A 120,582-nucleotide genomic window follows, 5' to 3' on the forward strand; every position below is an offset into this window, starting at 1 on the left:
AGGTAAACCGGATGCTAGATCAGTGGCACCCAAGAGCATTAGCCACTATCGAATGAGTAATGGTGTACTCATCACCCCGTATCCAACTCCTCACGAGAGTGTTAGAATCATAGGCGTGGACAAAGAGGTTCGAGTAGAACTCTCTAATCAAGGTAATCGAAGGAGGATGACCAACATCCAACAAAGGTAACCATCCCCTACGGTCAAAGTTTCTTCTAATCTCACCATCTAGCTCGTCTAACAAAACCTTCCTCTCAGCCCAAATATTCCTACGAAGGTTAAGCTTCTCATATGCTTCCTAGTTTTTCTCACTCAGAAATCTCTCTCTATTGAAGGTGGGGGGAAGAAGTAGAGGTGGATTTCCTATTAGCTCTAGTCTTCCTAGACATGATGCTAAAGAGCAGAAGGACAGACACAAAAGAAATAGAGAAAAGAAAAGAAAAAAAAAAAGAAAAGGAAAAAAAAAAAAAAAATAAATGAGAAATTAGTGGCAAAAGGGGGGGGGGGGGAATGCCTATCTTCGACTATACCCATTTTTTCCTGTGAACCCTTAGAACGGCAAATGAATAGAAAACAATAAAAGAGAGAAAAATCTCTCCCACCACTCTTGATTTTTTTTTTTTTTAATTTTTATACAAGATAGAATTTTTATTCTAACATAATCTAAGTGTATATGTGTGTGAAAACTCCCTTCTGGAGATTTGAATCCCGGCTCTTGTCCCCAAAACGCCCACCGCTCTTGATTAGTAGTTCGTTGAGCAATAACTCTAATATTCTAGTGATAATAAAGCTACGAATGAGTGAATATACAGTGCCATGAAAAATTAACCATCAATATATATATAAAAGTAGAAATCTCAAGTTAGTATTTAGGGTTCTAAATTAACAAAGTTTGCATTTATATCAAAGTATTAGTTCATTAAATTAGCTAATAGAGTAAATGCTTATATTAATTATCTATAGTTGTGCATGAAGGAATGCCTATCATCAAATATACCCATTTATATGATTATTTTTATAAATTCTATCTAAGAGATAATTTTTAGTTGGAATAATAATAATAAATTTAGAATATGACATTCTTACTCATGTTTAGTTGCTTTGACAACAATTGACACAAGAGCCATTAAAAAAAATTAAATATTTGTGAATTCACTAAAATAAATCTTAGTCCTTTAAGTTTCCTAACTCCTTTTAGTCACATGTAATATATATATATATATGTGTGTGTGTGTGTGTGTGTGTGTGTTTAATATAATTTTTCTACATTTATACAATAATTGAAGGATATATGCATTTTTTTAGTAGGCATGAAACATGCTTATCTATATTAACCACTATATCAAGCAATTTTCAATTTGTGAACACACACACATATATATAGTATCATTTCTATTTTGTCTATAAAATAACTAAAGATTACAATTTTTTACAAGGAAATTTATTCAATTTTTTTTTTTTATACATTGATAGTGTGGGTACCCGAGGACCAGGAAGGAAGTCGTAGGATCGAACTACTGGGCCGAGGCCCGAGGAGGAATTGGAAAGGTCGGGGAACTGGGCCGAGCGCAACACGTGCAAGGGTCCAAAGGTCAATAGCACTCGAGGAATGGGTCAGATCCACTAAAGCGTCGCACCAGGCGCCAAGGGACGAGCCGCGAAGCTAAAGGAGGTGGAGGTCAATGGCAGACAGGAAGCCGCTAGGGCTGTGGCTGCCTATCACGTCAATATTAAATGGCGCACACTAGCTTTATCAGCCGCATTAAATGAGGAAGTGACCTGAGCAGTGTCGGCCACAGCTACATCAGCTACCGCTACCACTTGCTTCAGAGGGGGAGGGTTACAAGTGTTGGAAAGGGACGAAAGTTCGGTAGAGATGGATGGAGAGGATGAAATGGGGACGGGCTATATAAAGAAGAGGTCAGGGATTCTTTGGGAGAGAGAACCATTGTGTAATATAGTTCAGATACTGAGTGATAAGTAACTCGTGGGCAGACTCCACGCTTGTTGTGCTATTCCATCTCTTATAAATTTTATTGGCTTGGACCAAAGTTGAAACAAGATCATCCCATCACACTCGGTGGGCTTCGCATACCAGACTTTTTGGTCCTTACAATTGGTACCGTCTATGAGAACAGCAAGCGCTTGCGGATCTGTCTCGAGTGGTGATGATGAACGAGGGTTGAGGCGAGGAAGGGTTGGTTGGATCACAAAGGGAGAACCCCTTCGTTAACTTGGAGCGTAAGAGGGATAGGTGGCGGGCCCCCAGTGCGGCAAGAGGGTCGCGTCACAATGGGCGAGTTGAACGGAATCGTCCCCAGAACAAGAGTCAAGCCTGGCATGGGTAAGATACATTGGCATTGCAACGAGAGGTTGATCGCCTGCGCAGGAAGCTAAGACAAAGAAAACGCGACAGGAGGAGCTTGTCCCTCGTATCAAGTGAGGACTCATGGGGAAGCCCGGATCAACTATACCAGCACAGGTCCAGGACCCCGCCCAGTGAAATCTACTCAGCCTCCTTATGTTGGGACGGGCTGGACGAAGGCAACCATAGGCGCGAAAGGGTACCCTCTCATCACGCCAGGGGAAGCGACGCTATGAGTAAGGCCTTACGACAAATCTCCAAGTCCCCTTTTGTTAGGAGGATTAACAAGGCTAAGCTCCCTCGCTGTTTCTCCCAGCCAACGTTCACCTTATATAACAGCAGAACGGACCCTGTAGAGTATATCAGTCACTTCAATCAGAAGATGTCGTCCACGCTGGCAACGAAGTGCTCATGTGTAAGGTTTTTCCTTCTAGTCTCGAGCCTATGGCCATGCCCTGGTTCGACGCGTTGGAGAAGGGGACAATGGGGTCCTTTGAGGAGCTGACCATGGCATTCAACGCTAGGTTCATAACCTGTAGCAGGGCCCCTAGGCCGTTGGATGCCCTACTATCCATGGCCATGAGAGAGGGGGAGACCCTCAAGACCTATTCGGATTGGTATTGGGAAATGTATAATGAGGTGGACGAGAATTTCGAAGACATCGTGGTAAGGACCTTCAAAGTTGGCCTCTCGACTGAGCATGACCTGAGGAAATCACTAACGATCAAGTCTCCCTCGAACATGGTCAGCTCATGGATCGCATAGAGACATACAAGAGGTTGGAGGAGGACCAAATACAAGGGAAAGGCAAAGCTAACGTGTACCATGAGAAAAGAGACCCTCGGGGAGGAGGATACCATAATGATCGACCACGGAAGGACTTCCCCGGTTGCCCGGCCTCCGAAGGAGTTCACATGTTCAACTCACTATTCAAAGAACCAGTGCACCAGATACTAAAAAAGATAAAGGATGAGCCGTTCTTCAAATGGCCAAACAGAATGGGTGGGGATCCGGCCAGGAGAAACCAAAGCCTCTATTGCCATTACCATCGAGACAAAGGCCACGCGATGGAAGATTGCAAGACACTGCGAGACTACCTAAACCAACTGGCAAAGGCTAGGAAACTCGGCCACTTCATGCATCAGCCTACGGAATAGACTGGGCACTCGCGAATAGGGTTGCGCGGAAATGATAACCCACGCCCAGCCTTAGGCACCATTAACATGATTCTGACTAGACCAGGGGGTAGCACCAGGCCAAACCCCCAGGTCATATCCGTATTGGGGAGCTCCCATTCGAAAGTTGGAGATTGGCATCACAAAAGATAGATAGCGATGATCCCAGACCTGAGTTTTTCAAAGGAGGATAAGTCGGGAACCCAACAACCGCACGAGGATGCCTTGGTAGTCATAGTGAGAATCGGGGGTTACAACGTTAAAAGGGTGCTGGTTGACCAAGGAAGCCAAGTGAAGTGATGTACCCTGACTTATACCAAGGGCTAGGACTAAAGCTCGAAGACCTAGATGCGTGTGACTCCCCGCTGATGGGATTCGACAGAAAAATGGTGGTTCCCCGAGGAATGATTAAGCTGCCCGTGCAAATTGATGGCGCCGAAATCCAAGTGAATTTCATAGTGGTAAAGGCGTTTTCCCCATACACCGCCATCCTCGGCAGACCCTGGCTGCATGCCGTAGGAGCTGTCCCCTCGACCCTGCATTTTAAGATCAAGTATCCCACTCGTGGGGGAGTAAGGGAACTAATGGGAGATTAAGCCATGGCTCGGCAATGCTTGGTAGCGACAGTTGCGCGGTATTTGCCTAATCCAGCCTCTAGTGATAAAAATGCGGTCTAATAGCAATTAAAGGGGCTGTCGACGAGCAGTCGATTGAGGAGTCGAAGGAGTCCTCCGAGGAGTTGGAGAAAGTACTAGTAGGAGCAAGCGAGGAGCAATATTTCCAAATAGGGTTGCAATTGCACCCTAGAGAGAAAGTAGAGTTAGTGGAATTCCTAAAGGCAAACATGGATGTGTTCGCCTGGAATGCAGACGACATCTCGAGGATCAGTCCCGAGCTAGCGTGCCATCACTTGAATTTTGAACCCCAGGGCCATGCCGCGTAAACAGCCTCCTTGGCGATCGTCTGACACTTATGCCGAGGCAGTCCGGGCAGAGGTAAGCAGATTGAAGTAGGCCGGAGCAATTAAGGAAATCTTTTATCCCGAATGGTTGGCCAACACTGTTGTAGTGAAGAAGAAAAGCGGGAAGTGGCGGGTATGCGTAGATTTCACGGACCTTAATAAAGCCTGCCAGAAAGACCCTTTCCCCATTCCCAGGATAAATCAACTAGTAGACGCCACGGTGGGACATTCGCAGATGAGTTTCTTGGACGCGTTTCAAGGCTATCATCAGATACCACTGTCTATAACCAATCAAGAAAAAACGGTCTTTCGATCCCCCACTGGTAACTTTCACTATCATGTGATGCCCTTTGGCCTCAAAAACGCCGGCTCAACCTATCAGAGGATGGTAACTCGGATATTCGAAAAACAGCTCGGGAGGGACATGGAGGCATATATAAATGATATAGTGGTCAAAAGTAAAAAGGCAGAGGATCATCTCACCGATCTGACAAAAACCTTCTTGGTACTCAGGGAACATAAGTTTCGGCTCAACGCATCCAAGTGTTCTTTTGGAGTAGGCTCGGGAAAATTCCTAGAGTACATGATAACTCATCGGGGAATTGAAGTCAACCCAGAGCAGATTGGGCCATCAACAGCCTGTATCCCCATAGGAACCCCAAGGAAGTACAAAGGCTGGCCGGGATGATGGCGGCACTAAGCAGGTTCATTTCTTGGTCCGCAGATAGATGCCACCCTTTCTTCCAGCTGCTCCATAAATGGAAAGATTTCCAGTGGATCGAGGAATGCGCTTAGGCGTTCGAGGATCTCAAGGCATACTTGTCCAATTCGCCAATTCTATCTCGACCCAACAATGAGGAAGTACTTTATGCCTACCTAGCAGTCACAGGGCACTCCATTAGTTTCGTCCTAATCAGGAATGAGGGCGGAGCCCAGAAGCCCGTGTATTATGTTAGCAAATCCTTGCAAGAGGTGAAGATGCGCTATCTGCCTTTGGAGAAAGCAGTACTGTCCATTGTGCACGCGGCCAGGAAACTCCCTTATTATTTTCAGGCCCACACAGTGGTAGTGCTCACTCAGCTACCATTGCAAGCTCTTCTAAGGAAATCCGATTACACTGGCAGGATTGCCAAGTGGGCAGCTAAATTGGGGGCCTATGATGTCAAGTACTTGCCCCGCACGGCAATAAAGAGGCAAGTCTTAGCAGACTTCATAGCGGAGTTCGTCGAAGGTGCCCGAGAGGAGGGGAGCATGGCCACGAGCCTGATGGTCTCATCAACTACCATCGCCTCTATATGGAAGGTCTATGCAGACGGGGCTACCAACAATGAGATCGAGTATGAAGCCCTACTGGCGGGAATAAACATGGTCAAGCTGCTTGGGGGAAGGATAGTGGAGGTGTATTCAGATTCTAGGCTAATTATTAGCCAGGTCAACGGGGAGTTCAAGGCTCGAGATGAAAGGATGCGGAAGTATCTTACCAGGGTGCGAAGCGTACGGGATCACTTCAATAACTTCAGGTTGGAACAAATCCTAAGGAGGCAGAATTTGCATGCTGACTCCCTAGCCATGCTGGCTACTTCACTAGAATCAAACCTTCCTCGGGTTGTCTTAGTGGAAGAAGTCAGTACCCCCACTCTTATGGAGACACCCTTTGTAGGGGTGTGTAATGTCCATGTAGGCGCAAGCTGGACGGACCCCATTGTGACCTTTTTGAAAGGGGGACCCTTGCTAGAGAGCAAAGTTAAGGCGGAGAAGATACGCAGAATCGCCCCCCGTTACTGGCTGTTCGAGCAGCATAAGCTGTATAAGCGCTCGTACTCGGGACCGTATCTATTATGCATACACCCAGAGGCCGTGGAGCCCTTGCTCGAGGAACTGCATGAAGGCATCTGCAGGAGCCATATTGGTGAGAGATCCTTGGCACACAGGGCCCTCACGCAGGGATACTGGTGGCCCAACATGCACCAAACTTCCCAGGACTATGTCAAGCGGTGTGATCAATGCCAGATGTTTGCCCCTAACATACATCAGCCAGGAGGAATCCTGAATCCTCTGTCCAACCCCTGGCCCTTCGCCCAATGGAGCCTGGACATAGTAGGTCCTTTTCCTCGGGCCCCGGGGAACCGAAGGTGGCTCCTCGTCGGCACAGACTACTTCACCAAGTGGGTAGAAACCGAGCCCCTTGCCAACATTAGAGACGTTGACGCCAAGAAATTCGTCTGGAAGAATATCGTCACCAGATTTGGGGTACCGCATACCCTGATTTCGGATAATAGGCTCCAGTTTGGTAACAAGTCATTTAGAAGATACTGTGGAGAGTTGGGAATCAGGTATGAGTACTCCACGCCAGCATATCCCCAGGCAAATGAGCAAGCCGAGGCCACCAACAAGGTCATAGTAGTTGGGCTCAAAAAAAGGTTGGACGATGCCAAAGGAAGATGGGTTGAAGAGCTGCCCCACGTGCTATGGACCTACCGTACCATGCCTCGGAGGTCAACAGGGGAAACCCCATTCTCATTGACATATGGTTCAGAAGCGATAATCCCTCTAGGGGTCGGATTCCTAACTTTAAGAATGGACCAGTTCAGTACTGAGGGAAACCATCAGTTACTCCTGGACAGCCTGGACTTGACCGAGGAAAGACAGGAGGTAGCAACAGTAAAAATGGCCCACTACCAATAGAAGATCAGGCAGCAGTATGGTAAGGGGATCAAGCACAGGCCCCTGGCCCCTAGAAACTTGGTTTTAAGGAAGGTGGTAGGGACGCCCAAACTCCCATCTTGGGGCAAGCTAGGCCCAAATTGGGAAGGACCATATAGAATCACCTCTGTAGCAAGAATTGGGGCCTATCGATTGGAGGACCTAGATGGAAGTGTAATCCCTCTCCCATGGAATGTAAACAATTTACGACGTTATTACTTTTAATAGAAATCACAACCGTTGCATCTCGCTCTACTTTGTCAAAAATTCTAAGTGTTAAACAGAACCTAGGACTTGCCTAGCTCCTTGGCCACAAGTTTAGGGTAAATTAACACTGCAAGAAAAATTCTAAATGTTAAACAGAACCTAGGACTTTCCTGGCTCCATGGCCACAAGCTTAGGGTAAATTAACATTGCAAGAAAAATTCTAAGTGTTAAACAGAACCTAGGGTTTGCCTGGCTCCTCGACCACAAGCTTGGGATAAATTAACATTGCAAGAAAAATTCTAAGTGTTAAACAGAACCTAGGGTTTGCCTCGCTCCTCAGCTACAAGCTTAAGGTAAATTAACATTGCAAGAAAAATTCTAAGTGTTAAATAGAACCTAGGACTTGCTTGGTTCCTCGGCCACAAGCTTAGAGTAAATTAACATTGCAAGAAAAATTCTAAGTGTTAAATAGAACCTAGGACTTGCCTAGCTCCTCGGCCACAAGCTTAGGGTAAATTAACATTGTAAGAAAAATTATAAGTGTTAAACAGAACCTAGGGTTTGCCTGGCTCCTCGGCCACAAGCTTGGGATAAGTTAACATTGCAAGAAAAATTCTTAAGTGTTAAACTGAACCTAGGACTTGCTTGACTCCTCGGCCACAAGCTTAGGGTAAATTAGCATTAAGTGTTAGGCAACTCCGGGGCTTGTCTGGCCCCTCGGCCAGAAGCCTAGGATAAATTTATCGAAGAGTATTCTAAGTATCATAAAGGATGCACCAGCTGGCTCACCCTCGAGCACATTCAATTTCGGGTTAAATATATATATATATATATATAACAACAATAAAATAAAACCTCAAAAATCTTAAGTGTCCATTGCAAAAATATGATTACAAAAGGAGAGGGGGTCGGGCGCTACATGTATGCTACCCCATTACAAAAAATTCCACAAGGAAAGGGTTTTCATAAAAAAGCTAAGTATGGGGCTCCTTGTCCTTGGCATTTTTCTCCTTTTGCTCTTTCTTGTCCTTCTTCTTCCTTAAGGGCACTCCTTCAGGTACCCCATTCTTAGCCTCTAGGTCCACCACGTCCTCTTGAGGCGGTAGCCCTTTGGACGAAGAAGGAGAAGGAAGCGGATCTTGGGGCTCGGCAGAGGTAGAAGGAACAGAGCTCGGATCCACTGGAGGGCTAGGAGCTGAAGGAGCCAAGCGCAGAGCCTGAGATAATACACCTTGTTAGGAGCACGCAACTCTGATTCAGGACTAACACCTGCAGCATTCAAAGCCTCACCCCACACCTGTTGGCTGAAAGCGCGAGCAACGTCGCGAAGTTGGGCAGTGAGACTTGCAGCGGTCTTATTCATGCTCGCATCGTAGGCTGCTTGCTCGGCTTGTGCCTTCTCTGCTTCCTTGGCCATTAACTAATGATTTGCCTGTTTCAGCTCCACCATAGTAAGTGCTAGAGTGCACTCGGCTTTCCTCTGAGCTTCCAAGGCATTAAAGGCCTACCTCTCGTAGCCCTTTAGGGCGGACTCAGGGTTGCAGTAGGCCTTATCCGCTTTTGATAGCTGGGAAAGGGTCTCCTTCAGCTTCTTCTCCGCCTCGGCCCTAGCCTTTTTAGCATTTTCATAAGCCTTCTCAGCCTTCCTAGCCACATCTAAAGAATGATCAACCTAATCTTCCGCCACAAAGGCAGCCTGAACGGCCTGCAAGAATGGAAAACAAAAGAAACCGAGTAAGCAATTAATCAAAAAATAAAAACCACTTGACAGATGAAGAAGTTGGCCGAAGTACCTTGGCTAGGTCCTGCTTCAGGGAGAGGAAGACCTCTCTCTTCCTAAAGGATTTTAGCTCCTCCATGTCCTCGAGAAGGCATAATGCCCTCTCCAGGCATTCTACCACTAGGCTCAAGCTACCCTTTGAGGGATCCCTTAGGTTGGCATCATCCAGCACAGGAGCGCCCGAGCTGAGGGTGAAAGCGAGCCTCCAAATAAAATCTTTCTTGGTCTAGTCCCCGCCACTCTCCTTCGAGGACGCAGTATGGTTGGGCCTCTTCCTCAGCTGACCTTTACTAGCACGGGCCTTCTTGACTAAGGGCTCGGATATCTCCCCCTCCTCGAACACGTCTACCCCTTTTACTTCTAGGCCGCGTTTCCGTTTCTTTTCTGTCGCATCGGTCGGGGACGTACGAGTAGCGGCAGGGGTTGGTGGACGAGGGGGTACTGTCATCGCCGATGAGGATCCCCCGGCATGGGCCGATAGTAATACTAGGAGGTCAGAGGTCCTTTCTTCGAACCCTATAGCTACTGATGATGGGGCCTGTGAGATGCTTGGAGTGTCGGGACGATAGAAAACTTCAAAGTCACTATCTGTCACCTCTTGGACAGAAGTGTTGGGAATTCAACCTAAATTCCAACCTGTGAGAAACAAAAAAAAAATAATAATAAAGAAAACACACGTCAAAGAAAACAATCACACGCACAAGACAGTATTTACGTGGTTCGGCAATTTACCTACATCCACGGAGTTGTAGGGATTTCACTATTATCATGGAAAAATACAAAGTGCGGCTACAGTGTGGCTATAGTGTTTTTCTCTCTCTCTTAAAAACACAACAATAGTAATAGTCACAAACCCTAATTATAAAAGCGGCTTTTATATCCTGCTTACAGGGTTAGAATGGGCTACAAAACGGGCCAAAAATAAACTAGGCTCCACAAAGCCCAACAAATCTCCCACTTGGAGACTAGTTCAATCATCAACATTAGCCGCTATCCTCCAAAAGCAATCCCTCATCCCTGCAACTCATCCTCCTGTCCTCAAATTAGAAGACCAATTGAAGCTGCATACAGATTCAACTTCTCAATAGTGACACCCTTAGTCAACATGTCTGCTGGGTTCTTAGATCCACATATCTTCTCAAGTGTTACTAACTTATCTTCAACAATGTACCGAATAAAGTGGTATTTTGTCTGTATATGTTTCGACTTTGAATGAAAAGCCGAATTTTTGGTAAGAAAGATTGCACTCTGACTGTCACTGTGTAGAATGTCCATCTCCTACTTCTTACCCAATTCATCTAAGAAACCATGTAGCCAAATCATCTCATTTCCAGCTTCAGTTGTTGCAACATACTCAGCTTCTGTAGTAGACAAACTAACAATCTTTTGCAAATTTGAAGCCCATGATATAGTTGTACCACCTAAAGTAAATACAAACCCGGTAGTACTCTTTCTACTATCAACATCACCAGCAAAATCAGCATCTACATAACCTTGCAACTTCAAACTTGCACCTGTGAAGCAAAGACATGTATCTGATGAACCCTTCAGATATCTCAGAATCCACTTGACTGCCTCCCAATGTTGCTTTCCAGGCCTATTTATGAATCTGCTTACAACTCCCACTGCATGTGCAATATCTGGCCTTGTACACACCATAGCATACATTAAGCTGCCAATAGCTGAGGCATAGGGCACCTTGCTCATATGGTCCCTTTCTTCTTCTGTCTTCGGTGACTGTTTTTTACTCAGTTTGAAATTACTACCCAAGGGTGTGCTCACTGGTTTAGATTCATTCATGTTGAACCTGCTGAGAACTTTCTTCACATACTCTGATTGTGAAAGCTTCGATATACCATTAGCCTTGTCTCTAATGATTCTCATACCAAGGATTTGCTTTGCAGATCCCAAATCCTTCATTGCAAATTGTTTTGACAATTGCTTCTTCAGATTATTAATCTCCTCAATGTTAGACCCTGTAATGAGCATATCTTCCACATACAACAGTAAAATAATATAATAATTGTCAAAGAATTTAACATAGCAACAATGATCAGCTTCACATCTCTTGAACCCAATTTTATGCATAAAATTATCAAATTTCTTGTACCACTGTCTAGGAGCTTGTTTTAGGCCATACAAGCTCTTTCTCAGTTTGCAGACTAGATTCTCTTGTCCCTGAACAATAAACCCTTCTGACTGAATCATGTAAAGGTCTTCCTCCAAATCACCATGAAGGAATGCCGTCTTCACATCTAACTGCTCAAGATGTAAGTTTTCTGCAGCCACCATTCCCAGCACCAGTCTAATTGTTAACATCTTCACAACTGGAGAAAATATCTCTGTGTAGTCAATGCCTTCCTTCTGCTGGAACCCTTTAACAACTAATCTGGCCTTGTAACGTTTGCTACCATCATGCTCATTCTTTATTATGTATACCCACTTGTTGTGCAAAGCCTTCTTTCCTGCTGGCAATTCAATCAATTCCCATGTCTAATTCCATAACAAGGAATCCATCTCATTCTTCATGGCTAACTCCCACTTGCTTGAATTTTCATCTTGCAAGGCTTCATCATAACACTCTGGCTCACCACCATCAGTCAATAGTAGATAATTTAAAGCGGGTGAATAACGCTATGGAGGTCTAATGTTCCTAGAAGATCTGCGAACTTCAGCTACAGGTGTACTCTGATCTACCTGTGAATCTACATTCTCCTTATTTTCTTCACCCCTTTTTTGGACAGTACTTTCAGTTAAGCCATCTAAGTTGACAAACTCATATTTCTTTTGATCTATCTCTGCAATATCTGAGACTACAGTTGACCTGTCCTTGTATATAACCTGTTCATTAAATATCACATTTCTACTTTTGATGATTTTCCTGTTTTGTTCATCCCAAAACCTATAGCCAAATTTCTCATCACCATAGCCAATGAAAAAACATATTTTAGACTTAACATCAAGTTTACTACGAGCATCTGAATCAATATGAACATAAGAAACACAACCAAAAACTTTTAAATGGGAAAACTTTACCTCTTTACCGCTTCCAACCTCCTCAGGAAGTTTGAACTCCATGGGAACTGATGGCCCTCAGTTTATCAGGTAAGCTGCAGTGCTAACAGCATCAGCCCAGAAAGTTTTTGGTAGTCCAGCATGCAACCTCATACTTCTAGCACGTTCATTAAGAGTTCTATTCATGCACTCAGCCACACCATTCTGCTGTGGTGTCCCAGGAATGGTCTTTTCCATCCTAATTCCCTGTGCAGCACAATACTCATTGAACCCTCCATCTATGTACTCTCCTCCATTATCTGACCTCAAACATTTTACTTTCAAACCTGTTTCTGTCTCAACTATGGCCTTCCATTTCTTAAAAGTTTCAAATACATCAGATTTATTTTTCAGAAAATAAACCCATACCTTTTTGCTTGAGTCATCAATGAAAGTGATGTAGTACCTTGAACCTCTAAGGGATGCAACCGGAGAAAGCCCCCACAAATCAGTGTGCACTAACTCCAATTTTTCAGCCTTTGGTGTCCTGCCAGTTTTCAAAAAGCTCACATTTTTCTGCTTTCCTAAGATGCAGCTTTCACACATGTCAAAATCAATGGACTTCAATTCTGGTAGTTTTCCTTTTGATAGCAACATCTTCATCCCTTTCTCACTCATGTGACCAAGTCTGCAGTGCCATAGGCTTGTATTAGTACTTGCATCAGCAATTGCAATTGTGTCTCTTGGACTTGAGGTCATATATAGAGTACCAGTCTTCTTTCCACGAGCCAATACCCTAGCTCCCTTTGTAACCTTCCAAGTACCACCAACAAATAATATTGCATACCCTTCATCATCAAGTTGTCCAACAGAAATTAGATTCCTCCTCAGGTCAAGAATATGTCAAACCTTCTCCAGTAACCAAACAGACCCATTGGGCAACAATATCCGGACATCTCCCATACCTACAACATCCAAGGCTGAACCATCAGCCAAATAAACCTTACCAAAATCACCTACAACATAATTTTGTATGATTTCTCGGTGTGGAGTGGTATGAAACGAAGCTCCTGAGTCCAAAACTCAATCATCAAGTGGATTGTCTACTGCAAGAAGTAATGCATCCTGTACATCTTCTGTTACAGTATTAGCAGAATCATCTTCATTATTCTTTTTAGGATTTTTGCATTGGTTCCTAAAGTGACCTGTTTTTCCACAATTCCAGCATTGTACTTGTTGGCCTGATCTAGATTTACTTCTGTTCCGATTAGAATTTCTGGATTTTGATCTACCCCGATTTGAATTTCTGTTATTACCTCAACCTCTTGTCTCAAGGTTTAGGGCAGAACCAGATCCTGAGGTTTCACCTGCATCTCATTTACGAATCTCCTCAGCTAGAATTAAATCTCAAATATCATTGTACTTGAGCTTTTCCTTTCCTGTAGAATTACTTACTGCCATCCTCATTGCCTCCCAACTGTTTGGCAAAGAAGCCAAAACGATCAGCGCACGAATCTCATCATCAAAATCAATTTCTACAGACGACAATTGATTTGTGATAGTGTTAAATTCATTCAGATGTTGTGCTACTGATGCGTTCTCTGTATCTTCAGATTAAACAGTTTCTTCATTAAATGCACCTTGTTATTTGCTGACGGCTTTTCATACATACCAGACAAAGCCTTTATCAGATCTGCTGTGGTCTTCTCCTTTACAACATTGTGTGCAACAGACCTAGACAGAGTTAACCTGATAACTCCCAGTACTTGTCTGTCAAGAAGAGCCCATTCCTCAGCCTTCATAGCCTCACGTTTTTCCCCTAGAAGTGGCAGATGCAGCATCCTCCCATAAAGGTAATCCTCGATTTGCATCCTCCAAAATCCAAAGTCTGTGCCATCAAACTTTTCTATTCCAAACGCCTTTCCTGCGTCCTCTGCCATTGCTCTCACTCAAACCTAACCCTAGGCTCTGATACCAGTTGTTGGGAATTCAACCTAAATTCCAACCTGTGAGAAAAAAAAAAAAAAAAAAAATAGAGAAAACACACGTCAAAGAAAACAATCACATGCACAAGACAGTATTTACGTGGTTCGGCAATTTGCCTACATCCACGGAGTTGCAGGGATTTCACTATTATCAGGGAAAAATAAAAAGTGTGGCTACAGTGTTTTTCTCTCTCTAAAAAGCACAACAACAGTAGTAGTCACAAACCCTAATTATAAAAGCGACTTTTATATCTTGCTTACAGGGTTAGAATGGGCTACAAAACGGGCCAAAAATAAACTAGGCTCCACAAAGCCCAACAAGAAGTGGATGTGGATCCCTTCGCCTCTTCGTTGGATGGCAGGGGAGGTTCCTGGGAATATAAGAGTTGAGCGGCTAGAGGCGCAGGGAGCTGGGTGTCTTGCGTACCCTCAGAAGGCCGTTCTGTCAACAAAAACCCTGGGACGGCAACGTCTATCAAGGCCGAACGCAAGTCACGGGCCTTGATGATGTTCTTCGGACTTTGAAAGCTTTTGGTTGAAGGTTTGTAGCCAAGGATGACGTGCACTACCTTGAGTTGACCATCTCGTTAAAGGAATATCTCGAATTTAAAAATCCGGTTCAGGTAGCAAAAATTCATCAGATGTTTGGCCGGGGCTGTATGATACTTGTTTGCCATAAGAAAGCACGGTTATTGTTAGCAAAGGGATAAAAAAAATTATATATATATATATATATAAAAACTACTGCAAAAAGGGAAGCTTTTCCAAAAAGGCCTAAAACGGTAACCCAGGTCCTCGGGAGTGCTACTTGGTTCCCTTTCCTGGGTGGGGTAATGCTTCCCATCGTGCCACTCACCCGAGACGATAGGGTAGTCTTTGTCCATACCTTTGCTCGAATCGGGTAGGCATGAGATTAACCTAACTGTGGGGATCCTACTCTTTATGTAGTATTTGGTCTATTCCCCTTTCTGGCAGTTGTAGACCCAGTTCACGTCATGCCAAGTGAGGTGAATCCTGTTCGTGTAAAATAATCTGCAAGCGCACAGAATCGTAACAAGTAGTAAAGTGTTTTTAGAAAACGAATGTCGAACCCACAGGGATTAACTATGTTATTGAATACCGAAATTTACTAAATTAAGTACTGATGGGGTAGTGAAAAAGCCATCTCCTATTCGTCCAGTTGGGTCGTCCATGACATGCAGTTTGCCAAACAACTAGGCCATCTACTATTCGTCCAGACCTCTCTTCCCTGAGAGGTAGACCAATTGGGTAGATCCCGTAATCAAGCCAAAAGGGTCGTCCACGGATGAGTCTCATGGACGACCAGATAACAGCATGACAAAGGGTCGTCCATAAGCATTGCACATGGACGACCACACGATACTTAGCAGGTTTTGAAATGGTTCATCAACCGGTGCTTATCCCGTCAATTTCTCCCAAGTATGTAACTTCTAGCAGCGGTTATGACCGTTAAAGAAGTTACATCCGGATTCCACAAATCTGGGGGAAGTTATTGAACCAAATAACTGCCCTAAAGTACCCTATATAAGGACCGGTCTGAATTATGTAAAGGTACGATATTCTGAGATCCTTACATTACAGTTAGATTTCTAGGAGGGAAGGCACTAACTTAACCATCGGAGGATATTGGACCGGTCCACCCCGGTCATTCCTTTGATTCTTTTCTTCTTTTTCAGGCCTTTGCAAACGTTGTAGCCCATCGAAGCCGAAGTGTTCAACCAAACTGATTTTATCCACTATCAAGTACTATTTGGAAAATCGAAAATAGATAGAACGTTCTACTATTTGAATTAAATTAAACTATTTAATAAAAATAAATCTATGAATAAAAAATTAACAAAGCGTAAAATCTAAAAGTGTAAAAATATGATAAGAATGGATCTAGAGCAGTTGATTTCACCTAACAAATCTCACACAATTTATTCTTCCTAATTATTAAATTCTAATAATCTCCCGTTGATGATTAAAAATTCCTTAAGTATTCAATATCTTCTCTCGAATAATATTAAAAATATCTTCAACTAACAATTCCATATCTCTATGTGAATTTAATTAATTGGAGACTCATTACGTACTTTGAATTTTTTGAAAAATCACACTAGTCGCGGTAAAACATCTCTATCGCTCAACTAATGGTGTTTAATTCTAGAACTAAAATAACAAATCACCTCTCAGTCTCATTGTAATTCAATTGATCAAACCATAATTCGTAAAAAATAGTAAGCATTAAGAATAAGAATTAAACACTCAATCATGGAAATATTAAAAATAAAATAATTCAGAATATAAATTGTGTGTTCATTGCTAGACTACATCAACGCTCTAGAAAATAAAATTTAGTTCATAATAAAACTGAAAAGAAAACAAATAAAACTTATGTCTTTCATCTGATGGTTGATCAACATGAAGCTCTCGCCTTTGCCCTCAGATCCTCCTCTTCAGAAAGACTCCTAAAAGAAAAATCTTCAATGCGGCAGCCCCCTTTTCCTCTCAGGTTTTCTCCTCTCTTTTCTTTTTACCCTAAAGAGCCTTTAAATAGGTCAAGGAATCCTATTCCCGTTTGGAGAAAATCCCAGATTTTTAGGCTTCACTTAACCGACGATTTTGGCCCATTTAACGTCAGAATTCGGACTTTTAGTAAACTACAAAGTTGTAGCCCTTTAAGTTAACTTTCCAGCCCAACTTGAATCATCTCGATTGGATATCTGAGTCCAAAGTTATGCTGAAAATACTAACTGATGTGCAGGCTGGAATCCTAATCCGAATTGGACTTGGATTTTGTACAAAATTCCTTTGATTCCTTGCTCTTCTCATTCCTTCAAAGCACAAATGAATAGATAATTATAAATAAAAAAAATCAAATCAAATCAAAAGAAATAAAGGAAAACTAACAATTTTAATAAATAAGAGGATAATAAAAATCATGTAAAAATTACACTTATCAAATCCCCATCTTACGATTAATGGCGTTTACACACCCAAGAATCCTAAAGATGTTAGGGAAGCATTGGGTCGGGGTTAACCTAAATTTTATAAGGTAATCCCTAGTCACTGGGCCTATGGGAAGTTCCATCCCACCTTCGATGAAGGCGATCATGGGAATTACCACGGACTCAGGAGGCTGGTTCAAAACTAACCATTCACCCTCCTTGCAATGCCTAAATTCTACGTTGGCAGGAATCCTATATTAAGTCCTAAAAATTATCCTAGCCTCCTCGGTGCCTACTAGTCTAGCATACCTACCCATGGTTTGCAAAAGAACAAGAAGGGGGCAAAGTATGAAACTAAAAAAAGAGAGAGTAATACACAAGGAAAGCCAACACACCTATTGTAACTCTCCTCGGGAGTAATTTCTCTCTTCGCCAAAGATTAAAACGCTAGAATGTCAAAAATGATCCTTGGCAAACCTTAAAATGGAAACCGTACAATCCCCATCAGACCGTAGAATGTGGAGAGACAGGCAACCGCCTGGCGTCATAAATGAGAGTTCATGGATTCCGAAAAGCCAGGAGCGTGCGAATGACAGGTGAAGAGACACTGACCTGTGTGAACGCATGCAGCACGTACGTAACTCATCTGTGAAACTAAAACTTCACTTCTGCCTCAGGTGAAATAGTGAAAGTTTTAGGGGGCTATTGTGGGTACTCGAGGACCAGGAAGGAAGTCGTAGGATCGAACTATTGGGCCGAGGCCCGAGGAGGAATTAGAAAGGATGGGGAACTGGGCTGAGTGCAACACGGGCAGGGGTCCAAAGGTCAGTAGCGCCCGAGGAATGGGTCAGATCCACTGAAGCGCCGCACCATGCGCCAAGGGAAAAGTCGTGAAGCTAAAGGATGTGGAGATCAGTGGCAGACAGGAAGCCGCTAGGGTTGTGGCTACTTGTCACGTCAATATTAAATGGCACACACCAACTTTATCAGTCGCATTAAATGAGGAAGTGACCTGAGCAATGTCGGCCACAGCTACATCAACTACCGCTACCACCTCCTTTAGAGGGGGAGGGTGACAAGTGTTGGAAATGGACGAAAGTCTGGTAGAGATGGATGGAGAGGATGAAATAGGGACGGGCTATATAAAGAAGAGGCTAGGGATTCTTTGGGAGAGAGAACTGTAGGAACCGGGTTTGAGCACTTCTGACTTTGGATGAGTGGACTCAAGCCTAGCTAGCCCAATATAATGAATTTGTAGAGAATGAGTTTAAGAACTAGGCCCTAATGAGGATTGTGACAACTAAACATGGTTATGAGAGGGTTAAATAACTAGGAAACGGATTTGAAATGTGAAAGTCTATCCTCAGCCCTAAACTGAAGGGTTTGTAGTTCTTATTGCTCTTCTTAATATCAGATTACAAAAGCTTCTAAGATCCTACTAATTACTATCTTCGTTTCTATTTTCTCCGTGTCCCCCCTTTCTAGAGGACCTCTTTACATTATATACTCCTTCCTAGTTAATCTTAGCTTGCCATTTGTTGATCATGTAGGTTGCTACTTGAGTGCTTGTCCCATCAGCCACCTTCTTTAGCTTTCTGTGAGTTGCAGCAACCTAGACCACACTGCTCAGGGGTCATTTCCTCATTAATGCATCCAGAATGTTAATTGTGGGCATTTAATATAGAGGTGACAGTTTTTCCTGAAATTGCTCCTCCATCATGCTTCCATGGCTGACCCACTGTACTTGTCATTTTCTTGGGATTCTTCAGGGGGTTGCCTTTGGTGGCGTGTTGCTTTTCCCTTCTATGATCTCGACTGGCCGAGGACAGGATAGTCCTTGACGAGGTTTCTTAGGAACCTGGGTTTCCTACTTTCGTCCTTGGACATTTCTACTTCCTCGGTATAGGCCTTTGGGCCTAAATATAAAGTGGACCTGGATTGTTGAGTCCTTAAGCCCCATAATAGCCCTTCAAAATCCTGCTATCCAGCTCTTCAGTCGAGGAGGAGGGTTTTGATGTCCTCGGACCCTTGTTTCGTCTCGTCAAGTCTTGTCCTCCATCAGTGCAAGAGTCTTTTCACCTGTCTAAGGCACATTTCTGGGGCTTCAGTATATGGAACGCACCCTTCATTAAATTCTGGTGGCTGTATGTTCCCCCACGTTCAACGGTGAGATGGTAATCAGACGGTGGAGATCTTTTTTGACTTTATGGGCGGGAAACCCCGCATGGTTATTTTCAACAGGAGGTATAAATAGCCATTTGAATCGACTTGCTTCTTTACTTTCACATTCAAGAGTTCTTGCGCACGAATCCTGAGTTCAGCTAAAATATCTAACCGACCTCACGTCTCTATTTAGCATAAAAAGTCTGTCTGAGGAGCCTTTCCCCACTCCTGTAAGTCTTCTCCTTTCTCTAACTCACATTTTCTCTCTTCTTTTTGTTCTTCCCTGAGTCTTTTAGCCATTTCTTGAGATGGGTAGATTTAAAAAGCTAGTTGAATTTGAAGAGGCAATGGAGAAAAATTCATTGCCAATTATAGACCCAGTAATGTAGGTTTGAGATACTTTAAGGAAGGGGAGGGGAGTTATAGGAGGCGAGAGGACGAAGTAGTGATTCCCATAATCGCCTTCCTAGAAGGGGGTATGAGAATCCCCATGGGTTCGGTGATGAGAGGTTACCTTAGGCACTTCTGATAAACCCCCACCCAGTGCGCCATCAATGTGTTTAGGATTTTAGGGTGTGTGGATGCCTTGAACGAGAAGATGGGGCTGAGGCTAACCCATCACGACGTGAATTGGTGTTACAACCTCCAACACCTGAAGGGTAAGTCCTACTACATGAAGACGAAGGAGGACAGGGTGCGGCTTATCCAGTGCCTCTCTAGGTCCAGCAAGGGGTTAGACAAGGACTTCCTCATCGTCTTCGGTGAGTAACACGACGACCTCTATTGCCTGACAGTGGAGGGCACACTAGGTTGGGTAATTAGAGTAGGAGAGGGTTTAATCTTTTGTCGTTGTCGCAATTTGTATTGTTTGGTTGCTAATATGAATGCGTTTTCTTTTTGCAGATCCGCACACTTTTAAATGACACTTCCATTTGGTAAACAATGAGGATTTACAAACCGTGCTAAGGGTAGAAATTTTTGTGAACAAAGCCGATAATCAAGTTAGAGCTGTTCACAAGATCCTTGGATACGATCCAATTCAAAAGTCATTCCTGGCTCCAAAGTATGTGATTAGGGCCAAAGATCCTCGGCTTTACAAAATCGCCGTAGCCAGGCACGGGTTCTTGCTTGCCGAGGGATCCCCCGTTCCAGAAGGTATTCCATTTGCAGGTTCATCTTCATCCCCTTAAACTGCAGAGGTCGAGGGAGAAAGGCTAGAAGAAGAAGAAGAAGTTGTTGATCTAGGTCCATTCGAGGACGAATTTGGCGTGTTTGATCAAGTCTATCTGTCTGAGGATCCTTCTGGTGACTTGGGTGATCAAAACTTGACCAAAACAGACCTTTTGTCAGCACGAAACTCTCCTCAGGTCGAGATGGGCTACAAGAGGAATTCCCAAACCAGCTTATTCGACTTGATTGAGGGCCAGCTTGGGAAGGATGCACCAGGAAAGTCTCAACCCAAGCTTCCCCCTCCTCCACCCAAGTCTCAGCCTGCCTAGGTCAGGTCGTCTTCTGCCCAGCCCAGGCTTCCACCTCCTCCACCTCAACCAAGTTTGCCATCTAAGCCCGAGCCCATCGATCCTAAGCAGAAGAAGGACAAAGGCAAAAGGCCTATGAAAGGCGACAAGACTTGTTCCTCCTAGGAAGAGGACGTGCTCGACGGCCCCCAAAGCAGCTGAAGATAAGGCACCAAGGCCAAGACGGACAGGTTACCGTCCAATCCGGGGCCTAGGCCTGGCTCCCCGGCCCAATGCTCTATGGGGAGCCTTTGATGGACGATGCCTCCCTCAGGGACTTTCGAGGGGGCGAGGGTACGTATGTAGCCGACGCACTGGAGAGGTCCCTATTACTCCTTGCAGATATGGCTGAGCTGGAGGTTTTGAGGAGCAAGGAGGTCTTCCTCAACCTCAAATGATACTTGGGCATGGTAAGACTCTTAACACTTTGTGACTCCCCTAACCTTTTAATCTTTGGCTCCTTACTTATTGTGCATTTGCTTTTAATTGATATATCGTCCAGGCTACTTTTAGGTTGGAAGACGTGGCCAATAACCAAAGCAGGGCCTTAAACTTGGAGCATGATAAGCGGTTAGATGCTACTCAAACCCTTAAAGTCTCCGAGGTCGACCTCTCAAAAGCGAGGGAGAAGCTAAAGGAGATGACGAGGGTTCGAGACAATGCCAAATTAGGCCTTGCTAGCGCCCAAAAGTAGGCTCAAGAACAAATGGGGTGCCTAATCGAGGCAGAGGATCAGCTGAGGACTACCAAAGAGCAAATCACTGACCTGAAAAAAAAGGTGATCGAGGCAAAGGGGGCCAAGGGTGTCGCAGAGTTTGCCAGGGATGAGGCCCTAAAGGCCAAGGTAAAGGCAAAGTTTGCCAAAACCAACGCTGAGACCTCCAAAGAGAAGGCCGAGGAGGAGGCCTTTGAATCGAGGGTGGCCGAGACGAAGGCCGCCCTTAAAGCTTAAGTGCCTGGGGTATGCAGGCTCTATTGCTCCCAGGTCTGGAATGAAGACCTCAAACAAGCTGGAGTTGAGGCTTCATCCGACCTGTGGAAGGTGGAGAATGTATACTACCCTCTGGCCATCCGCGAGGCTGTTCCTTCCAGCTCTGAGGCCGAGGTGGCTCCTGAGGAAGTTGGTGCTACTCTTAATGAAGATATCCTGGCTACCACCACTTCGGATGAGCCTGCTAAGGAGGCCGAGCCTGCTGGGGTGATTGAAACAGACAAAGGTCCAAACTAGAAACCACCCTAGGATGCTGCAAAGTCCTCGGGTGATGCCCAAGCTCCTGATGCTGAAGAGATACCTCATCCAGTTGATCCCCCTCAGGTGGCTCCCCCTAGTTGAGGCTCTAAGGATTCCGAGGCCCTTTCTTCTCAGCTCCCCAAGGAAGGCATCATGATGAAGTTGAAGAAATAGACCACCTCGGCTAGCTTCTATTGTACTTTTGCCTTATGTTTCTTTTTCTTTGAACATTATAATGCAATCTCTGCTATGTAATTTCCATAAACTTAATGAAGCGTGCGTTTTATTTTCCCTTACTTACCTTGCTTATCTTTTCACTTGTACAATCCTAACTTTAGTTATGCCTCGGCTGATCACAGCAATAATCATAATAACGTAAAGCTGCTTACGCAAATGGAAACTTATCCCTCTTTTATTATTGATCTAGAACCAGAATAGATTAAAGTCACGCCTATGACACCCTAAAATGCTTTAAGTGACGCTTATGAGCTTAATTTTGAGATTTTATTATAATAAAGGCCATCGCTAGCTGTAATGATCACAACGGGCATCAAAGTATTTAATCAAATGAGAACTAGCAAGCCCATAGACTTTGCCTGATACTTAGGTAAATTTTGCACAGTGTTAGTTTTATCAAAGCAGGTGGTCCAAGGACTCGGCATAGCGCAGGTTCTATCTAGCACTTGGATGGATTCTTGAAGCAGTTAGTTTCCCCATGGGTTTGATTCCGAGGACCATGCAAGACTCCGGTTCAATCTAACACTTAGTCTTTTTGAAGTAGTTAGTTTCCCCATGGGTTCGAGTCCGAAGACCACACAAGACCCTGGTTCAGTCTAACACTTAGTCTTTTTGAAGTAGTTAGTTTTCTCATAAGTTTGAGTCCGAGGACCATGCAAGACCCTGGTTTAGTCTAACACTTAGATTTTTCTTGGAGTAGTTAGTTTCCCTATAGGTTTAAGTCCAAGGACTATGCAAGACCTTGGTTCAGCCTAACACTTAGATTCTTCTTAAAGTAGTTAGTTTCCCCATAGGTTTGAGTTCGAGGACCATGCAAGACCTTGGTTCAGCCTAATACTTAGATTCTTCTTAAAGTAGCTAGCTTCCCCATAGGTTTGAGTCCGTGGACCATGCAAGACCTTGGTTCCGTCTAGCACTATTCCTAGGTGCCTTAAAAGGCTCAGCCTCGAGTGTGTTTCCACATCATAAGGTAGCAGTTTTTGAGACTTGCTCTACTTCGCATGTGTGGTAGTAGTCACAGAGTGTTAACTTCCCCTTAGCATTCGGTCTAAGGACTACAAGCATGACTAAGGTTCACATTTAAACACTTAGAATTTTCTTCAAGTAACTAGCTTTCTCATAGGTTTGAGTTCGAGGACCATACAAGACCTTGGTTCTGTCTAGTACTTAGATGGTTGTCAAGACACAAGACATATAATCATAGTAAACTTAGAATTTGAACTAGAAGAATGCTTTTATTAATAGTAATACCTTATCAGGTTATTTATATTCTACGGACGTGGTACAACTTTTTCATCTAAATCTTCTAAGTAGTATGCATCCACCCCTGCTACTGAGGTAATTCAATATGGTCCCTCCCAATAGGGTCCTAACTTTCTGTAGGATGGATTCTTGGTAGCACCCACAACTTTCCTCAACACTAAGTTCCTTGGTGCTAGTGGTCTTAGCTTCACATTGACATCATATCCCTGCTTGAGCTTCTAGTGGTAATAGGCCAGCTGGATCATTGCTTTTTCTCTCCGTTCATCAATCAAGTCTAGGCTTTCCCCTAGTAATTCATCATTACTGCATGGAGTGAAGGAGCTCGTCTTCAGCGTTGGGAAGTTTGCCTCCAAGGGGATAACAGCCTCGGCCTCGTAAGTCATGACAAAGGGTGTCTCCCCTGTTGACCACCATGGTGTAGTCCGGTAATTCCATAAGACGTGTGGTAGCTCTTCCACCCATCTTCGCTTGGCGTTATCTAGTCTCTTCTTAAGCCCATTGACTATGACCTTGTTGACAGCCTTAGCCTGTCCGTTCCCCTGAGGATAAGCTAGAGTTGAGTACCTGTTTGTGATCCCCAGTTCACAACAGTATCTTTTGAAGGCTTTGCTGTCAAATTGAAGTCCATTTTTTGAAATGAGGGTATAAGGGACCCCGAACCATGTAACAATGTTTCTCTAGATGAATTTCTTAGCATCTACATCTCTAATGTTGGCCAATGGCTCAGCTTCGACCCATTTGGTGAAATAATCTACGCCAACCAACAGATATTTCTTATTTCCCGGTGCCTTGGGGAAAGGACCTACAATGTCTAAGCCCCACTGGGCAAACAACCATAGACTGGACAGAGGGTTGAGGACCCCTCCTGGTTGATGAATATTTGGGGCAAACCTCTGGCACTAGTCACACTTTTTAACATACTCTAAGGCTTCCTTCTGCATCCCTAGCCACCAATATCCCTAGGTAATGGCTCGGTGTGACAGAGATCTCCCCCCTGTGTGGCTTCCACAGATCCTTTCATGCAGCTCCTCAAGCAGTAATTCCAATGCCTCAAAGTGAATACACAGCAAATATGGCCCAGAATTGGAGCGTCTATATAGTTTGCAGTCCTCGGATAGCCAGAACCGAGGAGCAACTCTCTGTACTTTCTCAGCCTATGACTTTTCCTCGGGCAGAACATCATCCTTGAGGAATCTCACTATAGGGTCCATCCAGCTGGGACCCACCCTAGCTTGATGGATATGCACCATGCCTTTTGCCACCTCATTAGCTCTTTCCAGATACTCAACAAGTATAACCCGAGGTAGATCCCCTGCCGAGGACATAGCGTGGCCATGAGTCTACATAGGTGTTTCCACTTCTAGAGACATGTGATAAGCTGAAAAGGACAAAGGCTGACTGCAAGCGTTTGACCTGGCTTAAATACTCTTACATCCTTGCATCTCTGGCCTTCAACTCTTCATTTACCTGGCCCACCACCAGTCGCGAATCTGAGAACATTTTTACCGCTTCTCCTCCCATTTTCTGCACCATGACCATCCCTTGCAACAATGCTTCATACTCAGCTTCATTGTTTGTGGCCGAGAACCCGAGCCTCAGGGATTTTTCAATGACAAACTTCTCAGGGGATACTAGGACTAGCACCACTCCGGACCCCCTCTGATTTGCCGTGCCATCAACGTACATCTTCCAACATAGGGGCCTCGGGATTGAGACTGCCCCAACTGATTTTTCGTCCATGGTTCTCTTCTCGGCTGCCATTTCTACTGGTGGTTCGGCAAATTCGGCCACCAAATCAGCCAAGACCTGGCCCTTTATTGAGGTCTAAGGCATGTATTTGATGTCAAAAGCCCCCAGGATGGTGTTCCACTTGGCGACCCTTTTGGTGTAATCAGCAGCCTGAAGTATAGACCTCAAGGGGAGTTGGGTTAGGATAACCACCGTATAGGCTTGGAAGTAATTGGGAAGCTTTCGTGTAGCGTAGACCACAGCTAGTATGGCTTTCTCCAAGGGTAAGTACTTGACCTCAGCTTCATGTAGTGACTTGCTCATGTAGTAGACTGGCTTTTGAATGCCATTGTCATCTCGTATCAACACCAAGCTCACCGCATGAGGGGCTACAACAATGTATGCATATAGGACTTCGTCAGCTTCAAGATTGGACATGATAGGTGGTTGAGATAGGTATTCCTTGAGTTACTGGAAGGCCACAACACAATCCTCGAACCACTCAAACTCCTTCCACTTGTTGATCAGAAGATAGAAAGGCCTGCACCGGTCAGCCAACTTGGAAATGAATTGGTTTAGGGCCGCAATCATCCCAGTAAGCTTCTGGACCTCCTTGGGATTTTGTGGAGGCTTTAGGTTATAAATAGTCTTGATTTGGTCAGGATCAACCTCAATCCCTCTGTGGGTAATAATGTAGCCCAAAAACTTGCCAGATCCCACGCCAAATGAACATTTGGAGGCATTGAGGCGCAGCTTGTGCTTCCTCAGGACAGTGAAGATGCAGCCGAGGTCCCCTAAATGCCCAAACACCATTTACTCTTCACCACCATATCATCAACATAGATTTTGATGTTTTTGCCTAACAACGACTCGAACATTCTCGTCATCATCCTTTAATAAGTGGACCAAACGTTCTTCAGACCGAACAACATTACCTTGTAGTGGTAATTCCGAATGAGTGTCACAAAGGCTGTCTTCTCCTGATCCTCCAAGGCTAGTGGTATTTGATGATAGCCTTGAAAGGCATCTAAGAAACTCATCTGAGGATGTCCCGCGGTTGCATCCACCAGCTGGTCTATCTGAGGCATGGGGAACGGGTCCTTCGGATATGCCTTATTTAGATCTGTGAAGTCTACACAAATCTTCAATTTTTCACTTTTCTTCTTAACCACTACGGTATTGGCCAACCACTCAGGGTAAAAGACCTCTTTGATAGCCCTTGCACGCTTAAGCTTTTTCACCTCTTCCCTGATCGCATCAACATGCTCTCTCGATGGGTGCCGAGGTGGCTGCTTCTTAGGAGTGATGGACGGATTGACATTGAGATGGTGACAGATGAAGGCTGGATCAATCCCTAGAGCATCACAGGCATCCCATGGGAATACGTCAATATTTCTTCTAAGGAATTTAACCAATTCCCCCTTCTCTTGAGGGGGCAGCTGGGCCCCAACTTGAAAGAATTTCTCTGGGTCATCGCCAATGACCACCTTCTCTAGATCCTCACATTTTGCCTCTTCGACAGCTGCATCGGAGATTGCCACCGAGGTCTTTGATTGCTATAAGACCCTTTTAGTAAAGGTCAAGGACTCCGCATCAAGCCAATGTGAAATGGCAGCCACCGTGCACTACTTCACTGTGGATTGGCAACCATGAATTTTGAGGACTTGGTCCCCTGACAGGAATTTCACCTTCTAGTGCAAGGAGGATGCTACAACCTCCAAGGTGTGGAGCTAGGGCCTGTCTACAATGGCTGTGTACGGGGAGTCGGAGTCCATCACTATGAAATTCACCTCCACCACCTCTGGGCCAGTCTGGATGGATAGCCTAATCATGCCTTTTGGGACAACAAGCTTCCCGTCAAAGCTCATCAAGGGAGAGTTGTAGGGCGTCAAGTCCTCCGGTTTCAACCACAGCCCCTTATAGAGGTTGGGGTACATAAGCTCGGCTCTGCTGCCATCGTCCACCATCACTCTCTTCATATCATAGTCCCCGATCTTGAGAGTAATCACCAGCCTATCATCATAGGGCTGAGTGGTTCCGACCTTGACTTCCTTCAAAAAACTCAAGATCGAGTGAAAGTTCCTCCTGGCCCTCTTCAACTCTGGCTGTGACTCCTCGGTAGGCAGCTGAGCCACAGACAACACTCGCAAAGGGTTCGTGCCCGTTCTCCCTAGCGCGGCCAAGATTACATTGATCGTCCCTACGGGTGGTCTCAATGCAGTATCTCTCTGGGACTCTTGATGGGTTTGGCCTTGGTGACCACTAGAGTGATACAGCAGGTGTCTCAACTTTCCTTCCCGGACCAACTGGTCTAGGTGATTCCAGAGGTTCCTGCAGTCCTCCGTGGTATGTCCGTAGTCCTAATGGTATTGGCAATAAAGGTTCTGATTGCGCTTTGTGGGCTCTCCTATCATCTTATTTGACCATCTAAAGTACGACTCGTTTTTTATTTTCTCTAACACTCTGTGCATTGGTTCTTAGAATACAGCATTGACAGTCTGCGCACCGGTTGCTCCGAACTGTCCTGCAAAATCTCTCATTGGCCGGTTGCTGTTGTATCGATCTGACCTGAAATCCCTCCTCTCCTGAAGGATAACCTTCTCCTTTCCTTTACCCTACAGCTGATCTTCCTCTACTCATTTGTATTTATCGATCCGATCCATTAGCTGGCACACACTGGTGGCGGGCTTGCCAGTCAGAGACTTCCTCAAGCCGTGCCCAGTTGAAAGGCCATTTTTTAAGGTGCTGATGGCAACGTCATCGAAATTGCCATCTAGTTCATTGTACATCTCCCAATACGTATCCAAGTAGGCCTTTAGAGTTTCTCCATCATGCATGGATATAGACAGCAACGTGCTCAAGGGCCAAGGAGGTCTGCTGTTTGTAACGAAGCGAGAACCAAAGGCTTGGGTTAGCTGCTTGTACGAACCTATGGAATTCACCTTTAAACCATTGAACCACCTCATAGCCACTAGTCCCAAGCTGGATGAGAAGACCTTGCACATCAACGCCTCGGTCTTGGAATGGACAGCCATCCTCTGGTTAAGCTGGCTCACATGTTCCACAGGGTCTGTTTTGCTATTGTAAATGGTGAAGGTTGGCTGCTGAAACCACCGAGGAAGTAAAGCCTCTTCTATATGGCACGTGAAAGGTGACTTGGAGAATTAGTCTAGTGCTCTGCTCATGACGTCACTTCCCAAGCCCCTAGGAGGTGGGCTTTTATGTGCGTGCCTCCGGTAGTGCTTTTCTTCGTGAGAGAAGGTCTTGCTTGGAGGAGTTCTTGATCTTCGCCTATAGTCATCGTCACTTTCATCATCGGAGGGCATGTCAGGGCTAGAATGAGGCCGCCTTCGTTGTGCATGGCGTAGCTTTCTCTTCAGGTCATTTATCTCTCACTGCATAGCCAGCTTGTCATCTTGCTTCTGGGATACGTGACTCTTAACCTCTTTTGATTGCACAACCTGGTCGTTATTTTGTCTCTAGAGCACGTGATTGCCTCCATGGGAGTGGCTCCCATTGGTTTGGGTGGTGTGCATACTTCCCTCTCAAAACCTTCCGTTTTCTTCGTTTCGATTATGCTCGAGGTTGGGAAAGTTACCTTGTTGTTGGGATCTAGCCGGTTCAGGTCGATGGGAGCCTGTTTGATAAGGACATGATCCTACCATGCTTGGTTGTTACCCTTACTAACACACAAGTCCTTTCCCATAGACGGCGCCAATTGTAGGAATCGGGTTTGAGCACTTCTGACTTTGGATGAGTGGACTCAAGCCCAGCTAACCCAATACAATGAATTTGTATAGAATGAGTTTAAGAACTAGGCCCTAGTGAGGATTGCGACAACTAAACATGGTTATGAGAGGATTAAATAACTAGGAAACGGATTTGAAACGTGAAAGCCTATCCTCGACCCTAAACTGAAGGGTTTGTAGTTTTTATTGCTCTTCTCAATATCAGGTTACAAAAGCTTCTAAGATCCTACTAATTACTATCTTCTTTTCTGTTTTCTCTGTGTCCCCCCTTTCTAGAGGACCTCTTTACATTATATACTCCCTCCTAGTTAATCTTGGCCTTCCATCTATTGATCATGTAGGTTGCTACTTGAGTGCTTGTCCCATCAGCCACTTTCTTCAGCTTTCTGTGAGCTGCAGCAACCTAGACCACACTGCTTAGGGGTCATTTCCTCATTAATGCGGCCAGAATGTTAGTTATGGGCATTTAATGTGGAGGTGATAGTTCTTCCTGGAATTGCTCCTCCACCATGCTTCCATGGCTGACCCACTGTACTTGTCCTTTTCTTGGGATTCTTCGGGGGGCTGCCTTTAGTGGCGTGTTGCTCTTCCCTTCTGTGATCTCAGCTGGCCGAGGACATGATAGTCCTCGGCGAGGTTTCTTGGGAACTTGGGCTTCCTACTTTCGTCTTCGGACGTTTCTACTTCCTCGGCATGGGCCTTTGGGCCCAAATATAAAGTGGGCTTGGATTGCTAAGTCCTTAGGCCCCACAAGAACCATTGTGTAATATAGTTCAGATACTAAGTGATAAGTAACTCGTGGGCAGACTCCACGCTTGTTGTGCTATTCTATCTCTTATAAATTTTATTGACTTGGACCAAAGTTGAAACAAGATCATCCCATCACACTCGGTGGGCTTCGCATACCAGACTTTTTGGTCCTTACAGATAGTTTGGGGATATGAATCATCAATATTTTTATTGAAAATTGAGGTGCCAACCAATTAACTATAATATTTTTGGCAAACTTATTGAAATATTGGAGAAAACTAATAACAAATTGCATCGTACATCGTGTGGGAATTTAGCTAGTTTTATTAAAAGTTTAATCACTTAACCAAAACAAAATTGCATCCTTTTATTTATTTATTATTATTATAATTATGAAAGTATAGGTCTTATAAAAAAATATGAAAGTATAAATCTTATAAAAAAAATTATGAAAGTATAAGTAAGAAAGCAAGTTGGAAAGAGAACCACAAGCTCTCTAGCTAGAACACAATTCGAACCTCCAAGGGTTGTCAATTTGAGGACTTGCAAAGGGAAACAAGATACTAATTAGACCAAAGATCAACCTATGGAATTGAATAATCTCCAATAACTTCAAACGTATGACAGCTAGGAAATTCTACGTATCTTGGAAAGGAGGGGATGATGCTTATAAAGTGGTATAGAGTTAACTAAGATCCTGTGAATGTAGGTTTTTTCCTTATAAGAAGAGTATAAAGTTAATGCTTTGAGATCCTTAGGCATAACTTTCCATGTTTGGAGGATACGAATGTGTAGAAGGATTTTTGGGCGTAGTATGAAAGTTCTTTCCATATGGAGATACTAGAGTGGAGCACATGTAAATGGTGTGGAGCTAAGTATGAAGCGTCGTCAGTCATGCATTGCTTTGTCTGCCATTTTTTGTATCAAACGAGTAAATATTACTATTGTCATATATGTAGGTGAGCACTTAGGGGGTCTGACGATCTCTGGGGTGTCTGACAAACCTTGGGGACACCTGAAGGTATGCATGAGGCTTGACAATACTCATGGGACCTAATGTTTGTTTATTGTTTGACGATGCCTTTGTACCTGAACCCTTATTGTTAGGAAAGAGTCCTAACATTATGCCATCCTCCAAGGTTGGTTAAAGGGATGTGATCTTAGGGCACATTTTCCAATGTTGTAGCGAGAGGGAAGGTTTATGTTGTGTTACATTAAAGACAAACAATAATAGGTAAGTCACAATAAATACAAATATAAAAGATAATGCCAGTTTTTTATGGCACTCCTTTTTAGGTGAGGAAAATACAATGTGACACAATTTTTTTGTTGCTTTTATATATATATATATTATGCGACGAAAATGATGACAAACATTAGCCGGCAAAAGGTGTTTCATTGCCATATGTAGCAAGAAATTTTTTTTTTGTTGCCATAGACCTTGTTAATGTGCTACAAGTTTTGACCTCATACTGGGGATAGACAACACATAAAATGATATCCATCCACTTGCAAAAGATAAAAAATGTAATCCACCAGCTAAGATGTAACGGATTAAATTGCAATCCCACCTGTTGGGATGTAACAAATTAAAAAATTTATCACACCCACAAGGGGTACGAAATATGTTCCCATCCCAGCAATAAAGGATACAAAAGGTTGCAAAAATAAAGCTGATATATCATGTATTCGATACTAAAACTAGTCAGGAGAGAGCGTGGTTTCTTGCATCCTTTTTCAAGGATAAGAGACCACCCTTGTAAACAAGGCTTACTTGAATTGAATGCTGACTCAATTGGGGTGAATTACAGAAGTTCATTACAAATATTTGCAGTTGGATCATTTGATAATAGAATAGATTTAACATTCATAACTAAGGAGAATGATGGCAATAATTCAAAATCATTGAATTTTTGGGACATTACAAACAGGTTTTGTGAAATCTTGACAGTTTGAGAGCCCAAAAGAAATGTTTAGAAGTTATTTTTAAAAACAATGTAATATTCCCATTAAAAAAAAGGTGTAATATCGTAACTAAACCTTCAATCTATAAAAAAACTTCAAGAACAATCAATTCTGAATACAGCATTGTTATACATGTCAATTTAGATTAAGTGCAAGTACTTTAAAGGGAAAAAAAATATATTAAGAAATCCTCCCCAAAAATATTATTCTTGTACTAGTCATTAAATTTTCTCTCAGCTGCCCCACTGCAGAAGCAGCCATGAATCATTATGGATACCTCCCACCCGCTTCTTCTCTAAAATTTGGTGAGCAAGCTCTCAATGTCTTCGTCATATGGAAAAATTGGACAGTGATAGTGATTAGATCAACAGAACTATGCTCAACTTGTAGTCACCTTCTTCCGGACAATCCTCTTTCTCCGTGCCTTGGGAGCCGCTGGTTCCCCATCAGCAACAGAGTCAACAGTCCCCTGTTTGATGCCAAGGAGCCCAAGCCCAGAAACTATGGCATTCTTTGATATAAACCATTTTGAAGATGGCCTATTAACATCCTCAGAGGGTCTGCTGTAAACCTTCAAGAGACTATCTAATTGAACCAGTGAATCTGCCTCTACGCCTAACCATGCCAGCCTTGATCTCTCTCCTAATGGAACATTCAAAATCCTGCATACAATGATTACTAACAAAGTTAAACTGCTCAAGCTCTGATGAAAGTATCCAAAGGCAGGGACAATTATTTTAGGTACTTAAAGTTTGGACACCAATACCAATCAAACAAATAAGCTTTCATAATCTATGGTTACAGATTTCAATATAATCAATATGTGGATGCATATTAACAAGTTCTGACAAAGATTGCAAACCTATCACTTACAGAAGGAATTTATCAAGGAAGAAACCTAAATAAATAATCTGGCATCATATGTAAATGGGTCCTTTGACATAGAAGCATGGAGACACAGAATGCTAATGCCACCAGGTGGAATTCTCAGAGCATATGAGGCAAACATAAAATATATACTGACAGACTGACAAGAATATAAACCCAACAGAATAGCACATATTTTGTTCTAAATAAATAAATAAATAAAAGAATAGAATAGAATAGAATAGAATAGAATAGAGTAAGAAGCTCTTTCCTAGAAATGAATAAGCTATTAGCAAAAGCTAAAATAATGAAAGAGAAGCCACTACAGTTAGAAGACTATACAACTAAGTGAACATATTGAGTATATCAACAATGGAGAAAATCCCCAACAATATCATATCAATTTTATAAATTAGAATGAGAGAGAGGTTTGAAAACATCCCTTCCTTTAGCATGGGAAAATGCAAAAACTACGTAAGTCAGTAATGTGAACCAGCACTATTGTCAGGTTTACATGAATGACTTGGTAGAGAAGAAACGGACCTCAAAGCTGTGCTAAAAAACAATGCCACTCCAATAACATCAAAGTGGCTGATCATTGCTCTATCAAATCCACTTAACAACTGATATCTGAGGTTTGCATAGAGACCGAGGAATGCACCATAACCAAGTGCATTGGTACTCACATTTGGAATTGTCACAGATAACCTGCCCAACAATTAAAAAGTATACTTCAAAATCTTTTTTTGTTGCAATGTGTTACAAACTACACCAAATTGATGAAAATAACCTACGTCAATTAATTTAATTCCGTTTCTAATCGGTTATCCAAAAAAAAGAAAAAAAAAAAGACTTCGTTTGTTTACTTTTGGTTCCGAGGCACATTTGGGAGAATTACTTTTGTAACCCTTGGAGTCTACTTTAATTACCAAATATAAATGGGTCAAATTAATCTAGCACCAAGGCGTTATCCAAAAACATTAACAATATTTAAAAATAAATAAATAAATAACAATCACATGGCAGTATCAAGGGAGTCAATATCGTACCGGAGGCTGTACCAGTTTGGCCAGTGGTATGATATATTTCGGATACCGATCAATACCGGTGTACCGTTTTAGGTTTACCACTATTTTTTATATTTATAAATATATATGTGTGTGTGTGTGTATTATAATAAATATAAAAGTTTACTATAAAACATTTCCTCAATTCAAAACTAATTATTCATGGATTTAGACTTTAGTATTAATTAAAAAAAATACAATATAAAAAATAGAAAGCTTAAAAGTTACCATTGCATACTAAGAAAACAAATAATACTAATAAGTTAATGCAAATAAGTTACCATTCTGTCTTAATAAAAATTCAAAAATTACAAAACTTAAAAATAAAAATAAAAATAAAAACTTTTTTCTGCTGGTACCGGTCGGTATTACCTGAAATTGGCCAGTATGGCCGGTACATAGTTGATATGGCCGGTATTTAAACCGGTACGAAACGTTGATGTTTCGATACCGGTATACATACCAATACAGTACATACCGGCCAGTACGGCTGGTACCGATATGGTATTGACTACCTTGGGTAGTATTGTAGTTATCAATTGAAGTTTTTTTTTTCTTTTTTTTTTTTTTTTGAGAAATAGTTATCAATTGAAATTGAGTTTGAATTTTGTATTATAAAGCTCAAAACATATAAGTAAGCCAACAATGTCTTGATTTATTATTTATTTTTTAAAAATAAAGTTTTTAACAAATGGGCCAAATCACGAGTTAGTCTGGTCAGGTTACGATTTCATGCGTTTTTGCTTCTGTTTAAAAAATTTAGGTTCGAATCAGGTCCAATTTTGCCATTTCTAACAAAAAGGATTCCATGTTCTTTGAATTGGGTCTTCATCTTCATCCTCTTTCTTTACTTTAAATTATGACATCTGGTGCCCTAACGAGACCTCCTTAATTAATATCTATTGCTTAATTTTATGTCTATTTTGACTTTAAATTTGGTTTGTGGTCTCTGCAGTCTGCACTCTTTTCTTCATGCCAAAAAAGGAAAAAGAAAAACTAAACTCCAAAAGAATGCTCTTTTGGTTTGCATTTTCTGCTAAGTATATATATGTGCATCATTGAGACATCGTTTGTGAACCTAACGATCAATTTACTCATTTGGAGGTTGAGCTAGCTAAATTTTTAGGCATGTGAGTTAGTTGCTGGTATGATTCATGAAAAATTCAATTTTCAACACAAAGCTTCCTTGCAAATTTCGTACGTGACGTGCAACTGAAGGAAATGAAACACGGTATGCTAAAGTAAAAGATAATTGTTATGAGGATCAGACCTCTCCTACCTGGAATAATCTCTCCAATGCAAACTGCCTTTGTTCCAGGGAGGAAAGGGCTAGACAACATGATCATAGCTCAAGAGATTATCCACACTATGAGTGGTAAAAAGGGCAGAATGGGTTTCATGGTTCTAAAAATTGACCTTGAAAAGGCTTATGACAAGTTGGAGTGGAGTTTCATATGTGACACTCTTATACTATTTAATATCCCTAAGTATCTTGTGGATGTGATAATGAGTTGTGTCTCTTCTTCAAGTATAGCAGTGTTGCTAAATGGTGGAGCTTTGGAGAAATTTCAGCCATCTAGAAGGATTAGACAAGGAGACCTTTTGTCCCCATACATATTCATCATGTGCATGGAGGTGCTTGGATATATGATTAAAAACAAATATGATTCTAATCTTTGGGATCCAATAAGAGCATCAAGGGGGGGTTTGGCCTTCTCCCACCGCTTCTTTGCCGATGACTTAGTTCTATTTGGGAAAGTAGATATGAAAAACTGTCAGAATATAAAGGATGCTCTAGATTTATTCTGTGAACTTTCGAGGCCGAGGGTGAGTAGTAGTAAGTCTTGTGTTTATTTCTCTCCAAATGTGAATAGTAGTGATAGAGAAGACCTGTGCACCTATTTAGGGTTGCACTGTACCCCAAACCTTGGGAAATACTTAGGGTTTCCTCTAAAGCACTCGGGTTATTCTAATAGAGACTTTAACTTTGTGTTGGAAAGAGTCCAAGGCAGGTTGGAAGGCCCACTTCTTATCCTTTGTAGGAAGGGTGGTTCTTACTCAATCCGTGCTAGCCTCAATACCTGCTTATGTGATGCAAGGTGTCATGCTCCCTGGGAAAATTATAGATGCATTAGACAAAACCAGCAAAAATTTCATTTGGGGCTCATCGGTGGAGAAAAGGAAGCTGCACACTGTGAGTTAGGAAAAAATCACTAAGCCTAAAAAAGGAGGAGGCCTAGGAGTCACTGCGGCAAGGCCATAAAACGTAGCTCTGCTTGCTAAGCTTAACTGGCGTATGCATGTGGAAAAAGACCAAATTTGGGCTAAGGTGTTGAGGAGTAAATACACAAACCCCAAGCGGCATTGCTGCCGTACCTGGTCTACCATTAAGAAAGGGCAAGATGTCTTCAACAAAGGATCGAAATGGATAGTAGGAGGAAACAACAACTTAAATGTTTTCATGACAAATGGCTATCGTATGGGCCTCTTAGGAATATTATTATAGGACCTCTCAACAGAGGTGAAGATCAACTGCAGGTGAAAGATATGATCCTAGATGGAAGGTGGGATTTGCAAAAAATTTCCTTTGATTTACCAAGTGCCATGGTGAGGACAATTGGAGCTATACCAATACCAATGTCCCCTTTCACTCTTGATTGTATCAGCTGGGCTTATTCACCCTCACAAAACTTTGATGGTAAGAGTGCTTATAGAATTGCTAAAGGGGAAAGGGGAGAAGCTGACTTTTTTGAAGGGAAATGGATATGGAAGGAGGATACCTTACCAAAAATCCAGTGCTTTATATGGAAATGTTATCTCCATAGCCTCCCAGTCAAAGAGTTGCTGGTTGCAAGGGGCATTGCTGAAAATGGGGTATGTGAATACTGTGGACTGGGTAGTGAATCAATTCTCCATGTCTTGAGAGATTGCATCTTTGCAAAAAACTTCTGGACCAACTTGAACAACACCCTTTGTGATGAGGACTTCTTTAACTTCGGGCTATGTGGCTGGTTGAAGCGTAATCTAAAGGACTCTAAGGACCTTGCAGTTGGGCAAATTCCATGGGAAGTTCAGTTTGCTTTTGGTATATGGAGCTTATGGACCCATAGGAATAAAAGAGTTTTTAAGCATGATGAACCAAACTTCAGATTGGCTAGAGAGACTCATAATCTAGCCACAAACTTTTTCTATTGTGCTGGGCGGACTAGGCAGCGTGCAGCAAAGGTACAAACTAGTGTGAGATGGAATAAACCTGAGATGAATTGGTATAAGTTGAATACAGATGGCTCTTTTGTTGGGAATCCAGGGAAGGCTGGGGGAGGAGGTCTAATCCGAAACCATGAAGGTGGCTGGGTTAAAGGCTTCTCTCGAGCTATAGGTTTTTCTTTGAGTGTGGATACGGAGTTATGGGCCTTACAAGATGGATTGCGGATCTGTTGTGCAATGGGGATGCAGGCAGTGGAGATTGAGATTGATGCAAAAACTGTGGCTGATTGGGTGGTGGGAAGTACTAGTATTAACACTGCTCACTCTGTGCTCATTTCGGACTGCAAGTACCTTATGGAGCAGTTGCCTAGAGTTAAGCTCAAACACTGCTTTAGGGAGGCAAACCAGTGTGCAGACTTTTTGGCGAAGAAGGGAGCTGCTCAAGAACAAGACTTTAGGATTTATGATGATCCCCCAATGGACATGTCTATGCTTTTGTATTATGACTCTATTGGCATGTATTTTGAGAGGCTCTGCCTCAACTCTAATATTTAATCTAAGCTGAAGCTTTTGTTTACCAAAAAAAAAAAAAGATACATTGAATGAAGTGAAAGTACACCATGCCAAAGTAAATTCACATTGAATGAAAGCTTCTTGGATCTGTGAATATAACTAAGAAGGTATTCTATAATAAGGACAATTCAAGAAAATTAATTGAAGTATCCTATTCCCTCCTTAGTTTCAACATTTGTCCTTGATCTGATATTTTATCTATCTTTATCTTCAAAAGAAGAGACTATTGAGCAACTTCTAGACTGGGGTCAAATGAGAACAACAACTACTAATCTACTACTACTTCAAGACTAAGGTCAAGGAAATACACGCAACTTCTTGACTAGGGGCAATGAGTTAGTCAAGATTTGCAAAATCTATCGCAATAAATGTTTTATGGATTTGATACTAACTCATGTTTTATTTAGAATTTGATACTAACTCATTATCATGCTTATGATTTTTCATAATTTTAAATATGAATTAACTACCAGTATATTTGTTATATCATTAAAATAAAGAAACAAAAATTACCGATTCATAATTACTAACCATCAAAGTAAGAGATTAATTTAAATACATTAAATTTAAATATTTAATTTGATTATTTTAAACAAATTGACAAAATAAATCAATCTAAAAGCACTACAATAATAGCAATATAACTATGAAGTTGTATACATGCCACATTGTCTTGATTGCTTTTAAAACATAGCTAGAACTCAACATTTTTTTTAATCTATTTTTAAAAGTATTTTAAATTTAGGTTTATAGCAAAATCCTAGAGTTTGAAATTGAAAAGTTAGAGATGGAGGAGTAAAAAAGATGTGAATTTCCCTTTCCAAAAAAAAAAAAAAAAAAAAGATGTGGATTTAAAATTAAGAGATACTACTAATATATATATATATATATATAAAGAAGAAAAGAACTAGAACTGAAACCACTATTTCCTCTGGCTCCGGATATTAGTTTTCTCGTTGCCATTCACTGGCTGGTCAAAAAGCAAGGTAAAACACGAAGCTTCCTTGCAAATTTCGTACGTGACCCGCAACTGAAGTGAATGAAACACGGAATGCTTAAGTAAAAGATACGTGATTCTCCCAAAAAAAAAAGAAAAAAAGAAAAGATGCGTTGAATGAAGCTTCTTGGAAATTTCCTTCATACACGAATCCCCAATCTTCACTCTGCTCCTCAAAAACTATGCACACTCTGGTGGGGAATAGAAGGATTGAAAATTTGCACCCTTTCTTTTATAATTTTTTTTTTTACTAAATATATTGTAGAAAATAAAAGGTAATAAAAAAAAGTCTTTTCTTTTTTCCTAAAATTTTGCTAATTTTTTTTTTTAAAAAAAGCAAAAAATCTAGCTCTTTTGATCGGTTTTCGATTGATAGTTGATCAATGGAGCATTCTTTTATGTGAATTTAAAATATTAGGTTCATGGCATTGATTGAATTGTTGTCAATTGGTTGAATATAGCTGAACAAAAAGAGCAAAAAATTAAATTAAAAAAATTCATAAAATACGTAGATACCAAGTACGATAACAAAAAACTAAAAAAAAGAGGGTGTAGAATTTTCTGTTGTATTTTGAAATTAATATTATGTTTAAAGGAAGAAAAAAGAAGAAAAAAAAAATATAAGGGGAAAGATAAGAATAAAAAAAATCTTGGTAACAAGTTTTCTGTTAGGTACGGAATTAAGACATCGCAAGAGATATCACAACTACTAAGTCTCAACTCAAGGAAGGAGATAAGGAGTTAAATTTAAATGCAATAGCAGGTGAGGATAAATATAAGTGTCAGTAGAGATTAAGAATAAAAGATTAGATTGTATTATCTTTCAATTTGAATTTAAAATGTAACTGATAGTAGTTTGTTACTAGCAGAATTATAACAAAAAACAGTCTCTTTCTCTCATGTTCAAGAGGATTAGTCACCTCTGAATCTAACTAAAATTCTATGGTTCATATATAACAATTTTAATGGATTATGGGTTTACTTTTTGGCTATGTAAAAGGGGTTTGGAGTTGGAGTGGGAGTCTGGTATGGTGGTAAAAAGGATTTGAAACCATGAGGGTAATTCTGCAAATAAAAAATTTACTAAAATGATTCAATTTTTTTTTTTTTTTTTGAATAGTTGAACCTAAGACAGTGAAGATGTATATCATATTTTTCACCTCTTCCCCTGCTATATAATGAGTAATTGAACCTAAGGTAGTATATCTGCAGCATTAAATTCCCCTATCAATGCTTCTGTTTCTGCCATTGCATTGCTCTTCACCGAACTTAATCACAAATTTACTGATACCTCATGTAATACTTTTTGACATGGTCGCATATAACTCCGAATCCACAAACTCTTTTATTTGTACCGTTGCACACAAACTCTCCAATTTTTTACTTTAAAATCTCCACTCAAAGGTTTTAAATCAGCAATTGTGATTAATGTATGACATCTTTTCTATATGTATATATGATAATACTGTCTCTAGGCCAAGACCTCAATAAAGTTTTATTCTTCTATAATAATATTAGATAAATAATACTAAGCTCATATTCTTCTTCAACAACTAGGAGAAGATGCCAAAAGCCTTGTAACTGAATTGACACATCCCCATGTACAAAGTACTTGTAAGTCTAGAAGGAAAGAGTTTGAGCAGTGGGGTTAGCAGCATATTGTAATTATTTCTCAAAAACAAAAAACTAAGAGAAGATAATAATAAAAACAATAATAATTATGTTTATGTGATGCACAGATTAACAAAAATTTATGTGCAAATTAAAAAAAAAAATTACTTCAATAATATAATTAAAACTGAACAATGGAGTATATAATAATAATAATAAAAAAAATAATAATAAAAAAGAATATCGTGTAAGACCAAGGTTTTAGTAAAACAAAAACTATAATATTTTATTATTATTTAAATAAATAATGATACTTTTTTTTTCTCTTTAAATTTTTGGCATACAGTTTTAATTTGAGAAATTTTAAAAAATCTCATTAAACTTAGGTAATGGATGTACTTAGAAGCAGGGCCGGCTCAACATAACAAAAATTTATGTGCAAATTAAAAAAAAAAATTACTTCAATAATATAATTAAAACTGAACAATGGAGTATATAATAATAATAATAAAAAAAATAATAATAAAAAAGAATATCGTGTAAGACCAAGGTTTTAGTAAAACAAAAACTATAATATTTTATTATTATTTAAATAAATAATGATACTTTTTTTTTCTCTTTAAATTTTTGGCATACAGTTTTAATTTGAGAAATTTTAAAAAATCTCATTAAACTTAGGTAATGGATGTACTTAGAAGCAGGGCCGGCTCAACAATTTTGGAGGCCTTAGGCGAAAATTTTAAGTAGATTCTTTTTTTAACTTTAAAGTCTAAATTTGTACAAATAAAAATTAATTTATTATTTGGTTCAATAAATTAGTATTACTATAATACAAATAAGTTGATACAATATACATCAAATAATTAATTGATGTGATAATTTATAATAATTGATAAAGTAAAAGTCTGCATTAAAAAAAGTGATAACTTATTAATTAGTATGGGGTCGTGTGGGGGCCAACTTAGTTTAGGCCTTGTGATGTGTTGGGGCTCGTGGACAAGACTGCACAGTGCTAAATGCATTGTACAGTCTTATCCTATCAAGTTATGTGCACTGTTGTTGTGCAGTATACTGGATTTTAAGATACAATGTGGCTTTTTTAATGCATTTTATTGACCAATAAAAATACCTAAAATATATTTTTTTGTAATTAAAATATATAGATAAATATATTATATATATAATTTTTTTTTTTTTTACAAGTGGAGACCTTTTTTTATTTGGGGGCTTTAAGCAATTGTATCAAATGCTTATATGGTTCAGCCGGCCCTGCTTAGAAGAAATTATTATGTTAATTATTTTAATATATTTATAACATATCTAAGACGGTGTGGGAGACTTGGAAAGCACAACATAAGACGCGTAATACTTATTTTAAGTTTGACCGGAGTCACTGTCTCGTAAGTTTCTAGGCAAGTGGGAAACAACTGTAAACACTAAACGCTCTTATCACGCTCTGTCATCCTCACACGTTCTCTCATTCTCAAATTTGAGAACTCAGACTCTCTCTCTTGGAAAAGCACATAAAACACTCCAATGACTCTACTTTATAATGTATATGTAAAAGTCTAAACACTGGTGAGTTCCTTTTTCGGCTCATCCGTCTTTCCTGTTTCCTTTCCATACTCATTTTCTATCCAAAAAAATCTTAACATTTTACTTTTCATAGCAAGAGCTCAAAATCAAGAAGACCAACAAAATTAGTGGGGTAAATTTTGGCAAAAATCTTTTGAAATCTTTGTTAATTTCTCTCCCTGTTTCATTTAATTTACCATTGGAATATTTTCAAACATTAATATGATAAATTAATTTCCATAATTTTCAATTTTTTCGTCCACAAAATCTGATTCCAGATTTCACTCTATTAATTTGTCTTGCTTGATTCAAGGCAGGTCATGGGTTTTTTGCTTCCTATTATATTTCTAATACCTGTTGCTTGATTCAAGGCTGGTCATTTTTTTTTTCCCTATTATTTTTGTAGTTGATATCGTTCAAATTGTTGGCTTTCTTATTAGTAATAATGGCAATAATTCCATTTGGGTATGAAAAATCATTTCCATTTCCATATTAGATTATGCAGATCTGGTATAAACCTTTTTTCCACTTGGATCTGAATATATTTTTGGGAATATTGTTGCTCTTTGACTTCGCAATTTGCATGATTAGTGGAGATGCAAGTTTTGATTCTAGTAACACGATATCCGACCGATACCTGACCGTTAAGTTCAAAACAAAAACTATAATATTTTATTATTATTTAAATAAATAATGATACTTTTTTTTCTTTAAATTTTTGGCATACAGTTTTAATTTGAGAAATTTAAAAAAATCTCATTAAACTTGGATAATGGATGTACTTAGAGGAAATTATTATGTTAATTATTTTAATATATTTATAACATATCTAAGACGGTGTGGGAGACTTGGAAAGCACAACATAAGACGCGCAATACTTATTTTAAGTTTGACCGGAGTCACTGTCTCGTAAGTTTCTAGGCAAGTGGGAAACAACTGTAAACGCTAAACACTCTTATCACGCTCTGTCATCCTCACGCGTTCTCTCATTCTCAAATTTGAGAACTCAGACTCTCTCTCTTGGAAAGGCACACAAAACACTCCAATGACTCTACTTTATAATGTATATGTAAAAGTCTAAACACTGGTAAGTTCCTTTTTCGGTTCATCCGTCTTTCCTGTTTCCTTTCCATACTCATTTTCTTTTTTTTTTTTAGAAACCAGCCCACAAGTGAGGACCGAAATTTATTCATGAATGAAACTGAGATCATGGTTGTAAACATCCACAATGTCAGGAGGGACTTCCTCCATCCATACTAACAAAGGATTACAAAATGATCTCCGTGCTAAGCGGTGAGCAACACAATTACCCAAACGCTTAATGTGGTGAAAAGAAATGCTGCAGAAGGAGCGAGACAAAACATGGATGTCTTTTAATATGTGACCCAGGTCCGAGGCAAGGAGAGTTTGCTCCCTGATTGCGTTGATAATAATTTCAGAATTGCCTTCAATCATTACTCGCTCAAAACCAAGTTCTTTAGCAAATAATAGGGCCCTACGTGCTGCTATAACTTCCACTGTCTCTACCGAAGTAGGCAGGGGAATCTCTTGTGAAAGGGCAGCCAAAACCAATCCAGCCGAGTCCCGAACAACCAAGCCAAGGCCAGCTGAAGATTGGGTCGAGAATAAAGCGCCGTCGAAGTTAACTTTCACCAAACCAGGCGGGGGAGGTTTCCACCGAACCGAGCGAGCTAAGTGCAACTGGGGTCTTTGAGTGCTAAGTGCATTAACTCCAAAAAGGATGTATTGGGCGAAGTAGCATCCTTGAGGATAGCGAACTGTGGGAGCCAGACCGAGTCAAGTTTTTTGCACGACCATAATGCATGGGTTATGGTCTCTGGTTCAAGAGAACAGTTGGGGCAGGTGCCATCAATGAGGAGCTTTCTACGCACTAGGTTCGCCTTTGAAGGGAGGGACTCGCAGCAAGCACGCCAGAGGAGAGTGCGAATGCGATTTGGGACATGGAGCTTCCAGATTTGCTTCCACACATCCCTGTTTCCAGAAAGGTCGGAGGCACCCGGCGTCTCAATATCATCAACCTCACGAAGCAGCTTGTATCCAGATTTGATTGAGTAAGTCCCACTGTTGGTTTTTGGCCAAAACAACCAATCCGGAGAGTCCGCAAGACTCAAAGGGATAGCATTAACCATTTTTGCCTCAAAAGGGAGGAAGATAACATCAACTAGGCTCCGTTTCCAGCAGTGCAGCTCATGGTCAATTAAGTCCGCCACCAACATGTTCGGGTCATGACCAAGGGTGGGAGATAGAACTTTACCCGAGCCCACACCAGGCAGCCAATGGTCCTTGAACACCTTAATAGACCGACCGTTACCAACCCGCCACTTCACACCCAAAAGGATGGTGTCTCTGCCCTTAAGGATGCTTTTCCAAGCAAAGGACCCCCGGTTGTTCTGAGCCTCAAAGATTGAGCTGTGAGGGAAGAATTATTCCTTAAAAAATCTATAAAACAGAGAGTCTTGATTGGTGGTTAGCCTCCACACTTGTTTTGCCAGTAAGGCATCATTAAACCCAATGCCACCTTCTAGCTTCGACCGACATAGCGAGTGCCATTTCACCCAATGCACCTTGCGCCGGCCACCCCTTTGGCCCCACCAAAATTTGCGAATCATAACCTCAATATCATGACAGAGAGTAGAGGGAAGTTTAAAGCAGCTCATCGCGAAAGACGGAAGGGCTTGGATAACAGCTTTAATGAGGATTTCCCGGCCGGCCTGGGAAAGGAGCTTTTCCTTCCAACCCTTCAATTTGGACCATAATTTTCAAAATCAAGAAGACCAACAAAATTAGTGGGGTAAATTTTGGCAAAAATCTTTTGAAATATTTGCTAATTTCTCTTCCTATTTCATTTAATTTACCATTGGAACATTTTCAAACATTAATATGATAAATTAATTTCCATTATTTTCAATTTTTTCGTCCACAAAATCTGATTCTAGATTTCACTCTATTAATTTGTCTTTCTTGATTCAAGGCAGGTCATGGGTTTTTTGTTTCCTATTATATTTCTAATACCTGTTGCTTGTTTCAAGGCTGGTCATTTTTTTTTTCCTATTATTTTTGTAGTTGATATCGTTCAAATTGTTGGCTTTCTTATTAGTAATAATGGCAATAATTCCATTTGGGTATGAAAAATCATTTCCATTTCCATATTAGATTATGCATATCTGGTATAAACCTTTTTTCCACTTGGATCTGAATATATTTTTGGGAATATTGTTGCTCTTTGACTTCGCAATTTGCATGATTAGTGGAGATGCAAGTTTTGATTCTAGTAACACGATATCCGACCGATACCTGACCGTTAAGTTCGGGTCGAGTTGTATTCGGTTTACAAGGTTCTATCGGTCGACAATGGGTGGGATGATTCTCAACCTGAATGATTCGGATCGAGTGGCAGGTGCACTCCAAACCCGATCCGCCCAACCCGTGGATAGCCCTACACAGTATACTCCACAATGGGGATGGATCGCCACCACGTCAACGGGTGGATAGAAAAAGAGAAAAAATGTATGGAATCAGAATTTTTTGGTTTAGGGGCCAATTTGTGTCTCTAATTTATTAGTATATGCAAACTTTTATATACATAGACAAATACATATGATGGGATAACAAAAAATTACATCTATGGTTCGTCCAGAGCAGTCGTCCATAATAACCAGTTAGCCAAACGACCAGGCAATCTCTGATTCATCCAGATATGTCGTCCCTGAGTATTTACCAATTGAATAAACCCCATAATCAAGTCAAAAGAATCGTCCATGTGCAAAGCGCATGGACGACCACACAACGGCATGATAAAGAGTCGTCCATAGGCATTGCACATGGACGACCACACAACACTTAGCAAATTCTAGAGCGGTTAATCAACCAGTGTTCATCGCCGCCAATTTCTCCCAAATATATAACTTCCAGCAGTGGTTGTAATTTCTATAGCAGTTGAGGACGTTACGTCCGGATTCCACAAATCTGGGGGAAGTTATTGAACCAATAACCGCCCTCAAAGCTCCCCATATAAAGACCAGTTTGAACCGAACAAAGGTATGAGATTCTGAAATTTTTACTCTCAATACAATTAGAACTTCATTCGAGAGAAGATACTAACTTAGTCATCGGAAGGTCTTCGGCCGGTCCACCCCAGTCTCCTTTGATACTTTGTTTATTTTTCAGGCCTTCGCTACCACCTTCAGCCCATCAAAGCCGAGTTGTCTAGCCTACTGATTTTGTTCATCATCAGTTGGCGCCGTCTGTGGGAAGAAAACTTCGAGTTTGGCAGTTTCTTTCTTCAACAAAAGGCTGTATGGTTCGGACTAGATCAAGGGCCACTAGCCCAGGCCATCAAGAGAGTAGGGATGCTTCCAGCCATCCCCACCGAGATCACCAATCAGCGCCTGTCATGCAGTCGCCTTCCATCCAACATATGCAATCCATGGTAGCCGCTATGGCGGAGTTAACTCGCCAGAATCAAGAGTTGACTAAGGAGATAGAGAGGCAGCGCCGTGAAGGACATGTTGAAAGACAATCCTAGAGTCAAGAAGATAGAGAGGGATATGCTGAGCCTGAGACCCAATCAAGAGGCACCACTTCGCGTAGGGTGCCACATTTGGAGAAGGAAATGGATCAGATGAGGAAGGTTATGGACGAGATGAAGGAGAACATGAGAAGGGCAAATCCCGTAAAGGATTTGGTTCACCGAACAGATTCTCCTTTCACGGCTTCCATCAATGGGCATCCCTTGCCACCGAAGTTCAAAATGCCTTCCCTGGATTCGTATGATGGAGCGCGTGATCCATTTGATCATATCACTACTTTCAAGACCACCATGCATCTCCAAGGGGTTCCAAACGAGATTATGTGCTGAGCCTTCCCTACCACCCTTAAAGGACCAGCACGAGTGTGGTTCAGCAAAATACCCCCGAATTCTGTAAGTTCTTTTGAGGAGTTAAGTAAGTTATTTGTTAATAATTTCATTGGGAGGCAGAGACATAAACGTTCCTCATCCAATTTGCTGACCATAGAGCAAGGAGAGAATGAAAGTTTGCGTTCATTCATCACGCGCTTCAACAGGGAAGCCCTGACAGTAGATGAGGTGGATGACAAGCTACTATTGGCAGCCTTCCATAATGAGGTTAACTCGGATTTGTTTATTCACAAGCTGTATGAAAAAGAGCCCCAGTCCATGGCTGAACTCGTTCATTCAGCCCAAAACTTTATGAACGAGGAAGACGCAATCATAGCTAAGAAGAGAGAGAGCTGAGAGAATGGAAGTCAACCCCACGCGTCACTCTGAACAAGGGCCTCGTCTAAAGAAAGGACGAACGGAAGAGAAAAAGGATCGAGACAGAGATAACAGGAAGGTAGGCCCATCAGCAAGGAATCAGAATTACACACCCTTGAATGCCCCACTCAATCAGGTGCTCATGCAAATCAAGGATGATCCTTCCTTGAAGTGGCCAGAGAAGATGAAAGGAGATCCTAACAAACGCAATAAGAATAAATATTGTCGCTTCCATAGAGATCATGGGCATGACATGGACGAGTGTTATGACTTGGACGAGTGTTATGACTTGAAGCAGCAGATTGAGAATCTCATTAGACAAGGAAAGTTGAGACATTTAGTTGGAAGGGATCATAAAGATAAAAAATGGAAAGCAAAGATGGAAGAGTCATAACGGCCCCCACTCGGAGAGATAAGGATTATCATTGGCGGGACTTTGATAGGACAATCTTCCAAGGCAAAGAAGACGTATCTCAAAGCAGTGCAAAATATCCAACTCTCTAGACGACCCCCATGGACGAGAGAAACAGACGAGCCAACCATCTCTTTTACAGACGAAGAAGCTGAGAGGATCCATCATCCACATGACGATGCAATCGTCATTGCCCTACTCATTACAGATTATACCACCAAGAGGGTGTTGGTGGATAATGGAAACTCGGCAGATATATTGTATTATCCCGCCTTCCAACAAATGAGGCTTGGACGAGATCAACTTTGTCCATCATGCTCACCACTGATAGGATTTGGTGGAATGAAAGTGCAGCCCGTCGGCACCATTACATTGCCTGTAGTAGTGGGGTCATATCCACAGCAGACAACTAAGGAAGTGAATTTTCTCATAGTGGATTGTTCATCCTCATACAATGCTATCATTGGAAGACCAACCTTAAACAGTTGGAAGGCAGTAACATCTACCTACCATCTATCAGTCAAGTTCCCTACGAAGTGCGGGATTGGGCAAGTACAAGGAGATCAGTTGGCAGCCAGAGAGTGTTATCTAGCCATGTTGGATGTGGACGAGCAGATGCGGATTATGAGAATAGAAGAAAGAAGAATTGTTGAAGAACCGACTGAAGTGTTGGAAGTTGTTTTATTACAAGAAAATGATCCTGAGAAGTTCACTAGAATTGGAACAAGTATGAAGAAGAAGGCGAAAGAAGATCTCGTCCAGTTTCTAAAGAAGAATGCCGATGTTTTTGCATGGAGTCATGACGACATGCCTGGCATTGATCCAAGTGTAATCACTCATCGACTGAACGTGTCCCCCTCTTTTTAGCCTATTCGTCAAAAGAAGAGGGTGTTTGCCCCTGAACGAGAGAAGGCTATCAAGGAAGAGGTTCAAAAACTAACCACAGCACAGTTCATCCGAGAAGTCTATTACCCGGATTGGTTGGCAAATGTAGTGATGGTGAAGAAGGAAAATGGCAAGTGGAGGATGTGCATAGACTTCACTGACTTGAACAAGGCTTGCCCTAAGGATAGTTATCCTTTGCCACGAATTGATCAACTAGTTGATTCTACAGCTGGCCATCAATTGTTGAGCTTCATGGACGCCTTCTCAGGATATAATCAGATAAAGATGGATGAGGCAGACCAAGAAAAGACATCTTTTATTATCAGTCAAGGTTTGTTTTGTTACAAGGTGATGCCCTTCGGTCTAAAGAACACGGGGGCAACTTATCAAAGGTTGGTGAATCACATGTTTCGTCTGCAGATAGGACGGAATGTGGAGGTGTACGTGGATGACATGCTTGTGAAGAGCTTAGACGAGGGAATCCACTTGGATGATCTTCAGGAAACCTTTGAAACACTTAGGCGATACAAGATGAAGCTGAACCCAAGTAAATGTGCATTCGGAGTATCGTCAGGAAAGTTTCTAGGATTCATGGTTTCAAAAAGAGGAATTGAGGCAAATCCAGACAAGATCAAAGCCATATTGAACATGGAACCACCGAAGAACATCAAGGAAATCCAATCCCTGACTGGACGAGTTGCAGCTCTGAATAGGTTCGTCTCAAAAGCCACTGACAAGTGTTTACCCTTTTTTAAAATTCTCAGGAAGGCGTTTGAATAGACGGACGAGTGTCAGAAGGCCTTCCAGGACCTGAAGCACTATCTTACCACGACACCATTGCTAAGTCCGTCCGTGCTAGGAGAAGAACTATATCTATACTTAGCAGTATCCCCACATGCCGTAAGTTCAGCGTTGATCAGGGAGGAAGAAAAGGTGCAGAAGGAAGGTACTCACTGATAGAGAAGTTAGCCTTCACACTAATAACGGCTTCTAGGAAGTTAAGACACTACTTCCAAGGTCATGTTATCAATGTCATGACTTATCATCCACTCAAGAAGGCAATGAACAAACTTGAAGCTGCAGGGCGACTAATTCAATGGGCAGTTGAGCTCAGTGAGTTTGACATTCGGTACCAACCGAGGAATGTAATAAAAGCTCAATCCCTGGCAGATTTCATTGCAGAATTCACTCCAAGTTATGAGAACTTGGATGAAAAGAAGACAATAAGAAATGGGTCGTCCATGTAGATGGATCGTTTACACTGTATGCAGGAGGTATAAGAGTTGTTTTGCAATCACCAGAAGGAGATAAACTGGAGCACAAAGTTTGATTGCAGTACCAAACGACTAATAATGAAGCAGAGTATGAAACCCTTCTTAAGGGGTTGGAATTGGCTAAATCGGTGGAAGCAGATTCAATACTTGTCTTAGGAGACTCTCAGTTGGTCATAGGCCAAGTAAATGGGACATGTGAAGCTAAGGAAGATAGAATGAAGAGATATTTGAAGAAAGTATTACGCCTTGTAAAGAAATTCAGGGAAACTAATTTTGTTCAAATCCCAAGGGAAGAGAACATGGAAGCGGACACTCTAGCGAAGGAAGCCTCTGCTAATGAAGTAATGGACAAGTTTGATAAAATACGATACATGCCAAGCATAGACCTCCCAGAAATATTGCAAATAGAAGATAAGGAGAATTGGATGACCCCGATAGTATCATACCTGAAGGACGGAAGGCTTCTAAAAGGGAAGGACGAAGCCAGAAAGCTCAGAGTTAGATCGACCAGATACATCCTCATGGACGAAGTGCTCTACAAAAGAGATTTTTCACAACCATACCTAAGGTGTTTAGCCCCAGGCAAGGCGAATTACGTACTGAGAGAAGTTCATGAAGGAGCGTGTGGTAACCATTCAGGAGTCAGATCACTCGTCCACAAGGTCATCCGTGCAGGGTACTATTGGCCAACCATCCAAGCTAACGCTAAGGCGTATGTTAAGGTATGTGATCAATGCCAACGTTTCAGCAATATTCCTAGGCAACCATCAAAATACCTTACCCCAATGATGGCCCCTTGGCTTTTTGCACAGTGGGGTTTGGATATTTTAGGCCCCTTCCCAACTAGAACCAGACAGATGAAGTTTTTGGTAGTGGGGATAGATTATTTCACTAAATGGGTGGAAGCTGAACCCTTAGTGAAAATCACACAGCAAAATGTCAAAAATTTTGTTTGGAAGAGCATTGTGTGCAGATTTGGAGTACTAAGGGTGTTAGTATTTGGCAATGGACAACAGTTTGATAACACACCCTTTAGAGAATTTTGTGAGCAACTCAAAATCAAGAATCACTACTTCTCACCCTCCCACCCACAGGCCAATGGACAAGCAGAAGTAGCAAATCGATTCTTGTTAAAAATTATCAAGACTCGGCTTGAAAGGGCAAAGGGAGTATGGCCAGATGAATTACCTGGTGTTTTATGGGCTTACAGAACAACAGCAAGGACCCCTACCGGGGAAACTCCTTTCAAACTAGCATATGGCAGTGAAGCAGTCATACCTACGGAAGTGCACATAGCCAGCCACAGGGTGATAAAGTATCAAGATGAAGAAAACAAAGAACAGATTCGTCTTAATCTCGATCTTATAGACGAGGTAAGGATGGACGCGGAGCAAAGAGTAGCAAGGTACAAAAACCTCATGGCAAGGCAGCACGACTCCATGGTGAAACCTAGGCGCTTCAACATTGGGGATCTCGTCCTGAAGAAGGTTTCTTTGGCCACCAAAAATTCGGCCCACGAAAAATTGGGACCAAATTGGGAAGGACCTTATAGGGTAATCAACTGCAAGAGGCAGGGATCCTACTATTTGGAAGCACTGGATGGAAGGAAGTTGGAACACCCTTGGAATGTTGAACACCTGAGAAGGTACTACCAATAAAGGGTGATCATGAATGAACATTGCTGCAGGACGAATGCCATGGACGATCCGAAGCATGAAGTATTATTTTATGGTGTTTGCTTATTACTACTATTGTGTTTTAAGTGTATGTATTTTGTGTTGCTCATGGACGAAATTATGTTTAAGTATTCTTAGTTTCCTAGAAAGCACTAGCTCTCAAACATGTGCAATGGTTGTGGATGAATGATTACATAGTATGGATTTCCAAGTATATATATGACGTATTTCTAAGTATATGTATGACTGCATGGGAATCCTTAATTTTATATGATTCAAGACGATCCACGGAAGGCGAAAGGCCAAAGACGAATAAACTCCTTGGACGCAAGGATGTACCGTCTATATGCTTTCCTTCAAATAAGGATAAAGTAAGAAAAATAAAACCTAAGGTATGTCCGTCCAAACTCAGGACCGGATAAAACCCATGGAATCTTCGTCTAGCTCAAGACGAGATAAAACTCCAGATATACTCATCCAAGTTCAAAACCGAAGAAATTGAGATTTCATTGTCCAAACCATGGACGAATATATATATATATATATAAAATAAAAAAATAAATAAAATAAATAAAAAAAAAACACTAAAAAAAAAAACACTTAGTCCATGGACGAACCTAAAGGGCTAAATAATTCATCGCATGGACGAGAATTCGCTGAGAATACTATCGTCAAAGACAAATAAATAATCGTCTCTAGTTTGATTAAATGACTGAACTAGCAAAAGACGATATTCATAGACGATATTCATAGACGAATTAGAGGTGTTTTAAGGGTGGTTCATTTTCACCCCAACTTTGTGATGAAAGAACTTCGTCCATAAGTCCAAGCCAAAGTGAAATGTTTTTCCTAACAGCATGGACAATACTTATAAGGTATGTTCATAAATCCTTAAAACATATTCAGAAATGATAGAAATGAGGGAAATGAAAATCATTCGTTCATTCATTCATGAAATATCTAAGGGTAGACCACCACAGTCCAAAAACCCTTGAAAGTAATGAGTAGTTGTTCATAAAAGCTCGTCCATAAACTTGGACGAGACAATTGTTCTTGAATAAATTAAAAAAAAAAAAAAAAAAAAGGGTAAAGTAAAAGCCCAAAACAACGGGCATCTCCAACAAAGATAAAGCATAAATTTTCTTATAAGAAAATGAAGTCATTTAGGCTCGTCCTGAGTAACTTCAGTGTTAGCATCGTCCATAATATTTACGTCCTCGGAACTCGTCTGCAGCAATGAACTCTCTGTGGCAAGGGGAAGCTTGAAGGAATCAAAGTTTAAGTCAGGATAAGCTTCTTTGGCATCAGCACGGAAGTTCTCATAACCAGCAGCATAGTGGCTATCTAGACGATTCTTGTACTCGTCAGACTTCTTGAAGGCTGAAATGACTTCCTCACGTGCTTTCTCTAAGGACGAAGTGAATCCTGAAACTTCTTCCTCCAAGTAAGCAACACGAGTGTCCTTCTCAACACCGTCTGCTTTGAGCTCTTCCACCTCTTCCTTTAACTTCGTCTCACTTGCTAGCAAACGGTTAACTTCATCTGTCAGCCTGATCACCTCCCCCTTTTTCAACAAAACTTCATTGCACAGCTCCTTAGCCTTCTCTTTCGTCGTCTTGACCTCCTCAGCAAGTTCCTTGGCCTGACATGTCACTGTATAAAACTTTGACATAGTCAGTGCATGGACGAAGGGAAGTTAGAAATTCTATAAGAAATTCTATAAATAAATAAAAAAACTTATTAAAAGCACACAAGGACGAATAAGAGATTACCTTAAAAAGGTCATGGATGCCAGAACGTTCAAATTCCTTCACTGACATATTGTAACATTCGTTAACTTCATTGTCAGTGACGATTCCTTTGAACGTCCTCCATGCATAGCCCTTGTCCAACACCAAGTTAGAGGGACGATCAGCTGACTCTGACGGATGAGGCTTGCAAGCAGTCTTAGATGGAGGGGGAGTAGGATCAGTTTGAACAGGATGAATTATCTGGACGGGCTCCACGTTGGTAGGAGGGTCATCTAGATTCACCGTCGGAGGAGTAAATTTGGGGACCTTGGGAAGACAAGTCTGAGTGGTCTTTTGTTTTTTGGAGCCTCGACGACTAGGAAGGTCGTCCAGGTCCACAGCACTTGAAATCTTCTTAGACTTTCTCTTCCCAGCCTGGACGGCAGTCTTCTTGACGACAGGAGGCACGGAAGCATCCTCATCCCCATTGGTTACTGTTTTTTCTTTATTTTCTCTCATTGTAATTATTCCTATGACGAGGAAAATCAGTTTAAAAAAAAAAAAAAAAAAAAAGAAAGAAAGAATAGAAAGGAGTAAAGAGGGATAGACGACACTTACTTCGTCGAGTGGTTTCCTCGTGACCTAAATTCTCGGTGGTAGGTTCTGGGCCAAGTCCCCACTTGGCTAGACTACTAAAAGTAACTAGGTTATGGAAGGTTCTCCCAGGGAAGGCACGTACTTCGTCGATCCGATCCAAGTAAAATTTGTCCAAACGTGGACAAGCAACAGCTACATCAAGAAAAAATGGGGTTAGACGACCAAGAGTTGAAATTTTTTTTAAGAAAAATGAAATAAAAATGGAAGGAAACATACCCTCAGGACGAAGGCAACCTAGAGGGCCAGTAAAAGGTGGAAAGGGGGCACTACCCACATCAGCTGGGTCCCCAGCCCAATTTCCAAAAATAATGAAAAATTCCTTTTTCCATAGCCTGTCAGACGAGCTATGGCCCTTAATTAAACTATAATACGATCCCCTAGATGAGAACTGGTAGAAACCAGCAGACTTCTTTATCTCTGAGGGCTTGTAACAGTAAAGGAATTCGTCCACTGTGATAGGACAATTCCCTTCCAACGCCTCACACCATAGCACTTGAATGGCAACTATCATCCTCCATCCATTAGTGTTGAGCTGGTTAGGTCCAATACCCAACCTATGGAGAAGAGCTCTACAAAAAGAATTCAGGGGGAACCTAAGACCTGCTAAAAGATACGAAGTATAAACTCCTAAACCAGAAGAAGGAGAACAACACCACTCTCTTTCCCTGGCAGACGAGGGTTAAATTCAGCAGGAATCTGATATCTATCTACAAGAGTTTTCAACTTTGGGGCGTCTAAAGTGGACGTTATCTCAGGAGCACAACTATATATGACGTTCTCTTCTTCACCCTCGTCTTGGGAAACGCTAGGTGGCTCCCTAGACGAGCTAGCCCCGGATCCAGATGCCATCCTACGTTGCATTTCCTGGAATTCCTCAAGAGGAGTGCCAGGAACCCCAGACGAGTATTGCTCGTCCGAGGAACTGCTATAGCTTGTACTTCCCTCACGACTCTCATAGCTTCCAGAGGAAGCGTCCTGATACTCATCTATTTCCCTATCCATACTACTAGACGAAGACATGCTTAAAATAAAGATTGAGAGACAAAAAAAAACCTAAGGAAGGAAGAAGAAATACCTGAGGACTAGGATGAAGAGCTAGACGAGACACTTGGACGAGATGGCAGAAGGGAGATTGTGAGAAAGGTGAAGGGCAGGAAAGAGAATGTACCTATTTATAGGGCCCAGAAGCAGGTCAACGAAGTGACATCAACCAATGAAACCATGACACGTGGCTGTCGCTTTGAAAAACGCAATGGGCACAAAGGGTCAAACAGTGAAACCATGACACGTGTCTGTCGCTTTGAAAAACGCAATGGGCACGAAGGGTCAACCAGTGAGATCATGACACGTGGCTGTAAAAAGAAAATTAAATCCTCATAATATCCTTGGACGACACCATGGATAAGGGGGCAACTGATGGGATAACAAAAAATTACATCTATGGTTCGTCCAGAGCAGTCGTCCATAATGACCAGTTAGCCAAACGACCAGGCAATCTCTGATTCGTCCAGATATGTCGTCCCTGAGTATTTACCAATTGAATAAACCCCATAATCAAGTCAAAAGAATCGTCCATGTGCAAAGCGCATGGACGACCACACAACGGCATGATAAAGAGTCGTCCATGGGCATTGCACATGGACCACCACATAACACTTAGCAAATTCTAGAGCGGTTAATCAACCAGTGTTCATCGCCGCCAATTTCTCCCAAATATGTAACTTCCAGCAGCGGTTGTAATTTCTATAGCAGTTGAGGACGTTACGTCCGGATTCCACAAATCTGGGAGAAGTTATTGAACCAATAACCGCCCCCAAAGCTCCCTATATAAAGACCGGTTTAAACCAAACAAAGGTATGAGATTTTGAAATTTTTACTCTCAATACAGTTAGAACTCCATTCGAGAGAAGATACTAGCTTAGGCTTCGGAGGGTTTTCGGCCGGTCCACCCCGGTCTCCTTTGATACTTTGTTTATTTTTCAGGCCTTCGCTACCACCTTCAGCCCATCGAAGCCGAGTTGTCCAACCTACTAATTTTGTTCATCATCAACATACATATGGAAAGATACACAGAAATGAGTATCTTTTATATTAGAATCCTTAAAATTAAATATTTTATAGAATTAAATTCATTTTTCATCTTTTTTTACTGTGAAATCCTTACCATTTTTATTTTCAATATTAGTTACCGAATTGTCTACTTGTGTGAGTAAAAAATTTTCAATTGAACTATTGAAGTGCTTAAAGAAACTATCCAAAATTTTAAAAGATATGTAAACAAATTTTACAATAAAAAATGATTTTGAGAAACAATATATTCTCTCTAACTAATAGACAAATTAGACAATTTTTTAAAAAACATTATTAGACGAAGGGGCCAAAATTCCATTTTTGGGGCTAACTATTAAAATATTAAATTTTTCTATACTGTATAAAGAATACAGTGTGACAAAGACTTCACCATCTTCAATAACTTTTTGACCTTTTAGTTTGAACCGAGTTCAGTTTCCGCTGAAGATTTATATAGTTTTCCAACAAAGTTTGCACTTATGAAACACATTTTAAGTTGTCGGCTGGCTTGAAATTATAAACATAATTTTAACTTTTATTTACATTTTTTTTAAACCTCATTTTTTATTACTTTTTTCAAACACAAGTAAATGACTTTAAGCTGGATATTCCTCATCTAGCTTAACTTTTATCAAACATTAACAATATATAAAGCAAAGCATATTTATTATGAAAAAGACTGCAATCACAATTGAATAGATAACAATGGTATGAGAATTTTGCTGCATTGTTTTTATCCTCTTTTTAATAAAGTTTCGGTATTCATATAATAAATAAATAAATATATATATATATATATATTTACATCATTTTTATTGAGAACTAGCTATTAACAATAGGCCACATTAATGGATGTAAACTTGTAATACGTCTTCTGCTTTGCTTTAATTATCTCCTATCTTTTCAGAAATTAAAACCGGAAACCACTACTACTTTTTGTAGCCCACAGTATTTGGACTCTTTTGTTTTGATGAACTAACGGTATTCGGACAATTTATAATTAACGCAACTATAAATAATTGAGGCGGGGATTCTAGGCAAATAAAACCTCATACTTGTAACATTGTGCATTTGATGTGTCGATGCTCTTATCTTAATCACAATCTTGATCTTCTACATTCATCCTAATCATGGGTGGAACTTCCCTCCAATTTCTCCTCACTTTAATTCTCCTTTCGTTGTGCATGAAACCAACTATTGCAGATTATTTGGGGTTAGCAGATACTCACCTTGGCTGCAAAGAGCATGAGAGGCAAGCTCTTCTCAAGATTAAACAAGACCTTATTGATGACCATAGCCTTCTTTCTTCTTGGAGCTCCGATCAAGATTGTTGCACATGGAGTAGGGTCGGGTGTAGCAACCAAACAGGCCACGTCACTAAGCTCGACCTCTCTGTCTCATCCTGCTTTTCCCCAAGGCTTTTGCGAGGTAAACTTAATCCTTCCTTGATTGAGTTGAAATATTTTGACTTATTTGGATGTGAGCTGCAATGATTATTTTAATCAGAGCCAAATCCCAGAATTCATTGCTTCTCTCTCCAACTTAGGCCACCTTGGCCTTGGTTCTGCTAATTTCGGAAGAAACATTCCTTTTCCTTTTCAGCTTGGGAATCTTTCCAACTTGCAGTACCTTGATCTTAGCGGGAATAACTTTAATAAACCTGAGAACTTAGAGTGGCTCCCTCAACTTTCTTCTTTAGAATACTTGGACATGAGTATCGTTAACCTGAGCAAAGTCAATAATTGGCTCCATGTTGTCAATAAACTGCCTTACTTGACATCCTTGCACTTGTACAGTTGTAATCTTCCAAATATTTTCTCTATTCCACTTGTTAATTCTTCTACTTCTCTTGATGTCCTCGGTCTCTCTAATAATGATCTCACTTCTTCTTCTTCAATACTAGAGTGGTTGTTCAACTCCAACACTAGTGTTGTTGATCTTGATCTCAGATTTAACGAATTTCAAGGTTCAATTCCGGATGATTTTACCAGAATAAACTCTCTTGCACATCTCTATCTCGATTCTAATGAGTTTGAAGGCGAGATACCAAAAGCCTTTGGTGGTATGTGTAATTTGAAAACTTTGTCTCTATCATGGAACTATCTCAATGGACAACTTGATTTTATTCAAAATTTGACCGAGTGTGCAAACCATTCATTAGAGGTTTTGCGTTTAGATGGAAATCAAATCATGGGGTCGTTACCTGATGATCTCACAACATTTCTATCATTGGGAGAATTATCACTTTTTCGAAATCATTTGAATGGGACAATACCTGTAAGTTTGGGAAAACTATCCAACCTAGAGTTTCTGTATCTTGGAGACAATCCACTGAAAGGTGTTATTTCTGAAGCTCACTTCTCAAACCTCACACAATTGAAGTATTTGGACTTATCTAATACCAAATTGGTTTTCAACTTCAGCTCTGATTGGAGTCCTCCTTTCCAATTAGATACTATAATGATGAAATCTTGCCAACTAGGCCCTCGATTCCCAAAATGGCTTCAAACTCAGAAAAATTTCCATTGGCTTGATATTTTCTAATTCTAGTATTTCGGATACTCTCTTCAATTCTAATTGGATCTTCTCAAGTCAAGTTTTGCTTATGAATCTATCTCACAACCAACTCAGTGGTCATGTTCCAAATTTGTCAAGGGATTTCTTCTTTTTTCCCATCCTAGACTTGAGTTCCAATAAACTGGAAGGTGAAATACCAAGATTTTTATTTAAAGCAGCAGATTTGGATCTTTCAAAGAATATGTTTTCAAAGCAAGTCCGATCCCTATGTACAGTCACTAATGGAAACTTGAACTTTATCCATCAAATAAAAAAAAAAATCACTGACATTCTTGCCTCATATGGCCATAATATCCAACACAAGGTTTTTTTTTTTTTTGATGATAAACAATATCCAACACAAGTTGATACTGGAATCAATATTTTTGGTGCATGCAACATAGATAATTACCCTAAGAGATTAAGACACTTAAGACGTAACGCATCTTAATAGTGCTTTGGAGAATTTTGATTTTGATAACTAGAAAATATATGTAATAGCAGGGTATAATTTATTAGTAGTTGTGTAAAAGGATTGAAAGTTTGTAACTTAACTTAAGGGGCTGGGAAGCAAAGGGTCTATGATGTGTTTTTGGTAAAGCAGAATTCATGAAGGACAGAGACATGTTCATAAAGTTAGGACTAATAATAACAGTATTAATACTACTTTACTTGTCAAGAAAAAAAAAATGATGAATGAAAAGAGAATAAAACAGAAAAATAATAATAGTATTTAGAAATAGAATGATGTTCATGATAACGATAGTGATTAACATAATAGAAAAATAATTAGTATTACTAATTATGTTTGAAGCCGCCTCCGTAATTTATTCATATTCACTGCTCCTGTAACATATATCTTATCTTTGACAATGTCCAAAAACTTGAAATAGGAGAATCGGCATGACTTGTTTAGTAGTAATGTGCCAAAAACCCCCCGAAAACCAACAACAACTCCGAGGGCCATACTAACATAAAACCCCACTGTTATAAACTCATCTTCCCCCTCTTGTATGCTAGCATGTTCGCTGCCTCTATTCTCAATTGAGTTTTGAGTCATTTCTTCTCCTAAACATTTGTTTGGAAGTGGAAATCCACAAAGATTTGGTTTCATTTCATATGAAGTGGCACTGAAGGTATTAAGTTGAGGACCAGTTGGAATTTCGCCTGACAAGTTATTGTTAGACAAGTTCAAGAAACTTAGAGAATTAATTTGAGAAATGCTTGAAGGAATTCCACCACACAAGTGGTTCTTTGATAGATCTAGGGAATTTAATGACTCTAACAAACCAATGTCTAAAGGGATTCTTCCAGTCAAAAGATTTCTTGAGAGATTCAAAGAAATCAATCCATTAAGTTCCATGATTTCTCTAGGAATTTCCTCAATCAATTTATTGCTCGAAAGATCAATGCTCTTTACTAGTCCAAGAATACTTTTGTACTCATACTCTCTTCCTTTCCAGATCCAAATTGCATGATCATCATACCTACTAATCGCAGAACTGTCAGGGGAGATGGTATAATTATATGAGTGGGTGTGGTTGAATTTGGAGTCCATTTCTGAGTCAAACCAATAATATTTTTGAGGCATATTGGTATACTTCCTAAGATTTGGTTTAATGCAAGGTCTAAAACTTTAAGATATGTTAGATGGCAGAGATGTGAAGCAATGCTTCCAAAGAAGCGATTAGATCGAAGTAAGAGGACAATTAAATTTGGATGGTTGCTCCCTAACCATATCTACATCTCTACTGACAAGTTATTATTCTGAAGACTAATAAACTTCAACTTTGTGCAATTCTTCAATGACAGAGGAAGTTCCCACTAAAACCATTGTTGCTTAAATCCAATGTTTCAATCCTATGTAAAGAGCCCACCGAGCTTGGGATTTTCCCATGAAATTGATTGTTTGCCAAATTAAGAATTTTCAATCCTTCAAACTGCATCCAACAGTCAGGGAGCTCTCCTGATAATTGGTTATTGGAAAGATCCAAATTTTATTGGAGAGATGCCGATATGGTTAGGGAGCAACCATCCAAATTTAATTGTCCTCTTACTTCGATCTAATCGCTACTTTGGAAGCATTGCTTCACATCTCTGCCATCTAACATATCTTAAAGTTTTAGACCTTGCATTAAACCAAATCTTAGGAAGTATACCAATATGCCTCAAAAATATTATTGGTTTGACTCAGAAATGGACTCCAAATTCAACCATCACCCACTCATATAATTATACCATCTCCCTTGACAGTTCTGCGATTAGTAGGTATGATGATCATGCAATTTGGATCTGGAAAGGAAGAGAGTATGAGTACAAAAGTATTCTTGGACTAGTAAAGAGCATTGATCTTTCGAGCAATAAATTGATTGAGGAAATTCCTAGAGAAATCATGGAACTTAATGGATTGATTTCTTTGAATCTCTCAAGAAATCTTTTGACTGGAAGAATCCCTTTAGACATTGGTTTGTTAGAGTCATTAAATTCCCTAGATCTATCAAAGAACCACTTGTGTGGTGGAATTCCTTCAAGCATTTCTCAAATTAATTCTCTAAGTTTCTTGAACTTGTCTAACAATAACTTGTCAGGCGAAATTCCAACTGGTCCTCAACTTAATACCTTCAGTGCCACTTCATATGAAATGAAACCAAATCTTTGTGGATTTCCACTTCCAAACAAATGTTTAGGAGAAGAAATGACTCAAAACTCAATTGAGAATAGAGGCAGTGAACATGCTAGCATACAAGAGGAGGAAGATGAGTTTATAACAGTGGGGTTTTATGTTAGTATGGCCCTCGGAGTTGTTGTTGGTTTTCGGGGGGTTTTTGGCACATTACTACTAAACAAGTCATGCCGATTCTCCTATTTCAAGTTCTTGGACATTGTCAAAGATAAGATATATGTGACAGGAGCAGTGAATATGAATAAATTACGGAGGCGGCTTCAAACATAATTAGTAATACTAATTATTTCTCTATTATGTTAATCACTATCGTTATCATGAACATCATTCTATTTCTAAATACTATTATTATTTTTCTGTTTTATTCTCTTTTCATTCATCATTTTTTTTTTCTTGACAAGTAAAGTAGTATTAATACTGTCATTATTAATCCCAACTTTTTGAACATGTCTCTGTCCTTCATGAATTCTGCTTTACCAAAAACACGTCATAGACCCTCTGCTTCCCAGCCCCTTAAGTTAAGTTACAAACTTTCAATCCTTTTACACAACTACTAATAAATTACACCCTGCTATTACATATATTTTCTAGTTATCAAAATCAAAATTCTCCAAAGCACTATTAAGATGCGTTACGTCTTAAGTGTCTTAATCTCTTAGGGTAATTATCTATGTTGCATGCACCAAAAATATTGATTCCAGTATCAACTTGTGTTGGATATTGTTTATCATAAAAAAAAAAACCTTGTGTTGGATATTATGGCCATATGAGGCGAGAATGTCAGTGATTTTTTTTTTTTTTTTGATGGATAAAGTTCAAGTTTCCATTAGTGACTGTACATAGGGATCGGACTTGCTTTGAAAACATATTTCTTTGAAAGATCCAAATCTACTGCTTTAAATAAAAATCTTGGTATTTCACCTTCCAGTTTATTGGAACTCAAGTCTAGGATGGGAAAAAGGGAGAAATCCCTTAACAAATTTGGAACATGACCACTGAGTTGGTTGTGAGATAGATTCATAAGCAAAACTTGACTTGAGAAGATCCAATTAGAATTGGAGAGAGTATCCGAAATACTAGAATTAGAAATATCAAGCCGATGGAAATTTTTCTGAGTTTGAAGCCATTTTGGGAATCGAGGGCCTAGTTGGCAAGATTTCATCATTATAGTATCTAATTGGAAAGGAGGACTCCAATCAGAGCTAAAGTTGAAAACCAGTTTGGTATTAGATAAGTCCAAATACTTCAATTGTGTGAGGTTTGAGAAGTGGGCTTCAGAAATAACACCTTTCAGTGGATTGTCTCCAAGATACAGAAACTCTAGGTTGGATAGTTTTCCCAAACTTACAGGTATTGTCCCATTCAAATGATTTCGAAAAAGTGATAATTCTCCCAATGATAGAAATGTTGTGAGATCATCAGGTAACGACCCCATGATTTGATTTCCATCTAAACGCAAAACCTCTAATGAATGGTTTGCACACTCGGTCAAATTTTGAATAAAATCAAGTTGTCCATTGAGATAGTTCCATGATAGAGACAAAGTTTTCAAATTACACATACCACCAAAGGCTTTTGGTATCTCGCCTTCAAACTCATTAGAATCGAGATAGAGATGTGCAAGAGAGTTTATTCTGGTAAAATCATCCGGAATTGAACCTTGAAATTCGTTAAATCTGAGATCAAGATCAACAACACTAGTGTTGGAGTTGAACAACCACTCTAGTACTGAAGAAGAAGAAGTGAGATCATTATTAGAGAGACCGAGGACATCAAGAGAAGTAGAAGAATTAACAAGTGGAATAGAGAAAATATTCGGAAGATTACAACTGTACAAGTGCAAGGATGTCAAGTAAGGCAGTTTATTGACAACATGGAGCCAATTATTGACTTTGCTCAGGTTAACGGTACTCATGTCCAAGTATTCTAAAGAAGAAAGTTGAGGGAGCCACTCTAAGTTCTCAGGTTTATTAAAGTTATTCCCGCTAAGATCAAGGTACTGCAAGTTGGAAAGATTCCCAAGCTGAAAAGGAAAAGGAATGTTTCTTCCGAAATTAGCAGAACCAAGGCCAACGTGGCCTAAGTTGGAGAGAGAAGCAATGAATTCTGGGATTTGGCTCTTATTAAAATAATCATTGCAGCTCACATCCAAATAAGTCAAAATATTTCAACTCAATCAAGGAAGGATTAAGTTTACCTCGCAAAAGCCTTGGGGAAAAGCAGGATGAGACAGAGAGGTCGAGCTTAGTGACGTGGCCTGTTTGGTTGCTACACCCGACCCTACTCCATGTGCAACAATCTTGATCGGAGCTCCAAGAAGAAAGAAGGCTATGGTCATCAATAAGGTCTTGTTTAATCTTGAGAAGAGCTTGCCTCTCATGCTCTTTGCAGCCAAGGTGAGTATCTGCTAACCCCAAATAATTTGCAATAGTTGGTTTCATGCACAACAAAGGAGAATTAAAGTGAGGAGAAATTGGAGGGAAGTTCCACCCATGATTAGATGAATGTAGAAGATCAAGATTGTGATTAAGATAGAGCATCGACACATCAAATGCGCAATGTTACAAGTATGAGATTTTTTGCCTAGAATCCCCGCCTCAATTATTTATAGCTGCGTTAATTATAAATTGTCTGAATACCGTGAGTTCATCAAAACAAAAGAGTCCAAATACCGTGGGCTACAAAAAGTAGTAGTGGTTTCTGGTTTTAATTTCTGAAAAGATAGGAGATAATTAAAGCAAAGCAGAAGACGTATTACAAGTTTACATCCATTAATGTGGCCTATTGTTAATAGCTAGTTCTCAATAAAAATGATGTAAATATATATATATATATATATATTTATTATATGAATACCGAAACTTTATTAAAAAGAGGATAAAAACAATGCAGCAAAATTCTCATACCATTGTTATCTATTCAATTGTGATTACAGTCTTTTTCATAATAAATATGCTTTGCTTTATATATTGTTAACGTTTGATAAAAGTTAAGCTAGATGAGGAATATCCAGCTTAAAGTCATTTACTTGTGTTTCAAAAAAGTAATAAAAAATAAGGTTTAAAAAAAATGTAAATAAAAGTTAAAATTATGTTTATAATTTCAAGCCAGCCGACAACTTAAAATGTGTTTCATAAGCGCAAACTTTGTTGGAAAACTATATAAATCTTCCGCGGAAACTGAACTCGGTTCAAACTAAAAGGTCAAAAAGTTATAGAAGATGGTGAAGTCTTTGTCACACTGTATTCTTTATACAATATAGAAAAATTTAATATTTTAATAGTTAGCCCGAAATTTTGGCCCCTTCGTCTAATAATCTTTAAAAAATTGTCTAATTTGTCTATTAGTTAGAGAGAATATATTGTTTCTCAAAATCATTTTTTATTGTAAAATTTGTTTACATATCTTTTAAAATTTTGAATAGTATTTTTAAACACTTCAATAGTTCAATTGAAATTTTTTTACTCACCAGTAGACAATTTGGTAACTAATATTGAAAATAAAAATGGTAAGAATTTCACAGTAAAAAAAAAGGTGAAAAATAAATTTAATTCTATAAAAAATTTAATTTTAAGGATTCTAATATAAAATATACTAATTTCTGTGTATCTTTGCATATGATGTGTTTGTCTATGTATATAAAAGTTTGCATCTACTAATAAATTAGAGACACAAATTGGCCCCTAAACCAAAAAATTCTGATCCAATACCCTTTTTCTCTTTTTCTATCCACCCGTTGACATGGTGGCGATCCATCCCCATTGTGGAGTGTACTCTGTAAGGCTGTCCACAGGTCGGGCGGATCGGGTTTGGAGTGCACCTGGCACTCGACCCGAATCATTCGGGTTGAGAATCATCCCACCCGTTGTCGACCAAGAGAACCTTGTAAACCGAATACAACTCGACCCGAACTTAACGGTCAGGTATCGGTCGGATATCGTGTTACTAGAATCAAAACTTGCATCTCCACTAATCATGCAATCATGCAAATTGCAAAGTCAAAGAGCAACAATATTCCCAAAAATATATTCAGATCCAAGTGGAAAAAAGGTTTATACCAGATCTGCATAATCTAATATGGAAATGGAAATGATTTTTCATACCCAAATGGAATTATTGCCATTATCACTAATAAGAAAGCCAACAATTTGAACGATATCAATTTGAATGATATATTATTTAAATAATAATATATTATATAAGTGATAAATACACAATAATAACTAGAATATAAATAAAATAATAAATGAACTTTAGTATAACTTTGTTATTATGTGTTGTGAATTATTTTTAAATTTTTTAAGGGCAAACTACATATTTGGTCCTCAACCTTTACATCATATGTCAATTTGGTCTTTAACCTTTCAAATGTGTCAATTCAGTCTCTGACTTTTTGATACTGTGTCAAAATAGTCACTACTATTAAGTAATGGATGGAAAATGCTGACATGGCTAATAGCCAAAATAAAGTATAATTTTTTATGCCACATAGACTACCATGTGTACTGCCATATCAGCATAAATTTTTAAAAAAAATGTAGATCAAACAAAATCCCTAAATCTCAAACAAATATCTTTGATTCCACCTCACTAATACTTGATGAAAAATTCAAAGAACATTAATAGAAAAACAAAATCTAACACAAAAATTCCAACTTGAGCATAAGTGCGTAGTAACAATCTTCCATAAATGTTTTTAAATCAAATGGGTAATTTTTAAAAAAATTCCAAGTAACAATCTTCCATAAATGTTTTTAAATCAAATGGGTAATTTTTAAAAAAATTCCAATCTTTCCATCAGAGTTCCCAAGAAGAAGAAGAAGAAGAAGTAATACCCAAATCAATGGAGACATAGATGAAGAAGAACTTTAGAGTTTTTTTTCTTAACAAAAAAAGGGGTTTCTTTTCCAATATTTTCGTTAGAACCAACCACAGCAGAATCGGTACCTAAAAAACTTGAAAAGGCAGATATGGAAGGTGAAAACGCAGGGGTGACAGAGGTAGAGAGAATATTAACTAAGAAAGGAGAAAGGGGAGACCACCAAATAGCCTAAGCCTCTAGTGCAGTCCTCACTGTGACAGACCCAACAAGTAGTCTCACTTCTATGTACTCAAGCCACAACTTTACAACAAAACCCAACAGAGAAATTGGGCTATTCAACTCACAACCATAAACAAAATGGCTTCATTGCACACCTCTTATATTAGGTAGGCCCCATCCAATGACGGACAATAAATTTTAGGACAATAATTGTGGGTTTTAGGATGACAGAGAGAGATTTTTACTTTGTATTAGTTTAATCATTAATGATGTGGGGATCTAAGTGTCAATTTAATGACGTGGTTTTTTTTAAGGTTCTGCTGATGCGGTAGTCCATGTACCAGTTATGTGGCAAAAATATTTTAAGCGAGTAGTATTAATAACTTGTGAGCCACATGATAAAAAAATATTTAAAAAACACATTAATTTTATGAAATGTAATATACACAGATATTGAGTTAGTTTGTGCAAATACAGTGTGTAGTATATAAATTTCATATATTAAAAAACAATATATAATATATAATCAAAATAAATATTAAATTTATTTTAAATTACTTTAAAATTTTGGCAATAGAATTTGAGGTGAAGCAGAATTCAAATTTCTTAGAATTAAGAAAATAAAGTTTTATTCATAGTAAACTATTGGTAATAGAATTTAATCTATTACCTTTTTGCATGAAAACTTTTCTATCCTTTAGTCTCTAGAATCCTATCAACATTTAAAATTCTAAGAAATCCTATGATTCCTATCAACGTTTAAAATTCTAATAATCCCTTCGAATGGGTTTCAACAACATTTATGACTCCATAACTTGTAATGATCACATAAGTAAAAATGGAGAAAAAAAAAACCATACATTATGACATGTCCAATATAAAAAATTAAATTAAAAAATACGTGGACTTTATGCCCCACACGTTTGGCTCCATATAACCCTTTATGAATTATTTGCAAAATTAAATATTTATGAGTATCAATAAAATAAATGATGAGTAAAATGAATAAAAGAAGAAAAGTTTTGGAACTAATAAACTGTGATTCCAAAATGTGATAATTCTGGGAGAATATAAAACTTACATTCCCTGAAAATCGTGATGTAAAGGGTGAAGCACAGGCCTGGTCTTCTAGAGCCACCCTTCTAGATCTGTGTAAAGAAGTGTAAAAATATTCTTAATGTCGGTAATGAAATTAAAGTATTACATCTATTGCATAAAAGAGAAAAGTTCTTATTTTTTACTAGATCAATGTTTAATTATAGCATAAATTTGTAAACAATCCATCATATTTAGAAACCGATATTTAAAGTTTTTTATTCTTAACCTTTTATTTATATTCATGGAAGAGTGTTACCGATTAAAAGTTAAAACCCTTAAAATACATGTTTAAAATCATAGTGAAATTCCAATCAGCCAAACCCTTCCATAGACTTTATAAAAAACAAACATGCTATATAAATGGACATCGTTTACATCGCTATTACATATGTTGTTTTACGAACATGGTTTCATATCCTATTATCCCCAAATAGAATTTTTATTTTTTTTAAAGCTATACAATTTGTCACATAAAGAAAAAAATAGATTGAAAGATTTAAAAAAAATCCCATATCCAAATTATATGCACAATTTTCTCCCAAAAAAAAAAATTATACACACAAGCATATATATGTATAAACATCCCGGATCCAAATTACACAAGACATAAAAAATAAAAAATAAATAAATAAAATGTATATAAATATATAAAAGTAAACCTGGAGTAGGCAGATCTCGTACTCCCCATCAAATCCAAGCAATCAACACCAGATCGACACAAACCCACCCACGGCCCCTGAAATCCACAGATTGAGGGTGAGGTGCCTGAAGTGAGGAGAAAGGAGAATTAAAGTGAGGAGAAATTGGAGGGAAGTTCCACCCATGATTAGGATGAATGTAGAAGATCAAGATTGTGATTAAGATAAGAGCATCAACACATCAAATGCGCAATGTTACAAGTATGAGATTTTATTTGCCTAGAATCCCCGCCTCAATTATTTATAGCTGCGTTAATTATAAATTGTCCGAATACCGTGAGTTCATCAAAACAAAAGAGTCCGAATACTGTGGGCTACAAAAGGTAGTAGTGGTTTCCGGTTTTAATTTCTGAAAAGATAGGAGATAATTAAAGCAAAGCAAAAAGACGTATTACAATTTTACATCCATTAATGTGGCCTATTGTTAATAGCTATTTTTATAGCTACTTCTTAATAAAAATGATGTAAATATATATATATATATATATTTTATATGAATACCGAAACTTTATTAAAAAGAGGATAAAAACAATGCAGCAAAATTCTCATACTATTGTTATCTATTCAATTGCGATTACAGTCTTTTTCATAATAAATATGCTTTGCTTTATATATTGTTCCCGTTTATAAAAGTTAAGTTAGATGAGGAATATCCAGCTTAAAGTCATTTACTTGTGTTTCAAAAAAGTAATAAAAATTGAGGTTTAAAAAAAATGTAAATAAAAGTTAAAATTATGTTTATAATTACAAGCCAGCCGACAACTTAAAATGTGTTTCATAAGCGCAAACTTTGTTGGAAAACTATATCAATCTTCCGCGGAAACTGAACTCGGTTCAAACTAAAAGGTCAAAAAGTTATAGAAGATGGTGAAGTCTTTGTCACACTGTATTCTTTATACAGTATAGAAAATTTTAATATTTTAATAGTTAATCCCAAAAATGAAATTTTGGCCCCTTCGTCTAATAATGTTCTTTAAAAAATTGTCTAATTTGTCTATTAGTTAGAGAGAAGATATTGTTTCTCAAAATTATTTTTTATTGTAAAATTTGTTTACATATCTTTTAAAATTTTGGATGGTGTCTTCAATCACTTCAATAGTTCAATTGAAATTTTTTTACTCACTCCAGTGGACAATTTGGTAACTAATATTGAAAATAAAAATAATAAGAATTTCACAGTAAAAAAAGGATGAAAAATGAATTTAATTCTATAAAATATTTAATTTTAAGGATTCTAATATAAAAGATACTAATTTCTGTGTATCTTTACATATGATGTGTTTGTCTATGTATATAAAAGTTTGCATCTACTAATAAATTAGAGACACAAATTGGCCCCTAAACCAAAAAATTCTGATCCAATACCTTTTTTCTCTTTTTCTATCCACCCGTTGACGTGGTGGCGATCCATCCCCATTGTGGAGTGTACTGTCAAGTAGAGCTGTCCACGGGTCGGGCGGATCGGGTTTGGAGTGCACCTGCCACTCGACCCGAATCATTCGGGTTGAGAATCATCCCACCCGTTGTCGAGCGATAGAACCTTGTAAACCGAATACAACTCGACCCGAACTTAACGGTCAGGTATCGGTCGGATATCGTGTTACTAGAATCAAAACTTGCATCTCCACTAATCATGCAAATTGCGAAGTCAAAGAGCAACAATATTCCCAAAAATATATTCAGATCCAAGTGGCAAAAAGGTTTATACCAGATCTGCATAATCTAATATGGAAATGGAAATGATTTTTCATACCCAAATGGAATTATTGCCACTATTACTAATAAGAAAGCCAACAATTTGAACGATATCAACTACAAAAATAATAGGAAAAAAAAAATGACCAGCCTTGAATCAAGCAACAGGTATTAGAAATATAATAGGAAACAAAAAACCCATGACCTGCCTTGAATCAAGCAAGACAAATTAATAGAGTGAAATCTGGAATCAGATTTTGTGGACGAAAAAATTGAAAATTATGGAAATTAATTTATCATATTAATGTTTGAAAATATTCCAATGGTAAATTAAATGAAATAGGGAGAGAAATTAGCAAAGATTTCAAGAGATTTTTGCCAAAATTTACCCCACTAATTTGGTTGGTCTTCTTGATTTGAGCTCTTGCTATGAAAAGTAAAATGTTAAGATTTTTTTGGATAGAAAATGAGTATGGAAAGGAAACAGGAAAGACGGATGAACCGAAAAAGGAACTTACCAGTGTTTAGACTTTCACATATACATTATAAAGTAGAGTCATTGGAGTGTTTTGTGTGCTTTTCCAAGAGAGAGAGTCTGAGTTCTCAAATTTGAGAATGAGAGAACGTGTGTTGATGACAGAGCGTGATAAGAGTGCTTAGTGTTTACAGTTGTTTCCCACTTGCCTAGAAACTTACGAGACAGTGACTCCGGTCAAACTTAAAGGGTGAGTTTGGATTGAACTTATTGTTGCTGAAACTGAAAACTGAAAACTGAAAATACTGTAGCAAAATAATTTTTAAATGTGTAAATAGTACCGTGGGATCCATTTTTAATATTTTTTAGTGCGTAAACAGTGCCAAAACAGTGCATAAACAGTGTTTTTGTCTCCTAAACAGTAAAATTATGTGATTTTACTGTTCACTTTTACGAAAAAAAAAAAAAAAAAAGAAGGGCAAAACGTGAAACGTGGACTCAGCAAAACGCTGAGTCCAAACGCACTCAAAATAAGTATTACGCGTCTTATGTTGTGCTTTCCAAGTCTCCCACACCGTCTTAGATATGTTATAAATATATTAAAATAATTAAAATAATAATTTCCTCTAAGTACATCCATTACCTAAGTTTAATGAGATTTTTTAAAATTTCTCAAATTAAAACTGTATGCCAAAATTTAAAGAGAAAAAAAAAGTATCATTATTTATTTAAATAATAATAAAATATTATAGTTTTTGTTTTACTAAAACCTTGGTCTTACACGATATTTTTTTATTATTATTATTATTATTATTATTATTATTATTATTATTATTATTATTATTATTATATCCTTCATTGTTCAGTTTTAATTATATTATTGAAGTAATTTTTTTTAATTTGCACATAAATTTTTGTTAATTTGTGCATCACATAAACATAATTATTATTGTTTTTGTTATTATCTTCTCCTAGTTTTTTGTTTTTGAGAAATACAACATGCTGCTAACCCCATAGTTCAAACTCTTTCCCCCTAAACCCACAAGTACTTTGTACATGGGAATGTGTCAATTCAACTACAAAACCTTTGGCATTTTCTCCTAGTTGTTGAAGAAGAATATGGGCTTAGTATTATTTATCTAATATTATTATAGAAGAATAAAACTTTATTGAGGTCTTGGCCTAGAGACAGTATTATCATATATACATATAGAAAGGATGTCATACATTAATTACAATTGCTGATTTAAAACCTTTAAGTGGAGATTTTAAAGTAAAATATTGGAGAGTTTGTGTGCGACGGTACAAATAAAAGAGTTTGTGGATTCAGAGTTATATGTGATCATGCCAATAAGTATTACATGAGGTCTTAGTAAATTTGTGATTAAGTTCGGTGAAGAGCAATTCAACGGCAGAAACAGAAGCATTGATAGGGGAATTTAATGTTGCTGATATACTACCTTAGGTTCAATTACTCATTATATAGCAGGGGAAGAGGTGAAAAATATGATATACATCTTCACTGTCTTAGGTTCAACTATTCAAAAAAAAAAAATTGAATCATTTTAGTAAATTTTTTATTTGCAGAATTACCCTCATGGTTTCAAATCCTTTTTACCACCATACCAGACTCCCACTCCAACTCCAAACTCCTTTTACATAGCCAAAAAGTAAACCCATAATCCATTAAAATTGTTATATATGAACCATAGAATTTTAGTTAGATTCAGAGGTGACTAATCCTCTTGAACATGAGAGAAAGAGACTGTTTTTTGTTATAATTCTGCTAGTAACAAACTACTATTAGTTACATTTTAAATTCAAATTGAAAGATAATACAATCTAATCTTTTATTCTTAATCTCTACTGACACTTATATTTATCCTCACCTGCTATTGCATTTAAATTCAACTCCTTATCTCCTTCCTTGAGTTGAGACTTAGTAGCTGTGATATCTCTTGCGATGTCTGAATTCCATACCTAACAGAAAACTTGTTAAAGATTTTTTGTATTCTTATCTTTCCTCTTATATTTTCTTTTTCTTTTTTTTCTTCCTTTAAACATAATATTAATTTCAAAATACAACAGAAAATTCTACACCCTCTTTTTTTAGTTTTTTGTTATCGTACTTGGTATCTACGTATTTTATGAATTTTTTTTTAATTTAATTTTTTGCTCTTTTTGTTCAGCTATATTCAACCAATTGACAACAATTCAATCAATGCCATGAACCTAATATTTTAAATTCACATAAAAGAATGCTCCATTGATCAACTATCAATCGAAAACCGATCAAAAGAGCTAGATTTTTTGCTTTTTAAAAAAAAAAATAGCAAAATTTTAGGAAAAAGAAAAGACTTTTTTTATTACCTTTTATTTTCTACAATATATTTAGTAAAAAAAAATTATAAAAGAAAGGGTGCAAATTTTCAATCCTTCTATTCCCCACCAGAGTGTGCATAGTTTTTGAGGAGCAGAGTGAAGATTGGGGATTCGTGTATGAAGGAAATTTCCAAGAAGCTTCATTCAACGCATCTTTTCTTTTTTTTTTTTTTTGGAGAATCACGATCTTTTACTTAAGCATTCCGTGTTTCATTCACTTCAGTTGCGGGTCACGTACGAAATTTGCAAGGAAGCTTCGTGTTTTACCTTGCTTTTTGACCAGCCAGTGAATGGCAACGAGAAAACTGATATCCGGAGCCAGAGGAAATAGTGGTTTCAGTTTCTAGTTCTTTTCTTCTTTATATATATATATATATATATATTTTAGTAGTATCTCTTAATTTTAAATCCACATCTTTTTTTTTTTTTTTTTGAAAGGGAAATTCACATCTTTTTTACTCCTCCATCTCTAACTTTTCAATTTCAAACTCTAGGATTTTGCTATAAACCTAAATTTAAAATACTTTTAAAAATAGATTAAAAAAAATGTTGAGTTCTAGCTATGTTTTAAAAGCAATCAAGACAATGAGGCATGTATACAACTTCATAGTTATATTGCTATTATTGTAGTGCTTTTAGATTGATTTATTTTGTCAATTTGTTTAAAATAATCAAATTAAATATTTAAATTTAATGTATTTAAATTAATCTCTTACTTTGATGGTTAGTAATTATGAATCGGTAATTTTTGTTTCTTTATTTTAATGATATAACAAATATACTGGTAGTTAATTCATATTTAAAATTATGAAAAATCTAAGCATGATAATGAGTTAGTATCAAATTCTAAATAAAACATGAGTTAGTATCAAATCCATAAAACATTTATTGCGATAGATTTTGCAAATCTTGACTAACTCATTGCCCCTAGTCAAGAAGTTGCGTGTATTTCCTTGACCTTAGTCTTGAAGTAGTAGTAGACTAGTAGTTGTTGTTCTCATTTGACCCCAGTCTAGAAGTTGCTCAATAGTCTCTTCTTTTGAAGATAAAGATAGATAAAATATCAGATCAAGGACAAATGTTGAAACTAAGGAGGGAATAGGATACTTCAATTAATTTTCTTGAATTGTCCTTATTATAGAATACCTTCTTAGTTATATTCACATGATCCAAGAAGCTTTCATTCAATGTGTTTACTTTGGCATGGTGTACTTTCACTTCATTCAATGTATCTTTTTTTTTTTTTTGGTAAACAAGAGCTTCAGCTTAGATTAAATACTAGAGTTGAGGCAGAGCCTCTCAAAATACATGCCAATAGAGTCATAATACAAAAGCATAGACATGTCCATTGGGGGATCATCATAAATCCTAAAGTCTTATTCTTGAGTAGCTCCCTTCTTCGCCAAAAAGTCTGCACACTGGTTTGCCTCCCTAAAGCAGTGTTTGAGCTTAACTCTAGGCAACTACTCCATAAGGTACTTGCAGTCTGAAATGAGCACAAAGTGAGCAGTGTTAATACTAGTACTTCCCACCACCCAATCAGCCACAATTTTTGCATCAATCTCAATCTCCACTGCCTGCATCCCCATTGCACAACAGATCCGCAATCCATCTCGTAAGGCCCATAACTCTGTATCCACACTCGAAGAAAAACCTATAGCTCAAGAGAAGCTTTTAACCCAGCCACCTTCATGGTTTCAGATTAGACCTCCTTCCCCAGCCTTCCCTGGATTCCCAACAGAAGAGCCATCTATATTCAACTTATACCAATTCATCTCAGGTTTATTCCATCTCACACTAGCTAGTACCTTTGCTGCACGCTGCCTAGTCCGCCCAGCACAATAGAAAAAGTTTGTGGCTAGATTATGAGTCTCTCTAGCCAATCTGAAGTTTGGTTCATCATGCTTAAAAACTCTTTTATTCCTATGGGTCCATAAGCTCCATATACCAAAAGCAAACTGAACTTCCCATGGAATTTGCCCAACTGCCAGGTCCTTAGAGCAACTGCCAGGTCCTTAGAGTCCTTTAGATTACGCTTCAACCAGCCACATAGCCCGAAGTTAAAGAAGTCCTCATCACAAAGGGTGTTGTTCAAGTTGGTCCAGAAGTTTTTTGCAAAGATGCAATCTCTCAAGACATGGAGAATTGATTCACTACCCAGTCCACAGTATTCACATACCCCATTTTCAGCAATGCCCCTTGCAACCAGCAGCTCTCTGACTAGGAGGCTATGGAGATAACATTTCCATATAAAGCATTGGATTTTTGGTAAGGTATCCTCCTTCCATATCCATTTCCCTTCAAAAAAGTCAGCTTCTCCTCTTTCCCCTTTAGCAATTCTATAAGCACTCTTACCATCAAAGTTTTCTGAGGGTGAATAAGCCCAGCTGATACAATCAAGAGTGGAAGGGGACATTGGTATTGGTATAGCTCCAATTGTCCTCCCCATGACACTTGGTAAATCAAAGGAAATTTTTTGCAAATCCCACCTTCCATCTAGGATCATATCTTTCACCTGCAGTTGATCTTCACCTCTGTTGAGTGGTCCTATAATAATATTCCTAAGAGGCCCATACGATAGCCATTTGTCATGCCAAACATTTAAGTTGCTGTTTCCTCCCACTATCCATTTCGATCCTTTGTTGAAGACATCTTGCCCTTTCTTAATGGCAGACTAGGTACGGGAGCAAGGCCGCTTGGGGTTTGTGTATTTACTCCTCAACACCTTAGCCCAAATTTGGTCTTTTTCCACATGCATACGCTAGTTAAGCTTAGCAAGCAAAGCTACGTTTTGTGGCCTTGCCGCAGTCACTCCTAGGCCTCCTTCTTTTTTAGGCTTAGAGATTTTTTCCCAACTCACAGTGTGCAACTTCCTTTTCTCCACCGATGAGCCCCAAATGAAATTTTTGCTGGTTTTGTCTAATGCATCTATAATTTTCCCAGGGAGCATGACACCTTGCATCACATAAGCAGGTTTTGAGGCTAGCACAGATTGAGTAAGAACCACCCTTCCTACAAAGGATAAGGAGTGGGCCTTCCAACCCGCCAATCTGCCTTGGACTCTTTCCAACACAAAGTTAAAGTCTATATTAGAATAACCCGAGTGCTTCAGAGGAAACCCTAAGTATTTCCCAAGGTTTGGGGTATAGTGCAACCCTATATAGGTGCACAGGTCTTCTCTATCACTACTATTCACATTTGGAGAGAAATAAACACGAGACTTACTACTACTCACCCTCGGCCTCGAAAGTTCATAGAATAAATCTAGAGCATCCTTTATATTCTGACAGTTTTTCATATCCCCTTTCCCAAATAGAACTAAGTCATCGGCAAGGAAGAGGTGGGAGAAGGCCAAACCCCCCCTTGAAGCTCTTATTGGATCCCAAAGATTAGAATCATATTTGTCTTTAATCATATATCCAAGCACCTCCATGCACATGATGAATATGTATGGGGACAAAGGGTCTCCTTGTCTAATCCCTCTAAATGGCTGAAATTTCTCCAAAGCTCCACCATTCAGCAACACTGCTATACTTGAAGAAGAGACACAACTCATTATCACATCCACAAGATACTTAGGGATATTAAATAGTATAAGAGTGTCACATATGAAACTCCACTCCAATCCGTCATAAGCCTTTTCAAGGTCAATTTTTAGAACCATGAAACCCATTTTGCCCTTTTTACCACTCATAGTGTGGATAATCTCTTGAGCTATGATCATGTTGTCTAGCCCTTTCCTCCCTGGAACAAAGGCAGTTTGCATTGGAGAGATTATTCCAGGTAGGAGAGGTCTGATCCTCACAACAATTATCTTTTACTTTAGCATACCGTGTTTCATTTCTTTCAGTTGCACGTCACATATGAAATTTGCAAGGAAGCTTTGTGTTGAAAATTGAATTTTTCATGAATCATACCAGCAACTAACTCACATGCCTAAAAATTTAGCTAGCTTAACCTCCAAATGAGTAAATTGATCGTTAGGTTCACAAATGATGTCTTAGTGATGCACATATATATACTTAGCAGAAAATGCAAACCAAAAGAGCATTCTTTTGGAGTTTAGTTTTTCTTTTTTCTTTTTTGGCATGAAGAAAAGAGTGCAGACTGCAGAAACCACAAACCAAATTTAAAGTCAAAATAGACATAAAATTAAGCAATAGATATTAATTAAGGAGGTCTCGTTAGGGCACCAGATGTCATAATTTAAAGTAAAGAAAGAGGATGAAGATGAAGACCCAATTCAAAGAACATGGAATCCTTTTTGTTAGAAATGGCAAAATTGGGCCTGATTCGAACCTAAAATTTTTAAACAGAAGCAAAAATGCATGAAATCGTAACCTGACCAGACTAACTCGTGATTTGGCCCATTTGTTAAAAACTTTATTTTTTAAAAATAAATAATAAATCAAGACATTGTTGGCTTACTTATATGTTTTGAGCTTTATAATACAAAATTCAAACTCAATTTCAATTGATAACTATTTCTCTTTTTTTTTTTTTTTTTGGCAAAACGTGCCGCAGGATTCAGCGGAAATGCTGAATCCAAACGAGCACTAGTCACCTTGAATCTTCTCAAGTACAATTGGGTTCATTAAATTTTCAATAAATTATGGGTTTAAATTTTGGCAGTGTAAAAGGGGTTTGAAGTTGCAGTGAATAGTTTGAAAAAGGTGGGAGTTGAATTTTTTGGAATAGACTCAAAAAAAAAAAAAACAACAAAGATGACATCATATTCCCAAAGTTGAAACCTCAAAATCAACCATTGTCCATCACAGCCACAGAAGGTAGATTTCAGCATCATATGAATTACAACCATAAACTATGCATATAGATAATTGTAAGAAATTTTGTTTGGAGTATGTTAAAGGACTTACCGCAAATGCAGCAGCCCAAGCTTCCTCACTAGCCGTCACCGTGTTTGAAATGGGGTCCCATCCCATTCCTGTACGTGCGATGAGCTGGGAGAATGTGCAGTGCGAGTTTTCAGTCGTTGATATTTTTGTGTCAGTTGTGTCTTGTTATAATTTTTGTTCGTGCGATTGTTAAACTCAGTCATAACGATTGTCCAAGTTCCAGTCTTGAACTGCCCTTGGGGCATGTTCCCTTTAGCATCCTCTTCTAACAGGATATCAATGAAATGTTTCTCGACTGCCTCAGGCCACAACCTCCTATCCTCGGCATCAGTCATTCTCTCTTCCATCTAAATAAATGTTTGGTATACTTACTGGGCCCTTATCATTTGAAATTGTATGATATGTATGAACAAACATTAACTTCCTACTCACTAAAAGACCCAAAGCAGCAGGCATATAAGAGAAAATTGAACAAAACTAAAGAAAAAAATACATACGTATGCATTGTATACACATCAGTTTATCATACACTTACACCTACTGATCTCAAGTTCACATTAGCAAGAACACAGAGGCCACAAAATGAAGAGAAAATGCATGACCTAGGTACAAAGTTAAAACAGAACAAGCAAAAAAGATTCACTATAATTTTGTCAAAAGAAACTTACAGTTACACCTACTGATCTCAAGTTCACATCAACAACAACACGGGGGCCACAAAATGAAGAGAAAATGCATGAGGTATGTACAACATGCATGACCTAGGTACAAAGTTAAAACAGAACAAGCAAAAAAGATTCACTATAATTTTGTCAAAAGAAACTTACAGTTACACCTACTGATCTCAAGTTCACATCAACAACAACACGGGGGCCACAAAATGAAGAGAAAATGCATGAGGTATGTACAACATTATCACAGAACAAGCAAAAATGATTCAGTATAATTTTGTCAAATGAAATTTACACTTACACCTACTGATCTCAAGTTCAAATCAGCAACAACACAGGCCACAAAATGAAGAGAAAATGCACGGGAAAACCCCCAAAATTATAACAGAACAAGCAAAAATGATTCACATATTGAACAACCAAAATGATTCACATATTAGACAGACCTACCAGTAAGGGAACAACACGGGGAGCGGAGGAAGCAGAGGAGGACGCACAGGCTCTTTCAGAGGTGGATGAGGATGAGTGCAAGGCTTCCATCTGAAGAATATGTGGGGTTAAATAAGCCCTAACCTTTCATAATGAGAACTGATCTGAATATGGTTGGGATGTGAAAGAAAGCTGAAAGAAGTAATTAATAAAATTTATAAATCTTTACCTGCCCAAAGCCTTCGGACTGTCCGAGTAATGCAAAACCAGCAGCAGCTTCGTAGTACTCTGAGAAAATTATAATGTGATTAGACTCTCGGTTGGTGATGCGGTGTGTGTACAAGACGCGTTGACGAGGGTCAGTGAGGATCCGCTGGATCGGTGAGATTATTTATGGCGAGCTCAGCTGGGTCGGTGAGGGAGTTATGGAGGTTGAGGGGAGTTATGAGAGTAACCAGGGGTTTTTGAAGAGATGAGAGTAAAGGTAGGAGACAAACGTGAAGAAAAGCTGACCAGGTGGGGCCCAAGCTGTGTTCAATTTTATTTACCAAAGTGCCACTGAAATGTATTTTTGTTGTTTAAAATTAGCTCGGACATGATTCCAAAAATCAGTGTTCAAGTTGGGTGTTTTGAACAATACGTTTCAAACATCACTGAACAAAACGTATCTACCAAACACAGGTTTTAAATTTTGGACACTAGTGTTCAGTGTTTAAACACTGAACACTGTGTTTTGAAAAGGGTGACCAAACAGGTCCGAAATCTCTCACGTTTTGGGGTTTTAAAAAGTGGGAAGAATGGATTCTTTGACACGTCTTAATAACGGTTTGTTACTAATACTTAATAATAATGCCATGCCTTCATTTTTTGAAAATTGAAAACTGTCCAAAGTTAAAGTCACTGCCAGACTTTCTTCGTACTACTCCATTGAAGGAATTGTTGATCTACTACTGTCCACTTCTCCATGAACGTTGTGAAAAAGGGACCGGAGGGGACTGGCCAAAGATTTCTCACATCCCAAAAAATGAAAATTGATTACAAATATGTGCAAAGAGACAATTAACATCCAATTATTTTATTCAGACTGACACTTGTTTGTCTTCTTTTATTTTATTTTATTTCAAATATATCAACTCCCAGTTTGTTTATTAGATTTGAGTAAATAGATGGAAGTTTAGTGACCTCCAACTCTTATACAATTTTTTTTTTTGATAATTTGATATGTATAACAATGGGGGAGGGGTGTTTTGAACATTGGTTCTCCTATTAAAGGAGAGCAGGTTATGCCACTTAGCTATAAAGCTTTTGGCCTCATCCAGTTAATTCTAAGTTCTATTTTGTACTTCCATTCCACTAATTATGTATATCAATCCATTTCCACTGAGCAGGTTATGCTATTCTTTTGGGCCTGTAGTTGGAGGATGACGAGAGATGAACCGTCTCAATCACCAAATTCTTCGGGTTCGTGTTTTTTACGTATTCCAAATCTTCTTACTGTAATTGATAATACAGTGTGTTTTCTCACATATTAACGAACACTGAATATCCCAGTTTTGTTCAGTAAAATAATCCTGCCAATTGAACTTCATTCTTTGTATTCTTGAATCTGAAAGAATAAAAGATTTGAAATTGGAATTTATTTCCTCTTACTTTATTTTCTGTTTTTACAGTTGATTAATGAAGTATATATGAAATTAATTACAGAGATTGTTTCATAGTATAATCTGCTCGTTGAAAAATCATGATGTTTATTGGAGGATCCTCATTATTTGCATTTCATTGTTCTTTAATGACTTACCTAGAGTTGCATCCTTAATCCACAACAAACACTCATATTCATACATCACCTAGCAACTGCAGCAATTGTACATCCTTGTTGGAATCTTCATATTGAGACTTAATGAATTCAGCATAAGATACAAGTGACAAATTAACTTTGACATAATTGAGAGCCTCACCCCCAAAAGAAGTGGTGATTTTCCCACTACAAGCCAGCCTACTATTGAGCAGCAAGCAGATTGTTTGAACCTAGTCCAAAGGATTGGGAAAAGATGTGTTGTCCAAAAATGAAGCAGAAAGTCAGAAACCTTGTTGGCTATCAATGGTACTATAATTTTGTTCTTTAATATTTAAATATTTCAGTTGTAACCTCTTCCACTGTTTTCTTTGGTCTTGTTTACTTTTGTTATATGTGAACAATTGTCAAGAATCCTTAAAGGATCATCATTGGTCAATCCAGGGTGCTGAGTGGAGCACAGCCATCTGGTAGCTAAGAACATAGGTCAATTACTATTCTCATTAATGGTCTTTTTTCTTTCTAATTAATGGTCTTATATCTTTCCAACACATTTCTCTTCCATTAATTCTTCTTAATCAAAACAGCCAATTTATAAAGAGAACTTAAATCAGCCTCACCTAAATCTTGTAGCTGAAATAATTTTGTGCAGGATTCATGGCAATGTATGCTAATTGTGATGTGGATTGTTGCTTGATTCCTGAGTCACCCTTTTACCTGAAGGAGTTGTTGGAGAATTTGGAAATAAGCTAATCCAGGACAAGACTCTGCTGCTATCTAAAAAATTTAAGGTATAGATACGAGGATGTATTGCCTTGCTTTGGTGTTGAATTTGTTGTTTCCATGCCTGACAAGTGTGCACAGATCACCATTGAAAGTTAGTATACAAAGAACTGAGGAGTATTTGTGTAGCAACTAATTCTAACTTTATGCCTTGGCTATAATTTCCCTTGTTTTGCTTTCAGCTATGGTAAGACCTATAAAGTAATTTAAAAACTGCTTAAGGCACCCCATTTTAGTTAGACTAGAATATTAAATCTAGTAGCCTACAACGTGGTGAATTGGTTGTCACTAGCTTCCATTTGGCAACATTTCAAAATTGTCAGTCCTTATACAACATGCAAATGTAAGAACCATTGATTTCATTGTAGGAAAATTATGTGGGGGTAAATGATTCCCCCCCCCCCCCCCCCACCCCCCCCAAGTGGCAAGAAATTCTAATCGTAAAGATGAAAAGTTCTTCCAAGTAATCACTAATCACAAGGTCAGTAATTATCAATTTATGAATTTATAGCTTTAGTTTTTGGGGTTCAGTATACTATCTACTTTGCTAATTATCAATGTTTTATGTTGTGGATTTTGGAGGTTGAATATAGAAGCATATAGATTTCTTGTCCTGGTGATTGAATAGTTTTGTGCCTTGGTAGAGGGGGAAGAGTGGGGGATGACCCCTGTTTCTTACCATTGGTTTGATTGTTACAAAATTTTGGAATGAAATTTTGAATTTGAACATACCTGAAGTTGAAATCACTAGGTGAAGAAAAAGAGATTAGGGCATTGAATTCATATTACATTGGTTCAATCTGGGCTCTTCAATTCTAATTCACCTACAGGTACTTTTATGTTCTTTTTCTTCTTGTGATGCTGTTACATTTGCTTTATAATCCAAGGTCAGTAACTTCTATCTCCAGCCTTTATGGGCCCAGGAATATTTTGAATTCATTCAAGAACATCATGCACAAATGTTTCGTCCTCATTTGGCCTCATCCAATCTAAATATAATCAGAAGGAAGTGTTTGTAAAAAGGCCCAATATCAATTTCAAGATGCAGCAGCAGCAAGGTTAACCTGGAATGCTAGTTTCTTTAATAGTCCATCTAGTTTGATAACATATGAAAAACAAACTAGGTATTTTTCAGTGGTACCTTTATTTAGCTTTCCGTCTATGATTTTGAATAGTTGAAACCTTTTATTTTATTTTATTAAAGTAACATTTTTTTAGAAGAAAGAGGGAAGCTTTCATAACTAAAATCTATAATTGCTAATTTTGTAGTCTTAATGTTATAGGGTTAGGTACTTGCTATTTATCAAGTTTCTTAGTCAGTATCTTATGCTTGTTCTGTATCAGAGCCAATTTCTTTCTCAGCATCAAAGAGTGCAAAGTATGGGAAGTGGCAGCCAGTAGGGATGAAGTTATTATCAATACATTGGCTTCATTAGTTGGATTAGGTAACAATTGCATAATCTCTTTACCCAGAACAACATTATTGGAAGTGAACTGAATTTCTAATTGGTTTATTGTGACTTCTACGCTCTCTCAGGTTAATCATGTTTAACTAGAGTTTCCTCAATTTGCTCATAAATATTGTTTTTTCTATTTTCTCCCCTTCTTTTGTCCTGAATCCCTAACCTTGTTTTTAAAATTTTGTAGTCTAAACCTACTGGAGAAGTAAATTTTATACTGGTGAAAATTGTTAAGCAGGGCTGCTCCCCAGATAGCCTTGTCTTACAATTTGGCACAAGATAGCTGATTGATGAAGCTCCACAGGCAAAGCTCATATGCCAGAATAACGAAGCTCCCTTTTTTATTCGTCCTGAATCATTGACCTTGTATATAGAACTCTATGCTCAGTTCATGGATGCAACAAAAACTGATAGATGATGCTCCATTCAACATGATGAATGTAGCATGCCATGGATGTCAAGCACTTATGCATGAACAAGAAACTGAGCAATTGCCTTTATGTGTATCTGTAAATTATTCTTTCTCAATCTTTATTTTGAATGTGAATGACGTTTATCTCCATCCAAGCAGATGCTTGTATTTCTGGCAAAATTGATTTGTATAAGCCGTGCTTTTGTTAAATTTCACTTTTTTGATGATTGATATCCTAAGATAGTATTGCAGCTGAAAGAAGTGTTAGTATTTAATAATCATCAATAAGCAAGTTGCTCGGTTCATGTTTGTTGTGCTTTTGTGTGGACTTGCAAGCTTATACAACTAAAATTCAAGTGCTGTTGGTGCCGCTTCCCATAAGTTATAGATAGGGACCAGTCAGCTTGGTTGATGAGAATTTGATGCCCTTCAATTTTAATTTGTCATTGTGGCCTAGAACTAGAACTAGAAGCATGGTGCCACCGCTTTTTAGAGAAACACTTCCCTGGAAAAGAAAGCCACTCGGCCCAAGCATGCTTTTGCTGTAAATGTATGTTAAAAGAACATTGGTGCATAACTAAGTGAAATAATCATGTCACCTCTGCCCAGCTTTAATGGTTACAGCACTAGTAATATGAGTAATTAGGCAATAAGCGTTGTCCATTACTAAAAGCAAAACATCCAGCACCATACCTAAGCTCCAAGAGCAATCGCATTAGCTCATGCAAACTTTCAGTTTATTTTGCACAAAAAAAGCTATTTTTTCTATTTTAGACACTTATTTTTATAAATCCACATCAGTATATCTATTTTATACATTTATTCGATAAAATATTTATTCTTTTACAATTTTTTATTATTTCCTCACTTACTACCCCTCTCTCTCACATAAATGTGTAAAATTGACTACTTTTTATATTTTGCAAAATTTTACATGAGCTAATGCGGTTGCTCTAATATTAGTCCATCACCATTAGTGATGAGCGGCTGCAATACAACAACAGGTAACATCACAAGTCTATTTTTAAAGGATTTTGCTAATGTGTGTCCTAAGGGCACACAATAATTAATTATTTTTGAAAAATAATTTCTCAGGAATTGAAAAAGTATTGACATTTTTTTTAATTTTTGAATTTTGTTTTTCAAAAATAGATGGTTTAATGTGCACACACATTAACCAGACCCATTTTAAAATTATTCCACATTTTTCCTGGAGTAGGAGCCACATTTTTTTTTTTTAACTCAATTTCAATTGATAACTATTTCTCAAAAAAAAAAAAAAAAAAAAAAAACTTCAATTGATAACTACAATACTACTCAAGGTAGTCAATACCGTATCAGTACCAGCCGTACTGGCCGGTATGTACCGTACTGGTATGTATACCGGTATCAAAACATCAACGTTTCGTACCGGTTTAAATACCGGCCATATCGACTATGTACTGGCCATACCGGCCAATTTCGGGTAATACCGATCGGTACCAGGCGTACCGGCTGGTACAGAAAAAAGTTTTTTATTTTTTTTTATTTTTTTAAGTTTTGTAATTTTTGAATTTTTGTTAGGATAGAATGGTAACTTATTTGCATTAACTTATTAGTATTATTTGTTTTCTTAGTATGCAATGGTAACTTTTAAGCTTTCTATTTTTTATATTGTATTTTTTTTTCTTTTAATTGATACTAAAGTCTAAATCCATAAATAATTAGTTCTAAATTAAGGAAATGTTTTATGGTAAACTTTTATATTTATTATAATACACACACACACACACACATATATATATTTATAAATATAAAAAATAGCGATAAATCTAAAACGGTACACCGGTATTGATCGGTATCCAAAATATATCGTACCACTGGCCAAACCGGTACAGCCTCCGGTACGGTATTGACTCCCTTGATACTGCCATGTGATTGTTATTTATTTATTTATTTATTTTAATATTGTTAATGTTTTTGGATAACGCCTTGGTGCTAGATTAATTTGACCTATTTATATTTGGTAATTAAAGTAGACTCCAAGGGTTACAAAAGTAATTCTCCCAAATGTGCCTCGGAATCAAAAGTAAACTAACGAAGTCTTTTTTTTCTTTTTCTTTTTTTTTTTTTTTGGATAACCGATTAGAAACGGAATTAAATTAATTGACGTAGGTTATTTTCGTCAATTTGGTGTAGTTTGTAACATATTGCAACAAAAAAAGATTTTGAAGTATTCTTTTTAATTGTTGGGCAGGTTATCTGTGACAATTCCAAATGTGAGTACCAATGCACTTGGTTATGGTGCATTCCTCGGCCTCTATGCAAACCTCAGATATCAGTTGTTAAGTGGATTTGATAGAGCAATGATCAGCCACTTTGATGTTATTGGAGTGGCATTGTTTTTTAGCACAGCTTTGAGGTCCGTTTCTTCTCTACCAAGTCATTCATGTAAACCTGACAATAGTGCTGGTTCACATTACTGACTTACGTAGTTTTTGCATTTTCCCATGCTAAAGGAAGGGATGTTTTCAAACCTCTCTCTCATTCTAATTTATTAAATTGATATGATATTGTTGGGGATTTTCTTCATTGTTGATATACTCAATATGTTCACTTAGTTGTATAGTCTTCTAACTGTAGTGGCTTCTCTTTCATTATTTTAGCTTTTGCTAATAGCTTATTCATTTCTAGGAAAGAGCTTCTTACTCTATTCTATTCTATTCTATTATTTATTTATTTAGAACAAAATATGTGCTATTCTGTTGGGTTTATATTCTTGTCAGTCTGTCAGTATATATTTTATGTTTGCCTCATATGCTCTGAGAATTCCACCTGGTGGCATTAGCATTCTGTGTCTCCATGCTTCTATGTCAAAGGACCCATTTACATATGATGCCAGATTATTTATTTAGGTTTCTTCCTTGATAAATTCCTTCTGTAAGTGATAGATTTGCAATCTTTGTCAGAACTTGTTAATATGCATCCACATATTGATTATATTGAAATCCGTAACCATAGATTATGAAAGCTTATTTGTTTGATTGGTATTGGTGTCCAAACTTTATGTACTTAAAATAATTGTCCCTGCCTTTGTATACTTTCATCAGAGCTTGAGCAGTTTAACTTTGTTAGTAATCATTGTATGCAGGATTTTGAATGTTCCATTAGGAGAGAGATCAAGGCTGGCATGGTTAGGCGTAGAGGCAGATTCACTGGTTCAATCAGATAGTCTCTTGAAGATTTACAGCAGACCCTCTGAGGATGTTAATAGGCCATCTTCAAAATGGTTTATATCAAAGAATGCTATAGTTTCTGGGCTTGGGCTCCTTGGCATCAAACAGGGGACTGTTGACTCTGCTGCTGATGGGGAACCAGCAGCTCCCAAGGCACGGAGAAAGAGGATTGTCCGGAAGAAGGTGACTACAAGTTGAGCATAGTTCTGTTGATCTAATCACTATCACTGTCCAATTTTGCCATATGTCGAAGACATTGAGAGCTTGCTCACCAAAATTTAGAGAAGGAGCGGGTGGGAGGTATCCATAATGATTCATGGCTGCTTCTGCAGTGGGGCAGCTGAGAGAAAATTTAATGACTAGTACAAGAATAATATTTTTGGGGAGGATTTCTTAATATATTTTTTTTCCCTTTAAAGTACTTGCACTCTAAATTGACATGTATAACAATGCTGTATTCAGAATTGATTGTTCTTGAAATTTTTTTATAGATTGAAGGTTTAGTTACGATATTACACCTTTTTTTTTAATGGGAATATTACATTGTTTTTAAAAATAACTTCTAAACATTTCTTTTGGGCTCTCAAACTGTCAAGATTTCACAAAACCTGTTTGTAATGTCCCAAAAATTCAATTCTTTTGAATTATTGCCATCATTCTCCTTAGTTATAAATGTTAAATCTATTCTATTATCAAATGATCCAACTGCAAATATTGTAATGAACTTCTGTACATTCACCGCAATTGAGTCAGCATTCAATTCAAGTAAGCCTTGTTTACAAGGGTGGTCTTTTATCCTTGAAAAAGGATGCAAGAAACCATGCTCTCTCCTGACTAGTTTTATGTATCGGATACATGATATATCAGCTTTATTTTTGCAACCTTTTGTATCCCTTATTGCTGGGATGGGAACATATTTCGTACCCCTTGTGGGTGTGATAAATTTTTTAATTTGTTACATCCCAACAGGTGGGATTGCAATTTAATCCGTTACATCTTAGCTGGTGGATTACATTTTTTATCTTTTGCAAGTGGATGGATATCATTTTATGTGTTGTCTATCCCCAGTACAAGGGTCAAAACTTGTAGCACATTAACAAGGTCTATGGCAACAAAAAAAAAAAAAAAATTTCTTGCTACATATGGCAATGAAACACCTTTTGCCGGCTAATGTTTGTCATCATTTTCGTCGCATAATATATATATATATATATAAGCAACAAAAAGATTGTGTCACATTGTATTTTCCTCACCTAAAAAGGAGTGCCATAAAAAACCAGCATTATCTCCTATATTTGTATTTATTGTGACTTACTTATTATTGTTTGTCTTTAATGCAATACAACATAAACCTTCCCTCTAGCTACAGCATTGGAAAATGTGCCCTAAGATCACGTCCCTTTAACCAACCTTGGAGGATGGCATAATGTTAGGACTCTTTCCTAACAATAAGGGTTCAGGTACAAAGGCATCGTCAAACAATAAAAAAACATTAGATCCCATGAGTATTGTCAAGCCTCATGCATACTTTCAGGTGTCCCCAAGCTTTGTCAAACACCCCAGAGATCGTTAGGCCCCTTAAGTGCTCACCTACATATATGACAATAGTAATATTTACTCGTTTGATACAAAAAATGGCAGACAAAGCAATGCATGACTGATGACCCTTCATACTTAGCTCCACACCATTTACATGTGCACCACTCTAGTATTTCCATATGGAAAGAACTTTCACACTACGCCCAAAAATCCTTCTACACATTCGTATCCTCCAAACATGGAAAGTTATGCCTAAAGATCTCAAAGCATTAACTTTATACTCTTCTTATAAGGAAAAAACCTACATTCACAGGATCTTAGTTAACTCTATACCACTTTATAAGCATCATCCCCTCCTTTCCAAGATACGTAAAATTTCCTAGCTCTCATACGTTTGAAGTTATTGGAGATTATTCAATTCCATAGGTTGATCTTTGGTCTAATTAGTATCTTGTTTCCCTTTGCAAGTCCTCAAATTGACAACCCTTGGAGGTTCGAATTGTGTTCTAGCTAGAGAGCTTGTGGTTCTCTTTCCAACTTGCTTTCTTACTTATACTTTCATAATTTTTTTTTATAAGATTTATACTTTCATATTTTTTTATAAGACTTATACTTTCATAATTATAATAATAATAAATAAATAAAAGGATGCAATTTTGTTTTGGTTAAGTGATTAAACTTTTAATAAAACTAGCTAAATTCCCACACGATGTACAGTGCAATTTATTATTAGTTTTCTCCAATATTTCAATAAGTTTGCCAAAAATATTATAGTTAATTGGTTGGCACCTCAATTTTCAATAAAAATATTCATGATTCATATCCCCAAACTATCTGTAAGGACCAAAAAGTCTGGTATGCGAAGCCCACCGAGTGTGATGGGATGATCTTGTTTCAACTTTGGTCCAAGTCAATAAAATTTATAAGAGATGGAATAGCACAACAAGCGTGGAGTCTGCCCACGAGTTACTTATCACTCAGTATTTGAACTATATTACACAATGGTTCTTGTGGGGCCTAAGGACTCAGCAATCCAAGCCCACTTTATATTTGGGCCCAAAGGCCCATGCCGAGGAAGTAGAAACGTCCGAGGATGAAAGTAGGAAGCCCAGGTTCCCAAGAAACCTCGCCGAGGACTATCATGTCCTCGACCAGCCAAAATCACAGAAGGGAAGAGCAACACGCCACTAAAGGCAGCCCCCCGAAGAATCCCAAGAAAAGGACAAGTACAGTGGGTCAGCCATGGAAGCATGGTAGAGGAGCAATTCCAGGAAGAACTATCACCTCCACATTAAATGCCCACAACTAACATTCTGGCCGCATTAATAAGGAAATGACCCCTAAGTAATGTGGTCTAGGTTGCTGCAGCTCATAGAAAGCTGAAGAAAGTGGCTGATGGGACAAGCACTCAAGTAGTAACCTACACGATCAACAGATGGAAGACCAAGATTAACTAGGAGGGAGTATATAATGTAAAGAGGTCCTCTAAAAAGGGGGGACACGGAGAAAACAGAAAAGAAGATAGTAATTAGTAGGATCTTAGAAGCTTTTGTAACCTGATATTGAGAAGAGCAATAAGAACTACAAACCCTTCAGTTTAGGGCCGAGGATAGGCTTTCACGTTTCAAATCCGTTTCCTAGTTATTTAATCCTCTTATAACCATGTTTAGTTGTCGCAATCCTCACTAGGGCCTAGTTCTTAAACCCATTCTATACAAATTCATTGTATTGGACTAGCTGGGCTTGAGTCCACTCATCCAAAGTCAGAAGTGCTCAAACCCGGTTCCTACAATTGGCGCCGTCTGTGGGAAAGGACTTGTGTGTTAGTAAGGGCAACAACCAAGCATGGTAGGATCAGGTCCTCATCAAACAGGCTCCCATCGGCCTGAACCAGCTAGATCCCAACAACAGGGTAACTTTCCTAACCTCGAGCATGATCGAAACGAAGAAAACGGAAGGTTTTGAGAGGGAAGTGTGCACACCATCCAAACCAGTGGGAGCCACTCCCATGGAGGCAGTCACGTGCTCCAGAGACAAAATAACGACCAGGTTGTGAAATCAGAAGAGGTTAAGAGTCACGTATCCTAGAAGCAAGATGACAAGCTGGCTATGCAGCGAGAGATAAATGACCTGAAGAGAAAGTTGCGCCATGCACAACGAAGGCGGCCTCATTCTAGCCCTGACGTGCCCTTCGATGATGAAAGTGACGATGACTATAGGCAAAGATCAAGAACTCCTCCAAGCGAGACCTTCTCTCACGAAGAAAAGCACTACCGGAGGTGCGCACATAAAAGCCCACCTCTTAGGGGCTTGGGAAGTGACGCCATGAGCAAAGCACTAGACTAACTCTGTCGTGCGGGGCAAGTACTTGACATCATAGGCCCCCAATTTAGCTGCCCACTTGGCAATCCTGCCAGTGTAATTGGATTTCCTTAGAAGAGCTTGCAATGGTAGCTGAGTGAGCACTACCACTATGTGGGCCTGGAAATAATGGGGGAGTTTCCTGGCCGCGTGCATAATGGCCAGTACTGCTTTCTCCAAAGGCAGATAGCGCATCTTCACCTCTTGCAAGGATTTACTAACATAATACACGGGCATCTAGGCTCAGCCCTCATTCCTGATTAGGACGAAACTAATGGAGTGCCCTGTGACTGCTAGGTAGGCATAAAGTACTTCCTCATTGTTGGGTCAAGATAGGATTAGCGGATTGGACAAGTATGCCTTGAGGTCCTCAAACACCTAAGCGCATTCCTCGGTCCACTGGAAATCTTTCCATTTATGGAGCAGCTGGAAGAAAGGGTGGCATCTATCTACAAACCGAGAAATAAACCTGCTTAGTGCCACCGTCATCCCGGCCAACCTTTGTACTTCCTTGGGGTTCCTAGGGGGATACAGGCTGTTGATGGCCCTAATCTGCTCTGAGTTGACTTCAATTCCCCAACGAGTTACCATGTACTCTAGGAATTTTCCCAAGCCTACTCCAAAAGAACACTTGGATGCGTTGAGCCGTAACTTATGTTCCCTGAGTACCAAGAAGGTTTCTGCCAGATCAGTGAGATGATCCTCTGCCTTTTTACTTTTGACCTCTATGTCGTCTATATATGCCTCCATGTTCCTCCCGAGTTGTTTTTCGAATATCCGAGTTACCATCCTCTGATAGGTTGAGCCGACGTTTTTGAGGCCAAAGGGCATTACATGATAGTGAAAGTTACCAGTGGGGGATCGAAAGGCCGTTTTTTCTTGATTGGTTATAGACAGTGGTATCTGATGATAGCCTTGAAACGCGTCCAAGAAACTCATCTGCAAATGTCCCACTGTGGCGTCTACTAGTTGATCTATCCTGGGAATGGGGAAAGGGTCTTTCTGGCAGGCTTTATTAAGGTCCGTGAAATCTACGCATACCCGCCACTTCCCGCTTTTCTTCTTCACTACAACAGTGTTGGCCAACCATTCGGGATAAAAGATTTCCTTAATTGCTTCGGCCTACTTCAATCTGCTTACCTCTGCCCGGACTGCCTCGGTATGAGTGTCAGAAGATCACCAAGGAGGCTGTTTACGCGGCGTGGGCCCGGGGTTCAAAATTCAAGTGATGGCACGCTAGCTCGAGACTGATCCCCGGGATGTCGCCTGCATTCCAGGCGAACACATCCATGTTTGCCTTTAGGAATTCCACTAACTCTGCTTTCTCTCTAGGGTGCAATTGCGACCCTATTTGGAAATATTGCTCCTCACTTGCTCCTACTAGTACTTTCTCCAACTCCTCAGAGGACTCCTTCGAGTCCTCAATCGGCTGCTCGTCGGCAGCCCCTTTAATTGCAATTAGACCGCATTTTTATCACTAGAGGCTGGATTAGGCAAATACCGCGCAACTGTCGCTACCAAGCATTGCCGGGCCATGGCTTGATCCCCCATTAGTTCCCCTACTCCCCCGCGAGTGGGATACTTGATCTTAAAATGCAAGGTTAAGGGGACAGCTCCTACGGCATGCAGCCAGGGTCTGTTGAGGATGGCAGTGTATGGGGAAAACGCCTTTACCACTATGAAATTCACTTGGACTTCGGCGCCATCAATTTGCACGAGCAGCTTAATCATTCCTCGGGGAACCACCATTTTTCTGTCGAATCCCATCAGCGGGGAGTCACATGCATCCAAGTCTTTGAGCTTTAGTCCTAGCCCTCAGTATAAGTTAGGGTACATCATTTCAGCATGGCTTCCTTGGTCAACCAGCACCCTTTTAAGGTTGTAACCCCCGATTCTCACTGTGACTACCAAGGCATCCTCGTGTGGTTGTTGGGTTCCCCACTTGTCCTCCTCTAAAAAACTCAGGTCTGGGATCATCGCTCTCGGTTTTTTGTGATGCCAATCTCCAACTTTCGAATGGGAGCTCCCCAATACGGATATGACCTAGGGGTTTGGCCTGGTGCTACCCCTTGGTCCGGTCAGAATCATGTTAATGGTGCCTAAGGCTGGGTGTGGGTTATCATTTCCGCGCAACCCTATCCCCGAGTGCCCAATCTATTCCGTAGGCTGATGCATGAAGTGGCTGAGTTTCCCAGCCTTTACCAGTTGGTTAAGGTGGTCTCGTAGTGTCTTACAATCTTCCATCGCGTGGCCTTTGTCCCGATGGTAATGGCAATAGAAGCTTTGGTTTCTCCTGGCCGGATCCCCGCCCATTCTGTTTGGCCATTTAAAGAACGGCTCATCCTTTTTCTTTTCTAGTATCTGGTGCACTAGTTCTTTGAACAGCGAGTTGACCATGTGAACTCCTTCGGAGGCTGGGCAGCCGGGGAAGTCCTTCCGTTGTCGATCATTATGGTATCCTCCTCCCCGAGGGTCTCTTTTCTCAGGGTACGCTTTAGCTTTGCCTTTCCCTTGTATTTGGTCCTCCTCCAACCTCTTGTATGTCTCTATGCGATCCATGAGCTGGCGCATGTTCGAGGGAGACTTGATCGTTAGTGATTTCCTCAGGTCATGCTCAGTCGGGATGCCAACTTTGAAGGTCCTTACTGCGACGTCTTCGAAATTCTCTTCCACCTCATTATACATTTCCCAATACCAATCCGAATAGGTCTTGAGGGTCTCCCTTTTTCACATGGCCATGGATAGTAGGGCATCCAACAGCCTAGGGGCCCTACTACAGGTTATGAAACTAGCGTTGAATGCCATGGTCAGCTCCTCAAAGGACCGTATTGTCCCCTTCTCCAACGCGTCGAACCAGCGCATGGCCACAGGCCCGAGATTAGAAGGGAAAACCTTACACATGAGCGCTTCGTTGCCAGCGTAGACGACCATCTTCTGATTGAAGTGACTGACATGCTCTACAGGGTCCGTTCTACCGTTATATAAGGTGAACGTTGGCTGGGAGAAACAGCGAGGGAGCTTAGCCTTGTCGATCCTCCTAACAAAAGGGGACTTGGAGATTTGTCGTAAGGCCTTACTCATAGCGTCACTTCCCCTGGCGTGATAAGAGGGTACCCTTTTGCGCCTATGGTTGCCTTCGTCCAGCCCGTCCCAACATGAGGAGGCTGAGTAGATTTCACTGGGCGGGGTCCTGGACCTGTGCTGGTATAGTCGGTCCGGGCTTCCCCATGATTCCTCACTCGATACGAGGGACAAGCTCCTCCTATCGCGTTTTCTTCTTCTTAGCTTCCTGCGCAGGCGATCAACCTCTCGTTGCAACGCCAATGTATCTTACCCACGCGAGGCTTGACTCTCGTTCTGGGGATGATTCCGTTCAGCTCGCCCATTGTGATGCGACCCTCCTGCTGCACTGGGGGCCCGCCACCTATCCCTCCTACGCTCCAAGTTAACGAAGGGGTTCTCCTTTTGTGATCCAATCGACCCTTCCTCGCCTCAACCCTCGTTCGTCATCACCACTCGAGACAGATCCGCAAGCGCTTGCTATTCCCACAGACGGCACCAATTGTAAGGACCAAAAAGTCTGGTATGCGAAGCCCACCAAGTGTGATGGGATGATCTTGTTTCAACTTTGGTCCAAGCCAATAAAATTTATAAGAGATGGAATAGCACAACAAGCGTGGAGTCTGCCCACGAGTTACTTATCACTCAATATCTGAACTATATTACACAATGGTTCTCTCTCCCAAAGAATCCCTGACCTCTTCTTTATATAGCCCGTCCCCATTTCATCCTCTCCATCCATCTCTACTGAACTTTCGTCCCTTTCCAACACTTGTAACCCTCCCCCTCTGAAGCAGGTGGTAGCGGTAGCTGATGTAGCTGTGGCCGACACTGCTCAGGTCACTTCCTCATTTAATGCGGCTGATAAAGCTAGTGTGCGCCATTTCATATTGATGTGACAGGCAGCCACAACCCTAGCAGCTTCCTGTCTGCCATTGACCTCCACCTCTTTTAGCTTCGCGGCTCTTCCCTTGGCGCATGGTGCGGTGCTTCAGTGGATCTGACCCATTCCTTGAGTGCTACTGACCTTTGGACCCTTGCCCGTGTTGCGCTTGGCCCAGTTCCCCGGCCTTTCCAATTCCTCCTCGGGCCTCGGCCCAGTAGTTCGATCCTACGACTTCCTTCCTGGTCCTCGGGTACCCACACTATCAATGTATAGAAAAAAAAAATTGAATAAATTTCCTTGTAAAAAATTGTAATCTTTAGTTATTTTATAGACAAAATAGAAATGATACTATATATATGTGTGTGTGTTCACAAATTGAAAATTGCTTGATATAGTGGTTAATATAGATAAGCATGTTTCATGCCTACTAAAAAAATGCATATATCCTTCAATTATTGTATAAATGTAGAAAAATTATATTAAACACACACACACACACACACACACACATATATATATATATATTACATGTGACTAAAAGGAGTTAGGAAACTTAAAGGACTAAGATTTATTTTAGTGAATTAACAAATATTTAATTTTTTTTAATGGCTCTTGTGTCAATTGTTGTCAAAGCAACTAAACATGAGTAAGAATGTCATATTCTAAATTTATTATTATTATTCCAACTAAAAATTATCTCTTAGATAGAATTTATAAAAATAATCATATAAATTAATAAAATAATTAATGCACAACTATAGATAATTAATATAAGCATTTACTCTATTAGCTAATTTAATGAACTAATACTTTGATATAAATGCAAACTTTGTTAATTTAGAACCCTAAATACTAACTTGAGATTTCTACTTTTATATATATATTGATGGTTAATTTTTCATGGCACTGTATATTCACTCATTCGTAGCTTTATTATCACTAGAATATTAGAGTTATTGCTCAACGAACTACTAATCAAGAGCGGTGGGCGTTTTGGGGACAAGAGCCGGGATTCAAATCTCCAGAAGGGAGTTTTCACACACATATACACTTAGATTATGTTAGAATAAAAATTCTATCTTGTATAAAAATTAAAAAAAAAAAAATCAAGAGTGGTGGGAGAGATTTTTCTCTCTTTTATTGTTTTCTATTCATTTGCCGTTCTAAGGGTTCACAGGAAAAAATGGGTATAGTCGAAGATAGGCATTCCCCCCCCCCCCTTTTGCCACTAATTTCTCATTTATTTTAACAATTTCTTGAATTCTGTTTTGTTCGAATGTAGTATTGATTAAATTTAATTTTAGTTTGGCAGATTTTTTGTTTAGATTGTATTAAAAAAAAAAAAAAAAACGAGATGCTTGAATATACAATCGCCTTTGTTGTTATCTTTTCTGATATTTAATTTTATTTTTATTGCTCTATTGAAATATGCCTCTATTGATATTTATTCATTTAATGTATTAATGTCTTTTTTTTTTTAATATTCACATTTTTCCACATATTACTCGTTAACTTTAGGAACATTCAAAGCATATTTTCATAAAAATATATAAATAAATCTATTTAGTAAAGACTAATTTTCTTTCTGAGATTTTTTTTTTTTTTTTTTTTTTTTTTGCATTTAGAGAATTAAAATATACAAATGCTAGAATTTTTTGTTCTCATTAAATTAAAAGATGCTATGATTTTCATGGTTAACACTTTGGGACAAATCAATCAGTTGGTTTTAATTTCCAAGAGAGGAATAGACAAAAAAGAAAGAAATAAAATAGAAGAAGGGCTAAATTAACCGTGGGTAATGTGGAAACATTAGTCTATTGTGTTATTGGGCAGATGAGGAGTTTAAAATCCAAATGAAATAGACTGAATAGACTAAAATAGACCGAAGTGAGCCCAACAGGCCAAACAGGTCGAAGCGGACTGAATTGGTTTAAATGGACTAAAATTGACTAAAATAAATTGAAGTTTACCAAAATATAATGCGGTTGTAATAATAATTACTATACTACAGCTTTTACACGCTTAAGCTTAGATACTACTGCACATAAATATTATGTGACATTAAGATCCCTTCATCCTGTTTTTTGCATTTAGGCAGTAGCAGCCGTGGATAACAGTAGTTCTGGATAAGGCTTTTGTGTTGGGAATGTTCAAGTATGTAAAGGATAACAAACTCTACTGCCGTGTCTTGTACTTTGTTGAGTGACTGTATCTCGAGTCGACATCCTAATAACTCCTAGTAAAGTGAAGTAGATACACAAATCAATGTCAGGATATGTATTGGGTTTGAGGGGTTTTCAGCCTCTTCACCCAATCATCAATATCAGCCTCAGCCAAGGAAAGGGAAATGGGTCAAGCTTCTCTTTACTCACCAACACCAACTATGTCTTTTCCAATTCCATTTCAAAACAACTAGTATTATCATTATGGATGTCTACAACATCATCATCATGTACTCCAAAACTAAAGACACAAGCAACGAAGTCCCAGGCTGGTTCTTCTTCTTCATGGCCTCAACAACAAAGTCAAAAACAAGAAGAAGAAGAAGAAGAAGAAGAAGAAGAAGAAGAAGAGTTTCAATTAGTGACAGCAATAAGAAGCCAATTCAACGACATTTTAATTCTCGATACTCCAAATTCCAGGATGCTGCTTCTCGACGCTACTCGTAAACTCTCTCATAATAAAACTCTAGTTATTAAAACAACTTCACTCACCCCTACTCTTTGTGTTCACTTCTGACCCAGTTGTCTTTCTGTGTTTTCTTTATGTTGATGCATGCAGATAATGTTCATAGCATTCTTTACAAGGACCAGAAATGGACTGGTTCCTATTGGGTATGTCAAGCTTTTCTCTTTCTTTATTGTTTCCTTTATTTGCTTGAATTTGATAATTGAAACCAGATAATTGCTGCCAATTAAGCATATTAATTTAATGAACTATGCAAATTATTAGATTGTGTCCTACTTTTGGTCTTATTGTTGACAAAAATATTCATGATATTCCTTTTTCTGAGCTCGGTATTGAAGTGGTACTTAGTGGTCATAACTCATAAGCCTCTTACATATAGCAGGCTGTGCGAGAGTACTAATGTCAATAAGTTGGATATGCATATTTTTGCTTTCAATCAATTTCCTATGTACTCTTGGCATCTTAAGCAATTTGTATAATTGTTGTTTAGTAGTGTGCTGATGAGGTTATTGTTTACCCTTTTTTTTCTCATTTTGTAATAAAATATCTTCACCTTTTGTCTTTCAAATTTGATATATGGGTTTCACCAATTGTTTCCCCAATGTCGTATCATAATCTCACAATTGAACAAAAATTCTAGTTTGAATAGTAGAGGGGAAAGTAGTTCTTAGTACCATCCGGTGAAGAGCACAACTGAACATTATAATTCTCTTGCACTAGAGTACCTTTTGTGGTAGATTTTGTCTTTTGTCTTATCTCTCATAACCTGCTTGGTCTCAATACTTTTATTTGAAATATATTTGTCTCAAGAGTGATGAGCTGGATCCTAAGGCTTTCACTGGATTTTCTTGAGGCTTCAGCAAGAGAGAGAGGATGAATAGGATTGAAATCTGCTTTAAGATAACTTTTGGCTCCATTGATGTAATTTTTCTTGAGCATGTCGACTACTAATCAGATCTCATGTCTCTTCTAGGCTTCTAGCAAATTGGTACTTGAGAAGGTGGAAGGGAGTGGACAATGTACTTGTTTCTGTTGTTTTTTGACTTTCCAATTAGAAATTCACCTAATTTTTTGCCAATAATGCTATTAAGCATGTTGGCATATTCACAAGTGAGTGATGTGGTTGTTTAAGTAGTAAAGTCCCATATTGGATAATAATGACAAAAGTGAGTAGTTAATAACATAATTGGGTCCATTGGCTATAGGTTTTGGGTCTAGTGGTGCCCCGATATATTGTATTAACTCCTCAATTGGAATGTTCCCAAGGTGTTATCTGCCCAACAAAGTAGATAGGAGTGTACACTAAATAATAACCAGAAACTAGTCAACTACTGTCACCAGGCAACCATGCTTAGTTGTCTGCACAAAGATAGATCCCCTTTCGGTTGATACAATATCTCATGAAGGTCATGAAGAGTGGGTGAAAAGAGAATTGTGTAAATTTCATCCTTCAAACTTACTAATAAATAAAAAGGGGGAAAAAGAGTATAGGATGTGAGAGAGAGAATCCATAATAACTAATTAATTATCTTAAGTTATAGAGTTCCTGCTACTTATGTTTCCTCTTGACACCACATGCTCTGAGTCCTGCTTTCCATGTCCTGAAGTTTTCCTGTTATTGTATGATGTGGCAGAGTCTTTAACTTTGCCATGTAGACGATAAGTGACTGGTTCATTTACATGGTTTTCTTCCTTAACTGATGTGTTTTCCTTGGGAAGTTGAGGGGAAAAAAAAAAAGCCTTTTTCTGGTGTTTGATGCCACTCCATGCATCCTTTGGAGTAGCCTCAAAATTTCAAGAAGAATATTGTATTTTATGATCTTTGGGATCTATTCATCTGATAAGACGCTAAGAATTCTCATAACAAAAAAATGTATGATAACTTTTTACGACTTTTTAGAGGGCAATGGATTTTTTTTTTTTTAATGACATGGAACCTCACCAAGGCAGGGCCCCTTGGACCCATCCCTATGAGTAATTCACAGATACACGACTCCACCCACCAGAAAAAAAAAATTATATTATACTACAAATCTCAGCTGTCCATTCGATGTTAAAAATCATTCAAATGTTTAATTTTATGTTAAGGTTATCACTACCTGATTATTTTTCTCAAATTCTTTGTACTTGGAGAAATAAAGAATACAGCCATGAGGAAGTTACATCCTGCTCGTTTACCCTCACTCTCTGTGCAAACATTTATGTGTGCTTTTGTGTGTGTGTGCATGTCTTTTAATTGAAAAATAAAATTCCTTTCCATTGATGGGTTCTTTGAATGTGTTGCACTATACAGGATGAGTTTGCTAGCTTGCCGGCTATTGTCCCAAAAGGTCCCATTGCTATCTTTGGTTTGGTAACTCTTTGGAATAATGTGGATATCTTCTTTGAGATTATTGTGATATATATATATATATATATCTTTCTGAACCAAACTTGTTATTTCATGAATGAAATATTATTTAATTGTGTCAGGGTGGCGGAACTACTGCTCGTCTAATGCTTGACTTGTGGCCGTCATTGCAACTTGAAGGCTGGGAGATCGATGAAATTGTAGGGTACACTAAGTATCTTGTCCAATAGATTTATACAAATATATATTTTTAAAAATAATGGTTTCCATCATAATTTGCTTTCTTCCTAGTAAATTATTTTTTTGTCTTTGATTGTGCTGTGGTGGTTATTGTTTTTGTAGTTATTTTCTGTAGGATGTAGAGATGTTGGATTTTTTTAATTAACAAAGAAATATGGGACACTGTTGGTTTTGCAATTACTAACTATCAGTAATGCACTTCAAAATTTTGAGATCCCAAAGACCAGTCAACTTAATAATTTAAATTTCTTAAGGCTATATATATTATAAAGATCCGGGACCAACTTCAAGCTCGAAGATCCCAGAAATTACATTGATCAACTGATCTTTTGAAGGAATCCCACAAAAAACCTCTCACAATGTGCTAGTTATACCACCCAGAAATTCTGATTTGAGAAGCATTGGCCTGGATTCTCTTAAAATGTCAATATCTTAATAAAGTGCATCCACTGACATACACCATATATCTATGAACCTCTAAAACTTGTTGGTCTCTTGATCTATTGTCATATGAAAAGCTCAAGAAGGCATTAGTACTAAGAGGGAATCACCTAGTTCTTCCTACTAGGGTATTTCTTTAAAATAATGAAATGAACAATACATCATAAAACTTCTCTCAAGAATATATGCAGTGCTGACTGTTTATGCACACTGTTTGAAGCTGCTTCTGTATTGTTAGAAGTATTAGGATTCCCAATAACTTAAGTTTTTGAGACAATCAGTAATTTAAAATGGTATCAGAGCACGAGGTCCTAAGTTTGATCATTGTCCTCTCTACTTTATCTCTCATTTAAATTCTCACGTGTTGAGCCTCACTTATTAAAATGTATTTTGAGCCCACACGTGAGAGAGATTGTTAGAAATATGTGGTTAAATGATTAAATTTGTCATATCTCATAGCTTAAGCTTTTGGGACAATCAATAATTTTACATGTATTATTGCAACTTCACTATTTCATAGTCTATTGCAGTAATGTCTAAAAAGTAAGAAAAAAGATTAATGAGCCTATTTCAATTAGCAATCTTAATTTGAAATTTATATTCCATGGGAATTTATTTATCGTAGGATATGAAAACACATTGTGCAGCAACATTGAGATTTTATAGGGCCCTCTATTTATTGCTAAGCACTTAGTAAAGGTGCAAGTATAATATCAGCTATTATGTTGCAATTATGAAGCACAGTAGTGGTGGAAGGAAAGTTATAATCATTTCAGAGGCTTATAATGGTTTGGATTTTCTAGTTTTCTATCAGCTTTGAAGAAACCTTTTTCTCCTAGCTATAGGATCAAATAGGAGCACTATATGCTGCTTTCCTACTAAGTAACATGGTTTAAAAAACATATTAGCAATAATACTTACATTGGATGTTATTACAGTGGTCTTAATCCAATTGTTTTCTTACACTGATAGCATATCTGCATTAGTTAAATGCTTGAAAGCTTTTGGTTCCCGGGTTGACTGCATCCATAGCTCATAATTTTTCTATTCTAGTTGATTGAGAAATCGAGAGAATATCTTGGGCTTTCGGATCTTGAGAAACGCACTGTAGCTGGTGGCATTCTTAATGTTCATATTGGGGATGCCCTTTCACAGTCAGTTAATGCTTCTGGAGGGTTTGCTGGTGAGATTCCTTTCTGCATTGCTTTTGTATTTCCTATTTCATCTCCTTCTGTTTTTTTTTAGGACTTTTTGGATGGTTTAAATTTTGGAACTAGATTTATGTTTTGGGGTACTTCTGGCGGGTTGTGGGTCTTGTTAGTCTCTTGGTGGACTTCTCTACTTATCTTTAAAAATAAATAAATAAAACAAAAAAGGTGAAGCATGATTATTGTTTCAATTCTTAGAGTTTTTGTCATCTAATTTCATTGCACTTCAATCTCTAGGAAATGCTTCTTTTTACTAACTCATTTCTTCCTTTTCACAAGGATGGCTTTTAGTTGTACTTCACTCCCCTTTGTCTCACTAAGTTTTGCTTGAAATGATAACAGGCATTGTCGTTGACTTGTTTTCTGGTGGAAAAGTATTGCCGCAGTTGCAAGAGGTTTGTATCTCACTTTTTTGCATGAAGGGTTGGGACTTGGCTTTTGACATGGTGCCATGGTCTTTGATATTTCCTGTTCAAAAGTTCTCCAACACAGCACAAGTGCTGTTTTAAATTTAAATTTGTTAAAAGTTTCAATCATCTCTTCAATTGTTAATGCACTTCACTGTAATCATCTTGTCCTTTGAGCCAAGGTTCTACACACTCTTTGCTGTCATCCACAAACGCTGCTTGACTATTTCTTTGTTGATTTTTCCTTGCTTTCTGATTTTTGGCAGGTTCAAACCTGGTTAGAATTGAATGATAGATTGATGCCAAATGGTCGTCTCATGGTGAACTGCGGTGGCATTGATGAAGCAGCTGATGTGATAGATGGAGTGGTTCATCCCAAAAATTCTTCAATTGATGGTACCTGGGTGCAAAATTATACTATCAAGGCACTATCCAAAGCATTTCCTGGAAAAGTAGGGATTCTTTCATGAAAATATTATGTTCATTTGTGAACCAACATGGCTGCATCATTTTCAAGAAATACATAGTAGTATTACAAAATAAATCCAAAAGGATGAGTGACTTTTACAGTGCATTGAAGAGAAAGTTCAGAAAGGAATTTAGGATATGTTTAGTTGTCAAGTGTTATTCAATTTCAATGGTTCCAATCATATTTTGCAAACACATAAAATGGCCCTGATACAGATTTTTTTTTTCCAACTGTTGCACTTAGTGATGGTTGAAAGTTGAAACTCTTAAACCTTCCATAAAATTGTATGCAAAACACAATAAAACATTTTAATTTCGATGGACATTCAAACAGGCCCTTTGCTGCCTGGCCAATTTAGTGTTAAGAAATGGTAGAAAAGGTAATCTTTGATGGTTGAAAATCTTAATCCTTTCATAAAATTGTATGCAAAACACAATAAAACATTTTAATTTTCATTGGACCCTCAAACAGGCCCTTTGCTGTGGGGCCAAGAAATAAAAGAAAAGGTGATCTTTGTTTTAGTGGCTGTAGATATGACTCTGAGACTCTAATTGTGGACCATCTTATGCATTGTTTGATAATAGCATAATTTCACTTAAGAAGCTAATAATATGTTGATACTTGATTAGAACAGTAGAGAATCTACAGAGAATGGAGAATCAATGGTTAGCTGATGGCTAGTAATTATCAAAACTGAACCTTTGGTGGTTTGCTTGATGACTGTTAAGGGTGGATCAGAGATGAAACTCAGTATAAATTTTTGTCTCATTAACGATGGTAATGGAGTGGATTTAGTGATAAAAATGATGCAGGACAGAAGAATAGGATTCTTGAAGACACCTTAAGTGATTTATTCTAATAGGACTCAGGACTTCTCAAACAAGAATATCAAGCTTCAATGGGCTAGGCATGTGGACAGGGACAGACATAATAAGATTTTTGTAGGGTTCTTCATTACTCATAATTCTCATATCATATTGTTGAAGTTATGAATTTAATCCAATTGTGACAGAGGAGTAATGCTTGCAGCCTCTTGCTCAAGCTGGTGTTAGTGAGACATTCCTAGCTTTGCATAGTCCAATTAATCATCCAATAGATTGTAAACATTGATTATAAAGGAGCATGTATTAAATTATGATGCGCTTTTCCTTTTCTGTAAGTTTTGAGTTTCTTGTTATTATTGTCCAGTGCCCCTAAGGCAGAAGAAAACTAACAGTTTGATATTTGAATGACAGTTAAGCTGGAAGAGAAAACCAAACAGAGAAGGTGAAAATTATCTTGCACTCACAGGACCTTTGCCAGATTTGATTTCATGGTCTGCTATAGTCCCAGATCCACTGAGGACAGCAGTAAAGCAATGGAAGCCTTGTGGAACCTTTTCATGAAAGCCTGCATTGAAACCTCCTTGTGCTGTTTTTGGAGTCATTTCACTAAACCACAATGAATTATGTGACATAAAAGAGAGTTGTGTTCTGAGGTTCTATCCAGTGGTTATACTGTTTTCTTTCTGTACCCATCCTCTGCTTAAAAGTCCACTGTTCCAGTTATTAAGGAGATGAATTTTAAATGCAAAAAGTTGTTGGTTGTACCTCAACATGTTGCCAAAGTGCCATGTTGTAATTTACTTTTCTAATACAGAGGATCACAGCCAGTGTTATTAAACCCAGCCAGTCGGTTAGACTGGTAACCTTGTGACCTGGCACATTGACCTGTTTGGATCATCAATTAGATCGGATGTGCATAAGACCCGGTCAGAACTGGTAAAACCTGGTAGGTTTTAAGTAAACTGTGTGACTTGGCTAGGTTTTAATAACCCAGTTGGGATTGTGACTTATGTAAAATTATATTAATAGGTCCACTCTATTGATTTTTTTTATTGTTTAATGTATGATATATGATAATTTAAATAAGAGAAAACCTTAAGAAATTATTTTTTTTTTTTTTTTTTCTCATTAGCTATTAAGCAACTGACTCAAAAGCTAGAGCCACCGCACACAAATTGTCCCCCCTAACTTCAAGTTCTGGTTCCGTCCCTGCTCTGTCTCTCTCTCTCATACAAGCATCTTGGCGTATATCTAAGCACAAATACCCACATCACATCATCACATGGCAGCAAGCATACATCACATTGCGTTCATGTCACGTGGCATCAAGCATATATCACATGGTATCAACTTGTTCATCATCACGTTCATACAACCATGTCCAACAAATCATTACGTTCATCATGTTCATCTCATTAATCTATGCATGTTCCTTGTATATATGCATGTACCTACCATTGTTAGACCGCCACAACACCCGTACACATATGCATGTTCATGTTCATAATCATATTCAAGTACATTCAAACTCTAATCATTAATCTAAACAAACTACGCAATCGAAGCATGTAATACATGTTATCTATGGATCACAGACCCAAATACATGTATCTAACAGAAATAGAAGCTAAACCATGTATTTAAACTAGCTAAAAAGCAATAAAATAAAAGAACAAAAAATTCTGGGTATTTTGGGTTTACTCTAACCTAGCATGCTACTAACTACTAAAGCAATAAACCTAAGCTTAAAGCAATAAATTAAAGCAATAAAACAAGATAAAAACTAAAAGGGAAAACAAGGAAATTACCTCAAACAATAAACTCCTAGAGCTTGATTTTGACCGCCCCTCTTGGCCAACCTATAAAATAGAAACCTAAAGGGTTAGTCAACGTTTTCCTAGAGGGCTTAGACCAAGAAATGGTGTTAGCTAAGAAAACTTTAATTTGAAGGTATTTATATATATATATATATATATGGGGGGATGAAAGCCCAGACATACTTATTGGGCTGTGGGCCCTGTCCTGAGAAATACAGTACGTCCGAAGAGTAATAGCGGATCGAGGTAGAATTCATCTGAACGCAGCCAACCTAGAAGTAAAGGAAGAGTAACGTCCGAAGAGATCACATTTTGTCCGAAGAGATTACACTCCTCGGACATAAATAGTCTTGACCCAGCCAGCGAATAGAAGGTCCGAATGGACTCTCGGGCAATCCCAACGACAAAGATAAGCTCTGAGCGTATCTGGGGATGATTAGGAAAGAAAATATCTTAAGGAAAAGCTGTCATCACCGCATTAAATGCACTGCAGCTGCTTTTCTGGCCGCATTAATGTGGAGAAGACCCCTGAACAGTGTAATCTCAGCTACTACCACTCACGGAGGGGCAAAGAGAGTACCTGATGGGAGATGCACTCAAGTGGATGCTTAGATAAAGAACAAATGGACGATGGAAATGATAGAAAAGGGTGCTATATAAGCAAGAGAGGTCTCTGATAAGAGGGATCGGAAAAAGGAAGGAGAGAGAGGAATTAAAGAATTTTATTGTAGTTCCAAGAATTGTAACCACCTTACATTTCAATAATATGCCTCTTCAGACACTTGTAAAAGAAGATTAATATAATCTTGTGTCAATGAATCCTCAAACACTATAATTAACCTCTGTTTGATTCACACCTAACCCAGCTCTTTCGCCCACTCTCTACAAATTCATTGTCTTGGGTTCATTGGGCTCGTAACCCATCCCTTTTGGGCCTGGGCTGCCAAATCAGACCCTACAGTAACAAAAATAAATTGAATAGTAAAATAAATTGGCAAAATTAATTATGCCAAACAGACACCACATAGTACTATTTTATTGGTAACTCATGTTACAGCAACATTATCATGAATTTTGGATAAATCTCATTTAAAGCCTAAGAGCAACTGCATCAGTTGATGCAAAGTTGTGCAAAATAAAAAAATGTGCTCATTTTATACATTTTGAGAAAAAAACACTCACATCAGTAGGCGTAAAATTGTCAATACGCCTAATATAATCTTTTTTTACTCTAGAGATTCTCATTTCGAATCCCGCAATATGCCTAATTGCATTCGCCAAGCCTCACAGACTTCTTTTGGCAAATCCCTAAAACTTCCCTAGTTCCAAAACACTCTTTACACTTTGAAAATGTATGACAATGGGAAGGGGAAAGGGAAGAGGCTACAATGATTTCTTACTAAGGATGAGTAGTTCTCTCTCTAAAAGATGAGTGTGTTGTGTTGTAGAAAACTTATTTAGGGTTTTTCTCTCTGAATAGCCTCCCTTTCCAATCTTCACCAACTTAATACTAAATCCAATACAATAAAAACCTACAAAATACAAGGAAAAAAATTAAAGCAAATACAACACTTTTTGTTATGGAATAAAGTCAACATAAAATATAGTTGTAAATCACAACTTTACAGAAGGAGAGGGTGTGTAGACAAAAAAAAAAAGGTTCCTTGGAAGAGAGTATAATTGGGACTACTTAGCTGAGGTTCAGAGCTTCACCTGTAGGATTGTATTGAAGCCCACAAATAAGTAAATTAAGGCCCAAATCTGTTGTTTAAGATTGTAGCTTAAGCTGGTTTGGGGACCACAATTGGCCCCGTCTATGGGAATCCTACTCATCTTGAAGCTTTGAACTAGCTTCATATTGTATGATTATGAAGGGCCCACATGTTGGAGAGGGTTCTGTTGGAGGAACTCATTCAAGGGCCTTCTCAAAGGGTCGTAGAAGATTGGAAAGGGAGCGTAGAAGGGAATAGTAGCTCACGCAAGATGGGCGTGAGACAATGGTAGACTCTTACGGAAGCAGGTTAATGATTTGGAAATTGAGCTAAGAGGCTGACACCATAGAAGAAACTGGGAGGATTTATCTAACGACCACAACTACATTGCGGGAGAGTCATCTCGAGGTAGTGGTTCGCGTCGGTCAAAAGACAGATCCCATGAAATCAAGGGGCGTCATCGCGACTCTCTCCATCACGAAAGGTACAAACACCATAATGCCACTATGGATGCTATGAGCTGGGCGCTAAGGAGAGCTGCCCGTTCATCATTTTGTGATGAGATTGAGCATACGAAAATGCCAAGACGGTTCACCCGACCTCCATTCACCATTTATGATGGAAAAACCAATTCGGTGGAGCATGTAAGTCGCTATATACAAATGATGTCGCTCTATTCTCATAATGATGGTTTGATGTGTAAGGTATTCCCATCCAGTCTTGGGCTGACAGCTATGAGGTGGTTTAATGGTTTAAGGAAAGGGTCTATCCAAAACTTCGGGGAGTTGATGCAAGCGTTCGGGATCCGATTTATAACATGTAGTAAAGTTCCTCAATCGATAGATGCTTTATTGTCCATGAGGATGAGAAGTGGGGAAACCCTCCGATCTTATGCGAATAGGTATTGGGAGCTATACAATGAGATAGGAGGGGGAAACGAGCGGGTAGCTACCAACACCTTCCAACTGGGTCTCCCTGAGGAGTTGGAGTTGAGAGATTCTTTGACTATGCAGCCTCTCGAAGGCATGCATTAGTTGATGAGAAGGATTGAAAAGTATAAGAGACTAGAAGATGATCAATTGCAGGGCAAAGGTAAAGCCCTAGCTTCTTCACAATATCGTAAAGAGTATTGTCCCAAGAAGTTCCAGCAAAAAACTAGGAGAAAGCCAAAGGCCCCCGAGCTGGGCTTAACACAGTAGATTGAGGAGTTGGAGTTGAGAGATTCTTTGACTATGTAGCCTCCCGAAGGCATGCATTAGCTGATGAGAAGGATTGAAAAGTATAAGAGACTAGAAGATGATCGATTGCAGGGCAAAGGTAAAGCCCCAGCTTCTTCACAATATCGTAAAGAGTATTGTCCCAAAAAGTTCCAGCAAAAAACTAGGAGAAAGCCAAAGGCCCCCGAGCTGGGCTTAACACAGTAGACCGAAGGAGTTAATGTGATGTTCAAAGAGCCTGTTTATAAGATCCTTGAGCACATTAAGAATAAACCTTATTTTCGATGGCTAGGAAAGATGGGTTAGGACCTGATGAGAAGGAATTAGAGCTTATATTGTACTTATGATAGAGAAAAAGGTCACACCACTGAGCAATGTCGTGTGTTGAAAGATAATTTGGAGTAGCTAGTAAAGGCAGGGCATCTCAAGGAGTTTTTGGTCGGACAAGAAGGAGTAAATGTAGGCCAGGGATCAGGAAGTCGAAATGACCATACCCTTTCCCCTCCCTTAGGGGTTATTAAGGTTATTCATGCAACCTCTGGGGGCGTAAGCTTGAATAATCGGAGGGGATTATTGAGTGTAGTGACTTTGCTTGAAGCAGATGTTACAGACCGACCTAAGAAAAGGCCTAAAAGGATTTCAGTTCCGATCACTTTTAGTGAAGCGGATTTAGAAGAAATGTCTCAGCCACATGATGATGCTTTGGTGGTGATTTCTCGAATTGGTGGATTCCTAGTAAAGAGGGTCATGGTAGATCAAGGGAGTGAAGCTAAAATCATGTACCCTGACCTTTATAAGGGGCAGGGACTGAAGCCTAAGGATTTAAGTAGGTATGACACCTTGCTTGTAGGGTTTGATGGGAAAATTGTAACGCCCAAGGGGCAAATAAAGCTCCCAGTGGTAACCGAAGGAAAAGAGGTGGAAGTAAATTTTATTGTAGTCAACGCCTACTCACCATACATGGTGATTTTAGGGCATCCTTGGATCCATGCTATGGGGGTAGTACCCTCAACACTATACCGAAAGATCAAATTCCCTACAGAAGATGGGGTCACGATAGTCCGGGCCGATCAAAAGGTAGCAAGACAATGCTTGGTGGCAGCAATAAATCATGAGATCAAGCAAAAGGACCAAATTGATTAGGAACAGTTATAGCAATTATTGATAACCAAGGGTCTGACAAGTGTAGACAGTGCAGAAGAGTTGGTCCAAGTACGAATTTTTTTGTATTTTGACAAGTATTTCTGAATAGGGAAGAGCATGTCAGTAGAAGACTGAGTGGAAATTTTGTCATGGTGCAAAATTTGGACGTGTTCGCATGGAGTCCGTACGAAGTGCCTGGGGTCGACCCGGCTTTTATTGTGCACAAGTTAAATGTAGACCCTCTAGTCCCACCAAAGAAGCAAAGACCGAGGAGGTCCACGAAACCTTATGTGGAGGAAGTGAAGGAGGAAGTGGAGAAGCTAAAGCCATCTAGGGCTATTAAAGAAGTGTTTTTTCCTAAATGGTTAGCCAACACGGTGGTTGTAGAAAAGAAGAACGACAAGTGGAGAGTTTGCATTGATTTCATTGACCGTAACTGAGCATGTCCGAAGGACCCTTTCTCGGTACTGAAGATAGATCAATTAGTGGATCTATCTTCCCTCCCCAATGCTTTCACATATGCCTCCTGAAAGTGTGATCCATAACATTAATAAAACAGCTTTATGAAAAGAAACATTACATTCAACTCTCAAAGCTCAATCATTCTTTTTTATTTTTTTGGTGGTATTTTACACACCCAATTAGTCTTTAACCGAAGAGGAGGTGCCCTTTGAGCCAGTGCTCATTGGCTACAAAGCTCAACCATCCTATCATTTTGATTTCTTGAGTTCATGTAGAAGTGTAAGCATACTCTAGTATATCCAACTGTTCAAATCCATACTGCTTTGCATTATTTCCTATAAAGCATGTAAATTCTAGGAAAAATCTTTTAGACTCTTCTTTCTTTTGTCTGATATCTATTGGTTTTAAAATATAAAAAAAAAAAAACTAAAAACTAAATACATAGAAAGAATAATTCATATAGTTTAGTCACATACAAAGAAAACCTAGTAATCAAGCTGGACAGGCCAACATATCTGAGCCCAAGAGTGATTGATTGTGCTAGAGAGAGAGGGGCTTTGAATGAGTGAGTGATATGAGAGAGAAAGCCCTGAGAGTCGAGATTTGAGAGAATGTGTGGAACAGTAACATATATTTTAGACGAAGATCGTTTTCTTATCACACGGTTTTACCCTTTGTAGTTATTTATTTGTTTTTAAGCGAAATTACTGTAAATGCATCTGTGATTTGGCCCGTTTTTACTTTACCTACATGTGGTTTAAAACTTAACACTTTTCCCACTTAAAGTTACTTCCATTAGGGCTCCGTTACCCACCTCTGTTAAAAAGAAGGTTAAATATGTATTTTTACATCATTTTTATGTCTCTCTCATTCCAAAACATAAAACACATAAAAATTCAAGAGAAAACAAGATCAAAATGTGCTATTGGTAAAAAATATTATGCAATTTCTTAGAAATTCAACTTGTATTTAAATTTATCATCTCAACCACAAACAAACTAATTATAGATCTGAAAGCATGATAAAACCGTACGAGAAAAATTGGATAAAAATTAAAACTCCTAATCTAACTCAACAACATTCAGAGACTTAGAAATTGAGTACTCCACAATGTGACGATTGTAGCATTAAATGTGAGAAAAAAATAAGGGAACTATAAAATGTGACAAAAGTACAGTCACATATGATGTTGGTAATGCATAATGTGAAGATAACACCATCAAATGTGAGAAAAAAATAAAGCAACGGTCAAATGTGACAAAAGTATAGTTACATGTGATGTTGGTATTGCGCAATGTAAGGAAGATACCATAAAATGTAAGAAAAAAAATAAGAGAACTACGGAATGTGACAAAAGTGCAGTCATATGTGATGTTGGTACTACGCTTTGTGAGACTGGTACCATAAAATGTGAGAAAAAAATAAGGGATCCACCGAATGTGATAAAAGTACAGTCAAATGTGCTGTTGGTGCTGCGCAATGTTAGGATGGTACCATAAAATGTAAGAAAAAAAAAAAGAACTACCGAATGTGACAAAAGTACAGTCACATGTAATGTTGGTACTACATAATGTGAGGATGGTACCATAAAATGTGATAAAAAATAAGAGAACTACCGAATGTGACAAAGGTACAGTCACATGTGATGTTGGTACTATGCAATGTGAGGATGGTACTATCAAATGTGAGAAAAAAAATAAAAGAACCACCAAATGTGACAAAAATACAGTCAAATGTAATGTTGGTACTACACAATGTGAGGATGGTACCATTAAATGTGAGAAAAAATAAATGAACTATCGAATGTGACAAAAGTACAATCACATGTGATGTTGGTACTACGCAATGTAAGGATGGTACCATTAAATGTGAGAAAAAAATAAAAGAACCACTGAATGTGACAAAAGTACAGTCACATGTAATGTTGGTACTGCGCAATGTGAGGGTAGTACTAGCGGTGTGCAAAAAACTGAGGAATCGAACAAACCGGCTGAAACCGACTAAACTGAGTTCAAAATTTCGGTTTGGTTCGGTTTCGGTTTGTAGAAATGAAAACCGAAATTTTTGGTTTCGATTCAGAAAATAAAAGTCCCAACCAAACCGAAACCGACTGATATGTATTAAATAGAACTATGTACAAAATATTTCAGGATGTGTACCGCTAGTCTAATGGTAAGACACGCATGTGACTAAACTTGGCCTAGGTTCGAACCTTGCTAAAAACATTTTAATTTTTTCTTCCTTATAACACAAAACTACGTCGTTTTATAACAACTTAAAACATAAATAAAAAAATAAAAAAAAAACCTACCCTCTACATTTCATTTCAGCCGCCTCAGCCCTCACTCCTCAGTGCCTCGCGCCCTCACCCTCACCCTCGTTCTTTTCTTTTCTTCTCTCTGATTTCCATCTTCCATGCCTCTCTCCGTCGACGCTCTCTCTCTCTCTCTCTCTCTCTCTCTTCGTGGCTCCATAATGTGCAAAGTTGAAGCAGAAAAAGCATGGTGAGCCCACAGACAGACAAAGCTTCTCAAATGTGTTGGCCCGACGAGGAGTCCAGTCTTTGATGATGTCGCCGGCGACATCCACGAGCCATGGTGACCCTCTCTCTCTCTCTCTCTCTTTAATTTGTCCATAATTTCCTCTCTTTTTTCTATATTCTGGGTTTGTTTAGCATGGTGAACCGATGCTATTTTTTCAATTTTTATGTGCAAATAAAGTTAGGGCTTTGAAAAAATCCATGTGCTTGGTTGTTTATATTCTGGGTTTGTTTGTTTGTTTGTTTTTTTTTTTCTTTGTTTGCTTTCTTAGAAAATAAATGATAAGGAAACCGAAAAAAAACCCACCGAAACCAAAACAAACCGAAACCGACGGTTTTTCAACTATTTCGGTTGGTTTCGATTGAGAATTTCACAAACCGAAAATTTCGATTTCGGTTGGCCAACACTTAGAAAACCAACTGAAACCGAACCGACACACCCCTAGGTAGTACCATCAAATGTGAGAAAGAAAAAATAAAGGAACTATCGAATGTGACAAAAGTACAGTCACATGTAATGTTGGTACTGCACAATGTAAAAATGGTACCATTAAATGTGAGAAAAAATAAAGAACCACTAAATGTGACAAAGGTACAATCACATGTGTGTTAGTATTGAAAAAAAAAAAAAAAAAAAAAAAAAAAAAAAAAAAAAAAGGAAACTACCGAATGTGACAAAAGTACAATCACATATGATGTTGGTACTGCATAATGTTAAGATGATACCATAAAATGTGAGAAAAAAAATAAGGAAACTACCGAATGTGATAAAAGTATAATCACATGTGATGTTGGTACTACGCAATGCGAGGATAGTACCATCAAATGTGAGAAAAAAAATAAAGGAACCACCAAATGTGGCAAAAATACAGTCACATGTGATGTTGGTACTACGTAATATGAGGATAGTACCATCAAATGTGAGAAAAAAATAAAGGAACTATCGAATGTGACAAAAGTACAGTCACATGTGATGTTGGTACTGTACAATGTGAATATGGTACCATCATATGTGAGAAAAAAAAATAAAAGAACCATCAAATGTGACAAAAGTACAGTCACATGTGATGTTGGTACTGCACAATGTGAGGATGGTACCATCAAATGTGTGAAAAAAATAAATGAACTACTAAATGTGACAAAAGCATAGTCATATGTAATGTTGGTACTACACAATGTAAAGATGGTACCATTAAATGTGAGAAAAAAAAAAGAATCACTGAATGTGACAAAAGTACAATCATATGTGATGTTGGTACTACACAATGTGAGGGTGGTACCATCAAATGTGAGAAAAAAAAAAGGGGGAACCACCGAATGTGACAAAAGTACAATCACATGTGATGTTGTTACTGCACAATGTGAAGATGGTACCATAAAATGTGAGAAAAAAATAAGGGTATCACTGAATGTGACAAAAGTACAGTTACATGTGATGTTAATACTATACAATGTGAGGATGGTACCATCAACTGTGATGTTTTGGTAACCTAATATAGTAGGTTGCCTATTAGTGGGTAGCGTACCCAAAAAAAAAAGGGGTAATTGTAGAATTACCCAAACTTGAACATAGGGTTGTCCATCAACCCAGTCGACCCGATCCGACCCGACGACCCACGGGCGGATCTGAATCCTCAGTGGGGTCGAGTGCGGGTCTGATAAGTTTAAAATTTGGTTTTATGGGTCGATTACGGGTCTCTTGAATTCTAACCCGTTTAAACCGACCCGACCGCCCATAATTTTAAAAAGAATTTTGACTTGGGTTACCTTCTATCTTTTGCATTCTTCGTTGAACACGCCTTAGCAATTAGTCTGTAACAGCTTTCCCAAAAACAAAAAACACACCTCAAACCTTTTAGTTTCAAAAAAGCTTTCTCTCTCTCTCTCTCTCTCTCTCTCTCTCTGATCTCTCACTCACTGATTTCTCTCTTAAATTCTTATCCCTAGCCTTCTTACTACCGCCGTCTCCTGTCGTCGAGTTGGGTTCTATTTCTAACCCTAACCCTAGCCTCCATACTGCTAACGTCATCAAGTTGGGCCTACTGCCTAGTGGCTGACTCAAAAGTCAAATTGAAAATCCATATCTCGATGAATCCTTCCTCTAATCTACTTGAAATCTCCTCTAATCTTTGCAATCTATGGGTTAGTAAAAAAAACTATTGTTTTTTTTTCTTTAAAAAAAAATTGTATTGATTTTGTGGATGTGGTGATGGTGGGGGAAGGATTGGTGGTGGTTATGTGGGTTTAGTCTTATCTCCCCCTTTTTCGGTTTAATCTCATGGATCTGTTGTGTTTGACTTGGTTTGTATTATTTGGATTTTGATTTCTTTGTTATTGTTTGGGTTTTGATTTCTTTGTTCTGGGTTTTGATTTCTTTTTTTCTGGGTTTTGGGTTTTAATTTCTTTGCTCTGGGTTTGGGTTTGATTTCTTTGTTCTAGTTTTATATTTTTAAGCTATTTGTTTTGGGTTTTGATTTGTATCTTGTTGTGCTTGAGACCCGAAATCACCTGACGGATCTGACCCGCTCAACCGATGACCCGTGCTGCTGGGTTCGACTCGAATATTCGATCAGCTGCGGATCCTTTTTTCCAGTCACCCAATTCTATCGATTTGGGTATGGGTCAAATCCAAACCCAATCCGACCTGACTCATGGACAGCTCTACTTGAACATACTACTTTGTGTACTTGTCTTTGTCTACAAAGTACTCATTTATATATTTACACCTCCGATTTCATCTTTTGATGAAAATGTCGACCTTTTTATTAAAAAAAGAAGAAGTGAAAGGGTACTTGTTGTCATTACGCTATTAAATAAAACTATTATTATTATTATTATTATTATTATTATTATTATTATTATTATTATTATATGTCTTAGAAGGTAACAAAATAACCTAAAAAAATAGTTATTGTTATTGTTATTATAATTAATGCAATTGTTAACATTCATTAAATATTTTCGTTAAAATAAATGTTGATTACATAAAAAATGGCCACATATCCTCAATTTAATTTACAACCAAAACAACTAGTATTTTATATTATGTATTAGTTTTACTTATCTTTGTGTTATTTTGTTTTAGATAGCAATGTTAGGATTTGTATAATTTTAAAATTATTAAATAAATATTAATAAGTTTAACTGAGTTCATTCTTGATATAAGTGGTGAATTCAAAGTAATACATTTTATATCAAGTAATTTGTTGCATGACTTTCCAAATGGCAAATACATATTGTTTTCTTTATTTAAAAAAAAAAAATTCATGTGAAAAATATGGGTCAACCCAACCTGACCTGCAACTCGATTGACCCGAACCCGTTCTTAACCTGCTTAAAATGACCGACTTTTTACTCGTAACCCGTTTGACTTGTAACTCAATTCACCTGACCCAAACCGGAAACGGCCCACCCATTTTGCCATGTCTACATAAAATAAAGGCACTTTGGGTGTAAAATGTTTTACTCTTTTACAACTCACTAAAACTCATCAGCCAACCACCACCCCCACTAACATCTATTGCAAAATTTTAAAGTACTCATAAGTGTGCGAACCGTAATGAAGTATAGTTTGACAAGAACGAAATCGAACCCATAAGGACTTAAATGAACGCAAGAAAATTAATTAACCTTAACTAAATTAAGCTAAGCAAAGATATAATATAAAGTAGTAAAGAGATGTAAACAATCTAAAGAAAGGAATTAAGATTTTGAAATCCACCTTATAAGTCATATCAACATATATTTATGATTATTAATTTTTCCCAACCACTGCATGATAATTTAAAAATCAATCTTGCTATCATGGAAAATATTATCATTAAAACTTCAATTTAAATATCTAAAGTATGCTCTTCTTTGCTTCCTAGGTATAAAATCAAATCATCAATTGTATCCGTAGCAAGGAAGTCAATACCGTATCGGAAGTTGTATTAGTTTGATCAGCGGTACAATGTATTTTGGGTACTAGTCAATACCGGTGTACCGTTATAGGTTTACCACTATTTTATATATTTAATATACACACACACACACACACACACACAATCTCTATTTACTATAAAACATTACCTCAAAAATCCTTGCTTACTATAAACATTACTTCAATTGTTCATTACATACAAAAAAAAAAAAAAAAAACTAGGAACTTAATTGTTTATTGCATACAAAGAAAACTAAAAAGTTGCCACTAAAAAAAATAAAAAATTTAAAGCTCTATTGATGTGATGCAATTAATGCATTAATGGAACTTTTTAGAACCGCATTATGTGATGCATTAATTGCATCACATCAATAGAATTAATGCATCACAACAATTGAACCATGTTATTAATTGGTGCAATGATGTTATGCAATTAATGCATTAATAAAAGGTATTAATGGTGTGATGCATCAATTAATCCAAATAAGAAAGAATCCTTATTTGGATCAATTAATGCATCACACCATTTAATGCATTAAATTAAAATTATTTAAACCATTTTCCAAATTAATTAACCCAAATAAGAAAGAATCTTTATCAAATTTATTGCCCTTTAATGGTGTAAATTAAAAGTTAGTGTAAAAACTTGAAAGAATCCTTATCAAATTTATTGGCCTTTAATGGTGTAAATTAAAATTACTTAAACCATTTTCCAAATTAATTAAAATTGGAAAGAATCCTTATCAAATTTATTGGCTTTTAATGGTGCAAATTAAAATTATTTAAGCCATTTTCCAAATTAATTAATCCAAATAAGAAAGAATCCTTATAAAATTTATTGGCCTTTAATGGTGTAAATTAAAAGTTAATGTAAAAACTAGAAAGAATCCTTATCAAATTTATTGGCCTTTAATGGTGTAAATTAAAATTATTTAAACCATTTTCCAAATTAATTAAAATAACCAAAGGATTTATTTCCAAGGATAGAGGATATTTGTATACTCTTATAGTCATATGAGTGTAATAAGTTTTAGCTTTATTCCTAAATGAGATGTGACCTTCCATATAAATATGAATGCAAATTCTTTGTACCACTTTTTTTGTATCACTCTATATTCCACCAAACATTACTTACCATATGTATGATTGTTTTTCATTTTAAACTTCAATTATTCTATAAGGAAAGTAAAATCAAAGCACGGCAAGTAGTGGTTGGTGGAACATAAAGTAGTACACAAAAAGTGTTATAGAAGATTTGGACCCTATAAATATTGCCTATGGGGGGATCCCATTCTATAGAGCAAAGCAAAGTCACTAGAAATCAAGGCTGTCCTGTATCCACACAAATGTCGTAGATATGGATCTTGCATCTTCCAAGATAGCTTCCATGGTCATTATCCTATTGGTCATTTTATCTTGTAAGTTCCTTTCCCTCTACTAATTACAAAGGTAGAATTTTTTATACAACATGGAAGTGGCTGATGAAAACTATGAAATAATTTTGAATGCAGGTCTATCATTGACAATGGTGCAAGTTTCAAGTGAAGTCCCAACTGGTCCCTTTTGTATTGGTGGCAAATGCGATCGTGAGGAACCCTTGGCTGTCTCCGCACCCTCCTCTCATTGTACTAGTGCAAATCAATGTCCCAAATTTGGATGTTCTACATGTAATATATGCACAAGGCGTTGCATTAATAATAGATGTTCACCAACATGTGTAGAAATTCCACCAACAAATGTATAAGGCAATGCGTCGAAGGTCAATGTATTTCGTACTAAATAATCTTACTTGATATTTTCCATAAAACTTCAGTGAGTTAGGGAAGCCAATTCCATTTAATTTGATCATAAGTGTACGGAAATCAAAATTGGCTTCTTTTTATTTTTATATTTATTTAGTAAACAGTAATACTTATTGGAATTGAGAAATTCTACGGTACCCAAAAAAAAAAGGAGGAGTACGATACCCACTAGTAGATAACTTGCTATACAAAGTTACTTTTTTCTCACATTTGACGGTTTCATCCTCACGTTGTGCAGCTCCAACATCACATGTGGCAGTTATTTTCTTACATTTTGTGGTTCCATTAATTTTTTCTCATATTTGATGGTTCCATTCTCACATTATATGATTCCAACAATGCATATGACGGTTTTTTCCTCACATTATGCAGTTCCCTTACTTTTTTTTCTCACATTTGACAGTTCTATTCTTACATTGTGTGGTTCCAACATCACATGTGACAGTTCTTTTGTCACATTTGGTGGTTCCCTTACTTTTTTCTCACACTTGATGGTTTCATCCTCACATTGTGCAATTCCAACATCACATGTGATAGTTCTTTCCTCACATTTGGTGGTTCTCTTACTTTTTTCACATATTTGATAGTTTCATCCTCACTTTATGCAGTTCCAATATCACATGTAACAGTTTTTTTTTTCTCACATTTGGTAGTTCTCTTACTTTTTTTTTCACACATTCAACGATTTCATCCTCACATTATGTGGTTCCAATATCTCATGTGACAGTTCTTTTGTCACAATAGGTGGTTCCCTTACTTTTTTCTCACACTTAACGGTTTCATCCTCACATGGTGCAGTTCCAACATCACATATGACAGTTCTTTTCTCACATTTGGTGGTTCCCTTACTTTTTTTCTCACATTTGACGATTTTATCCTCACATTGTGCAATTCCGACATTATATGTGACAGTTTTTTTCTCACATTTGGTGGTTCTCTTACTTTTTTCTCATATTCAATGGTTCCATCCTCAAATTGTGCAATTCCAATATCACATATGACAGTTCTTTTGTCACATTGGGTGGTTCCCTTACTTTTTTCTCACACTTGACAATTCTATCCTCACATTGTGCAATTCTAACATCACATGTGATAGTTCTTTTCTCACATTTGGTAGTTCCCTTACTTTTTCCTCACATTTGACGATTTCATCCTCACATTGTGCAGTTTTAATATCACATGTGACAATTCTTTTGTCATATTTGGTAGCTCCCTTACTTTTTTTTTTCTTCACATTTGATAGTTTCATCTTCACATTGTGCAGTTCCAACTTCACATGTGACAGTTTTTTTGTCACATTAAGTGGTTCCTTTAATTTTTTTCTCACACTTGATGGTTACATCTTCACATTTTGTAATTCCAACATCACATGTGACAGTTCTTTTCTCACATTTGGTGTTTCCCTTACTTTTTTCCTCACATTTGACGATTCCATCCTTACATTGTGTAGTTCCAACATCACATATGACAGTTCTTTTTTCACATTTGATGGTTCCCCTACTTTTTTCTCACATTTGACGGTTTCATCCTCACATTGTGTAGTTTCAATATCACATCTGATAGTTCTTTTGTCACATTTGGTGGTTCTCTTACTTTTTTTCTCACATTTGACGATTTCATCCTCACATTATGCAATTTTAACTTCACATGTGACAGTTCTTTTGTCACATTAGATGGTTTCCTTACTTTTTTCTCACACTTAATGGTTCCATATTCACATTTTGCAGTTCCAATATCACTTGTGACAGTTATTTTCTCACATTTGGTGGTTTCCTTACTTTTTTCTCATATTTGACAATTCTATTCTTATATTGTGTAGTTCCAATATCACATGTGACAGTTCTCTTCTCACATTTGGTGGTTCCCTTACTTTTTTTTCAGACCAGGAGGAGGTTGCATATACACTTCTTCGCTTAAATCCCCATTAAGGAATGCATTTTTGACATCCATCTGAAAAAGGTCCCATTTACTGGCAGCAGCAACAGCTAAGAGGACACGAACAGATGAGATACGAGCAACTGGAGTAAAGGTCTCTTCATAATCAATCTCATACTCTTGTGTAAAACCTTTTGCAACAAGACAATCTTTGTAGCGCCCAATAGACTCATCAGAGCGAGTCTTAATCTTGTAGATCCACTTACAACCAACCACAGATTTTCCAGGAGGAAGTGTCACCAAATCCCAAGTATGGTTTTTAGATAATGCATCAAGTCCCTCTTTCATTGCAATCTACCATAAAGGGTCAGTGGAAGCCTCACGATAGGTGTGAGACTCGTGTAATGAAGCAAGAGTAGTGTAACAGTGATAGTCAAGTAAATGTGCAAGAATAGATCTTACCCTAGTTGAGTGACGAGGTGGAATGTCTTGTGCAAGATCTTCAGGCGGAGTAGGAGCAGGAGACACAAGCTCAGGATTGTGGTTGGGTAGCTCGTATTCAACCTGTTCATCTTCCACCTGTTCATTAAAGGGTGAACTAGGAAAGGGATCAGTGATATCTGGTGGTTGGACAGAGAAGTCTATAGCAACAGAATCAGGAGTAACTACAAGAGGATTAGGAGCAGCTACAGAAGGAATATGTACCTCATCTGGAAAAAGATCTAAGACAAAGAAGGAAGACAAGGAAGCACTGAAATGAGAGAGCTCGACAAAGAGGCGATGTTCCCAAAAAACAACATTACAGGAGATACGAAGATGATGAGAGACAGGATCATAATACCTATACCCCTTTTAAGTTCGCCATAGCTAAGAAAACAACAAAGCCTTGACCGAGGCTCAAGTTTGTTATGCTCACGTGGCTGAAAAAGAACGAAATAAGTAAAACCGAAGGAGCGAAGGTGGTGATAGTCTGGAGGTGACCCAAAAAGGCGCTCATATGGAGTTTAATTTTTGATAACAAGACTTGGAATGTGATTAATAGTATGAATAGCATGAAGAGCAGCTTCACCCCAAAAAGGAGCAGAAACTTTAGCAGAGAGAAAGAGAGCATGAACAGTGTCAAGAATATGACGAAGTTTTTGTTCGGCTCTACCATTTTGCTGAGAGGTACCTAGACAAGTTAGTTGATGAACAGTGCCATAGGAATGCAAAATAGCTTGGAAAGCATATTGAGTATATTTAAGAGCATTATCAGATCGAAAAATTTTGATGCGTCTGGAAAACTGAGTTTCAACCATTTTTGCAAAATTAGAATATACTTCCAATAATTCAGAACAATGTTTCATATTAAAAATCCAGCTATAGCGAGAGTAATCATCAACAAAAACAACAAAATATCTAAACCCACCAATACTAGAGACAGAGGAAGGCCTTCAAACATCAAAATGAATAAGGTCAAAGATATCAGTGGATATGGATTCACTAGTATTGAAAGGCAAAGCTGGTTGTTTTCCTAACTGACATGAAACACAATCAAAATTTTCTATAGACACTAAACCTAACAAACCTCTAGAAGCTAATTGTTGTACTCGAGAGGAAGATGCGTGACCAAGTCGAGCATGCCAAAGTGTAAGGGAAGGAGTGGAAGAAACTGCAGCAGCTGTAGCAATAGAAACAGAAGCAACAAGTGGAAGATGAAAGTTGTCCACAGGAAACATACGCCCAACTCTGGGACCGGTCCCAAACTCCT

General features: G+C 38.4%; 7 protein-coding genes, 2 long non-coding RNA genes and 1 pseudogene across 17 annotated transcripts; 6 read left to right on the forward strand and 4 right to left on the reverse strand.

Moving 5' to 3' along the window:
- The first annotated feature begins 2,809 nt into the window (after positions 1 to 2,809).
- On the forward strand, positions 2,810 to 7,186 carry LOC111991823 (uncharacterized). The gene is made up of 2 exons (XM_024023633.1): positions 2,810 to 3,109; positions 5,297 to 7,186. The coding sequence occupies exons 1-2, from the start codon at positions 2,810 to 2,812 to the stop codon at positions 7,184 to 7,186; spliced, it is 2,190 nt and encodes a 729-aa protein (XP_023879401.1).
- Positions 7,187 to 31,776: 24,590 nt separating this feature from the next.
- LOC111991831 (uncharacterized) lies at positions 31,777 to 36,901 on the reverse strand. Its single transcript, XM_024023640.2, has 3 exons — positions 36,444 to 36,901; positions 33,135 to 33,299; positions 31,777 to 32,386 (listed from the first exon to the last, which is right to left on the reverse strand). The coding sequence occupies exons 1-3, from the start codon at positions 36,479 to 36,481 to the stop codon at positions 32,104 to 32,106; spliced, it is 486 nt and encodes a 161-aa protein (XP_023879408.1). The 5' UTR covers positions 36,482 to 36,901; the 3' UTR covers positions 31,777 to 32,103.
- Positions 36,902 to 58,979: 22,078 nt separating this feature from the next.
- Positions 58,980 to 59,735, reverse strand: LOC136067787 (receptor-like protein EIX2). Its single transcript, XM_065774082.1, has one exon. The coding sequence runs from the start codon at positions 59,733 to 59,735 to the stop codon at positions 58,980 to 58,982; it is 756 nt and encodes a 251-aa protein (XP_065630154.1).
- Positions 59,736 to 60,185: 450 nt separating this feature from the next.
- On the forward strand, positions 60,186 to 61,130 carry LOC136067788 (receptor-like protein EIX2). Its single transcript, XM_065774083.1, has one exon. It carries the CDS (start codon positions 60,186 to 60,188, stop codon positions 61,128 to 61,130), a length of 945 nt encoding a protein of 314 aa, XP_065630155.1.
- Positions 61,131 to 61,259: 129 nt separating this feature from the next.
- Positions 61,260 to 70,039, reverse strand: LOC111991832 (receptor-like protein EIX1). Of its 5 annotated transcripts, none has more exons than XM_065774034.1 (7): positions 69,911 to 70,039; positions 69,063 to 69,324; positions 67,659 to 67,764; positions 66,983 to 67,049; positions 63,058 to 63,267; positions 62,688 to 62,883; positions 61,265 to 62,588 (listed from the first exon to the last, which is right to left on the reverse strand). In XM_065774034.1, the coding sequence occupies exons 2-7, from the start codon at positions 69,112 to 69,114 to the stop codon at positions 61,687 to 61,689; spliced, it is 1,533 nt and encodes a 510-aa protein (XP_065630106.1). In that variant the 5' UTR covers positions 69,115 to 69,324; positions 69,911 to 70,039; the 3' UTR covers positions 61,265 to 61,686. The 5 variants fall into 5 exon arrangements, with proteins under 5 accessions (XP_065630108.1, XP_065630106.1, XP_065630105.1 ...); XM_065774033.1 differs by having other exon boundaries at positions 69,063 to 69,419; positions 69,911 to 70,035; XM_065774036.1 differs by having other exon boundaries at positions 61,260 to 62,588; positions 67,659 to 67,735; positions 69,063 to 70,038.
- A 4,217-nt stretch (positions 70,040 to 74,256) lies between these two features.
- LOC136067776 (uncharacterized) lies at positions 74,257 to 86,382 on the forward strand. Of its 2 annotated transcripts, none has more exons than XR_010629193.1 (3): positions 74,257 to 76,032; positions 84,892 to 85,056; positions 85,786 to 86,382. XR_010629193.1 is itself a non-coding variant. In XM_065774037.1 (3 exons), the coding sequence occupies exons 1-3, from the start codon at positions 74,480 to 74,482 to the stop codon at positions 86,066 to 86,068; spliced, it is 486 nt and encodes a 161-aa protein (XP_065630109.1). In that variant the 5' UTR covers positions 74,257 to 74,479; the 3' UTR covers positions 86,069 to 86,382. The 2 variants fall into 2 exon arrangements, 1 of the variants encoding a protein (XP_065630109.1); XM_065774037.1 differs by having other exon boundaries at positions 74,257 to 74,517.
- LOC136067797 (uncharacterized) lies at positions 79,095 to 81,179 on the forward strand. Its single transcript, XR_010629214.1, has 3 exons — positions 79,095 to 80,309; positions 80,445 to 80,486; positions 80,653 to 81,179. It is a non-coding gene; the product is annotated as an uncharacterized LOC136067797 (long non-coding RNA).
- LOC111991850 (uncharacterized) lies at positions 81,213 to 82,901 on the forward strand. 3 transcript variants are annotated; one of them, XR_010629215.1, is made up of 4 exons: positions 81,213 to 81,613; positions 81,692 to 81,907; positions 82,128 to 82,228; positions 82,431 to 82,901. It is a non-coding gene; the product is annotated as an uncharacterized LOC111991850 (long non-coding RNA). The 3 variants fall into 3 exon arrangements; XR_002880783.2 differs by having other exon boundaries at positions 81,213 to 81,907; XR_002880784.2 differs by having other exon boundaries at positions 81,213 to 81,841.
- A 5,203-nt stretch (positions 86,383 to 91,585) lies between the features above and the next one.
- Positions 91,586 to 92,851, reverse strand: LOC112027009 (uncharacterized; annotated as a pseudogene).
- A 2,930-nt stretch (positions 92,852 to 95,781) lies between these two features.
- LOC111991845 (uncharacterized) lies at positions 95,782 to 103,410 on the forward strand. Of its 2 annotated transcripts, XM_024023656.2 has the most exons (8): positions 95,783 to 96,381; positions 96,498 to 96,550; positions 98,698 to 98,757; positions 98,877 to 98,954; positions 100,489 to 100,618; positions 100,986 to 101,038; positions 101,317 to 101,502; positions 102,755 to 103,410. In XM_024023656.2, exons 1-8 carry the CDS (start codon positions 95,982 to 95,984, stop codon positions 102,902 to 102,904), a joined length of 1,110 nt encoding a protein of 369 aa, XP_023879424.2. In that variant the 5' UTR covers positions 95,783 to 95,981; the 3' UTR covers positions 102,905 to 103,410. The 2 variants fall into 2 exon arrangements, with proteins under 2 accessions (XP_023879425.2, XP_023879424.2); XM_024023657.2 differs by lacking the exon at positions 98,698 to 98,757 and having other exon boundaries at positions 95,782 to 96,381.
- Positions 103,411 to 120,582: the final 17,172 nt, after the last annotated feature.

The sequence above is a fragment of the Quercus suber genome, unplaced genomic scaffold (genome assembly GCF_002906115.3).
Source record: "Quercus suber isolate HL8 unplaced genomic scaffold, Cork oak 2.0 scaffold_85, whole genome shotgun sequence".
Lineage (NCBI taxonomy): Eukaryota > Viridiplantae > Streptophyta > Magnoliopsida > Fagales > Fagaceae > Quercus > Quercus suber.

What these genes read in the sequence shown, in the direction of transcription:
- LOC111991823 (XM_024023633.1), top strand. Translation starts at nt 2,810, where the DNA reads ATGGCCATGCCCTGGTTCGACGCGTTGGAGAAGGGGACAATGGGGTCC. An exon ending in TCAAGTCTCCCTCGAACATG is followed by an intron (nt 3,110 to 5,296) that starts GTCAGCTCATGG and finishes GAATGCGCTTAG; the next exon opens with GCGTTCGAGGATCTCAAGGC.
- LOC111991831 (XM_024023640.2), bottom strand. Translation starts at nt 36,481, where the DNA reads ATGGAGATAACATTTCCATATAAAGCACTGGATTTTTG. An exon ending in TATAAAGCACTGGATTTTTG is followed by an intron (nt 33,300 to 36,443) that starts GTAAGGTATCCT and finishes ATTGTTGGGCAG; the next exon opens with GTTATCTGTGACAATTCCAA. An exon ending in TTTTTTAGCACAGCTTTGAG is followed by an intron (nt 32,387 to 33,134) that starts GTCCGTTTCTTC and finishes CATTGTATGCAG; the next exon opens with GATTTTGAATGTTCCATTAG.
- LOC136067787 (XM_065774082.1), bottom strand. Translation starts at nt 59,735, where the DNA reads ATGGACTCCAAATTCAACCACACCCACTCATATAATTATACCATCTCC.
- LOC136067788 (XM_065774083.1), top strand. Translation starts at nt 60,186, where the DNA reads ATGCCGATATGGTTAGGGAGCAACCATCCAAATTTAATTGTCCTCTTA.
- LOC111991832 (XM_065774034.1), bottom strand. Translation starts at nt 69,114, where the DNA reads ATGGGGATGGATCGCCACCACGTCAACGGGTGGATAGAAAAAGAGAAA. An exon ending in CATCACGATTTTCAGGGAAT is followed by an intron (nt 63,268 to 66,982) that starts GTAAGTTTTATA and finishes ATTTGGGGTTAG; the next exon opens with CAGATACTCACCTTGGCTGC. An exon ending in ATCCTTGCACTTGTACAGTT is followed by an intron (nt 62,589 to 62,687) that starts GTAATCTTCCGA and finishes CTTCTTCTTCAG; the next exon opens with TACTAGAGTGGTTGTTCAAC.
- LOC136067776 (XM_065774037.1), top strand. Translation starts at nt 74,480, where the DNA reads ATGGAGATAACATTTCCATATAAAGCATTGGATTTTTG. An exon ending in TATAAAGCATTGGATTTTTG is followed by an intron (nt 74,518 to 84,891) that starts GTAAGGTATCCT and finishes ATTGTTGGGCAG; the next exon opens with GTTATCTGTGACAATTCCAA. An exon ending in TTTTTTAGCACAGCTTTGAG is followed by an intron (nt 85,057 to 85,785) that starts GTCCGTTTCTTC and finishes CATTGTATGCAG; the next exon opens with GATTTTGAATGTTCCATTAG.
- LOC111991845 (XM_024023656.2), top strand. Translation starts at nt 95,982, where the DNA reads ATGTCAGGATATGTATTGGGTTTGAGGGGTTTTCAGCCTCTTCACCCA. An exon ending in GCTGGGAGATCGATGAAATT is followed by an intron (nt 98,955 to 100,488) that starts GTAGGGTACACT and finishes TTTCTATTCTAG; the next exon opens with TTGATTGAGAAATCGAGAGA. An exon ending in TATTGCCGCAGTTGCAAGAG is followed by an intron (nt 101,039 to 101,316) that starts GTTTGTATCTCA and finishes GATTTTTGGCAG; the next exon opens with GTTCAAACCTGGTTAGAATT.